Consider the following 114,740-nt stretch of genomic DNA (forward strand, 5'->3'; position numbering starts at 1 on the left):
CTCACTGAATTCCAGCTGAGAAGTGACAACAGCAGGAGAGGGCAATCCACATCGCATTTGAAGCTTTTCCAGAAGCATCTGATAGGTGTATGTGTGAGCACAATAGAAGTTTGCTTAGATCAAACAGAGCTGCCTTTAACTTCTATTACAGCAAGCAATTAGGCAACGGGGCTACAATATTGTGTGCATTGGACTGGACTAGTCCAATCCAGTGTGTTTGTTCTCCCTCACAGGAAGGCTTCAAGCAGCAGTTGGACAGTCATCTCTTTCCTGTTTTGAGCAGGGGGGTTAGACTAGATGGCACCCTCCAACTCTTAAGTGGCTGCAGTATTGCAAGGGATTCTGGGAAGGAGGTCTTAGCAAGCCACAACACAGCCAAGGAAATGGATGGGTGGAAGAGCAATGAGATGCAACAGCCCCAGAATCCATTGAATTGATGGGCGGATTGGCAATGCCCAACTCCAAGATCCAGTGAATGGGCACAACTTAACAATTTTGGTAATGTTGGTGAAATAATTAAGAGTGTTGGAGGACAAGCCATCTCTCTACTCAATTGTTTTGCAAAAGATGTGTGCCCAATAAATCTTGAGGACTGACCTTTGAGCCCAAGCTTTCACAAGGGGTGGCATGGTTGGGTGTCACAATCTGTAGTTTTTGCCCAAGAGAGCAGTTCTCCAGTGGAATTACTCCTCACCACATCACACGTCACCACAGTCTGTTATGTAAATAAAGTGAAAGAAGGGAAAGTATGCCATCCCTTTCCCTGCTGGGTTCTCCCATTACACATTCCAACCTCAGAGCATTTTTTAAGGACCACAGAAATGCATACTTTAAAACCTGTCTAGTAAACTTCCTTGACACTGAGGCATACACTTTGGATTTAGTCACTTTCTCTCCTCACACTGCCCCTTGGAAGAATTTCTACTCTGGAGAATACCTCTAGCCTAGACAACGGGTGATTCAAGGTCTTCTGGGTTGTGATGTTGACAGGATGAAACAAACCTGAACTGGCCACAGGAATAACCCTGTTTGGACTTAAGGAAATGCCTTGGGAGGTATCCAGCATCAGATGGTTCTGCTGTTGAGTAATAAGACTCTAATTCTCAACAGATTTGTAGTAAAGGTGCAAATGTGTCCATGACACTAGCTAGTAACCATTAGTGTCTGCTTTTCCACTCATAAATCTCTTAATTGCTGTGTGGAAGTCATAGCTGTTCACTGGCTTCCCAAAAGGGAAGAACAGATTCCGAATAGTGATTCTTACAAGACTAGACATAAAGTAGTCAAAGAGCAGAACCTGGTGTCCTCCAGATGTTGTTGGACTCTAACTCCCATCAGCCTCAGCCAGCATGGCCAGTGTTCAGGAGTGATGGCAGTTGTAGTCCAAAGCATCAGAAGACATGGGATTGGGAACGCCATTTTATAGCTTAGAGTGAGGATGGGCACAATATAGATTGGGATCTACTGGTGGATTTCTGGGCAATCAGCAGTAGATCTGCAAGGGTTTGTGGCTCCTAATGGTTTAAACCAGTGGTTCTCAAAGGGTGTGGTGTGCCACACCGGTGTGGCAGGAGAGGATGGCAAGCATGGAGGGACAACATTTCAATGTAGCGTAGCATAGCATACAGAGAGAGAGAGAGAGAGAGAGAGAGAGAGAGAGAGAACCAGAAGCAGAAGGAGAATCCACACCTCTCTTCAAGAGCATTGGCTATTCTTCTACAGCTCTCCATAATATTGATGTGAACTGGGATTTTCAACTCAGACAAATATCAGATAAGTGAAAGGACTATTTGTGCTGGTGAGGAGATGGGAGTTTGTCTCAAATTAGACCTAATAGGTATGAATTACCCAGCAAAAGCAAGCTCACACATCTCATTGAGTTTGTATACGTACTTAAGGTACATATGTAAGAGGCTCATTTACAATTCCATTTAGGGAATTATTGATGCTTTTATGTAGCTGCATTGCTACATAAATGACCATATTATAAAGTAGTGGTGTTCTATGTTATAAATCAAGCACTGCTAGGAGTTGTTTCTTTTTGTTTTCCAGTGTATTTCTTATCAATTAAAAATTCAGTGTTGCGCGAACAAATTTTTATTATCCCAGAGAACGAAAGTTTGAGAACCACTGCTTTAAACCGCAACAACTCATTTTCTTTCTAAATGAGGCCTCCCAAAATTTTAATTAAGGAAGTTTGGAGATGAAAACCTGGAGTGGGTTTTTGTGTGAAAATTGACTTTTGGTACTAAAAATAATTCCTGTACTGGGCATGTTCTCAGAGGAATTCTGTTCCTTAATTATCTGTGTTCCAAATGTACTATTTGATACCCACTGGCCTAGCTATTATTTTTTCATTTCCATACTACTTTATATTTATGAACAAAATCTTAAGAGTGGTTTACAACACATTGAAACATCAAATAAAACAATCCAGAATGAAACATTACTAAACAAAGCCAAATATAAAGTATACATTCTAAGCAACACCATTAACAGGAAATTAAAGTATTATCTTGAGCATTTTAAAACAAAACATTACTAAAGGAAGTCAAATATAAAATGCCCATTTCAAACAGCATAATTGTCAGGAGAATAAAATATCTGCTTCTTCTTCTGCCAACCCTGCCAATGGTGGCTCATGGTGGACAATGGCTGTGGAAGCTGAGACTCAATGACCTGGGTCTGCACTTTTGCATGACCTTTTTTAATTGGCAGGTTCTTCTACCAGGGCTGCTGGATTTTATGGTTCAAGTAACAGAAAAAATAGATCCTGGAAGCCTGAAGTCTGCCCTCCTCTGGCCTAGAGGTAATTCCATCCTTTCAATATTGCCATTGCTTTCAAGATGCAACAGGCTCCTTACAGAGGTCTTGTTTGCCTTGTGACACAGCAGTGGTGAATCAGCTCATAATAGTCGAGAAGATGACAAACATGTTGTCCTCGTTGTTCCATTGCCCTTTAATGATGGCTAAAATATAATGTTGGCTTGCCACTAAGGACAGTCCAAGCTATTCATGAGTTCCCACAAAGGGAAAAGCTTGCCATTTCTAGCTTCTGTGTGATCTTGATGGCTAACACTTTGACTAATCACAGTCTGAGTTAATTTTCTTGGCTGAAAATAAAACATGTGGTAAAAAACCTGTACAATCATACGTTTCGCCAGAGAAGCCTTCCCCAACCGGGTGACCTCTAGATGGTTTGGACTGTATGGTGCTGCGCTGGCTGGGGCTGATAGAAATTATAATCCAAAACATCTGGAGGTTGGGGAAGACTGCTCTAGTGAAAACACATTAGAGAAAAGGGCAAAGGTTCTTGGGCATGTTCCAGCATGTGTTATCTGGACCTGATGGCAGTATCTACTGTATCTTTTGGGAAATCGATTGTGCTTCTGTGTGTTTGTTCTCTTTGTGTTCAGATGCCTTTTGAGATATCATCACCAAACTCAGCAGAAGGGTTCCCAAGGTGAGGACAGTGGTATTCATAGATGTTTGGATGCTGGATGCCATTTTGAATCAAGATGAAGGACTGAAAAATCACTTTGGCATGACTTCGCCCATTTTTTGACAGGTTCGGCTTGTTTTTTGAAATATCATTGCTAAATTGGGCACGAGGGTTCCTAGGGTGGTGGTCTAGGTCAACATTTGGGTTATAGGTTCCATGATGTACATTAGCTATAGTAACTAGGTGGAACTTCTGGGGGAGGGAATTCAATGTTGCACTATCATGATCATTCCATGAGTACAAACATTTCTGCCTGCCAGATGAAATAATCTCCCAATGAAGGAGAGCCTCTTGCAGAAGTCTGTTCCACTGCTGGAAAGCTCTTGCTATCAAGAAGCTTCTAGTGTTTCTCCACCAAAAGCTGCTTCTTTACAATTCCCACCCATTGGTGCTGGTACTTTACTGTGGAGAAACAGAAAACTTCAGCTCTAAGTTCAGAATTTTAGCAAAAGAGTAGCCCTTCACTATAAGCTGAACTTGGTTATCCAAGGTCCTGAGTTTGTTGTAACATCACTGAGAAAAGCTATCTTGTTCCCTCTTGCTGCTGAGTATCAGATTGTTTTACAATCCAAAATCATTTTAAATTGGCCTGTGGGGGGCCCTGCTGGTTGAGCCAGCCTCCTGCTAGTCACCAACAGAGTAACGCAAGCTGGTGGTGGTGCTGCAAATGGTAGGAGGTCCGCAGGTGGCAACGCTACCAATGGAGCCCAGCAGAAAGCCTCTAAATGGCGCACTCTGAGGATGCGGAGACAGCAGTCAGTCTCACAGCAATTGGCGGCCAGCATTAGGCTCAATCTGGACCCAATCAGCCTCATTTCCCTGCCATCCCATGCCGTCACCAAGAACAGCTGGGCTGCAGATGCAGCAATGGCTCCACCACTCTGCAGAGCCATGGTGGCAATGGGAAGTTTGGATTGCACCCTTGATCTCTGTTGAGCAAATGTCACTCAGTGGTATAAGACATTCTTTGCATGCAAATGATCCAAGCTTCAGTCCCCAGCATTGCCAGAAAGGTCTTGGAAAGACTGGGCTTCATGGGCCAGTGGTCTGACTCAGTATAACAGTTCCCCATGTTCCTAAGAAATACAAGGAAGTGTGGAATATCAGAAGGAAAATGGTCCATCTTGCTGGCTCCCTTCAGAACTCAACCAGAGCTCCATATCTCTGAAATCCATCAGTTAACAGAAAAAGTCAAGATAATGGGATTCAGGGTTGACTCATTTGAACATAATCAAGCAGCTTCCAACTGAGTCAGACCAATTTTTTCCATTTAGCCCACCATTCATTTTCTATTCTTCTGCATGCAAGGCATGTGGCACCTCCTCAGGCCCGTTGATTGATTGGGGAAGGGTGTGACTCTGAACCAAAATAGTAAAAGCGAGCTGAACTTTCCTTCTGCCCTTCGTGTTCTTCCTCTGCAGTCCATTTCCACAGCCAAATTCTAATACCAGAAATGGGCTCTGAAAGACTTAGCATGCTTGCATGTAGGGGCATCACTAGGGGGTGATCCAGGGGGCCTCAGCCCCAGGTCTCCTGCCCCTTCCTTTTCAAAAGGTTTGCTAACATGGTGGCTTGGTGCATTGCCATCTGAAATCCTGGAGAGCTCCTGCCAGTCTGAGTAGACAATATGGAGATAGATCAGGCATCCCCAAACTTGGCCCTCCAGCTGTTTTGGGACTACAATTCCCATCATCCCTGACCACTGGTCCTGTTAGCTAGGGATGATGGGAGTTGTAGTCCCAAAACAGCTGGAGGGCTGAGTTTGGGGGTGCCTGAGATAGATATGTTCTAATAAGGCAGCTTCCTATGTTCCTAATTTGTCCAGAGGCACTTTACCCACTTGTACAACTTGGTGCTCCTGTTCACATGGAGAGGCACTATGGGAAGGTAACAGGTAGGTTTAGCTTCTCTCACCAACATGCCCTTTTGCTCTAAAAATTCCTTTGCTTCTCCCCTTTTATATATACATTGGGGCAGAGCCCAGTTTAAACAAATGAAGGGTCCATAGATAGCTCGGGGGGAGACTCCATGCCTGGTATCAATTGCTGGTATCAGTCCTTTGCCAGATTTCCAAACAGCAGGGATTGGAAATACCTCTGCTGGAAACCAAGGAGAGCTGCTGCCAGTACTGGGGTAGATCAGGTGTGGGTCACCTATTCCAGCCCCAGGTCAACCTTCCAAGGACCACATACCCTTGGGGCAATAGGCAAAAGTTGATGGAGCAAAAAACCATTGTACAATAGACTAGTTTCCACGGTACACACACACCATCCTCCATCAAGGCAATTCAAAGACACATTCCAGCCAGGCAAAAACACTTGGGATACAAAGTAGGGACCATTAGGTGTATTGCCGGGGGTGAGTTTTAAGTAAGAGAGGCACCCTATGCTTGAGATTCCCCAACCCAAAGCCTACAGGGCATCTTTGGAGGGTATTTGAGGGCTGGTGCAATAGACTAGTACTGAGTACTCTGCCGCCGCCTCTTCCACTGCTGCTACCTGGCTTAGCTGCTCCCTCCAAGTGTGTAAGCACAGGAACAGAATAAAGGAGCAGAAGGAACAGCCTCCACTTGCCTTGAGGTTTTTTCCTGGACAGTGGCTTGGATTAGGCCCAGAGGGAAAGGGCATGGAAATGGGCAGTGGCAAAGAGGGCCCCAAATCTAAAGCCAAAATTGGTGCAATATTCAACAGGGAAATGGTAAAAGGGAATGGGGTAAACTCTCCTCCGATCCAGATTCTCACCTCCCTTACTGGTGCTGTTATGAGAGAGAGAGAGAGAGAGAGAGAGAGAGAGAGAGAGAGAGAGAGAGAGAGAGAGAGATCCAAACACAAGATTAAAATAAATGTGGGACTACACCACTAAGATTTTGCCAACTTCCAAGGGCAGCCAACGTGATGCCCTCTAGATGTTAGACTACAGCCCCCACCACTATGGTCAATGGTCAAGGATGAGGAGAATTTTGGTCCAACAACATTTGGCCAGCACCAGACAGGGAATGCTGATTTAAAGAGAAGAAAGATGATCGGGAACCTGGATTCTGGGTCCCAGTTCTATACAGTGGTACCTGGGGTTATGAACATCTTGGGTTACAAACACTTCAGCTTACAAACTCTGCTAACCCGGAGGTAGTACCTCAGGTTAAGAACTTTGCCCCAGGATGAGAACAGAAATCACGCAGCGGCGCAGGGGCAGGAGGCCCCATTAGCTGAAGTGGTACCTCAGGTTAAGAATGATTTCAGGTTAAGAATGGACCTCCGGAATGAATTAACTTCATAACCAGAGGTACCACTATGTGCATTTGTGTAATGTCATCATGGCATTGTGAAATCCACAGAGCCCTGGATACAGTGGCAATACACTCTTATATAAGATGATCACCCTACGTGATATAGCAAAGAATCGTTCATAACCCATATGATTCCCCCCCCCCCCCCAGCAGCTACTGAACAAACATCATGGTCATATAAAAGACATATCTGTCTAAACCAGCCAACAACACAAATCAGAGCAACACAGCAAAACTTTGCTACTACCTATGGAATCTTTTGATGGAAACCTTATATAATGGACAAACACAAAGCACAATGAGCTATATCATCTATGTTTTGACTATGGACACAAAGACATCGTTCTGGTGGCATACCTACCATCTACAGATGCTGTCAGCATTGTCTGGAACCACCTTTGGAAAGTATGAAAGGCAAGCTCTGGGGAAAAACATTGTGGGCCAGTATCAGAATTCTCAGATACCCTGTTGTTGTTAAATGCTCTCTTGGCCAGAAAAGGCCCACCCAGTGGAACGAAACTGCCATGCTAGCTTCCTGGCAGCAGAGTCTCTTCTGTTTACCAAAGAGAAGGGGAAGATGTTGGGGAGGGAGGTGCAACAATGGAGTCAATCTGGTGTTCCCACCCGCACCAACCTCCGCATCACCTCATCCCTTCCACTCCTAGTAAGCAATAGCACCACACCTTCACACCAGACATGGGTGTTTGCAGAAATAATTCTACTAGGGGCAGGCAAGGTCTATAACTTGTAGCTAAGGGCTCTTGACTTACAACTGAACCCCACACACTGTTACATGATGCTGAAGAGAAACAAAGAAATTACGGCAATTTACTGTATTGCATAGGATTATAGATTTCAGAGCTAACTTCTAACAAATTGCTTTATTTGTCCATTTAACAGCAACAGAGTAAAGCACTAGAAAAACAGACAACATATTTGTCCACTGAACAACAATACTGTCAGACTCTTAAGCCAAATTAAAAACCCCCAAAGCTGAATTTCACACTTTTTTTACGCAACATCAGCCTTGGCAAAGTCTGAAGCCAGACTTCTTTTGTTAATGCTTGTCTGTCCATAATATAAGGGAGAAATATAATACAAAGCAGACTTCTTTTTAAGCAAAAACTGGATTCTTCCATGGCCTTGGCCATAACTTCTTCTATAAATTTCTCCATGAGATAGGTCTTCAGCATTTCTCTATGGACACAACACACACAAGCCAGAAGGGGACCCAAATGCAGAAATATCTGGTGGCAAACAGGGAAAACTTTGGAAACAAAAACCTCTAAAATTGGTTTCAGCAGCCACAAGAGAAAATATGCTGAAAATCATTTTTAGATGCCGTTTCACACAAATCACACTGAGCGATATGAAGAAATCTCTGAGCAGAACTTGGAATCGGTTTACACCTTTGGTGGCACTGTCCTATTATCCAAAAAACCTAGATCAGTCTTTGTCCTGAACCCATGGCCTACCTGGCAGCAAGTCAGTATGTCAAGCCCCCAGTCCAGGGTCAATCCATGTGTCCAAAGTCCAAAGCAAGCATAGTCCCACAAGGATCCTGAAGCATCCAGCCTGAGGTGCATCGACATAGGCACTTGAGCAGACACAGCACCTCAGCTCTGCTTCCCTTTTGTACTTTGCATGCTGATTGCAGCATCTGGGCTTGATGAGGCAGGTGAACCTCACCTGTTCTAAGCCTATTCCAGCTGAGGAATCACACACCTCCTCACAGAGCTAGCGGGCCTCACCTGGTCAGCTGGGAGTTGGGCTGTGGGCCTAGCCTGTATCAGCCTCCTAGAGCACCCCTCCCACTTCTCCCTATGCCTCAGATCCTACCGTGTTCATGGAGACTCCTCTGGCTCTGGGTGTTACTGCTCTGGTTCCTGTGTTCTGACCCCCCATCCCCTTATCATCCTCCATCACCCTTTGAGAAGAAGAGGAGGAGTTTGGATGTGATATCCTGCTTTATCACTACCCAAAGAAGTCTCAAAGCGGCTAACATTCTCCTATCCCTCCCTCCCTCACAACAAACACTCTGTGAGGTGAGTGAGGCTGAGAGGCTTCACTGAAGTATGACTAGCCCAAGGTCACCCAGCAGCTGCATGTGGAGGAGCCGAGACCCGAACACTGTTCACCAGATTACGAGTCTACCGCTCTTAACCACTACACGACACTGGCTCTCACCAGTACTTCCTTCCCCATCCCCTGCTCGCCCCGGTGTGTCCCACTCCTGGCTACGCCCCTCGCCGGAATCCTCTTTCTTCTCTCTGTTGCCCTGCCAGTTCATGACAGTCTTGCCCACACGGACTAGCAGGAGCTGTCCAATGTTACAGGTCAGGATCTCCCCCAGATCTACCTGGATATGTCCTGGATTGACCCCGGAACCTTCTGCACGCTAAGCAAATGCTCTCCCAATGAGTCACAGCCCTTCCCCATATCCCCTGACCACTGGTCATCCTGACTGGGCTTCTTAGACTCAAGGAACATCTGGATTGCCCCAGGTTTCTTCCTCCTGGGCTAAGGTAGAAGCAGCCTGTGTATGGGAGCAGAACATCCCACCACGAGATGCAGCAACCCAAAATGGAAGAGAAAACTGGGGATTTTCTAACCAGAAATTACAAGGCAGTTGTCAGCTTATGTTTCATTAAAAAAATCATTTGGGGGAACAGGGGCAACCCAACTTCTGAACTTCTAACCTTCCAGGAATTTCCCTGGGAACAGCCTGCTTAAAATCTTGCGGCAGTGTGCAGCATGCCTATGGGGCATTGTTGATGCTCTCCCTATTATGGCACCTGTTAACATGAGGTGAGGGGGGCAAGGGGGCGGGAGTTGTTGCTCTGGGATTCACTGTGACACGGCAAAGCTTTTGATGGTACACAATTGCATTTGCTTTGGACAAGCCTGGCTTTGTGCTAATTAGGACCCTCTGGGGGATTTCCGGCCCTGCAGGGTGACAGTTTTGTTGCTGCTACCATAACAGAGATCCCAAACCGCAACACTCTAAGGTACTGAGCACGCCAACATGTTTTACCACCATCCCCTCAAATGGGGGGGGGGGGACCTTGAAATAGTGAGATCATGGTAAACTGAGCTCTTGTGGTTGCTTTGAAGTTTTTTTCTCTCCTACAAAAGGCATATCTTTAAACTGACTTGTCAAAGTCTCTGTCATCTTGCAACTTTAGAAATTACTCTGTGGTGGCAATTACAAGAATTTGTGTGTGTTACTGGCCAGGCCAGTAGATGGCGCCAGCATGTGTGTACAAGCTGGATCTACAGGTAGACACATCAAATAAGTATTTTGGTTTAAAGCATTGTAAATTTAAACAGGGAAAACAGGTAGAGAAAAACAGGACTCCACATCGCCATCTTGTGGCACAATGTTATATCGCAAATACAACTCATATAAATCACTAGACTTCACCAGTCTAGCTGAGTCCCATGTCTGCAGAAGAAGCTACAAGCTACCTCAGAACCTATGGACCTAGCTACACATGTTAAAGGCAAATGCCCATAATAAAGCCCCAATATATTTCCCCTGCCCCCCCCCTTAGTGAAAAAGGAGAATTAGCTGGATGTGATTTTGACTAAACTGTGAAGAGGGACAGGGGGCTGGGGAAAGTATTATTGCCATCTGGAGGGGCACCCTTGTGTTACCAGAACAGGAGCAAACAGTATTGAAAAAGGGATTGTGTATAACTGCTCCAATACTATCATGATTACAAATCATCATGAATGCACAATAGAAAGGATAACAATTCTTCCTTTCTGGCCCCAGCATCTCTTATCCTTGTTTCTCACTCTTAGCTCACTCTCTGTCCTCAGTTCACCAGCCAGCCTCAAAAATAAATGTCTGGTTTCACGCAAACTGACATCAACCACTTTCTTGATTCTTTGTTGCTTACCGTCTTGTCACGCTGCTATATTATTTTCATATGTCTGGACTTTCCAGCATTCAATACTTTTGCCTGTACACCTAGTCTAGTCTAGGAACAGATCATAGACCTGCTTTGGTCAGAATCTGCACTGGACCTATTTCTGTAAGGGACTGTGCCAACTCTGCTCATCTTGGACTAAACCCCTGAATTTGGAATTGCAAAAGCTACTGAACTAGGGGCATTTCTAAGAGGAAAAGGAAATGATAACCAAGGACCACTGTGAAGGCAGAACACAGGCCAGAGAGTCGGGCTGGAAAAGAGCAACAGCAAGACATTCCTCGCCAACATTTCGTTCCCTGAAGGTCTTCCACGTGTACATAGTGCAGACATCAGCATCAGGACAAGACTGCAGACTGACAGATCCAGCCAATGCTTGAGTCATTACCCAACAAAAACAGATGAGTGAGGGCCAGTGAGGTGATTTGAGCAGAGAGTCAAAGCAGGAGCCAAAGGCTTCTGCATGATTGCCTGGAATTTGAGATTAAACTGCAGTTCCCAGAAAATTGCTCACTTGATATTCGAAATGTGACTTTTGAGATTGAAGGCTGAAGAAGAAACAATCTGCAGAGGGGAATAATTTTGGGCTTGGCAAAAAGGCTGAGGGCGTACAAGGCAGCACCATCAAAACAGGAAACCGGGAGAATTCTCTGCAAATGGTGGGATTCAGGTGCGTGCAAAGTTGTGCTCTTCATATATATATTATATATATATATGGCTAACCACAGAAATGAAAACCAGTTACAAACATAGGCGCACAGTGTGTGGTGGCAGAAAAAGGCCTCCCATCTTACAGCAGCAGGACTCCATCAGTTCAAGGCTGTGTTGAGTTAAGGGCTGTGTATGCACTGCTGCTTACTCTGAATCCAGTGCATTTTCACCACTGGTTTAGGAAGTGGAACACGCATAACATTGGCCGTAATCCATATCCACACTGTATTAATCCACAAATCGTAGAATTGTGGAGTTAGTAGGGTCATCTAGTCCAAACCCCTGCTATGCATGAATCAAGACTAAAGCAGTTTGTTGAAGGAGCTGGGTATGTTTAGCCTGGAAAAGAGGAGACTGAGAGGAGATATGAAAGCCATCTTCAGAGATCTTAAGGGCTGTCACATTGAAGGGGGGGGGTGCTTCAAGTTATAAGAAAGGAGATTCCAATTAAACATTCGGGAGAAAACTTTCTGACACTAAGAGCTGTTTGGCAGTGGAACAGACTCCCACGAAAGGTAGTGGACTCTCCTACCTTGGAAGTTTTTAAGCAGAGGTTGGATGCTTTAGCTGAGATTCCTGCATTGCAAGGGGTTGGACTAGATGACCCTTGGGTCCCTTCCAACTCTAAGATTCTAGGATTCATGACAGATGGCCATCCAATCTCTGCTTTAAAACCTCCAAGGAAGGAGAGCCCACCACCTCCCAAGGGAGACCATTCCACTGTTGAACAGCTCTTACTGTCAGAAAGTTCTTCCTGATATTTGGTGAGAATCTCCTTTCTTGTAACTTGAAGCCACTGATTTGGGTCCTACCCTCCAGAGCAGGAGAAAACAAGCTTGCTCCATCTTCCATGTGACAGTCCTTGAGATACTTAAAAATGACTATCATATCTCCTCTCAGCCTCCTCTTTTCCAAACTAAACATACCCAGCTCCTTCAACTGTTCCTCATAAGGCTTGGTTTCCAAACCTTTGATCATCTTGGTCACCCTCCTTGTGATGGCCTGGGATTCCGATTCGGAGGATGAAACAGAGGAATCCCGGCCTGCACAGGAGTCCCCGTCTCCAGGGCCGGCTGAACTGGGGCAAGGCCTAGATGCTGAAGAGCCTGCACCTGTGGCAGTGCATCAGGAGCTGGCCCCAGGTGAAGCCCTTCTGGCCCCAGAGAGGCTTGACGACTCAGTGGCCACAGGTGAGCCTCCTCCAGGGCCCAGTAACCCTTCGGCCTCTCCTGATCTGCAGAGGTTTAGAGCAGAGAGGCGAAGGGAACTGGTTGCCCCCAGGAGGAGTGCTCGCCTTAAGGCCAGAGGAGGCGGGGCTCCTGGGGGCCGGGACCGCCCCTGGCCTTAGAAGAGGATAAAAGCCCAGTCAGCCCGGCCCCAGGTTGCGGGAGCAACGTCGTTGTTGGCTTCGGACCTTCCTGCGTTCTTGATCCCTGCTCGGCCTCCTGTTCCTGACTATCCGGTACTCCTGTTCCCTGCTCGGCCTCCTGTTCCCGACCATCCGGTGTTCCTGTTCCCTGCACAGCCTCCTGTTCCAGCGTTCCTGTTCACCGCCCGGCACTCTGCCTCGGACCTTGCCCCTCTTCGTGTGGACTTTGCTACACCCAAGGTACCTTACCCCCGGGACCAGCACAGTTTGCTCCCGCCACCTCCCGCACTCCCCCTTCGTAGGGGTGCGTTCGGGAAGAGCCAGAGGCCATGGCTGAACAGGCGGCTGCACTGGTGGCTTTGGCCCAGGAGAACCAGGCCTTGTCTCACACCGTGCAGCAGCTCAGTGACGCGGTTGAGGCACTTCAGCAACGCTTGGAAGCCCTACCGGCTCCTGGGGCCGACGCCCCGGCTCCGGGCAAGTACCCAGTGGCTTTGCCTGAGAAATTTGATGGAGCCCCGGCCAGCTTTCCCATGTTCCTGGCCCAGGCCAAACTGTATATTCAGGGACGAGCCCGGAACTTTCCTGACGACCGTACCAAGGTGCACTTTTTGATTAGCTTGTTAAAGGACCAGGCGGCCAAGTGGGCGTTGCCGCTACTCAGGCAAGACTCCCCCTTGCTGGCAGACTATACGGGGTTTTGCAATCGTTTGGAGGCCGCGTTCGGCAACCCCCAGAAAGAGAGTCAAGCCAACCGGGCGATTCGGCATTTGAAACAGGGCAAGTCCACGGTGGCCACATATACCACGGAGTTTCGGCTGTTGGCACAGGACTTGACCTGGAATGACTCGGCACTGCGGGACCAGTATCTCGAAGGGCTTTCGGACGAGGTACTGGACCAGTTGGCCACAATGGAACGCCCCACCACGCTGGACACTCTCATTCAACGGAGTCTACAAATAGACGACCGGTTGGAGGATCGTCGTCAGGCCCGGGGTCGCCGACACTTCCAGTTCACGGCACCAGCTTTTTCCGGCAGCCCCACGGTCACAACTGATTTAACGGAGGAGCCTATGCAGCTCGGGGCAGTGCGGCCACGCCTTTCCCCCGCAGAGAAGGCGCGGCGTCGGGATGGAAATCTCTGTCTTTACTGTGGCGGAAGTGGACACTTCGCTCGGTCCTGCCCTGAGAAACGCCAGCCGCAGGGAAACCGCCAACCCCAGTAGCTGATGGCCCTAGCTACCGGGGGTCCCAAACCGTACAGAATGGGCCCGCACCAATGGACTTGCAACATCTTATGGTTTCGGTACGTTTATACCCTCCAGGTGGGCCCTGGATCCTCACCCATGCCTTGGTAGATTCAGGGGCAACCCGCTCCTATATGGACGCTGCTTTTGCCGCCCATCATCAGGTGCCACTTCGGAACAAGCCAGTACCGGTCCAGGTGGAAGCGATTGACGGACGACTTCTGCGGTCAGGTGCCGTTACTCAGGAGACCCAGCCTCTGGTCCTGTGTCTCCAGCAGCACCGGGAGTTGCGAACTTTGGACATTGCCTCTATGCCCCGCTTCCCCCTGGTGCTCGGGATGGACTGGCTGGAAGCCCACAACGTTCAGATTGACTGGGTCAAACGGACCGTGCACTTCCCAGTCCCATGTTCCCATGCTCAATCCGGAACGCTGGCGTCCGCGCCCTCAGAGGAGGCAGCACCCACGCTCCCAGCCGTGTACCAGGACTACCAGGACGTGTTCGAGGAACGGGGGGCAGACCAGCTGCCGCCGCATCGGCCTTTTGACTGCGGCATAGACCTCCAGCCCGGAGCGCCTTTACCAGTGAGTCGCTTATATTCCCTAACAGAGCCAGAGCGCGAGGCTTTGCAGGACTTCTTGCGCAAGAACCTGGAGCGTGGGTTCATTAGGCCTTCCACCTCGCCCACCGCGGCACCGGTGCTTTTTGTTAAGAAGAAATGTGGGGAACTCCGCCCTTGCCATGATTACCGAGCCCTGAACAAAATTACCGTCCCAGACCGGTACCCCTTGCCCCTTATCTCGGAGCTGCTGGAGCGGGTGCAAGGGGCACAGGTGTTCACCAAGCTGGACCTCCGGGGGGCCTACAACTTGATTCGGATCCGAGCCGGGGATGAGTGGAAGACAGCGTTTGGGACCCGGTACGGGCAGTTCGAATATTTGGTTATGCCTTTCGGTTTGTGCAACGCGCCTGCTGTGTTTCAACGCTACATCAACCACGTGTTTCAGGACTTGTTAGACAAGTACGTGGTGGTGTATTTGGATGACATACTGATTTACTCCCGTGACCCGGCCCGCCATGAGGGACATGTCCGGACCGTGCTGCAGCGCTTGCGTGAGCACCGTTTGTACGCAAAGCTCAGCAAGTGCGAGTTCCATCAGCGGACTGTGGACTTCCTTGGTCACCGGCTCTCTCCAGATGGGGTGCAAATGGACCCGGGGAAGGTGACAGCGGTTCAAGAATGGGCGGCACCCCGGAACCGCAAGGACCTACAGCGTTTCCTGGGGTTCGCCAATTACTACCGGACCTTCATCGCTGATTATGCTCATCGCACCACCCCGTTGACCCGGCTACTGCGCCCAAAGACGCCGTTTTCCTGGGACAAGGAGGCAGAGGAGGCGTTTCAGGGGTTGAAGGCCTGTTTCCAGAGGGCACCAATCTTACAACATCCTGACCCCTCTCGACCCTTTGTGGTGGAGACCGACGCTTCCAGTACGGCTCTCGGTGCCGTCTTGTCTCAACAGATTGGTCCTGAAGCGCCACTCTTACCCTGTGCCTTCTATTCCCGCCAGCTCCTACCAGCGGAGCGTAACTATACTGTGTGGGAGCGGGAACTACTGGCCATCAAGGTAGCCTTTGAGGTCTGGCGCCACCATCTTGAGGGGGCACGACATCCGGTGGAGGTGAGAACCGACCACCGGAACCTGGAGTACCTCCAGACCACCCGCAAGCTGAACCAAAGACAGATCCGGTGGGCGTTGTTCTTTTCCCGGTTCCAGTTCCGGATCCGCTACATCCCTAGCTCTCAGAATCAGAAGGCGGATGCCCTGTCCCGGAAACCTGAAGACAACGCAGACACGGTACAGCAAGCAGAACCCACCACGATCCTACCTCCGGCTGCATTCCTGGCCACCCAGGAGGCGCAGCCACTGCAGGTTCGGGTGCGGGAACAGCAGCGGGTCGACGCTTGGGCCCAGGAACGACTCCGGGAGCTGGCTGAAGGGTCCAGCCCACAGTATCCGGGGCTGGTCCTGCATCAGGGCCTTCTGCTGCACCACGGTCGTCTGTACATCCCGCCAGGGCCACTACGGCTGGAGGTTCTCCGGATGGCCCATGATGCCCCAGCAGCGGGGCACTTTGGACGGTATCGGACCACCCATCTGGTCAGTCGAGAGTTTTGGTGGCCCCGCCTGAAGGCTGACGTGGCTCGCTACGTTGCTGGTTGTGATGTCTGCCGGCGCGCTAAGGGACCTACCGGGCGACCCCCCGGCCTACTTCAGCCATTGCCAGTTCCACCGCACCCTTGGCACACGGTTTCGTTGGACTTTGTAGTGGACTTACCCTCGTCTCGTGGCTGTACCTGCCTTCTGGTTTTCTCCGACCATTTCACCAAGATGGTGCACTGCGCTCCCTGTCCATCTGTACCCACAGCCAAGGAAACTGCTCAGCTGTACCTTCAGCATGTCTTCCGCCTGCATGGCCTACCTGAGCGCGTGGTGTCCGACCGGGGCGTTCAGTTCACATCCCGGTTCTGGCGAGCACTACACCAGACCCTCGGGACGGAGGTCTGCCTCTCGTCAGCCTATCACCCACAGACCGATGGCCAGACGGAACGGGCGAACGCGGTGCTGGAGCAGTACCTCCGGTGTTACTGCAGCTACCAGCAGGATGACTGGGTCGACCACCTGGCATTGGCGGAGTTCGCCTACAATAACGCGGTGAATGCGTCCACCCAGCAGACCCCGTTCCAGGCCAGTTATGGTTATCATCCACGGCTGTTTCCAGAGGTGCTGCCGACATCCGCAGTCCCGGCGGTGACGGAGTGGCTTCAAGAGCTCCAGTCCCAGCAACAGCTTTTGGTGGAGCAACTGCACCAGGCCAAGGAAGCGTACAAGGCCCAGGCCGACCGCCACCGCCAGGTGGGGCCGGAACTTCGCGTCGGTGACCTGGTTTGGCTCTCCACTCGCCACCTCCACCCCTCTCGACCTTCGCGGAAGTTGGACGCCCGCTTCACCGGCCCGTTCCCTATCGTAGACCAAGTCTCTCCTGTGGCATTTCGTCTCCGGTTACCCGCAACCCTGAAGGTTCACCCGGTCTTCCACAGGTCCCTTTTGAGTCCGGTGGCCCCACCCGACGAGTTCCACCCGAACCGTCCCCGACCGCAGCCAGTGTTGGTTCGGGGAGAGCCTGAGTACGAGGTGGAACGCATCCTGGACTCCCGATACCGCAGGGGAAAGCTGCAGTATCTCATTGACTGGAAGGGGTACGGACCGGAGGACCGTTCCTGGGAACCTGCGGCCAACGTCCACGCACCTGCCTGCCTCCGAGAGTTCCATGCGACGTACCCCGGCAAGCCGGGTCCGGACCCTCGGTTGAGGGGGGGGCCTGGGAGGGGGGATGGTGTGATGGCCTGGGATTCCGATTCGGAGGATGAAACAGAGGAATCCCGGCCTGCACAGGAGTCCCCGCCTCCAGGGCCGGCTGAACTGGGGCAAGGCCTAGATGCTGAAGAGCCTGCACCTGTGGCAGTGCATCAGGAGCTGGCCCCAGGTGAAGCCCTTCTGGCCCCAGAGAGGCTTGACGACTCAGTGGCCACAGGTGAGCCTCCTCCAGGGCCCAGTAACCCTTCGGCCTCTCCTGATCTGCAGAGGTTTAGAGCAGAGAGGCGAAGGGAACTGGTTGCCCCCAGGAGGAGTGCTCGCCTTAAGGCCAGAGGAGGCGGGGCTCCTGGGGGCCGGGACCGCCCCTGGCCTTAGAAGAGGATAAAAGCCCAGTCAGCCCGGCCCCAGGTTGCGGGAGCAACGTCGTTGTTGGCTTCGGACCTTCCTGCGTTCTTGATCCCTGCTCGGCCTCCTGTTCCTGACTATCCGGTACTCCTGTTCCCTGCTCGGCCTCCTGTTCCCGACCATCCGGTGTTCCTGTTCCCTGCACAGCCTCCTGTTCCAGCGTTCCTGTTCACCGCCCGGCACTCTGCCTCGGACCTTGCCCCTCTTCGTGTGGACTTTGCTACACCCAAGGTACCTTACCCCCGGGACCAGCACACTCCTCCTCCTGTTGCCTGTAAAATGTTGTGTTTTGATATGTGTGTCCCCCCAAAAAACAGTAACAACACAGCTTTGATCCAAATCAAGAAAAACGACACACCTGCCTTTTAAGCCAGTAATATGTACACAGTCAAGAGCATAGCAGAGAAGAAGTGGAAGTTTCTTACAGATACTCCAGATCCAAAATACTAAAAGTCATTGTAGCCTACAGCCCTGCAAGGCATCAGAGAGAAGACCATGCCCCCAACTGTAACATCTGTGCAGTTCCTTCACCCTTCACCCAACTCCTCCACCACCCAAGAAAAAAGAGATGGGCCACTCCCCTGGCAATTATGGGAAACCACGTGCTAACTTTTTATTTTAAAAAAAAATAAAGTCACATCTTTCTTAACAGGTACATGTTCACAAGTGAGTGTTTGCTGTGGCCTTGTTGGTGACAGATTCCCCCATGTGCAGGCAAGGTCCCATCAAGCCCAGTGAAAACAAAGAGGTGCAGTGCACTCCACTCTCCTCATTGCCATTTCTGGTCAAACATTCATGGCTCATTCTTCCTTATAAAATCAGAGCTAGGGCACAAGGAGCAGAGCAAACGGAAACAGATATAGTTGGACCAAATTCCTCTCCCACTCCATTTTTACTGGACCAGTCACCCCACACACAATCAGAGCAGCTGTTTGGTTTCGCGGCTTTTGAAAGGGAAATTCACCCCGAGGTTTTCTGGGGAAGCTGCTTAATTGACCTTACAGCAGATGTGGTTGCCAAGGGAGAGCCACTTCAAAAAATACCACTGTGGCTGCTCTTCCCAATGACTGCGATGCTCTCCTCGGTCCATGTTTCCCTTTACCAGAATGCAGTGTAAACAATTCTACACAGTGTTGCAGTGTCCTCATATAGGCCTGAAGCAATGCAGTACAAGAGACCCAATGGACAATGTTGGGTTTCACTTGGAAATGGGTTTTGTTCAGTGTTCCACTGCGGACCATTTCCTTACCTGTAACACTTTTCTTTCCCTGGACACTCTCGCTATTGGACCATGTTCACATCCTTAGTGCTAGGCAAATGGTCATTATCACCAGTCCTCTTCCCTTGCCTGATTGCTCCCTCTGCAGGTGAGAAGTTGAAGCACATGCGAGTCCTGCAGAATAACCAGAGTGCTGCTTTCCTCAACTCCGTACTAGCATGGGGATCCAGTCTTAATCGGGTTTAGGGTGTTGCAAACAGCACAGCTGAATCTGGCAGCACACACACACACACACCTGGCCAAACCTAAATCCTTGGGAATTGGAGAGAGCCAATGCTGCACAGTTACACTTGCTTTCACCATCGTATGTCAGGGAGGTGAGGCTTGATTAGAATCATAGAAATGTAGAACTGGAAGGGACCCTGAGGATCATCTAGTCCAACCCCCAGCAATGCAGGAATATGCAGCTGTCCCATATGGGGACTGAACCTGCAACCCTGGCATTATCAGTACTACACTCTAACCGACTGAGCTATCCAAGAATGGATTATAGCATGAGCAGACCGCTGAAAGATATCTCAGCCCTTAATTTTCTGGATTGGGGAGAAGTGAAAGGAACTCCAATCAGCATCAGCTGCCACTACTTGAGTAGGTGTGGTCCTTGCCAGACTGATAGATGCACAAGCAGACCCCTCCTTTGAAATCATCTGACCACAGCTTCTTCCCAGCTGCTGCTGAGTGGGAAGCATCTTCTAGAATGCTTTTCCCCATCAGCAAATGGACTATAAGTCCTCTCTCTAACCTGCTTACCTGTGGGTGGGACTGCTGAGAGGATGATGTCCAAAACCCAACAGTGAAAATGACTTGGAAAACGTTGCCTCCAGTCCACTTTTATCCTGTTCTGCTATCACTGATTTTTTTTTAATGAACATTTTACATCATTTTAAGGAAACCGCTCAGATTTTTAGCAGTATGTAAATCTCACTAACAAAAATGAAATTAAAATATTCCTACCAAAAGGCTGCGCAGATGGAGTTGCTTCTTCCCTTTTTATCACTCGCAGATGTATGGAAGGGATTCCTTCCCTTACAGGAAATGCTTAGAGGAGCCAAAGAAATGGTGTTGCTTCCTACAATCTTCATCCACGCTAGCATCACTACCAAGGCACCATCCTCAAGTCCACCCTTCTTCTGTGGCCTTTCACATCACTAGATAGATATTTCCTTAAGCAATATTTTGCATATTTTAATGAGGATATAGTGCACAGTACGAAACTAAATACTTGTGCTAGCACTGTGGGATTTGCTCCTCTCCACTCCTCATGTATGCCCCATAATGTCCCCAGATCTGCTCTGGAGGATGAGGGGAAACCCCAGAACAGATTTAAGGGGCATGAAGAAGATGGAGAGGGGCACAATGCTCCATTGCTCGAGGAGAAATCATTGCACTCCTATATAAGTAAACTGTAATAAAACCTCATTCGTATTGCTGTAAGTGGCATGATCAATAGGGTAACCTACAAATGTCAAACTACTGGCATTTCTCTTTTGACATAAGAAAACATCACAAAGCTATGCTAAATTAGTTGACCTCAATAGGCAGAGAACTGCCAAGCACTAAGTATTTAATATATGTATCAAAAATGTAAGAAAAATACAAATTATTATCATGTTGCATTATTTAATCACATCAAATAATTAAAAATGTCAGGGGATTCAATAGTTGTCTGGAACAGGGGGGTGGGAGGAGCTCAGACATAGGAAACAGCAGTATGAATTTATTTTCTGCCACAAAAACCTTTGCAAGTCCTGTGCTGATAAGAAGAAGAAGAAGAAGAAGAAGAAGAAGAAGAAGAAGAAGAAGAAGAAGAAGCAGCTCCCAACCAAATATTAAAAACACAGTACAGCATTAAACATTTAAAAACTTCCCTAAACAGGGCTGCCTTCGGGTGTCTTTTAAAATAGTTGCTTATTTCCTTGACATCTGATGGGAGGGTGTTACACAGGGCAGGCACCACTACCGAGAAGGCCCTCTGTCTGCTTCCCTGTAACCTCACTTCTCGCAATGAGGGACCCGCCAGAAGGCCCTCAGCGCTGGATCTCAGTGTCCAGGCTGAACGATGTGGGTGGAGACGCTCCTTCAGATATACTGGGCAGAGAACTGTGTCCCAAATGGTGTAAAACCACACAGAAAGGGAGGGCATTACTGATGCCATCCAGCAGTGTTGATCTTTTCACACTGTCCTCATGGCCCTTGGGAACTGTAGTTTTCCCACAGCCTACCAACTTGCAGGTGAACTAAGATTTCCTCCTGCTACAAGTCCTGGTGGAAAGGTACCTCACAAAATGTATCTCTGCTCAAAGGGCTTGTATAAGAATGTTTCATTCTTTCCTCTGGTCTTTTTCTTCCCTTTTTCTTTCACAAAGTTTTTGGAATCCTGTTCTGTCAGAGAGTAAAAACGCTGGCTGTTAAAATTATTTCAGCCCTGGCATTGATGATTTTAACACCAGGGGGCACCACCAACTCATGAAACAAGAGGCAAAGGCTTTGTGGGAATAGCTCAGATTTTTACATTTTTTTGATTGTCACATTTGCACAAACAAATGAGCAGCACATCCATATAAGCCAATGGGGAACAGAGGATGGGTTGGGTAGCAGAGGCCTTTTTTTGAAACAACATGTTTTCCGTCACTGACCCTCAATCCCCTCCCCACCCAACCCCCCACCCATCGGGCAGGGAATGCAGAGAACAGCCATGCACCAAACTGTGAACATTTCCTCTCTCTGGTTTTGTTTCATTTCCTGTTTCCATGCAGGTTTTCAGCACTAGCCCAGTGGAATTAGAGGATTTATAAAAGCCAGAAAAATGCTTTCAGCTTCTCCCGAGGGCAGGCCATCCTTTTCGATGGCACAGAAACAGATTGCTCCCTAGTACTGAGCAGAGAAGAGGTTTGAAGGCTTTGCCAGCTGGAATGGCCTTCAGCAAACAAGTGGCAACCAGGAAATCCGGCTGTTCTGAATTTGTGTATGTAGAAATTTGTTGATTCGTTGCACAAATCAAACACAAGGACACTGAGCCCATCTCTCAGGCAAAACAAGGGAGACTCCAAAGCTTGGAACCTGGGAAGAGGCAAATAGGCTATGTACACATTACTGGTTTAAAATGCGTTTAGGTCATTATTATTTTTTCTCAATTCAGATTGAAGCTGGTTTGGGTGGGGGACACATAAAATGCAGTATTTAATTAGAAATCTCAGGGCAAAATCAGTATAGAGACCAATGTGGTGGGAGAGCACTGCACACAGCCTTAGTCTTCGTGCTTTAGAGCAGGCTTCCTCAACCTCGGCCCTCCAGATGTTTTTGGCCTACAACTCCCATGATCCCTAGCTAGCAGGACCAGTGGTGAGGGATGATGGGAATTGCAGTCTCAAAACAGCTGGAGGCCAGGGTTAAGCCTGCTTTAGAGCTACGTCCACATGGCACAAGTCCCTCTCTCCTGGCACATCTAGCAATGCTCTTTACAAAATGGCATCTTAAAACACATGCAGATGTCTCTTAAGGATAACCATGTTGAAGTTTATTTAATTAGTAGTGAATACTTTCAGAAAACTTCCAGAAACCAGCTCACCAAAGACAAAAGAATAATGAACCACACACACACACACACACACACATACCACTTGCAAATTGTCTTTGATGGAACTCAGTGGCTGTTTTGCTCCCACAAAAGAGCACGTTAGCACTATGGAGGCATTGCTTTCCCTATGGTTTTCCCAGTAGTGATGTATGGAAGTGAGAGCTGGACCATAAGGAAGGCTGATCGCCGAAGAATTGATGCTTTTGAATTATGGTGCTGGAGGAGACTCTTGAGAGTCCCATGGACTGCAAGAAGATCAAACCTATCCATTCTTAAGGAAATCACCCTGAGTGCTCACTGGAAGGACAGATCGTGAAGCTGAGGCTCCAATACTTTGGCCACCTCATGAGAAGAGAAGACTCCCTGGAAAAGACCCTGATGTTGGGAAAGATGGAGGGCACAAGGAGAAGGGGATGACAGAGGACAAGATGCTTGGACAGTGTCCTTGAAGCTACCAGCATGAGTTTGACCAAACTGCTGGAGGCAGTGGAAGACAGGAGTGCCTGGCAGGCTCTGGTCCATGGGGTCATGAAGAGTCGGACACGACTAAACGACTAAACAACAACAAAGGGTTAAAACAGATTCCACATAGCACAATATAGTGCAAATCATCCATCACTGTCTTTGGTCCATCTAGCTCAGTATTGTCAGACACCGACTGGCAGTCGCTTTCTGGAATTTCAGGCAGGGGTCTCTCCACGCCCTACCTGGAAATACCAGAAGTTAAAATGGGGGGGGGGTGGCTTTGGCATGCAACGCAGATGCTCTACTACACAGCTATGGCTATCACCATTTCTATGCATCTTGAAACTCCCTCTGGAAAATGCTGCCTTCTTTAGATGCTGGGATGATGTCTAAATCAAAGAATATTGCTTCTCCTGGCACAGAGTTTGGATAGGAATATTGGATTATGGGCCTACAGTGGCTACAATCAATTTGGCATATGGCATCTGCAGGGAAAGCTCAGTCCCTGCTGAGTTCCAGACGCTCTCTGCATGTTTCAAACCAGTGATCTACATGTTCCACTTTGTGTTGGATTCAGTTCTTGGCATACAGATGCACAATTGCATTTAGGGTGGGTTGGAGTGGCACAGGGAACACTGAATTCAGGTTGTGGCGATGGCTGAGCAGTATAGACTGGGATGCTCCTTACAGCTACCGCCACATGCTGAATTCATCATAAAAGCAGGCCTTGAAAGCTGCAACTCTACATACTTTTACAAGGGAGCAGGTCTTATTGAACTCAGTGGGTGTGGGGGCATGCTTGGGCTCATGGAGCACATGAGTTATTTAAAAAAACAAAAAACCCACCAGACTTTGGTCCCAGTGAGAATGCAAATAAGCCACAATAGCTTCACAAGACAACACTAGTGTGGTATTGTCTCTGCACATTAGTGTCCCTTCTGCAAATTAAAAGGGGAAACAGAATACTCCGCGGAGCTGATCTGTAAGAAAATAAGATACAAGACTTCACTGACATTAAATTCCATTGTTAAAGAAGCAGCATAAGTACCAAAGCTGGTATTTCTCTCTTCTTGCTTGCATCTACCCCACTTCTCACAAAAACCAGGGTTGCTGCTGGTTTTTCCTCTGTGCTTCTTTTCCCTTTTCGCAAGTTAATTAGTTCTGCATGTCATTCTGCTGTTATGAAATTACGGCAAATAAACAGAGTAAATAGGAAACTGAGACTGTCATTGGGTCATCTCTCTCGTTCATATTCATTTTCAATTTCACTGTACTCTCTTGCAGCAAGCATCCTGCTCAAGAGGCCAAATTAATTCCTGGGTTAGGAAATTATACTGTTTTCATATGTGACACAAGGCTACAATTGTCCGGACACTCACTAAAGAGAGTAAACCTCACTGAACGCATGCATAGGATTGCTGAGGCTGCAATTTTAGGGAAATATACTAGGGAGTAAGCTCTGTTCAGCTCTATTATGCTCAATAGGATTTAATTCTGAGTAAACAGTTTTTGGATTGCACAGTTACCTTTCAGCCTCCTGTATATTATTTGGCTCCAGAAAGAAGCACACACCAAAAAAAAAGGTAATATTCTCACCTCAATTTGCACAAATGTAAAATCTGCGATTATAGTAAAGAACAGAGATTTTAAAAATGCTTGGAAGTAATGTGAACTGATTCAAAATTTACCTTACAGATTCACCATTTGCCTACGACAACATTTACAGAGAGGTCTGGATTTGTCACAGAAATCTAGGGCTTGATTAAGCTGCGCTATGGAGCTAGAAAGGGGTTTAGGCATGTGAGATTGCAAGAGTGCCTTTTTGATGTTGAAGTTTCTGGGTTAATCTTTGTCACTGTGGGCCGTTCGGTGACTTCCTGCTCCGCAGCTGTAAATATCCTTTTAAGACAGAGAATTTTGCAGAAATGGCCAAAACACTACTCTTCATGAAATGCTTCTGAAAAGAAATAATTGTCAACGGATTACCATAAATCCACATCAGATTATCTCCAATACACCCTACTAATACTGTGTAAAGAGCCAAACATCAAAGATAATGTGCTGCTTTTGACCAAGGCTGTTAACACACCCTTCTGGAAGTGATAGGAATATTAACATAAGACATTTCCTCAGCAGACACAGCTTAGAGAAGCAGCCACAGAGGGCAGGTTATAGTTGAGAGCAGTGGATGATGCAGTCATTTTTAAATTTCCACACCCCTTCATCTGGTCACCTCCTGTCTCTGTCCACTGGTATTGCCTCCCCTTTCTCTCCTCCTCTCCTCAACCTTCACTCTCTGTCACTGCCTCTTGCCTCTTTGTTTCCCTTCTCTCTGCCTATATTATCCTTGCCTTGCCTTTCTAAGGCTGGGTATAAACAAATAAACCAAAACCCACCACTCTGGATAAAGAAACCTATGGGCTTTTGTTTTACTGCAAACCTGGGTGTGTGTGTGTGTGTGTGTTTATTCCATGGTAGCTTTCCTTAACAGAGCCAACTTTAGGCTTGAGAAAGCCTCAGCTGCTTTTGAAGTTGAGTTCCCAATGACCTCACTCTGCTGCAACAGGACTGAACTGGATTCAGATGTGAACAGGATCCAAATAATTCAGAAACGCAGAACAGCTCAGATTTTGCACACTCAGAAATGCGAGACCTTTGAAAACCTGAGGTCCTGGTTGAGAACGGGTCTTTGGTGACGGCAAAGCCCTGTTGTGCTTTTGCAAGCCCTGGCAATCGGCTGACAGATGGTGTTAGCAGAAGCACAGGGCTTGATCACAGACTGCTCACCATCTTTGCCACCCTGCTCCGGTGCATTATTAATGCTTAAGAGCAGCAGTGCCAAACCTCCAGCCTCCCCATTTGGCTTAAGAGACTTTTTCAGCTAAGCCACGCCCACCTATGACATCTGGTGTTTGGTCAGGTGTCCTATGACACCATATAGGTGTTGGGAGGCAAAATACACAGCTCCCTGTTGAAAGCAAGGTTTGCTGTGAGCCCTATGCTTTTGTAAGCATCACTGATCACCTGAATGTCAGGCTTGCAAAGGCACCAAGGTCCGAGGAGCATGAGTTACTGCTTAGAATGAAAACTGTGATTTGGATTTCTGTGAAAAAGAATATAGCCCTGGAATCGTTGGCTGGCAATGTTTAAAATTAGACCAGAAGGTCAAGCTTCAGTAAAATGTAGTCTATAAATATCAGACAGAGGAACTCACCAAAGGAACGTGCTAACTGTAAATAGTCTAGTGAGAGGGGAATCTTTTTCCAACTAGTTTTTGCCTCCCACAATATTGCGCGATTTGGTTCTCTGCTTCCTTGTGTCCTGTGTTTGAGTTGGACTGGACTAGCGTTCTCTCCCTTGGAATATGGGAAAACAGCCCAGGCAAAACCTTGGCAAATAACTGCAGAAGGAAAACAAACACTGAGTTGGTTGTCATCAGAGTCCTTTCCTTCACTGAAAGACAGTCTTTCCTTGCACTGGGGAGAAGGAACAACGCAGCCCCCACCACGAACATGTATACTGTTCATTGCCACTCCAGTTGGCCCGATTGAGGCTAAACTCCAAGCCAGTGGAAATATACCCATCAGCCCAGTAGTTTAATATGGCCCAAATGGCTCCATCTCACACAAAATACAGCATTCTTACTTAGCACTGAAACAGTGAATAGGTGGGTGAATACTGCCAGGACCATTTCTGTTTGCTTCCTGTACCAGCACAAACGAACATTCTATTAAGCAAATGTTCGTTTTGGTAATCAGGGAGAACCAAATACTAGATTGCTGAATACAGTTGTGTGTGTGTGTGTGCGCGCGCGTGTGTATGTGTGTGTGTGTTTCTCCTGCCTTTCTTCGATTCTTAGTTACACACACATGCATAGAATCACAGAAATGTCGAGTTGGAAGGGATGCCAAGGGTCACCTAAAGCAGGAATCTCAACTAAAGCATCCATGACAAATGACCATCCAACCTCTGCTTAAAAACCTCCAAGGAAGGAGAGTTCACAACCTTCAGTGTTCACCACAACCAGTGTGGTGTAGTGGTTAAGAGTGGCAGTCTTGTAATCTGGGGAACCGGGTTCGCGTCTCCGCTCCTCCACATGCAGCTGCTGGGTGACCTTGGGCCAGTCACACTTCTTTGAAGTCTCTCAGCCTCGCTCACCTCACAGAGTATTTTTTGTGGGTGAGGAAGGGAAAGGAGAACATTAGCCGCTTTAAGACTCCTTTGGGTAGTGATAAAGCAGGATATCAAATCCAAAACTCTTCTTCTTCTTCTTCAGCTAGGTTTGGGAGAGATCCCTGCCTTAAACCTAGAAGACCCACTGCCAGTCACATGTTGGCAATACTGAGCTAGGTTAAACAATAGTGTGTGACTCAGAATAAGGCAGCTTCCTTTGCTCCCATTTATTTAAAAGCATTTCTAAACCACTCAGTATTTTTAAATCTCCAGGTGGTAGAGATGGTTAGCTATTATTATCACTGTAGTCCCACATTAAATCCAGCTCCCAATATCTGATGGAGACAGTCCTCAGCAGCCATCCCTATGACACAGTCTGGCAAGCCATTTGGCTTCTCAGCTCCATCAGCTGTGCAGTTCCTCCAAGGCTGCAAGTCTCACACATCCACTGAGGGCTCCATGTATGAGCTGGCAGCTGCTCCAGGACCTTCAGACTCAATGCTGATAAAGGTCAACTTGAAAGGTGTTCGTTTATGGAAAGTTTTCGGTGCAACTATGTTCCACTATATAATCTGTCAGGGAAAGGAACTCTCAGTCCCTCCACTGGGCAAAGCACAGGTTGTGGTGATTTAATTCTTCCAGGCAACTCAGATGATCAGCATTTCCTATGAGCTAGATATTACTAAAAGTCTGTGTGTGTCTCTTTTCATTTAGGTATCAATTTAGATGAAGGACCATTTTCAGCAATGTGTGGGAGCTTTTAATTAGTTAAAGGCGTGGCCATCCATTTCAAGACTTTAAATAAAGGCATGCGTTCCTTGATTAAAAGATGTACTGAACTCTTCAGGCCATAAGGCAGTTAATCACATCACATGGATTAATTCTGGACGTGTTTACCCTTCCATAGAGCCCTTTGTATACTCAAACTGAGTCTCTTCTTATATGGCTAGTTCTGAATTGGGAGCAAAAGCAGGGCTGGGGCTTGAGCTCTTCAGGGGGAGAGAAATGTTAGGAAACCAGCCTTCCTGCTTCAAAGAGTTGTCCTAAAACTATGCACGTGATTGGCTGGACTTTATATTCAGGGGTACCATTTAGGGAAGGCAATGGTGGCTGTTGCACACAGAGATTTCAGATTCTTGTAAGGGCTAATCTATACTTCCTCTGGTCCCGGGGAAAACCACTCTTTCATGCTCAGTCAGAGCAACTGACAATTCAGGTTTTCCCTGGGTTGTCATTTGTTCAGGTCTATCACTAAAGAGCAGGTTCCCTTGGAAAGGAGTGGGGCAAAGGAAACGCTGCTCGGACCCGTGCTTTCTAGGCACAAGCAGAAGTGTAGACGAGCCCTCAGTTGGCACCTGTCCTGGAACTATTTTAAACTTTCTTAATTAATGAATTTGTTTTTAATATAGAATGGGCCTTTTCCGTGGATGCTCCGTGTCTGTGGAATGCTGTCTTCAGGGAAGCACACCTGGCCCTGTCTCTGTCTGTTTTTAAGAGCAGGGTAAAAACATACTTATCTACCCATGTTTTTAACAGGGAGAGTTGTCAGATATTCCTGTGGCCTTTGTTGCACTCATCCTTTTAACTGGGGTGGGTAGGACTTGTTCCTTTAAAATATATTGTCAGGTGATCATTTCAGCTATTGTTTATGGTTATTTTTATCTGATTTCAATGTCTTTGTTGTTTTATTTTTTTCTGTGTTTTTTCTTTATTTTATGCTTTGAGGCACTTGAGTGCAAAATGTGACTCATAATAATATATGGAGCTGTTTTAAATTGTTTTTATCCTTCTCTTATGGTTGTAACTGTTTGTGCATTTTATAATTGTACATTTTGTTCTTGTAACACATCCTGAAACCTAATCTATAAATATAGTGTGTGTGTGTGTGTGTGTGTGTGTGTGTTTCAGGAGAACCTTCATTTCTGACCATCTCACTGGTTCCATGCAACAAGTGACTTTTGTTAAAACTATTCAGGAGGTCCGTATACCAGAAATGGAAACCAAAGTGATGCAGGGGACAGAGCATACATACATTATGCAGGTAGCTCACTTCATGGATCTCATTGTTGCTCCACATGAACTGAATATACACCCTGGAGCTCAACCCAAACCCTTCTACAACCTGTGCATTGTAAACTCTTCTGCTGCTACATATCTTCTCACTAAGGGACACCTGATAAGCTTTGAGGCAATTCCCCAGAAAAGAGTTTGAAAGCCAGAGTATCCCATATCATCCATATTGTAATGTGTCACATGCAGAAGCTGCCAGGGTAACAACACATGGCGAAGAACATGGCAAAAGAAGCCACAGCTGTGTCCCTGTTAATAGATCAGGGAGGAGGCTATTTGTTCCTTCATTTTGCAATCTTGCAGTGCTGGCAGCTATTGGTGAAGGTTGCCTTGCCAGTTTTAAGCAGATAGTTTGGCAACTTCTGGTTCTGTTGTCGAAAGCATGTTTCAGTTATATAAGCAATATCTACATACTGCTTTTCAATGATAACAGATTTCAAAGCAGCCCATAACAATAATCGATCACAGTAATCAGTGCTTTTTTTCGGGGGGGACGCAGGGGGGGCACATACACCTAAACATTTTGTGAATCTAAGTTTGGCCTCATTGAGAGGCATTATTTCAAAATGAGTAGGAAAATGAGAGTACCCCTAAACATTTTTTTTTAGAAAAAAAAGCACTGACAGTTATAATACCAATGAAGTCAATGAAACAATTCACAACTATTACCAAAGCAAAGTGAAACAGCAGTTACCAGATAATAACAAATATGGTGGCACAGCATTAACACTCTGAGTTTATCAGATAATATCAAACAGGACAGGCATAATGAAGCAGATACGTTTTCACTCCCTTCTAAAAGGAAATGTACGAGGCTGATCTTAAGAGGAAAAGAATTCAACTGTTTTTCTTCAAGGCACAAAGAGAACATTCTGTTCATATTAGCTTATGTCCCAAGGATTTTATTAATTTCCCGCACCAAGCTTTAATTGTGGGAATAAGAGGTGCTCAACAATCCCACTCCACCCATAGAGATGAGACCCCCATGCATAACTAGGTTTTCCCATTTTTGGTGGTTGTTTTCTGAGAGAATTTGTGTACCTTTTACAATTGCATGCCAGGTGGGTATTCACAGTGGCGTAGTGTGGGGGGTGCAGGGGGGGCCGGCCACACCGGGCGCAACATCTGGGGGGGGGGACACTCACACTCGCAGCTCTCTGCCCCTACCTGGCTCACTCACTCTCTCTCACTGCAGTGCTGGCTGTGCGAATCCGATCCGAGCCGCCGGGTCGCTGCCCACTGTGGAGGGGAGGGTGCCAGGCGTGCGGTGCGGTGCGGAGAGAGAGCGAGGGACTATCTGGGGGAGGGACAGTGCAGTGGGGGGGGCGCAAATTACTTGCCTTGCCCCGGGTGCTGACAACCCACGCTACGCCACTGGGTATTCAAACTGGTGAAGTTTTCCCTTCCATCTTCTCTGCATACAGATCCACCTGCTGAATTTGTGTTTTTTTAGGCAGCTGTTGGACACAGAAGCCCTAGCACTAAAGATGTTAGTACAACTCCATGTGTTTTTTTTTTTTCTAAGGTTGACATCATCCACTTGCTACTATGCCTTTGGGCTTCTTACAGCACTCCCTTTCATCTCAAATTTGAGCCTACAATTCTCTCCCATACTAACTCCCTTAATCCCCACCTTCCCCCAACCCCACATACCTCTTAACAGATTATAGGAAACATAAGCCTTTGAAGTGGGGTAGGGGACACATGTTCTTGCAGATGTTCTTGGACTCCCAGTGTCATCATCTCTGATCCATTGGCTCTGGCTGACTGAGACTGATGGGAATCACTGTAAATCAGGAGGACAGCTCTGCACCTTGACACCACCAGGACCCTAATACCAAAAATGCACACCGTGAGTCCATCCCTCATCCCTACAAGCTTTCCCCCACCAAACAGCTACTTACCTCCAGCATCCAAGTAGACTCATGCAAAATGCATTCAGATCAACAGAAATAAGTGGTGTATTAGTGTGTTTCACAGACCCAAGCAAAGGGTAAAACAATGCATTTATAAATGAGCCAACAGCAAATTGTCATATCTACTACATGTGGGAGTCAGAAAATGCAGTTTTGCTTAAAAATCCTGACTTACAACCCACAGTCAGATGTTTTCTTTTAGTTCTACACAGCAAAATTTGCTTTTGAAATTCTATTGCCCAAAAATATCATGTGAAAAATCTGGTAAGATGACATTTGATTATTTATACTGTTGGGGGACTGCCATCAGAACAGGGGAGGGAGGGAGGGGGGCCGTTGGGATACAGAGAGCCTCCAAAACTCCTGAGGAGAAGTTCCTCTTCCAGTGGTGGGAAAAGCCACACATCCAGTGGAGAAGAGAGGGAAGGGGCCAGCCAAGCGAGGAAAGGGCTTGAGGATGCTGCTGAGAGCCCCAACGCCTCACCTCGCTGGGCTGGCCAGGAGGGACGCACGCCACTTCTGTCACCCAGCTTGCGCAGAGTGGTGAAACGCAAGGAGGGGAGGAGGAGGCTTGGGGTGCCGGAGTTCTTATGTTGGGGGAGAAGCCGGAAGGAGCCACTCCCGGATTCTGCAAGTGACTAATACAGACATGAACTTTGTGGATCTGCACTGTAAATAGTTTGCACAATAAAACCTGTAAAAGACAGATCGGAGTCCTGTCTGGTTATTCATGAGCAACCACCATTATCATCATCTGACATATACTATTTATTTTTTGCATCCCACTTTTCTTCCACCATGAAAGCAGAATACATGGGGTTCCTGAGTAGTCTCCCATCCAGGCCCTGACTAGACCCAGACCTGCTCAACTTTAGCAAGGTATCTACATCAAATACGCCTAGACCATGCCGTATAATTCAGTCCTAACGCTCACTATAAATCATTGATATTGTTGGGTGACACCATTAGTCATATTCAGAGGGCACCCACTGGATATAACCCATTATCTTCTGCTTATTCCCCAGTTCAATACACTCCATCTTCTGCACGAGTGAATATTGAGGGTTTCCTGTTTCCTGTTTCAACATGTAAAAGAGCATTGGCAGGTGGTGCAGGATAAAATGGAAGTTCTTTCTAACAGCTACCCTGATGCAACGGTATCTTATTAAATGGTAGCTGAAGACTTTGTGCTGTAAAGCTGCCATTTGGAACTAAATAAGAGAGTGCAGTTTCCACATCATTTTGTCCTGAGAGGATTTCACAAAGAGAACCTCCCACTCGTGTTCGCTGAGGGTTACTCCAAGGTACATACGCATCTTAAAGGTAATGGTGTTTTTGGACTAAAACCATCACATTTTTTTTACTGGCCCTGCTCCGGTGCTTTGAAGTACTGCTTAACACAAGAAATGTATCTGCTGGAGTTTCCTCATCCATGCCTCACCTGCTTAACTTTTATTTGGCAGGGAATCAGCAACCTTGTTTGGGCCAGCTTCTGTTCTTTCCAGAACAATTTTGCTGAGGCTTTACCCTGTGACTCAGAATTATTTGTCTCCCACTCTGGTACACCTTTAATCACCTCCAAAATAAGGCAGAGGTGAACCTCAGGCCCAGGAGCAAAAAGTGCAGCCCTCTCTGCCCAACCCTCTAGACACTCCCCCTGCCAGATCCCCACCCTCCACAGTTTTGCAGCAATCCCTCTTGCTTGCCTGCAGAGAGGATGGAGAAATGGTGTGCAGAAACCTCTGACTAAAGGGAAGTGTCCCACCAACCAGTATCTGGCCCTGCCCACCACTGACATATGGCCCCCAGAAGTCCCCCCTCAACAGAATGTGCCCTGAAAATGTTTCCCACCACTGATTTACAGGCTTCACTTTGCCTTATGGTAAGCCTACTCCTGATTTCAAGTATTATCTGTCTTTAAAGTATAGCAAAAACAGAAGTTGTTTTTATCTTTCTGGGTTTAATGCACAGAGTATACTTGCACTTCCAATGCTCCATTCCCTTGCTTTGCTGGTGCATGGCATGTGAGTCAAATATCCACCCATCCTTAGCAGGAAAAGAAAATGCTGCAAAATTCTAGAGATCAGATCTCAATAGATACCCATCTCAAAAGTGCTGACAGCAGCCCCAGCACAAGCTGGGAACTGGTGGAGCCTCGGAGTCAAGTTATTTTTCATACATTAAATGGAAAATAAACATTTGAAACAAATTCAGTATTTCGCTAGTGTGCTCTTCCAAAGTGTCTGCCTCACCTCCGTTTCCTTCCTAGCAGGGCATCCAAAACTGCTCTAGTGTGCTCCTTGTGAAGGCTGATTGAGAACTGGCAAAGGGAGAAGAACAGAGACGCTCTTTCAGACCAACAGTGAGTTCAGAATGGACAGGGCTGTGCTGGCTTTGGGGCAGCCCACTGGATATGGTGGAAGGCAGGGAAGCCAATAATAGGTAGAGTGAGAGCTAATGACAAGCAATGCAGCCCCCTGACTGGTTGTAAGAAAGAATGTGGGGGCTCGCTGAGAACACACTTTGGTTGGTTGGACAGTGCCCCATTTACTGTAATGGACCAGCCTCTACTGCTTCTGGGTTTAATTCAAAGTGCTGGCCTTCTAAACCCTCAACATTTTGAAACCAAGGTCCACCTGCACCCAGAGCACTGCAATCAGCCTTGATTCAGCCTTCTTCATCCAGTAAGGCGTGTTCCCTGCTATTTGCCAAACTAAGGAGAATTGCAACAGAGATTAATTGCTGTGCGAACTGGATTCTGTAGTCCACTGAGTGCCCTACAAACTCCCTGCATCTTTTAACTTTTCTGCCAGGGAGCCTAAAAAGTAGCTTTCCAAGAGGGCTTCCGTCCCAGATTCTTAGCTCCCCTGACGACTGGAAAAACAAATTGCAACAGAGTTAACACAGCCAGCGGCAACCATCTCGCCTTCACGGGTGCTGACAAGTCAGACTGACAACCAGGAGGTTCCCTACCCACAACACAAGCAGTCATTGAGGATGCCCTGGGCTTTCCCAGGAGGTGTGGCTTAGGGCACAGGGCACTTTATTGGCAGTAAGAAAAGCACCTGGGCAGTTCAAACAGAGTCTGGGGCTGAACCGAGTGATAGTTTCTAATTTTGAGACATTCTCTCATCTGGGATACCATTCAACCCTTCCTCAGAAATTGGGGATTTGTGGACATGCCCTCAAGTCACACAGGACTGCTGGAGCAGAGGAATGCCTGTTGTATAAATTGTTGGCTGAGTGCAGATTACACAACGTGTTTCGTGCCAGGCCTCATTCTGTGATTTAGACTAATGGCCTCCGAATCATTACATCTCGCCTGACTCCCAAATACTCCATGATAAGCAGCACAGTTCAGTGGTTGTCTGGTTGACAACATACTTGCAGTGGCGTAGCATGGGTTGTCAGCACCCGGGGCAAGGCAGGTAATTTGCGCCCCCTAACCCGGGGCAAGGCAAGTAATTTGCACCCCCCCTGCACTGTCCCTCCCCTAGATAGTCCCTTGCTCTCTCTCCGCACTGCACCGCACCGCACCGCACGCCTGGCACCCTCCCCTCCACAGTGGGTGGCGCCCCGGCGGCTCGGATCGGATTCGCACAGCCAGCACTGCAGTGAGAGAGAGTGAGTGAGCCAGGTAGGGACAGAGAGCTGCGAGTGCGAGCACCCCCCCCCCAGATGTTGCGCCCGGTGCGGCCGGGCCCCCCTGCACCCCCCACGCTACGCCACTGCATACTTGGCATGTAGAATGTCATTTTAGGCTCAGCTGGAAAGGGAAGAGCTAGGAAAGTCTGCAATTCAGAACTCTGGAGAGTGGCTTCCAGGCAACATAGAGCATCTGTGGCTACCCTGCGGCCCTACAAATGTCACCGAACTCCAGCTCCTACCAACCCCAGCCAGCATGACCAATGATCAGTGGTGATGGGATTTGCAGTCCAGAAGGCCTCCCCTATGTTGCGCCCATGGTGCTGACCCATAGCTCTCATCATTCCTCTCCATTGGTGTACTGGCTGCAGCCCATGGGAGTTGGAGTCCAACACCAGCTGGAAGGTCAAAGGTGATTTAAACACCTTTTTTCAACATAGTCAACATGGACAGCTACCCGGGTCATTCTGCACACTCTTCCACGGTCGGAAGAGGTGGCAGGGACTGCACCGCTTCAGACGGCAGATTGCCTTTTCATATTCTGACAAGGAAGCAATGCGGAAGAAGAGCTGGGCTCGTTTTCAACCCAGCGTGCAAGTTTTCTATTTGCAGGGAGTTGTGCGTTTGTGGGTTTCCACGTGGTTTAAAAGTGGTGGTGTTTTTAAAGGGGAAGGGAGGCCGTTCTGCCACCTCGCTCTCTTGCACCTGTAGATCTGGCCGCTGATGGGATGCGTGGCGTGAAGGCCTGGATTGGTGCCCAAACTTACTCTGGGGATCTGTTTCCACGAGCGGGGCTGAGCGACGAGGACAGGAAACTGCCGTGAATCCTGCGCTCATTTTGGACAAGAGAGCGAGGCTTCTTCCGGGACAGGGGGCCTGGGGCTGGTCTTCTTCTCCGGGCAGCTGAAGTTCAGGGCGCCTCTTTTCTTGTCCGCTGAGCCCGGGCGAGGGACCCCGAGGCGTCTCCGGCTCCGCTCCGCGCGCGCGCTCCCTCGGCCCCGCCCGGCACCTGCCTCCTCCTCGCAGGCCCCGGCCCCGCCCTCGCAGCCGGGCAGCCACCGCGGGCGAAGGCGTCTGTTAGCAGCGGCGAGCTGTTGGCGAAGGAGCGTGTGGTGCCGCTGCTGCAGCTGCGAGAGAGACGCCGGCCATGGGGAGAGTGCAAGGAGGGATGCGCTGCGTCAAGTTCCTGCTCTTCATCTTCAACTTCATCTTCTGGGTCAGTGCGGGGCGATCGCGGCCGGGGAGAACGAGCCGGGGAGCAAAAGGCTATCGGGGACTACGGGGCTGTGGGAAGCAGTGGTCAAAGAAGCGGGGAGAGATTGAATGGGATTCAGGATGCCCGGGAAAGGCGAGCAGTAAAGTCTGGTGATGGGGCAGAGAGAGGCTGTTTCATAGATCCTGGAGCTGGGACCACGGGGGTCATCTAGTCCAACCCCCTGCGATGCAGGGCTCTTTTGCCCAGCGCGGGGCTCGAACTCACGACCCTGAGATGAAGAGTCTCATTCCCTGCTAACTGAGCTTTCCCGCGCCTCCACTTCATCGGGAAGAGCCAACAGAGTAAGCCTTTTGCTGTCAGCTAAGAATCTTGCTCCTTCAGGCTGCAAACCGACACGCTTACGTACGTGCTGATAAACTGTAGCACAATCCCAGCCAGCCGGTTTCTCTCTCCCCCTTGACCATCCTTCGTTGCACAACCCCCTACTACATGCCACCCTTCATGATCTCTTGAGCCTGCTAGAGCGAAATTGCAATAACGTGGGCTGGTGTGCAACCGCTCTGCCCTGCGCATCCCTCTGCTTCTGATCGCGGGGAGGCTAACCTAACAGCTGCTAGATATGTGGGATACTTCAGAGGGGAAGGACAGGCTTCCTTTCTCCGTCGGATCCTCTCTTTTGTAGATCCTCTCTTACTGCAATGGCTGTTTTGTGCAATCAATTTATGCAGCTATCAAAGTGGGGAGCAGGCAGGTACAAACTGATCCAAAGGAAATGAAGCCGAGGTGTTCAAGTGCAAAGTGCCGTGTGAAGTTAAGTGTGTTTTGAAGGAAGCTGCGTGTTACGGATCATCTGTCATCCTCATCTAACCCATGATATCTCAGTTACAATAAAAAAACATATTGAGTGAATGAGTTACCTTTGTTAGTGTGTCTTTTCTGCATACGATCATCTTTTGTCTTTGGGGCAGATGAGATCATCAGGCCAGGAGAAGTGTCTGTCTCTGCAACCCTCTTGTGGGAAAATGCCTATAACTTGCAAATTGTCTGCACCGACGGGCTGGCCATACGGTCACAGGTTCATGAAGCCTAGTGCCACATTAAAAGCAAGTCAAAAAGGCTGGAATCTACAAAAGCACAAATGCTTTTTGCCCCAATAAGCATGTGATTGTGATGGGGTTTAATGTCTTGCTCCCCTCCCCTGTGGGACATCAACCATGAAACCACTAACAAGTTTCTTAAATAACACTGACATGTGAGCATTGGTTAGAATTCTGTGAGCTTTTCTATTTGTGTCTCCGAGGTGTGTAAAGCTTTGTGGCTTCTTGAACGATTTCCCCCAGAGATAAAGTGTCACCCCTCGCGTGTGTCGTGGATCTTTCGTATGTTTGGTCAATAATGTATTTGCAGCATTTGTGAGCATCCACCCTTTGAGCGATGATTAATGCAGGCCTCTCTTATTTGTGGCATGAGTGTGGACGCCACTATGGCTCTGCGTGGAAGACCTCCCTTTGTATCTGTAGAATGCCCAGAATGTTTTAAGCTGGAATTTCCAAGCCAAGTACAGTACTCTGTGAATACATTTCAATGTCTATCATATTAAGGTGCATGACACGATGGGTGGCTGTAGTTGATTAGTAGGGAATCTAGCCTTTCTTGGTTGTGATCTCCTGAACCTGTGTACAATAAAGGCATCAATGGTTTGCCAGTCTGCTGCAGCGTGTTCCTTTTGTTCCAGATGTACTGAGGCAAATCACTTTTGCAAATATTAAAAGCAGAGGATATCCAGATAAGCAAGCAAGCTGCTTACCGACTCTTGTGCAGAATTGTGTGCACAGAGTGCAAGTGAAAGGCAATAATTTTTAATAAATTCTGACAAGCAATATTACAATATGCACTTTCTTCTGGTGGCTGTCACAGTTCATGCAAATGTACAGAATCTGCTCCCTCTTATCTTTTGCTATTGTTGATGCATCACGATAGACAATTGCCCTCCAGTGCTGTGGAGGGGAAGGGTGCAACTTCAGAAGAATTCAGAAAAGCAGAAGCAACGGGGTGGGAGTTTTTGACATTGAGGTCACAATCATGGGGGAAGGGAAGCCTTGTTCTTTTCCACCCCCTATTTTGCTTAAATGGCTGCTAAAGATTCCTTGCTTGAGTGGTACCAGCTGAGAATATTCAACCTCTGATAATGTCTTTAGCTAGAACCATCATCTGAGCAGGAAAGGTAAATTCCCAGAGACTGTCATCTAAAAAGGCCCTAAAACATAGAATCATAGAGTTGGAAGGGTCTCCAAGGGACATCTAGTCCAACCCCCTGCAATGCAGGAATCTCAACTAACGCATCCATGACAGATGACCATCCATCTGTCATGCCATTGGGAAAGGCCTCTATTAAAAATGGCAGACCCTAAGAGATTTGCTGCCCTCCTCGATCATACTTCTGATGTATCCCCTGTGTAACACCAGCAGCAGCCTGCCCACTTCTTCCATCAGTGACTGGACAGGCTATACGGGAGGGGTCGCCAACTGTTTTGGGCACAGGGACACAATTTTGAGCGATATATAATTGTAGAGTTGGATGGGGCTCCAATGGTCATGTAGTCCAACCCAACCTTGGGCACTGCTCTCTCCCTTCTTGCTCCCTTCCCCTGGATTGGCTCCTCTTCTCACCACTTGAAGACCATGCCAAGCTGAAAGTTGGATTCAGTTGATTTAATCTGAGCCGTGAAAAGCACATAGAGCTGAAAGACAAAGTTCCTCCTCTTTTCAAGGCAGAAAAGGGTGACCACTCACCAAGAGGGGCAATGAATGGGGGTGGGGGACACTCAGAGGCTTCATGGGCACTTGGAAATACCTTCAAGATGCTACTGCACCCAAGATGCCCTTGCATTGGTGACCCCAACCATACATGCTCCCTTGATGGGCAGGATTGTTGTGGAAGCCTGGCAAGATGAAAGCCAAACAGTGCTTGCAGCTAGCTTTGACCAATACAGCTAGAAATGAGTTGTCTTTTTCACCATAAGGAGAGCCTGTGGACTAATTATGTCGGGTTGGCCAGAAGTTTGTTTAAAATCTGCATTCAAGTTGCTGTTTGGGTGACTGGGCTAATTTATCAATAATTTGCTTTTGAAGATGGCAACAATCTTTAAAAGGTTTGCTTCTTCCGTTGCCTAACATATTATTTGGAGAACTGGGATCTTCTTTCTTAGAAGTAGTTTTCGGTTTCAGCATCTCTGGCCACATGGTGAAAGAAACTGTCACTGAGGGTATTGTAGGCCATGTAATGAATACAAGTTTGCTCTTTATCTTGTTAGCCATAACTTCTCATATTTGTGTATTAAGCATACCAGAATCTTGTGCTCTGCTGCACACTGACAAGAGTCTTTCCATTAGTAGAGATGTTTAGCCCTGAATTCCAAAAGAATAACATCACTTTAATTGCTGGTACTCTAGTTTATATCTCATCTAAGACATCTCTTAGATCTGAGTACCAACATCAACCCGCCCGTAGAAGAAAATAGCTCTTCATTGAAACCATAGAAACAGCAAAGGAAATAAACAGCCACAATGGGGCACATTTGTTTATCCTTGACATTGTTTTGCTATCAACACTTTCCCAGAGCTGCGTGGTTCTCTGTGCCCAGGCAGTGAGGTGGATTGCTAATCTAAAAGGAAGCAAAAAATAAATAACTCTTAAGGAACAGCTTGGGACTCTTCAATTATGGGCACACTTCCATGATGGCTTAAGAATGTCCATTGTGCATATACACTTCTATAACTTTACATAGACTCAGAGTTTATTTCAGTCCTTCTAAGGGCATCATTCCTTCATTTTGAAGGAGGAATTTGTTAGGTCTGCTTTTCACAGCAGACTAACCAAACTGACACTCCCAGACGTGCTTGTGAACTGGAATGCAACTCCCAGTTGGATTTTGCACTTATCCGGATTTTGTGAAGCGGTTTTGGTGTGCAAAAAGTGTGCACAAAAATACTTATTTTATGTTCAAAATTCATATTTTCTGGGAAATATGTTCCTATTTTCTGAGAAAGTGCAAAATGTGTACAATTTAAATGTGGATTTTTTATTTTTATTTTTGCATTCTTTCCAAAAAGTCCATGCAATTTTGTTTTCAACTTTTTCACGTGGCTTTCATTGTATATTTTTGTTTTTTATTGCTGTAAACCACCATGATTTTTTAATTGCATAGTAATACATAAATATTTTAATGGATAAATAAAATGCAGTAGAATGGACCTGTGACTGCGCATCATTGAAACAAAAATTAGGATATTCAGTCCATCCCTAGCAATGCGGTACACCAGGAGTAGGGAACTGGAACTGACTGGTAGCATGGATCCATATTTCATACACCCATGGGTCAAGTTTGACAGTGGGGGCAGTGTTGTCCACCTATCAATCACCTGATGTTTCGCTGCACAGTTTGATTCCAAACTGCATGGGCAAAAAAAATTCTGCACAGCACTAGGGAAGCCTTTTGCACAGCATTACTGAAGCAGTGACAATCAGCTGATAGCAAGCACCACAAAGCCCATTTTATCTCCCTCCCACTGGGCAGATGGCTATGGCTTGGCCAGAACAAATTTGCAGGCTAATTGGGAGATGCGGTGGACCTAAGTAGATCTGCAAGACAGAGCTTTCCCATCCATGCAGTACACATTAGGGAGATAAGTATCATCCATGTGAAGTTCCAAAGCAGCATACAGTGGTACCTTGGGTTAAGTACTTAATTCGTTCTGGAGGTCTGTTCTTGACATGAAACTGTTCTTAACCTGAAGCACCACTTTAGCTAATGGGGCCTCCTGCTGCAGCCGTGCCTCCAGAGCACGATTTCTGTTCTCATCCTGAAGCAAAGTTCTTAACCCGAGGTAATATTTCTGGGTTAGTGGAGTCTGTAACCTGCATATAAATAACCTGGATACAAATAAAAAATTTATTATTATTTTATTATTATTATTATTATTATTATTATTCAGCATGACTAGCACATGGGACAAGTGAAAATGATCTTTTAAAAAAAGAGAATCCTACCCCCAGTGCCCATGTGAGAGGGCTAAAAATGACCAACACCCACCAGTCACAAAATAGCAATGCAAGGGAGGAGATGGTGACAAATGAAGGGGGAGATTAATATAAGCAGCTAGCAGCTGGTGACATTGTTTACTGTTGAGATCTCATCCTTCTTTGAGAATTGCAGAATTCTTTGCCATGGCAATCTCCATTCTGCTTTCCTCAAGCTAAGTATAGCCATTGTATCTAGACATTGCATAACCTCCTCATTTTAGGCAGAATTTGCTTATCCTGAGGTTCTAAGAAAAGCAGAAGCAACTCATCTGTGCCCCCACTGCTGAGAAGCCAACATTGTGGGTCCATTCCACCAAACAAGTGGCTTTTGAAGAACTAAATATGCCTCTCCTATCATGTCTTCCCTTTTCGTTTTGCACTTGACTTTCACCCATGCCCATTCTGACACTGCTAGTTTCCCCCCCTCCCAGATCCTTTTACATTAACAACTTCTCCTATAAAAACTTTCTTCCCTGTTCTGTTCTGTTATATTATATACACTGCTCTGTTATATATACACTGAGTGGAATTCAACATTGTTCCATGACAAACATTCCATCTGCGCAAGTGTTGGAGTTTGCCAGACTGTACAATCCCCCGTCTCCCCCTTCCCCATGCTCTTCCAGGGGTTCTCCCAAGACCCAGCTAAATTTGGGAAACACAGGGCACACAAGTGGAGGAAAATCCCATTGAACAAGCAGAAGTTCTTGCACAGGGCTTTCCCTGATGGGGTTCAGCCAGTGAATCTCACCCAGTATATTTTCTTTGCCCTTTGAAAATGGGGTGGTTGGGGTTCAAGCCTGCAATGCAAATTGCATCCTGAACATGAGTTACTAAAGCTGCTTCTGACATCTCATTCCAAAGAAACTTCGAGAGAAATGGAATCCCAACTGTAGTCCTCAGTTTGCTCAGCTAGTTCTGCAAATTAAGGGCATTTGCATAATTGATTCTGCTTCTGTTAAGGGCACTGAATCCCTGCCCCTTTGTTAGGGGAAATCCGGCATACTCCTCATGGTTTCTGATGCTCCACCAGGACAGTCCGTATTATTTTGATATTATATTTACAGTCATCAGGCCTAGAAACTTGATTTTTGGAAAACAAATTAATAGGCTGAGGTTGCCAGCATCAGGGGTGGACTAGGGTGTTTTAAATTTCAGCAGCGCTCTGTGTGAGCCCAAAATTTGGCAGCCCCCTCAGCTCTTGCTTTCCGTTCTGCTCAGTTCACTAAGTCATAATTGTGACATCCTGCAGCGCCCCCTGTTTAGTGCCCATTTCAGTGGAACCAGTCACACTGCCCTAAATCTGCGTCTGCCAGCATTCTAGATTGAGCATTCCAGCTTTTGAGCTTGCATGTATGCTGTGGTAAACTGCAGAATTCTCAGTGGCCCATCCCGTTTCTTCCCCTCAGCAAGGCATGCATACATGGCACTGACATCTGACTATCCAGAGGCCTGTCTACAGTACTTGCTGGTGGTAAAAAGGGGGCGTTTACTGCCTCCTACTCAGTAATTGCTCCATCCAGCCGTTTCGGTTTCAGGATGTTGTTGGCCTATCATTTCTCTGGCCTTGTTTGATCAGTCAGTTTCAGGTTTCCAGTCAGCATTTGCAGGGCCAGTGCAAGACATTTTGGCACCTGAGGCAAACCACAAACGGCACCCCTCCCCTTTCGCCAGGGAAGATGGGGTGAGTGAAGCTCTACATCAGGAACAAGGAGAGAATGAAGAGCCACACCAGAAATGAGGGGCAAATAAAGGTCTACATTGGGAACTGGGAGGGCGGAGACCAGTAGTGCCTCCTATTCACCAAGAGGCCACTGTAGAGGCGGCACTTGGGAGGCTGCTGAAGAGAAAGCAGATCTGGCCTCCAAGGAGCATGCCACAGATGCCGCTGGCACCATAGCAGAAACAGCAGGCAACACACTCCTTGAAGGCCTGATCAGCTGCTCCTGAGGATGCTGCTTCCTGAGGTAGTCACCTCACCTTGCCTCATGGGTGGGCCGGCCCTGAACTTTCAACCTGAGATGCTTTCAAGCCACTGCAGTCTCTCCAGTCTACCAAAGCTTTCTTTAGGGAAGTTAAGGAGCACTGTATATTAAATGGAAATGACTCTCTGTTAAAAGCACTCAACTCACCTGTCCATCATGCAACTATTTCCAGTGGCATTTCTGTCAAATTAAAAAAGAAACGTGTGGTTGGAGGCTTCTCACCCACTCAACAGCTCTTGAGTTCAGTATGTAGAACCTCTTGAGTTCTGTTCTGTTCTCTGCTTGGAAATATAGTTGTACCTCAGGTTAAGTATTTAATTCGTTCTGGAGGTCCGTTCTTAACCTGAAACTGTTCTTAACCTGAAGCACCACTTTCACTAATGGGGCCTCCTGCTGCCGCTGCACCGCTGCTGCACAATTTCTGTTCTCATCCTGAAGCAAAGTTCTTAACCTGAGGTACTATTTCTGGGTTAGAGGAGTCTGTAACCTGAAGCGTATGTTACCTGAAGCGTATGTCACCCGAGGTACCACTGTAAATGACTGAAAGAGAAAAATACAGTGGTACCTCGGGTTACATATGCTTCAGGTTACATACGCTTCAGGTTACAGACTCTGTTAACCCAGAAATAGTGCTTCAGGTTAAGAACTATGCTTCAGGATGAGAACAGAAATCGTGCTCTGGCGGCGCAGCGGCAGCAGGAGGCCCCATTAGCTAAAGTGGTGCTTCAGGTTAAGAACAGTTTCAGGTTAAGTACGGACCTCCGGAACGAATTAAGTACTTAACCCGAGGTACCACTGTACAGAGCCATCCATAGCACTAATAGGTTCAGTTAAGTTCTAGTTATGGGTAGGAGGAGGGGGAGGGAGAGAGAGTAACAAACCAGCACTCAGAAGGTGAGTTGCTCACCTTGACCTTATTACATCATGGTAGTGCAGATAGAGTGGTGCAGGATGAAACCATTGGCTCGGATATTTGTAAACAGAATGTCACACCAGTGCTGCTGTGACACAATGGAGATCAACCTCAGCCAGGGCTTATTAAAACTAAATTATGCATTCAGACATGAGTCACAGCACTCTGCATGCACATGGAATGGTGGGACTCTTAACAGCTATTGTTTTCAATCACAGACAACATGCCTGCTCTTTACCAGCACGACTTGAGGGGGGTGTCAGTGTATAAACATTTATTTTTAGATACATGGCAGTTAAGAGTTGGCCACTTCATAACCGAACATGATGAAACATCCCTCACACACTCTTCCTTTGTGTTTCTATAGCATCCCTACAAGGCTGAAATGGCATTATTAACTTGTTTATTAGGACTGCCGATCAGAAGGTCGGCGGTTCGAATCCCCACACCAGGGTGAGCTCCCATTGCTTGGTCCCTGTTCCTACCAACCTAGTAGTTCGAAAGTACGTCAAAGTGCAAGTAGATAAATAGGTACTGCTCTGGCAGGAAGGTAAACAGCATTTCTGTGCGCAGCTCTGGTTCGCCAGAAGTGGCTTAGTCATGCTGGCCACATGACCCGGAAGCTGTATGCCGGCTCCCTCGGCCAGTAAAGCGAGATGAGTGCCACAACCCCAGAGGTGTCCGCGACTGGACTTAACAGTCAGGGATCCCTTTACCTTTACCTAAAGTAAAGCATTAACACTGTTTGGCAACAGTTAGGCAAATAGAGTCACAGTACAGTGGTACCTTGGTTCTCAAACGTAATCCATTCCAGATATCTATTTCAAAACCAAAGCGTTCCAAAACCAAAGCGCACTTTCCCATAGAAAGTAATGCAGAATGGGTTAATCTGTTCCAGACTTTTAAAAACAACCCCTAAAACAGCAATTTAACATGAATTTTACTATATAACGTGACCATTGATCTATAAAATGAAAGCAGTAAACAATGTACAGTACTGCAGTCACACAATCAATCAATCAGTAGCTGAACTCGGTTCCACACCGTCACAAAAACAAAACAAAAAAGAGCCGCAAAGCAAACCGCAAAATAAACAAACCACAAAAACAAACCGCAAAATAAATAGCAAAAACAGATAGATCTCAGCGTAACACTCAAAACAGAAGTGTGGCACTCAAAACGGAGGTGTGATGTTCAAATAGGAAGCGTAACACTCAAAACGGAGCATGTTTGGCTTCCAAAAAAAGTTCGCAAACCAGAACACTTACTTCCGGGTTTGCAGTGTTTGGGTTCCAAGTTGTTTGAGTACCAAGGCATTTGATACCACTGTACACTTAACCATTACTTTCAATTCAAAGACTGTTGAATAGATAACATCATAGTTGGGCCATGCCCTCAGGCTTGCTTACACTCTCAACAGAAATCACTTGACAACTTGCAGGGTTACAGCTCAACTGTCCCACACAGAGCTTCCATGCCACCTCAAAGACAAAACTTTTAAATGGAAGCCATTCATACATTCCACATCAGCACATCAAAGGGTAAAATATCAATTGATGAGCATGTCTGAGTTGCCCTATGTTCCTCAATAGTGTAAAGCAAGTGTATCGGTTGCTTTTATCTCAGTAGTTCCTTTGTTTATTAAGTGTATTTCTTGGATGGATGCCAAACTGCCCCTTTCCCGCATCCTTTCATGTTCCCCTGCCTTAGTGTTGTCATACTAGTGGCAGAGAATGAGGCTGAATGAGGTGGTAATATAGTAACACTTCAGCCTGTAAACCAAGACACTCTCTGCAAGCAGAAAGCTAGCAAGCAAAGCAAGGGGTCGGCTTGAACTCTCTGTTGGTTTTCTATCAACAGGGAGGTTTTTAGATGAAAGAGCTATACAAAGCAATGATCTCCTACCTGCAATCTGACGTTCCTCATTCTGCTCTATGTGTAGACTAGGGCTGCTCCTCAAGTGAAGCCATGGTGATGCCTTTCATTGCGCCCATTTTCGTAGACATCCATATACCTGCTTTTGACATTTTAACAGAGTTCTTCATTGAGAAATAATAGGAAGATTGGCATGTACACATTACCTACAAAATAAAAAAAAACTCTGTCTAGCATAGATATATGCATTTATCTAGGGGCATTAAAGTACAGTTTTCCTTCAGGAAGAATTTTGCTTTTCCTTCAGTGGCATCCAGAATTTATACATTTTTACATGATTATTAATTTCCATATAGGAGGAAGTAACATAGAAGTCTGTCCTGAGAATTTGTGGCTGCTATGAGACCGTTGGAGGAAAGCAATAAAATGAATATGCTGTGTGTAGAAACCATCTTAGGTCCGCCCCTTAAATTTCTTAAGAATGTATTGTATCCCTTTATATATTACTGAAGCTTTAGGAATGAAGGCGTAGGTGAAATGCTCTCCCCAGGGAGGTTTGCCTGGCACATTTATTATATACCTTCAACCAGGCCTTGGGCTGACTAGCATCCTGTTAAATGTGTTGTGAGTGGGAGCATTGTTTTATTTTGTTTTGTTCTTGTTTTTTATGTATTTTCTGTTTTTATCTTGTATTTTTATGCTGTGAACTACCTTGAGAGATCAATGGATGAAGAGCAACATACACATTTTATAAATAATAATATAGAAAATACCCACACTGGGTCCCTTGCCCTCTAGGCTTTGCAATGTAAATGGTAGTTATGCATACCTGGGAATCAAAATGGCGGCTCAGCCTTGTCTGTGGATTGGATGTCTTATTCATTTGTCAACTAATATGAGGAAATGTCCCTTGCTTTTTTCTCTTTCTTAATATTACTGAAGTGCAAAACTGCTCTGGAGATTTAAGTGAAGGTTTCTTGGTGTTGCCAGCCAATCATCATTGTGCAGAGCAAGCTTGAGCTACAGGTATCTTGAGCATTTCCTCTTCCCTAATAGCTGGAAAGGAAAATTGCATTTTAAAAAAGTTATGTCTGTCTTCACCCTTAGTGTAGATATTTAAAATTCATTCATCCCAGAACATTAAAGAAAATGTTTTCTACAAGTGTGCAGCTGTAGGAGGAGGAGGTACCACTGTTAATAACACTGTTTGAAACATTTCCCATAGCTGTCGAACTAAGCTTTTGCCTTCTGGGAACTTATTATTCGTGTGATTAAAATCTCATCTCTTAAGAGTTTCCTCTGCATTTAATACCATTTCCTTGCTACCTAGGGCGGGCACTGCTATGCAGTTCCAGTGATGCGAGGAGACTTTCATTACTCGTTTAAACAATGGCACTAAATCCCATAAAAGGAACATTTTCTGGTGCATGCAGCAGTCAGCAATGGGGTCATGGAAGCAGCTTAAAAAATCAATAGAAGTTGCAGGTTAAAGGGCATTTTCCAAGCTACTCATTTCCCCCCTCTTTTTTGCTAGCAGGACTTTGTACACAGCTTTGACAAATATATTGATCTAGCTAATTCCAGCCTTGCATCGCAAAAATTTGCACTTGCTGCAGCCGCCAGCATCGCCACAGGTGCTCCCAGTGATGTGTTACACCTTTTCTCCTGCTGCAGCCTTTGCCACTAATTAGCACTTTGGCTTGCCTTTGTTTTACTGTTTACTGCCTTTGGAGATGTGTTGATCCTCCTCTGATTATTTATTGCAGAACTTCTGTGCCTTTAACAGATGCATCATAGGAAGTAATCACACAGGAGACGTTTTCTAAAGCACGGAGCAGGCCAAATGTCAAATACCAAATGCCATGCATATACAGTGGTACCTCGGGTTACATACGCTTCAGGTTACATATGCTTCAGGTTACAGACTCCGCTAACCCAGAAATAGTACCTTGGGTTAAAAACTTTGCTTCAGGATGAGAACATAAATCGTGCTCAGGTGGCAGCAGGAGGCCCCATTAGCTAAAGTGGTGCTTCAGGTTAAGAACAGTTTCAGGTTAAGAACGGACCTCCGGAACGAATTAAGTACTTAACCCGAGGTACCACTGTATGCCTCCTGTCGTCTGTCAAAGTATGCCAATAACCTGTGCCAAAGTAAATCTAAAGTGCCTTGGTGAAGCAGGTGGGGGTGCTTTTTGGTGCCGTTGTTGTTGTTGTTTAGTCGTTTCCGACTCTTCGTGACCCCATGGACCAGAGCACGCCAGGCACTCCTGTCTTCCACTGCCTCCCGCAGTTTGGTCAAACTCATGTTAGTAGCTTCGAGAACACTGTTCAACCATCTTGTCTTCTGTCGTCCCCTTCTCCTTATGCCCTCCATCTTTCCCAGCATCAAGGTCTTTTCCAGGGAGTCTTCTCTTCTCTTGAGGTGGCCAAAGTACTGGAGCCTCAGCTTCAGGATTTTGGTGCCATAGACTAACACAAAAGCTATTTGGATTTCTGTCCTGTAGAGCAACCTCCCCCAACCTGTTGTAGTCCAGAGGATCTGGAGGGCACCAGGTGGGAGACAGCTAGGCTGTTTTGCTCTTGCTCTTCCCACCAGCATTGCACTTGATGGTCAGAGCAATGTGGCTCTTCTAGAGTCTGGTGGGAAACCGCCATCTTAGAAGAGGTTGCTAATCATTATGGCAGGATTCCTTAATTGCACTCTCTGATTCCAAGTTCTAATGATTCTGAGATGGCAAATGGGATGAACCCTTTCTTCCTTCTCTGGAGGCTTCAGGAAAGTGGGACGCGCAGTCTTGCGATAAATCTTTTATTCATATTTGGAAGGCTATCAAAGTGCAATGTGTGCTCATTCAGTAGTTCCATAATTTTGAGTTTTTAAATACAGACTAAAAGATCTACTCCCTGGTATTATAGATCTAGCATAGCCAATGTACGGCCCCAGCCAGCATAGCCAGTGGTCAGAGATTATGGGCGCTGCAGTCCAGCAACATCTAGAGGAAGGGGCGGACCTTGGTAATATGCCGCCCTTTTGTGAGGCCATTTGACACCCTCCCCCCAGCCCTCATGGCACCGGCTTAATCTGGGGTTTGGGAAGAAGGCATGAGGCTCTGGCAGGGTCCTAGAGCCCTCCTACCTCCTTCCCAAGGCCTCTTGTCTAGTTTTGGGAAGAAGGATTCTAGGACCCTGTCAGAGCCCTCACACAAGGCTTTGAAATGCACCTTCCTTGGCTGCATACCCGGTGTGTCTGCACCACTCACACTACCCTACATCTGCTTCTGCTGGAAGGCCCCACATTGGCTGTCCTGTTATAGATTGCATCAGAGGGCCTAGAAACTAAGGCAGTGGGGTGACCTTTGAGAGGATATGACCTTTCTGATACACATGTGCATATGATTGTGACTTGTATGGCTAGGTTAACACAGAGACATAGCGTGGGAGGGGGCGTGGGGGCCATGGACCCGGGTGCAATTTTGAGAGGAGGCCAGAAGGAGCTGCAGAGCAATTGATGAAAATTTGATGGATGTTTGTTCCAATTCAGCAATAAATTGTGGTCTTTCCCAGGGAAAGTAGTGGGACAAAAGAAAAAACTTCTCAGACCTATGCCTAGAAATCATGGGTCAAACAAAACTGTGGATGATCCCTGTCAGAAATGTAAGTAACACATGTCAGGAAGTCAGCACAAAAATAAATGGTTTTGTAGCTGCACCTACAGTTTAGCTGATTCCTCCATTTGTATGGTGGAATGAGGAGACAAGTTGAATTTCTCCCAAGAGATTGCTGTGCCTAGATTCCGTTGTAATGGCCCATCAAACCCATTGCAAATTCTTCCCAACTGCTTTCCATTTTATTTTGTTGCTTAAACAAAACTTTAACGCAGCCCTGAGTCTGGTTACGAAAGCAACTTGCTTTTGAATACCATTGGATATTATTCAAAGCAGTGACTCTCTCTGCAGCTGCCGTATTCTGAGAGCATGTGCTTTTCTGTTTGGAATTTGAATATACAAAAGCCTATGGGTGGCCTGCAAAATCCTATAGTGCAGGTCAGCTGCTCAAACCAATATGTAGATCTGTCTTAACTTAAGCTCCACATTTGCTTCCTTCTGTTCCAAGGTTGCTATGTGAGGGGTTGCAATGCTGAACTCTCAGAGCCCACATGACACCTTCTCTATGGACTCATTTCGGTTTTCCAGCAATCAATTTGGCAGCGTAGAGAGCGTCCCGAAACACACACACCCCCCACACACACACATTGCCATCTCTGCAACAAGCTATCTGTGCAAAACCTTCAGGGGACCAGCATGGACCTCAGCACTGATGCCTCCATGTTTATTGACTATGGACATTGGATGTGTATTATAGTTCAAGATTTTAAATATGTTTTAGCCCACCCTTCCTCACAAAATGATCCCTGGGTAGGGTACAAATCCTCACTTGGACATGAAGCAGCCTCTCAGCCAAACCTGCCTCACAAGGTTGCTGAGGGGATTAAATGAGGGGGGGACCAGCTCCTTGGAGAAAAAGCTGGAATATAAACACAATAATTAAATAGAAATCTGATGTGCCATTGTAATGGGGATCTGCCAAGGGTGAAATAGACCATCACTCAAACGCTTAAGGGGCAAAGTAGTGTTGTGAAAAAAATATTACAAAGACACTTACGGCTTTGTTCACACTTCTGTGCATCCCATGCCTAAAAGCAGTGAGGGTTGAGTGGTTTTCCATTTGCCGCATTGCTTTCCCCAAGAAAACCCACTGTTTACTGCTGAATCCACAGAAGAAGAAGACGAAGAAGAAAACAATTGACATTTGTTCCAATTCAGCAGTGAACAGCTGATTTTCCCAGGGGATAGCAGGCAGGAGAAGTGGAAGTGTGGACAATCCCTAAATCCTTGGGACACACCCACCCACATCCAGGGGAAACGGAAATCCTGTTTGAGGAAGGGCCATAGCTCAGTGGTAGAGCATCTGCCTTGGTACACTTATGAACATTTAACATATAACTAAGACCTCAAAATTCCTATCACACATGCAAGTTATCCCAGGTTCAGTCCCCAGCATCTCCAGGTGGGACTGGAAGAGAACCCTGCCTGAAACCCTGGAGAAATCACTGCCAGTCGATGGAGACAATATGGAGCTAAGTGGACCATTGGCTTGTCTCAGGACTCATCCACACTTCACTAGGCCTGCACCTAGAGAGCACAGATCTGAGAGGTTTCCCACTTGTCCCCTGCTTTCTAGGCATGAGCCTGAGCAGTTTTCTGTTTGCCCTACCACTCTGTATCATGGAATCAGAGCAAACATCAATCCACAGAAAAGTCGATTGACGTTTGCTCCAATTCAGCAGTAAAGAGTATGTTTTCCTGAGGGACAGAACAAGTGGGTGTATGGATGAGCCCTCGGTATAAGGCAGCTTGCTGTGTTCCTAGCTTGCTGTGTTCTTGTCCTCCTGCCCTTGGGAAAGTGGGGGTTGGGTAAGAATAGTTTTCAGTGCAAGGGAGTGTCCGCATAATGGAATGTAGGTGAGTGGGAGGACAATGAAGCCTCCTCTACTAGACAGCATGTACCGAGTGTCTCGTAAAGTAAATTGTTTGCACTGAGTTTCCACTGTTTACTCCTGCATTGAGTGCATGCCCAGAAGATCTTTGCCCGCCTGCATGAGGGCTTGGAAGAGGCAGCCTGTCTCTGCTGGAAGCCGTGGGTCTGGTCACTTTTTAGGCTTATTACGAGTGGGTGGTGGAAGAGACGAGATGATGTCCTCGCCGTGCCTTGGACTCAGCCTGCTTCACAAACTCTGCAGCTAGCAAGCTGCATTTGTTGCATCACAATAAAGCAGAGCATCACATCCCTTGAACAATGACTCGGTCCGTCTCTTCTGTGTGGAGACTGTGTCACCAGGAACTGTGGGGCTCTTACGTGATTGCTCAACTGCAGCTGTGTGTGTGTGTGTGTGTGTGTGTGTGTGTGTGTGTGTGTTACTGAGAAGGCTAGAAGACAAGAGGGTTTAGAAATCTCACTGGGGAGAGAGGTTAAAAAGAAAGCACTACAAGCGATGTTAATGGTTTTGGGAGGAAATGCTATTCATTGTTATAGTATAGAACTCCTCTCTCTCTGTCTCTCTCTGTCTCTCTCTCTCTCTTACATACACACACACACACACACACACACACACACACACCTGGGGACCACCCAGTCCAGATCTGACCTCAAATCAATTTGCAGGCAGGGCTAAACCCTACTGAACATCTGGATGAGGAAGGAGATTGTGTGTCTCCTCCCCCACCCCTAAGAAGAGCCGAAGTGTTTAGTCCTGTGGAGGTGCTGCTTCACAGGCTAAGGAACACCCTGCACCCCACAGGATCGAATCCTCCGCTCACTAGCTGGTGAGCAGAGGATTCACTCCTTCTGGGGTCTGCTTCCTTTCCTGCCCGTGACAGAATAAGATCCACAAGTAACTACCGCATTTTTCGCCCTATACTACGCACTTTTTCCCCTCCAAAAATGAAGGGGAAATGTGTGTGCGTCCTATGGGGCGAATGCAGGCTTCGCGCACCTCTCCACAAGCAGCGGGAGCCCAGCGCTGGGCTCCCGCTGCTTGTGGAGAGTTGCCTGCATGCTGAAGCCTGCGCTCGCTGAGCTCAGCGCGTCCAGGCTTCGCGGACCTCTCCGCATGCAGCGGGAGCCAGCGCTGGGCTCCCACGGCTTGCAGAGAGCTGCCTGTTTGGGGGCTGGGGTTGGAGGAAGCTTGGGCTTCCCCGCCCCAGTCCCGCGCCTGGGGGGGAAAATAATTTTTTCCCCTTTATTTCCCCCCCAAAAAACTAGGTGCGCCTTATGGGACGGTGCGTCTTATAGGGTGAAAAATACGCTAAGCCTCTAAAACCCTTTTGTCGTTCCCATCCCTTGTAATATGTGAACTGAAAACCTGATAACAAAAGAACTTTCCTGGGGGAAATGAACTGATTGCCTAAATGCTACAATGCGCCTCACTACTGAGGTTTGTTCCTACCCTCGCTGAAAAGGTTGTGTAAAACGGACTTTACCTTTGGACTTGTACATGAGGGCGAAGGCGGTTTTACACATACCTATGCAGAGCAACTCTTTGTAGTAGCTGCAGCACTTTTAAGTAACGTACCAGGAAAAAAGCAACTGCTTCTGAGTAGCTTGTTACTTGAAGCAGGTTACAGGAAGTTAGTTAGTCAGACTGTGCACTGAATCTCTTGATGCCAATATCCTGAGTACCGTGATGCAGCATTTTTATGCCTGACAGTACACTTAAATGCTTACAGGCTTAAATTTATTCTTTTATCATTATGATCAAAGAACTGTACAGCTTTGATTTGTACAATTTAAAAGTTACTATTTTCACATTTGTCATTGGAGCGTTCTGCCCTTTTCTACAGGGTCTCAGAGCTTGCATGCACATTGTTGTTTCTGTGGAGTTGTGCGTGGTGACCTTAAAAGCCCTCTATGCATCAACAGGAGGGGTCTGAATTGTGCATCTTATGGGGCTCCGCTCCCCCTTTATTCTCTCCCAGGGTGGCCCTGCCCTCTGCCTGCCCCTCAGAGTCAGTGCATGAAAATGAGTCCCTCCTGTTCCTGTCCAGTTTCATTCTCTATTCCACCTGCACCCGCTTAGTGTGCCCCAGCCATTCATTTGAACAGCAGACAGAGAGGTGCAACAGGAGTCAAACTCCGCAGAGATGGAGGTTTTAAGTAGCTCCAGCTTGCTACATTGATGGCTCCTTGCTCCCTGGCTGCACAGTAAACAGCAAGAGAGAATGCAGAAGGGTGATCTTTCAGGTTGGAAGCCTGGTGAGATCTGATCTTTCCTTTCCCCCTTTTTTTAAAAAGAAAGATGAGTAAAGTAAATGGTGAAGGAAACTGGTTTACTTCAGGTATTGCTTTAATTGAGTAGTTTTTGCCAAACAGGAAACCATGTGGGCATCTAACTTCAAGGGAAGCTACTGTATTCTGAATCAGATCTTTGGGTTGTTTTGTCAATAGCAGGTTGCTCGCTTGCTTTACTTATTTATTTGTACCTATTGTGTGGCACAGTGGAACACATGTAATGAAGTGTCTGAGGCGCATTGCATCTGAGGATTTGCGGGTGTTTTATCAGTCAGCGGTAGGAGTGATTTAGCCATGTGAAGATGTTGATGTTTTTGTTGGAGGGCTTCTGGGTTTTTTTGTTTGTTTGTTTGTTTCCTGACATGATCACCTTGATCAGTTGAAATGTTTGTTGATCTTCCATGATACTGCTGTAGTTTGGCCAAATCAGAGCCGTAGGTTTCACCACTGACGCTGCTTAAAAAAAAAAAAAAATCCTTTGTGTTGGGCGAGCGGGTGCCGCGGCTTGAGTGAAATGGCCTTGCAGGCCAAATTAGGATTCCCGCAGAGCCAAATTGCGCCTGCCAGCTGGAGGTTCTGCATGCCTCCCATATAGACTGGTCTCCCTGCTGGCAACACAAATGTACCAGACACTGGAGAAACCTCCAGTGTGAAGGCTGTACAACAAGTCTGCAGTTGAAGTAACTGCTGTGTGACTAGCCTATGCCTGCCACAAAAACCAATGGAGGGTATCTGATACCTGCTATTTCTTCCTCCTACCATGGTGATAACTGCCATACCCTCTCCACCTGAAGTTCAGTTCAGCCATGAACTCATTCAGTAGCTGTCTGTCTCAGCCTCGGCTGCCCGTCTGCAGTTATGAGCATAGCAATACTTCTGGGCCAAATTACAGGGCTGTCGTAAAGATTCCTGGTGCGTGTGAAGCGCTCTAAAGCTCTATATAAATGCTAGATGTTATTATCATTACAAAATGCTGTGGGGTCTGTATCCACTCACCTTGATCAAAATTATAAATTGACCTAATTTGACTGATTGATCAAATGTGTCTTTTCCTCACACCTGAGACAGTCGTGAAGTGAAATCATCAAGTGAGCGTTAAAAACAAAGTAATATTTAATATATATCTGCCCATCTTGCTGGGTTTCCCCAGCCACTCTGGGCGGCTTCCAACAAAACACTAAAATACAATAACTTATTAAACATTAAAAGCTTCCCTAAACAGGGCTGCCTTCAGATGTCTTCTAAAAGTTTGGTAGTTATTTTTCTCTTTGACATCTGGTGGGAGGGCGTTCCACAGGGTGGGGTGCCACTACCGAGAAGGCCCTGTGCCTGGTTCCCTGTAACTTGGCTTCTCGCAGCAAGTCAACCGCCAGAAGGCCCTCGGCGCTGGATTAGTTGTAGTTTCCGGGTCAGCTTCAAAGGTAGCACCACACAGAGCACATTGCAGTAGTCCAAGCAAGAGATAACTAGAGCATGCACCACTCTGGCAAGACAGTCTGCGGGCAGGTAGGGTCTCAGCCTGAGTACCAGATTGAGCTGATAAACAGCTGCCCTGTCCCCCAAAAACTGTACTTCTGTCTTGTCAGGATTCAACCTCAATCTGTTAGTCGCCATCCATCCTAACTACTAGTTATTAGTTTTGGCTAGGATGAGTTTACACCGAGAAAGATTCTATTAGGATAGAGGGGCAGTTTGTTTCTCTGCCTAAAGTCATAGAATCATAGAATCATAGAATCATAGAGTTGGAAGAGACCACAAGGGTCATCGAGTCCAACCCCCTGCCAAGCAGGAAACACCATCAGAGCACTCCTGACATATGGCTGTCAAGCCTCTGCTTAAAGACGTCCAAAGAAGGAGACTCCACCACACTCCTTGGCAGCAAATTCCACTGTCGAACAGCTCTTACTGTCAGGAAGTTCTTCCTAATGTTTAGGTGGAATCTTCTTTCTTGTAGTTTGTATCCATTGCTCCGTGTCCGCTTCTCTGGAGCAGCAGAAAACAACCTTTCTCCCTCCTCTATGTGACATCCTTTTATATATTTGAACATGGCTATCATATCACCCCTTAACCTCCTCTTCTCCAGGCTAAACATGCCCAGCTCCCTTAGCCGTTCCTCATAAGGCATCGTTTCCAGGCCTTTGACCATTTTGGTTGCCCTCCTCTGGACACGTTCCAGTTTGTCAGTGTCCTTCTTGAACTGTGGTGCCCAGAACTGGACACAGTACTCCAGGTGAGGTCTGACCAGAGCAGAATACAGTGGCACTATTACTTCCCTTGATCTAGATGCTATACTCCTATTGATGCAGCCCAGAATTGCATTGGCTTTTTTAGCTGCCGCGTCACACTGTCGGCTCATGTCAAGTTTGTGGTCAACCAAGACTCCTAGATCCTTTTCACATGTACTGCTCTCAAGCCAGGTGTCACCCATCTTGTATTTGTGCCTCTCATTTTTTTTGCCCAAGTGCAATACTTTACATTTCTCCCTGTTAAAATTCATCTTGTTTGTTTTGGCCCAGTTCTCTAATCTGTCAAGGTCGTTTTGAAGTGTGATCCTGTCCTCTGGGGTGTTAGCCACCCCTCCCAGTTTGGTGTCATCTGCAAATTTGATCAGGATGCCCTTGAGTCCATCATCCAAGTCGTTGATAAAGATGTTGAATAAGACCGGGCCCAAGACAGATCCCTGTGGCACCCCACTAGTCACTCTTCTCCAGGATGAAGAGGAACCATTGATGAGCACCCTTTGGGTCCGGTCAGTCAGCCAGTTACAAATCCACTGAGTGGTAGCATAGTCAAGACCGCATTTTACCAGCTTCTTTACAAGAATATCATGGGGCACCTTGTCAAATGCCTTGCTGAAATCAAGGTAGACTACATCCACTGCGTTCCCTTCATCTACCAGGCTTGTAATTCTGTCAAAAAATGAGATCAGGTTAGTCTGACATGACTTATTTTTCAGAAATCCATGCTGACTATTGGTGATCACAGCATTCCTTTCTAGGTGCTCACAGATTGTTTGCTTAATGATCTGCTCCAGAATCTTCCCTGGTATTGATGTCAGACTGACTGGGCGGTAATTATTTGGGTCCTCTCTTTTCCCCTTTTTGAAAATAGGGACAACATTTGCCCTCCTCCAGTCTGCCGGGACTTCGCCTGTTCTCCAGGAATTCTCAAAGATGATTGCCAGTGGTTCTGAGATCACATCTGCCAGTTCTTTTAATACTCTTGGATGCAGTTCATCTGGCCCTGGAGACTTGAATACATCTAAACTAGCCAAGTATTCTTGTACTATCTCCTTAGTTATTCTGGGCTGTGTTTTCTCTGCTGAATCATTTGCTCCAAATTCTTCAGGTCGGGCATTGTTTTCTTTATCGGAGAAGACTGAGGCAAAGAAGGCATTGAGGAGTTCAGCCCTTTCTGTGTCCCCTGTTTGCATTTCACCATCTTCTCCTCTGAGTGACCCCACTGTTTCTTTGTTCTTCCTTTTGCTACGAACATACCCATAGAAGCCTTTTTTGTTGCTTTTAACGTCTCTAGCAAGCCTGAGTTCATTCTGTGCTTTAGCTTTTCTGACTTTGTGTCTACACGTGCTGGCTATTTGTTTGAATTCCTCTTTGGTGGTTTCCCCCCTAAGTCGCCCTGCATTCCTCCATTGTAGCTGAAGGGCATGGGGTCAACTTCTCCCTCTCTATCATCTATTGGAAGCACAAAGAGAACTCATCTTTTCCACCATCGTAAGGCACCGCTTCCTTCTAAACAACTTAGTCTTTAGGGCTCGACTGCTCCCAGCTGCCCCCCTCTCATGCCTGCTGCGCACACAGGTCTCTGCTTTGCAGAGCTGCAGAACCGCCCAGCAGGGTCCTCGAAATTGCTCTTGGCAGCAGAGCCTGGCTCCCTGCCAACAACCCAGTCTCTCTGGGAGTGCGTTCTTAGGTGAAACTGCCAAGGGGTGTGTGTGTGTTTTATTTCCATTTGGATCTGTGATGATGTAAAGGGATTTCTTTGCCATTGGCAATTTCTGTCTGCTTTAAGCAAGTCACTTCCTGGAACCACACTGTTTGTTAGCTTGGGTAGATTATTGTTAAAAAAAAGCCAGGAGGTATTAACGCTAATCTTACGCAAATTGCTGCATCGTTTTTTATTGCAACCCCTTACTTCTGCTAATAGTTTTGTATATATTCCTCGGAATGGGAAATCCACCCGTGGCAACGATGCAATAGTGAGTGTGGCAAATAAGGTTACCGGCAGAGGTAAAAGAAGTACTGCTGCACTGTTAAAAGTAAATGTTCCAGATCTCTCCTGAATATTTATCCCATACATAGGGAGCGGAGAAAGAAGCAGTACAATGTGATCATTTAGCAAAGGGCCATGGGTCAGTGGTAAGAGGGGTTCGAGAGGTCCGGGGGGTGGCAACATGAGAACAGGCCTTCTCTGTAGTGGCTCCCCATTTGTGGAATGCTCTCCCCAGGAAAGTTTGCCTGGCGCCTTCATTATACACCTTTAGGTGCCAGGCAAAAACATTCCTTTTTAACCAGCCCTTTGGTTGATCCAATTTACATCCTATGCCCTTTTAAAATGTGTTTTGGGGGGGCAGTTGTTGTTGTTTTTATTAGGTATTTTGTGGTTTTACATCTTGATTTTATTCTGTGAATCGCCCTGAGACCCCAGGGTATACGGCGGTATATAAATTCTAATGATAGTAATAGTAGCAGCAGCATCTGCTTTACATGTGAAAGGTCCTGGGTTCAGTTTACAGCATTTGCCAGTCGGACAGGGGGAAATCCCCTTTCTAAAAGCCTAGGAGGCCACAGCCAGTCAGTGTATACAGTTGCACGCCATCCCAATCTCCGAACAGTGTGAGATTCCAGGGGTTCCAGGTGCTTACCCAATGTTCGGTTTCCTTGGAATGAGGGACAGTGGAGACTGTGGTGTCTTTACGATATACAATTTATTTACACATATATACAATAAGATGGAGGGGCTCACAGCATTAACACCCCAGAAGGTCTTGCTTCTCCGATAGCCACAGCTTTGGATCCCAGCAGAAATCAGGCATGGCTCTGCCTCTCATCTGCCCAGCCTGCTTTTTGTCTTTCTTTTTGTCTTTTACTTTTTGTCTCTTGCCTTTTGTCTTTCTAATAGAGAGTTGAGGCACAGAGCCACTTCTGTTGTTGCCATACTTTTGGACCAATTCTTTTGGAGCCATTATGGCCCTTGCCTGGCTCTCTACTCTCTGCATGTTTATCTGGTGTGTGAAAGGGCTGTACTGTATGCAAGTATAGCAAGAGTTTCCTGCTTGGCAGGGGGTTGGACTCGATGGCCCTTGTGGTCTCTTCCAACTCTATGATTCTATGATTCTAAGAGTGTGTACCTGCTGTGTCAACAGCATGGTGTGGCCTCACATCTCCCCCCCCCCCCTTAAAAAAAAAGATTTTTCAGTTCATGGCGGCAGGTGTTCAGTACACTGCCTTGGTATTTCTTATAAATGAAAGGTAGTGTAGACATGCTTTTAATAAATGCAAATAAATAGCTACCTGCCCACCTGCCGGTAACAGAGAGCTGGACTTGTGCTTTGAAAGTGAATAGCAGTTTGATATACTGTCTGTTGGTCTCTCGTAATATGACATGGAGCAATAGTTTTTGATAGTCTGATGTTTCAGCTGTGCCTCTACTTATGCTCAGTCTGTATATTTGCAAATAAATGCACATTTTACAAAACACCAATAAGCTTTGGTTAACCTCCTTTCCAGTCCTCTGTTTTACCTTTCTTTGTGGTTTCTGGGAAGGAGCAAGAGCTTTCTCCATCTTCCTCAGACTAGGTGGCTGCATTTCCTGTAACTGAAATTTTGTCCGCCCATTCACATACAGTACCTTCCAGTTTTTCACAGATACAGCAGATGCTTATTTGTGCATATAAGGATGATTCTCACACTGAGGACCACTGCCTAAAAGGTGGGCGAGGGGAGCACACAAACACAAACATGTCTCCTTTTCTGACTCATTTACTCTGCGATTGCTGCTGCTGCTGAAACAGGATGTGTTCATAAACTGACCACAACTGTTTTCTTTTTTCTTCTTTTTCCTTTTTTGAGCTTCAGACTCATTCCCTCTATTTCTGGTCTTCAGTCTGGAAGTTCCATTGCTCAAAATGGCACCACCCACAGACAAGAGGGAGGTAGGGGCAGACCTGGGGGAACTCCAAGTTTACCAAGTAGAACAAATATTTAGTGGGGAGATTAAGGGTAGGGGGACCAGACCAATGTGGACTGTGCATGCTCAATGGCTGCAGCACACTGAGTGTGTGGGAGCAGAGAGGAAAATGAGGGCAAGGAGAATGGAATCGAGTGACTGGAATCCTGGACAGCAGCATTCCACTCTATAAAATTTTGCTACAGGTTTCACTTGTGTTTAACCAAATTTTCAGCCTTACCTCAGATCAGACTGTTTTGGGATGTGTGTGTGTTTAATATCTGCAACATGTTCAGCAATATTTACTAACTGTTTGGGTTGTTCAATAAGGAGAGGATTCGAAGGGATGCAGGGCATCCTTAAGAATTTTAGCAAACATGTGGGCAAGCAGTTTAAAAGTGTTCCCAGCATCTCACAAAAAGACAAACTATCACCACAATGAAAATAGTGTTTTTGCCAAGGACAGACAGGTCCCAGAAAATAGTACCTACTGCCCATGGTAACTAGGGACAATTGGAATGTATGAATACCTGGGAAATGAAGATGCCTTTTCAGCTTTCTAACTATTTTTGGATGGTCTCGGTTTGATTGCATTGACCTGAATCTTTGAGCAAAGAGTCCCCTTCCGCCTGAGCATTCTTGGAAGGAAAGGGCCTTGCTGAAAGCGGGAGAAGGGATCCGTTGTGACTGATGGAGCTGCATCTCAGTGATAGGTTTTGACAGCCAGCCCCACTTAAAGGGACTGCTTGTGTTTGCCTTGCTAGGCTCCTGTGCGGGCCTTTGTTGGTGGAGTAGTTAAGTGAAAGGCAGCTCACACACTCTGAATAAGCCACTCATTCTCCCTGTGAAGTCTGAGGACCTTTTCAGAGGTTTGGCAAAGGCAGAGCTTGTAAGCAACATATTGACAGCATCTCGTCTGCAGCTTTCCATGGCGAGGGTTCCCTGAAAGATAGCATAACTTGCACCTTTGGGGTGTCACTGTCTCTTTTACAATACAGTAGAGCAGTGTCTCAGTGTAGAGTTTGAAAGGACCTTAGTGCAGTGTGACAAACACTGGCACATTGTTAGAAATATTAGTGGAGTGTTACAAATAATAGTGTTTTGAGAGAATTCAGGTTTGCAACCAAGATATTCTGGGTGGCATTCGGAACAAACCAGATGGGTGGTATTCAATGCCACTCTCTTGCAGTTGTTCCATTTTCACAAGCATTGCAGCTTGCCAGATGGAGCGATCCCCCCTCTGTCCCTCTTGTGCTGTTCCAGGGGTTCTCCCAACCCAACCCATTTTTGAGGGAATGGGGGGCGTGCACAGGGAGGGGGTAACCCTGTTGCTCAAGCAGAAGTCCTTGTGCAGGGCTTCCACTGATTGGACTGTTTAGGTTAATCCCGCCCATCAAAATTAACGAACATGACTTAGGGTGATTAATTTCAGTGGGTCTACTCTAAGGAAAACTTAGTTGAATACCACCCACTGTTCCTATATACGCAAGTGAACTGGGATTTTATTCAGACTGTTTTGGGGAGTTCAGTAATCTGTAGCATCATAGGGGCATAGTAGAAGTCTTGCCTTGAGGCAGCAGAAAGGATAAGTCCTCAAAAGCAGAGCTCTGCCCAGACAGGCCAGCAAGACTACATCTGATTCAGAAATATGTGGCTCAGTCACAACAGTTGTCCTGTTGGGTATTCATTTTTGTAGAGAAGGAGGGCACCTCCATTTTGTGTATCTTTGAGAAGCCTTTGCTGTGTCTCAGAATAGCCTCCACCAAAGAGGGTTCCTGTAACTACTACAGAACTATGCTTCTGCTGAAAAAAGAGGCCGCCAGAGGATGACACTCTTCCCTCACACGAATGAGGTTCAACTATACTACAGTGCAAATGAGTATAGAGTTGTGAGGCGGGTGTCCCTCAGCTGCAGCTGCAAATCGCACAGCAACACAAAGCTCTGTGTTGTGTGGCCTTGCAAAAGTGCTGGCTATTGTCTCTTTCTCTCTTCCATGAAGGAAAACAGGGTTGCTTCCTCAGCCTGCACCCTGGCCTCCTCTCTCTTCAGGCATACTCTTTCTTTCTTTCTTTCTTTCTTTCTCTCTCTCTCTCTCTCTCTCTCTCTCTCTCTCTCTCCCTCTCGACTTTGTGATTGTTTGAGGACTTGAACTTCCCTAGCAAAGAGATTGCCTTCCCTTCACACCGTATTTTTCGGTAGACATTTTCTCCCTCTTAAAGGAGCGATTGACAACTGACTGGCCAGCTGACACCAAAACTCTGGATTGAAGGGAAGCCATTGCCCCCATAGTTAGAGAAATCATCCGGAATTATCCTGGCCTGAAATAAATTATATTCTAGGGTTAGTACTTGCCTTTTAGGTAATGTGTTTGTGGGTTTGCCATTCTGGTGATGAACTAGAGCAGTTAAGTGTTTGGTAACATCACTTAGTTCAAGAAGAGGTGACTTAACTTTTGGTTCTTTGTCCAAGGAAAAAGAGCTTTTCTTGAAAGCAACATGAATGGGATATTTATAAAGCAACGGGCTGATTTAAACATTTTGGAAACAGCTTACAAGCATCATGCAGAGAGACAATCATCTCATGTTCCATAGCCAGAGAAAATGCAACTCCTCACTAAATGGATGTCAAAATATGAGTGCATGTAAAGGAACTGTCAGCTTATTTTCTATGTGTAGCCTAGGGATGTGTACAAACATATATGCATGCAAATCAGAACTTACCACAATTCTTTCTTTGACATCTCATGCCTGGATCCCTGCTTCTAAGGTGGCAAATTTAACAGGAATACTGGCCAACAACACTGATTTATTTGTCTGCCTTGCCCTTCCTGTGCCATGCTTCAGCTGGGTTGTTCAATTTATTTGTTTTTTAAAGCAATGTGGATACATTTATTGAATTAAATGTACTTTCCCCATGTTGTTTTTTTTAAAAAAAACAAAAACAAATCATAGAATCATTTTTACATGTTTGAATGCTGCTTTAGGAATAAGGAGGGAGTGGGCTAGTGATGTCACCAGTTTTTAACCAATCGGTATTGTGCACAGCCAGCTTCTGCCATAAACACACACAACTAGTTTCCCCTGAGTTCAGTTAATGAGAAAAGTTTAGATTCTAAATGGAAAAAAGCAAACAAACCAGAGAGCATTTCTGAGGTTATACATCAAAATGTCTGTATTCATCCTTGTTAGCACAGGAATGTTAATAGTTTTGGACAGAGACAAATGTGTGTAAATGCCAGTAGCAATCTTTATACTGTAATGCAGCATGTGAATTTGGAATCATCTGCTCTGGGAGTTTCCAAGGAGAAATAAGCAGTTGTTTGCAGATTTTCTGTGCTCACCAACCCTTCCTTTAGCTATTAACCTTTTGAATTTTGTTTTGCTTTTCCAGTTGGCAGGCTCAGCTGTCGTCGCATTTGGGCTATGGCTGCGGTTTGGAAACGTATTAAGAGATTTAGCGACTGACAAGGCCTCTCCAGAATACATTTACATGGGTAAGTTCTGTGTAAATACTGACTGTGTAAAGATAAGTTTTCTGCAACCTTCAGCCCAAGAAACTGGGTACCTGAATAGCATATTCTTCTACGACACACTAGTGGCACACCTCTGACAGTTCATTCGTTCTCTCTCTCTCTCTCTCTCTCTCCTCTTAGTACCCACATTTACATCCTGCTCTCACTGAGCAGCAGTAGGGACAGAAGAGGGAAAGGCTGGGAATGTTGGCTCTTTAGGGTTAAGAAACACACATCTGTGCGATGTCAAACACACAGTATAGTAGAAGCAACGTTTATGATCACAGTGGTTTTCTATGCTAGCAATCCCTTGCTGGCAGAAAAAAAATCTAAATTATATTACTATAAGTACTGCAACTTAAAGGTAAAGGGGCCCCTGATCATTAGGTCCAGTTGTGACTGACTCTAGGGTTGCGGCGCTCGTCTCACTTTACTGGCCGAGCGAGCCGGTGTACAGCTTCCGGGTCATGTGGCCAGCATGACTAAGCTGCTTCTGGCGAACCAGAGCAGCGCACGGAAATGCCGTTTACCTTCCCGCCAGAGCGGTACCTATTTATCTACTTGCACTTTGACGTGCTTTCGAACTGCTAGGTTGGCAGGAGCAGGGACCGAGCAACAGGAGCTCAGCCCGTGGCGGGGATTCGAACCGCCGACCTTCTGATCGGCAAGTCCTAGTTTCTGTGGTTTAACCCACAGCGCCACCCACGTCCCCCAAGTACTGCAACTTAGACATTTTGCAAATGTTTGCTCCAAACTCTGTGATGTTAATTGTAAAGGGACCCATGGTATTTCTTTTTTTAAATGTATTTTTATTAAATATTTTCTTGATTTCAACTCTTCTCACTGCTGCCCCGCTCCCCACCACCACCTGAGGAATAGAGGCTGTAGCCTGAAGTGGAACACCAGTGCATGAGGAGAAGGGCTTCTTAACCCTTTCCCTTCACACAATTTTTCAATTGAACCTCCCACTCTGCCCCCTCAGCTGCTTTTACCCCACAAAATAGAAAATATAGGGGCACTCAATGTGGTTTTTTATATGCCTATAGCTTTCTCTTAGGACAGGGTGCAGAACCTTTCTCTGCAAGGGCCACACTCCCTTTCAGCAATTTGTCAGGGGCCACACATCAGCGCTGGGTGGACCTGAAGCCAGTGGTAGGCGGAGCCAGAGCTAAAAGTGGGCAGCCACCCACCTTCGCCACTCACTTCCTGCCATCTCCTTTTCTCTCCCATGCCCATCTGCCTGCCTGCCTAGTGGCCTGCTGAGGAACTGAGAGAGATCTCTCCATTGCTGACAGAGTTTTTTTTTCACTTCTTCACTTTCCATTGCTCCTTAGTCAGATTTCCCCTCCCATTTTCCCCACATGGAATTAGGCTGTGTAAAATTAGGTCCTCAGTTTCTTACCGCATTTTAGGATTAGCCAAAGGTCAGACTCGGGAGGAAGGAACTGTTATCTTTCTCCTCACCCCATTTGTAGCAGATGCTGACTATGGGCTTATCCCCACCTCTGTTCAACTCTCCACTTCCCTCCAGGAAAACCCGTGCTTTAGCGCTGAATCAGAACAATGGGCAATTGGGTTTTCTGCGGATTGCTGTTTGTTCCAGTTTAGCTCCAAAGAGCTGGTTTTCTAGGAGGAAGAGGCAGCACAAAGGCAAAACCTCTCGGACCCATGCCTAGAAAGCGGGGGACAAGCAGAAAAACCACTTGGGCCTCTGTTTTCTAGAATAAGCAGAAGTGTGCAGCGATTCCTAAGTTGAGCTCTGTTTGACTGAGCCGAGTCTGAGATAGGGAGGACCTGTTGGAGTTTTTTAAACTTTTAAACAGTTGATCAATTTTTCTATTAAAAAACCCCCACAAATAACTTTAAGGAAAAAAATGTCCCTGCTGTGTTCATGCCAATAAAAGATGGGCAGCTTTTTGAACAGAGCAGGAGGGGAAAGACAAGCTAGTAAACTGCCATTCAGTTTGCTAATTAGCATATCCACCCAATGGGTTGCCAAGGCAAGGGGAATCCATTCAGAGACCCCCGTGTCTTACATTGTGGATTTGAATGTGAAGTGATCCACATGAGTAACATCCAGAAAGCACAGTCACAATACGTGGGCTGTGCCAAAAAGGCATTTGAATCCAGTTATTTTATGGTTTTTTCCATTTGATGTGGATCTTGTGACAAAATTTTATTGTTCACGCTTGTTTCATCCTTATCCAGTCCCACATGTGTAGGAAGGAAGGAAAGCACAAGCTTGCTTGCCTGGCTGGCTGTGTTAACTGTCAGGGCAAGAGAAATACTGGCAAAGCTGAACTTGTGACAAGGCTGAAGTATCACAGAGCCTCTGTTATTCCTCCTGAGGGCTGACATCTCTCCAGAGAGCTTTAAGTGTATCTCACACAGTGAGGAGCTGGCCCAGAGCCCGGTGTTTCAAGCACAAAGAACCATCAGACCTGAAGAAGTACACAAGCCAGAATGTAGAGTGATTGGCACCCATTTTGTATCCCCTTGGGGATACAATTGTTCAGCAAGGTTTTAATCAAAGGGGGAAATAAGAACTGGATTCATTAGAAAATCTTTCTTCATGGAACTGTTAATTCATCCAAGAATCAAAATACCTTCCAAGCTGGACTGTTAATGCAGTCAACAGGAGAGGCCCTGCTTGTGGTTCCACTGGTGGCGGCGGTGAGGTTTGTTGCACATGACAGGGCATTCTTGGTGTTGGCACCTTACCTGTGAAATCAGGTTGTCCCCACTCTAGTTCAACAACACAATTTGAAAACTTGAATGACTGGTGTTGTGACAGTATTATCTGATGCTATTGTTATTGATGAGTAGATTAAATTTTTCTGTATCAATCTGCCCCACTTCCTGCTATATAAAACGAGTTTAAGGCTTTAATCACATACCCACCTACCTAGGAGTAGGCCCCACTGAACTCCTTGTTACTTGCTTTTGAGCAGACATCTTTAGGGTTATGCTGTTAGCCTGCATTTCTGTTGATATTTTGGTCCCACACCCTTATGTGTCTGTTAGTACATGGGTAGGCAAACTAATCTGGCCCAATCGCCTTCTAAATCCGGCCCGCGGATAGTCCGGGAATCAGCGTGTTTTTACTTGAGTAAAAGGTGTCCTTTTATTCAAAATGCATTTCTGGGTTATTTGTGGGGCATAGGAATACGTTCACCCCCCCAAAAAAAAAAATATATATATATATATAGTCCGGCCCCCCACAAGGTCTGAGGGACAGTAGACCAGCCCCCTGCTGAAAAAGTTTGCTGACCCCTGTGTTAGTACATGCCAAATCTGACCTCGATGTGTAAGCGGGGGGGGGGGGGGGGAGAGAGAGCTGTGTTTCAAGTAACATTGCTATGGGAATTTGAGGCAGACCATGTTCATTTGAACTAACCTTCAGATAATCCTAGAGGTTCTTATATTTGTCCTATGTCCCATGGATCTGTTAATGTAAACAAGTGGATCATTTCCTAGCTTTGCAGCTTGACAATACAGAGAAGCATATTGCAGTTTGAATAAAATTCCCTCCAGTTTCACAGGCGCTTGGCAGTAGCATTCAGTGTGGTACAGTGAATCAGTATTTATGGTATGGTCAGATCTGGTTCAGCTCCTGCTGAAATTTTTGCTCAAAAATTATGGTGTATTAGAGGACAAGCAAAACAAGATTCATTTTCAATTATATGTCTATATATGTGTGTGTGTGTGTGTGTGTGTGTGTGTGTATGATTATAACAATTTTCAAATGCCTCCTGTGAAAAATGCTATTTGGAATTCTTAAAAACTTTTTAACTTTAACTGACAATGACATAAGACCTTGAGAACAATATCCTGATATTTATAAATAAAACATTTTTTTTAATGTTACTAGCCCCCAACACCAATAATATCATTAATATATTTCCAGGGATTGAGAACAACACAACACAAATTCATATTTTGTATATGTGTATGTTTCATCTTCATTTCCATTCAGTATCTTTTCTTTGATACTTCATTGTTGTATGTTATCAAAATATATGCTGTTGCTTAAATAAATGGATATCAAAAGAAAAATAAGTAGGAAAAGATACCCAGGATTGGGGAAGTAACAAACTTACTATTTTAAGTTTTATCCAATTGGAGGCCTTTAGGTCACAATGTTATCAAGTCGAATGCCCATGTTTCTCAGTTACTATTCCTTATTAAACTACTTTTTTTTTCATGTCCCTCAGTCAGAGACTCTGGAGGTAGCTGAGGACATATTAAAACAATAAAGTGATAAAAATTTAAAACCGGATAAAAGCCCCCCTAAATAATAAAAGAGATTTTTATTGCAGCAGTGGCAGTGAAAATCAGCAATAAAATCATATTCCATTAAACTTTAGAGAGGTTTTCAGCTGTCTCCCAAAAGCAGTAAGGGCGGGCGCCTGACAAATTGAAATGGGTAGGGCATTCCCCAAGGGAGTGTTGCCAGTTCAATTTTGATAAGATTTCTCAGTAGGAAGAGGGAAAGAAAAAAAATTATACAATCTAAAGAGAAACCAGAGTACAGAAAGAGATATAGTCTTTTCAGAATTTCTGTTACTTTTGGTAGAATACCCATTCATGAAGGGTATAGAAGAGTCAGAGAAGTTAGAAAAAAGAAAGACATTTCCCCCTCCAGCAGGGGGGCCAACTTGAATAAAATATGGGGGGGCAGGTAAGCATTTGAATGGCAATGCCCATTAACATGGGGGGGAGGCCCCCTCAAGTATTGGAGGAACAAAAGGGACCTCCGCCCTTTCGAGTTGGCTCCTCTGCCCCTCCCCTCGACCCATTTTTTGTTAGTCATGTTATATTATTTATATGTGTGCAATTTTGCAACAAGAAAATAAAGATATATTAAAAAACAAAGAATGACGTTTTGATTTATAGAGTGCCCAACTGCCTTTGTAAAGGACGCAGTAGGTAAACAAGCAGTCATGCCTCTCAGATGGGAAATGGTAGTTCTCAAATGGGTCTGATATATTTAGTCAGGCACAGAGACAGTAATAGTGTGTCTTATGTGGTAGAGTATCTGCTTCCCAGTCAGATGCCCACACAGTAGAAGTTGCTCCCAGTAACAATCACCACACAGAAGCAGGGAAAGGTTGCAGAAGATAAGACTTAGCAAAACAGTTCTTGAAGTAGATATATACAGCTTGTAAGCTTTTGCAGCTACAGATTTATACAGAAGTACAAAGTATCTCCATCACTCTAAATACAGTGGTACCTTGGTTTGCATATGTTTTGGATTACAAACATGTCAAACCCAGAAGTATGTGTCGCGGTTTGCAACCTTTTCTAGGATTACAACCCATTTTTTGGATTACGAACAAATTTTTTTAGAGACCCCATTCGCGAAACTGCGCCTTGGGTTACAGCCTGTTTTGGTTTACAAACAGACCTCCGGAATGAATTATGGTTGTAAACCAAGGTACCACTGTAAGTTCAGCTATTCAATATGTAATGCTGGACAAGTAACGATGACTATCGGTCAGATTAACCAGACTGACAGCACGGAGCTAACATGCATTAACCACAGATATAGTGAGGGCACTAGGCCGTCACCATAGCAACTGGGTTTGCTGAACTTGCACCTCCAATGAGCTCATCCATGGGATGATTTACGCTCATGGAGGAAATTGACCCCTTCTCATTTCCAGGGGTCTCATTCCAGAACTTTCCAGGTTTGACTCCCATACTCTCTAGGCAGGACTGGGAAACATTCTTTGAAATGCTGGAGAGTTCCTTCCAGTCAGTGTAGACTCATTGCTTTGACTCAGTATGAGACAGCTTCCTATGAACCTATGTTGTTAGATCCCTATTTAATTGTGCTGTGGAAAATAATAAAAATTGGTTTGTAGGATGCTGTTCAATAGCACACCAACTGGTGGACATTTGGCAAAAAAGCATCATTGCACATGTGAGCAACCTTGGGAACTTTTCTCTGTCAAAAACAATTATGTAAAATTACCCTTACAATTCCACAGGACAACTACAGCATTCGATGATGATGTTCCTAGATGCCCAGATAAGTGTGGCTGGCGCAAGGCCTTAAAGTAGATTAGATTAGTTTACAATTTAGATTAAAACTTTTCTGCTGGTTATTGATCCTGATCGCTGTTTCTAGAGTTGTCATGTTAACAGTGGGGCACCAAGGACAGCTCCGTAACCCATGGGTGGATGAAACCCATGGGAAGGCCATCTACACTGGTGTTACTTCTGTGTGGCATTTGCCTCCTAGGATGGGTCATAAGGAAAGGGTTAAAATGGGTGTGATGTGATTGGCCAGTGAGAATGCAAGGGGGGGGGTAAAAGTTAGAGTGGGAGGTTTTGAAAGTTGGTTGAGGTTTGGGGAGTTGAAGAAAGAAGAGGGAGGTTTAGGTGTGGGTTGGTAGAGTTGTATTGTGAGAGAGTGAGAGGAATTGTTAGGTGGAGTCAGATAGATAGTTGGAATAATCAGTTTGGAGTTGTTAGGAACTAAGAATAAGAAACTGACAAGAGAAAAATTAACTGAAACCATAAGCTTGTTCCTGCATTTTAAAATAAACTTGATTATTTGTTTATGTTAACAACTGACGGGACTCCGTGTGTCCCCGTGAAAAGCGGGGTGGTGGCAGCGGAAAAAGCAATCGCAGTAGCGGCACAGGGTCAATAGACCATCAAACGTCCGGGGGCCCTGTGTGTGATCGTCACACTCTGTAACTTTGAACTGTTGTTGACATGCTGTACTGTCAAGGATGTTCCAGTAGTCTTGGGCACATTATGTAGGAAAGACAAAGGCTGTAAAAGTGCAAAATTCACTGGATAAAAGTGCGAGCGGAGTGAAGAATCAGATGGGGGTAGCACACTTTCCTGGTAATAGTTTCTTCTCGTGTTCTAACCCTTTGCGTTGTGGCAATTGGAGGCATTCTCCTGGTTTAGGATTCAGCAGTACCTTTCACGAAGGCATGCTCCTCTGGAAGAGCTCTGTGTGGTGTTCTCAGGTCCATTAAAGCTGGCAGCTGCAGTTTTCCAGCATGAGAGGGTTTTGTGGTTTTGTATTTGTTCTCTTTGCCGGGGCAGCTGCTCAGGAGCCTGGCGGAAGAGAGGGATTCAGATAATCAATGTGACAGGGAGATGTAAATCTGTTCAGTTACATTAAATATCCCTCTTCCTCGCTTGTTTACGTTGGCAACCGTACAGATCTTCTTTGGCTTTGGACAGCTAGGCGCCTCCAATGAGATCGGTCCAACGGCAGTGCTCCATTGCCTTCTTTGGGCATCCATCATCTGTGGGTGGGTGCTGGGCAACAGAAGACACACTTGCTTCCAAAGTGCAAGTACCTTCTCTTTCCATTAAGAATACAGCAGAATGCTTTTGTGGGAGATTCTCTTTGCAGTGGTGCTGGCTTCCCTGAAACAAACCCGAGAAACTAAGCTCTAATCTGGGACTCAACCTTATGTGAGGTGTGGATTCTGGTTGTGGCCACCTTTTTGGATAAAAAGGAGCTGAAGTTGGAAGCACCTTTGTACAACTTTGCTCTCCGCAACGTGACTTTCAGTTCTTCCCCTTTGATCCAGGGATGGCAAACCTGCAGCCATTGCGGATTCCACCTCCCATCAGCCCCAGCCAGGATGGCCAATAGTCAGGGATGATGGGAGTTGTAGTCCAGCAGTGTCTGGAGGGACCATAAGTTTTCCACCCCTGCTTTAATCCAAAAGGGCAGACATTCTCCAGCAAGAAAATGAGTCCATGTTGAACCATGACGTTGCCTGGAATCAATATGCTTAAAACCTAAGCAGAAGTTTGTAAATTACAGTACGTGGTTAGTCAAGTCTCCTCCAGTTTTACCTAGAGAACCAGGGCTTGTAGCAGAGTCTGGAGCAACATTAATTTCAACTGTGTAACTATTTTCTCATTGCACACAGGAATTGATGTGTACTGAATTTGCTAACAGGGCCTATTTTATCAGGAACAATACAGCCTGATTTGCTCAGAAACTGGCTCTCACACGCTGACTGAATACTGAATGTTGAGATGTGCTATAAATGTGCATTGCAAACCTTTTGCGGGAAACACACATTTTACAGCCAGTATGGAAAAGGCTTGCCCGCTGTTACTATAGTAAAAAGCCTTCATTCGTTTAATATAAACAGGTTTAGCTATTTTCCTTGAAGGGCATGTTGGGCAGCCGCTGTAAACTGGAGATTGAAAGGTTGGGTTATCCCAGGGAAGGGGGATGCTGCAAGAATCAGGCACGTGGGGTTTAAAATGTGAAGTTAGTTGCTCCTGCCGCTCAGATTGGCCTATCCAGTATTCACATGGCCATTTGGAACTCCTGGCTGGATATCTCTCCTTCCTGTCTACAGCTTGTTTATGGAGGGATTTTCCTGGATCTGCAGTATTTTTGACTTTATAATCATTGGTAATTACAGTCCTGTACTTTCCACTGAGCTGGCTTGCGCCTGTCGTGCAGAATCCCGACTCTACCCACAAGCAGGCCTCCCCTGCCCTCTTGGAAGCATCCCTCCCCTGGCCTCCCTCTCAAAGCCAGGTCACTGCTCATCTTTTCCATCCACCGACTCCGTCCCCTCAGCAACAGGCAGGCAGCTGTGCTAACAGCTCCAGCGTGTGCCATGGCGCAAGGTGCAGGCCCCAGCCAGGTGGGCTGAAATTCCACATTGCTTTTGTGCTAAATATACAGCGCAGGAGTCAGGCTGGCAGGAAATGCATCTAAGCAGCACCATAGAAACCAAACTATTTGATCCCTGCAGAATCTATCCACCTGCCATCTGGGTATGAGACAAGATGTCAGCAAATATAAACAAACAGCCAGTGGTAAGGAGGGCAAGTAGCCAAAGACTGAACTGGTTATATATAGCCGTGGCTCTGGTGTTCGCATGCCTGTCTGCAGAAGTGCCAGAGCCTTTGCCATCTTTCATAACTTTCATGGCTGATCTAAACAGGGGCATACAGAGAGTTGCTACCCATTCACAATTCTTGTAGGCTGTTCATGTTTCAGTAGCAACAGGGACTCTCATGATACTTTTGAAGACTTACAGAGTTATGCAGCAATCCTATATACGCTTATCTGCAAATAAGTCCCACTGAGCCTGCAGGATAGCTCCGTCAGAAGAGCGCAAGACTCTAAATCTCATTGTCATGGGTTCAAAACCCACGTTGGGCAAAAAGATTCCTGCATTGAGGTGGGTTGAACTAGTTGAGCCTCAGGGTCCCTTCCAACTGAAGAGTTCTAGGATTCTGTTCTTCTAAATAGGATTGACTTCTGCATGGATGTGCATAGGATTGCACTGTGATCATGGTATAAGGTTTGTTTGTTTGTTTGTTTGTTTGTTTGTGGCCCACTGGTCAGCTGTATCTTTTGGCAGGCCTGCACATACACATGCAGGTACAGACTGGTAGGGAGCCTAGAGAAGTAAAACAATAAAGTCAAAATGCCAGAAAATCAAGAAGCAGCAGTAGATCTTTCATGTTTCTGTGCACAGCCAAAATGTGTGCAAACGTAACAATAGCCACCCATTCGCTGCCATAGGAACTTTATTTAACATATTCGGAGAGAAACTTCCAATTCTGATGAAGTCCAGATTTAATAATATCAAACCTGCTGATAAACCCCCATAAACAATGCCACCTGATGTCATAGCTATGCTGGTGTTATGGTACAATGAATGGCTGGACTGTCCATAAATTGCAAGGTTAAAAGGTGACAACTCTAGGTTTACAGTGGAAGCTATTTGAGAAGAACAAGGGGGTTCTTATCCTGCTCATATAAGTGCTTGAATAGGTTATCTGGGTTATCTTGTTTCAACTCCATGCTTAGAAATGCTCTGCCCACTAGCATTCAGCAGAAGCCTGTTCTGAATGCCCCTGGTCATCCTCTGTCCCTTATCCTATTATAAATAGATGTGCCGTGTTGTTGTTGTTGTTTAGTCGTTTAGTCGTGTCCGACTCTTTGTGACCCCATGGACCAGAGCATGCCAGGCACTCCTGTCTTCCACTGCCTCCCGCAGTTTGGTCAAACTCATGCTACTAGCTTCGAGAACACCATCCAACCATCTCATCCTCTGTCGTCCCCTTCTCCTTGTGCCCTCCATCTTTCCCAACATCAGGGTCTTTTCCAGGGAGTCTTCTCTTCTCATAAGGTGGCCAAAGTATTGGAGCCTCAGCTTCACAATCTGTCCTTCCCGTGAGCACTCAGGGTTGATTTCCTTAAGAATGGATAGGTTTGATCTTCTTGCAGTCCATGGGACTCTCAAGAGTCTCCTCCAGCACCATAATTCAAAAGCATCAATTCTTCGGCGATCAGCCTTCTTTATGGTCCAGCTCTCACTTCCATACATCACTACTGGGAAAACCATAGCTTTAACTATACGGACCTTTGTTGGCAAGGTGATGTCTCTGCTTTTTAAGATGCTGTCTAGGTTTGTCATTGCTTTTCTCCCAAGAAGCAGGCGTCTTTTAATTTTGTGGCTGCTGTCACCATCCGTAGGGTGTGCTTAATTGCCGAAATGAGAGAGGTGCCTGGAAGTCTTGCCCATTTCTGTAGATTTTCTGTAGGTTAGAGAGAAGTAGCTGTGATTTATTTAGTGGTGAAGAAGGAAAGGGAAGATACTCTGCGCATACCCAGAATATAAGGCACCTCCTGTCTTATTATTGTTGCATGTGTTTCAGGGTCAAGCACTGGTATGTGAGTTCAGGTGTCTGCCGGTTACCTCATTGGTGCGTATAACTGATTTCCAATCTTTTCGGGAAATAGAGTAGCCCTGACGGTTACCTTTAACACACAAGAAGCAGGGCATGAAAAAGTGCTTAAAGGCAAAGGACAACTTGTGCAAGAAATAGCTTATATAGACAGGAAATCAGCAGAGAAGGGGCATTAGGTAATACAAAGTTGGGTAATGGGATAAACAGTGTCAAATCAGCTCCTAGCATTAATCAAACAAGGGCTGGATTTGAAGATGCTTTTGTTTCAATGTGATTTGCAGCATCTCCTTATCCAAGTGGCAGCCTGCACTTCCCCCCTGCTAAATTAGGATTTTCCCAGTCTCTCAATAATCTGAAGAGGGGGAAAAACCCAATATTAAATTGCATATTGGACACATTTGTGTGGCCAGATTTTTTCACATATGTTGTAACATTTCACAGGTTGCCATTTATCATCATGCCCTCTACTTCCATTTTGCATGTTTATGGTATTTATTGATTGATTGATTGATTGATTTTAAAGACTCTTTTATGCAGAACTGCTCTTTTATAAAACAGCTGCATTAAAAATTAAAATAAAATTTGCCCTTGCAGGTGCATGAGGTGGGGAAGGAAAATGGGAGGAAAGGAAGCAGAAGCCTTTCATGTGAGTGACTCCAAATCCTTGCCTGGCTTAGAGCAACACACACATACTTTCATTATTATGTTTGACCGCTCTTTTGTGCAAATATTGAAAAACCTGTAATAAAAAAATGACCTCAGGTTTCCTGGCTTGGAGTGGCACACACATGTTTAAAAATTACTTTTGACCGCTCTTTTGTGCAAAACTGGTCGATTGAAATCTTGTATTTCAAAAATAAAAGAATTTTCTGTGCCTACAATGGAACTCAAGTTTCCAGGACTTGTGGTAGGCAAAAAAGCACTAATTGAAGGGAGGGGGTAGCAAATACATCCCATCAAGCACTGCTCACTTATGTAGCCAGGAAACATTGAGATAGATTTTTGGAGGTCCTGTTTAGAGGAAGGCACACATATAGAAATCATGATCTACATACACATTAATGCCCTAGTTAATGTGCAGGTTTCCATTGGATGCCAGATTCCACCTCTGATTCTCTTTCTACTTCTTCTCGCTTAACATTTCTCTCTCTCTCTCCAGTATATCATACAAGGCATCTGGCAAAATCCTCTCTCTCATGTGCTGTGGGCAGTACATGAGACTTCTGGTATACTACTACTACTACTACTACTACTAATAATAATAATAATAATAAATATCTGCTCAGAAGTAAGCCCCAATGAGTTTAGTAGGACATACCCCCAAGTGGTGTGTTTTGTTATAACTGAGGCAAAGAGATCCATCAGTGTATCAGAGGGATGGGGCAAATAGCCCTGGCTGGCAGTTCAAGGGATGGGTTTGGTGTTCTCCTTCTTTTGGCAATGGTAGGAGTCAGTAAAATGAAAGTTCTGGGCCCATGATCTAGTGTTTCCAGTCTACCTAAACATTCAGCGTCACTGGCATCTAGAGTACTTTCATGAAAACTGGATTGCTGGAGGCGTGGAGAGAGAAGGAACATTTCTGGTCAAGGAGGAGGGAGAAGGCACTATACATAAATCTGAGACCCACTCTACTAAATTCAATACTTTCTGCTATAACTGAAATATAGGGAGCATAAGTGGTTCATCCTCACAATTTTTCTAGCCTCACTTCCTTCCCTCTTTGTGTAGGCCAGGCTTCCTCAACCTCGGCCCTCCAGATGTTTTTGGCCTACAACTCCCATGATCCCTAGCTAGCAGGACCAGTGGTCAGGGATGATGGGAATTGTAGCCTCAAAACATCTGGAGGCTGTTCCACCAGGCCTTTGGTCAGGGCGCAGCCTGACCCCCTCCTCTGGCAATCTGCACAGGGTCTTGCTTGCTGGTTGCCATCAATTTGTTTTGATTGATTTTATGGTGAAAAGTTTTTAGAATGTTGGATTGTTTTGATTGTTGTTAGCCGCCCTGAGTCCAGCTTTGGCTGGGGAGGGCGGGGTATAAATAAAATTTATTATTATTATTATTATTATTATTATTATTATTATTATTATATAATGTGCACAATTCACTACAATTAGAAAATGTGGGTCAGGAGAGGGGGGAACGTGCTGCATGATGCGCCACATCAGTTCTAGGATAGAAATAGGCCGGGAGTAAGAAATCACTGCCATGCTAAATACTGTTTTAATAAAAAGGAGGTTGGTGAAGGTAGAACATTGCCAACATGGTTAACAGCCATCGATAACCCTTCCTTCCATGAATTTGTCTTATCTTATTTGAAAGCCATCCAAGTTGGTGTCCATCCAGTGAGTTCCATTGTCTAACTATTCCCTGTGTGAAGAAATATTTCCTCTTATCTGTCCTGAATCTTCCAACATTCAGCCTCACTGGGTGTCCACATGCCTGATGTTATGTGAGAGGGAGAAAAACTTCTCTTTATTGACTTTCTTTGCACCCTGCATAATTTTATAAACTTCTATCATGTCACTTCTTACTTGTCTTTGCTCTTAGCTAAAAAGTTCCAAATACTTTTTTAAAAATGACAGATCAGAAAAATGTAATCCTGGAACATGTAGCTTGAGAGAAAAATCCTTCCCTATCCTATAAGACCATTCTGTTTTGGAAAGCTATCATATGAACACATACACTAAGATTCTTAATGATCAGGAGTTGTGAGACTGCTCCTCAGCCTCAGTTTCCCCCCTGTCTGTCAGATGTGAATAACTCTCAATTCTAAGGTTCTTTGGGGGACTGAAAACCCCACAAAGTCTCAAAATGCTTCTGTATAGGACATTTAATGTACCACAATCAATATTCAGGCGAATTTTTTGAGCAAAGGGTCATTGCTGCAGAACGTATGAGATCTATGCCTAGTTTCCTGTGTCAGTAACTTTGCACCTGTGTAATGTGATCTGCAGTGCAGGAGGTGATAATGGACTAAATTCAAATCTGCCTCTGTGCCTCAGCTTCAGCTTCCATTACTTGTTTTGCACCTGCTTTCAGGAATTCCCCGTGGAATTTACAGGCAAGCAGCACTAAAGGGACGAGCCACTCTGTTGTTTTAGCATTAAGAGCCAGCTGCCTTAGATTTCTGTAGGGAATTGCACAGCTCCAGTAGACAAGTATTTCACATAAACAGAAGTAGCAGCTGAGAATATGGGAATAGCCTGAAATGGGTAGTGGGGGGCATTGGTCAGGACATGGGTTCAGTTTCATAATTACCTGGGTCTTGATGAGGTTGTCCAGACTATAGCCAGTACAAAGCTCCGATTTGTCTTACGCAGTGATTATGAAGTCCCCCATAGTCCTTGAAGTTTTATTCTCTTTTTAGTGTTCTGTTGGGAGCCGCCCAGAGTGACTGGGGAAACCCAACCAGAAGGGGGGGGGGTATAAATAATAAAATTATTATTATTATTATTATTATTATTATTATTATTATTATTATTATTACTCACCAAAGCCTAAGCTAATGCTGTTTTTACATGTACAATGGCTATTCCATACAAAAAGGGCTTTCCAGTTCCAACTGTTCCCTGTGTCTTTGTTGATGATTTCTTCTATTATAGGGTTAGTAATTGGCGTTCTTATTATGCCGCAGTTTTTATATCGGTATCAAATGAATTTTAATTTGAGCAAAACAGAACACTAATTATTACCACCGCTAAAGAACAAAAACATGTACGTAAAAGCCAAAAGGCACGTGTGCTTGTGTGCTGGAGGGTTGGGGAGTTGTTGTTGTTTTAGATATTAAAAACACTTTGGCAAGAGTTTGTCACTTTCCTAGGCACATAAAACCCATGAAGAAATGTGTGCATGTTGTGCCAAAATGATACAAAGTAATGAGTGGTTGTAAAACACATAAATACGCACAAACCGGGTGGAACATAGGTTTGCCCCATCTGCAATGACTTGGGAACAACAATACAATTGTGGTGGGAGAGGGAGAATCTTTGGTGGTATAACCAGTGTTTTTTTCTGGGGGGACGCGGGGGGACGCATACCCCTAAATATTTTGTGAATCTAAGTTTGGCCTCATTGAGGGGCAGTATTTCAATATGAGTAGGAAACTTAGAGTACCCCTAAACATTTTTTTTAGAAAAAAGCACTGGGTATAACCACTATAATCCAGAGTGATATGATTCTCATGAAGGGTTGGGTGGGGGAGGGAGAACAGAAGGGAAAAGAAGTAGAGTGGTACCTCGAGTTACAAACGCCTCAGGTTACAAACGCCGCTGACCTGGAAGAGTTACCTCGGGTTGAGAACTTTGCTCCAAAATGAGAACGGAAATTGTGTGCCTGCGGCACAGTGGCAGCAAGAGGCCCCATTAGCAAAAGCATGCCTCTAGTTAAGAACAGTTTCAGGTTAAGAACAGACCTCCGGAATGAATTAAGTACATAACTAGAGGTACCACTGTAGTTGCTAAGTTACCTAGCTCCAGGGCTGGCATGCTTGTCCCCAATCCTGGGGTCTTTCAGAAGAACAGGAGGAATTTGAGTCCATACCTCTTCTGATATGCCCCTCCCAGCACCCTCTTTTAACCCTTTCCTGTTTCAGAGCCCTAACTAGGGATAGGCAATGGTGGTAGACCTTTCTGCAGTGGCTAGGAGGTGGCTTCTGATAGCAGACCTCCCTCTTCACCCACAGGGAGGGGATCCATAAAATCCTAGGACCCTGGTACACTCCCCCAGGGACTATAGGATTGTGCCCTGAAAAAGTTTCATGGAATAAATTTATTTTTCAAGAAAAAGAGAACATGTGTTAGATAACAAAACCAAGTTGTTTCAGTGCTAGATCTTTATAATATGTATTCCAATACATATTAATAAACACATTTCATTTGCCTGCCTGTGCTAAATCTCCCCCCGTATGATTTTTGGTACTTTCTATTCCAGCATTGTCAATGATTTTCCCCCTTTAATGACTCAGAAATAGATGCACAAGAGTCCATTTTCCTGTATTTAGTCCAGACAGATTTTGTGGCCGCTAACAGCATTTTCTCTCCATTACATTTAACAGGATTCAAGGCACCAAATTTACTACATGGCAAAACAAACAAAACAAACAAAAAACCAAGTAGTTGTTTAAAAGATAGACACTCAGTATTGCTGAGCTTTTACACCCACAGTCGCTAACTCCAAGCTCATGAGCCTGAACCGGCCTGCAGGCAAATGCTTCTGAATCTGACACCATAAGTTTTGGCAGCAATAGCAGAAAGAGGGATGGAGGGAATAGACACAGAATTGAGTGGAGTCCAAAGCTTCGCTGGGAATACAAATGGCCCCTTCCCCAGCCATCGTGTTCATTATTGGCTGAAAGGAGAGGGGATAATAACCCTCCTTCCTCAACTGAACAGTGTGGATCAGCTGAGGCGAGGGCCTGGCTGTTTCCGTGTGCCCTAAGTGTGAATGTGTGTAAGGTAGAGTGTACGATTGGGGGGGCACACCCATTTTTGGTCACATCCAATGTGGGCTGGTGGGACCACCACCACCAAACACACCCCAACATTGGCCAAGGTTGAATGTGGCCTTTGGCCAAAACAGGCGAGCCATCCCTGTTTTCCACAGTTCCATAATGGATGAAAGAAATCAGTCCCAGCATCCTGACGTGTTTAATATTAAAAAATGATGGTATGGTGTACGCTCTTAATGTTTTGCTACGGTCTGTGACCATCAAGCAGCCCTTAACTCTGAGCTACTCATTTGTATCACTATGTCCCTATGTCTCGGGGATACCAGGTCTTGTTCTTTTATCCATTTTCTTTTTCTTTTCTTTTTAAATAATATTTATTAAGTTTTCCAGTTTAACAATCCAATAAAAGCCACATTAAAAACATTCCAAATTATAAAATAAACAAACAGTCCAAATATTATGCCAAATTATAAATCTTTGTTTGGCTTCCCATGCTCTGAGGTTCTAATTATCTGATAGATATGAATGCCCTTATCATTATGTCATCATTTTCATGAGAGTCGGCCCTTGGCTCCAGTTTCTACCTCTGTTCATTTTTTCACAAGGATGCAAAGGTTGTAATCACACATTTGGAAATAAAGGGATTGCGTCTGAAAATACTGGGGATAAAGTGGCTGGTGACCAGCCAGGATTTCTTTAAAAATCCAAAATGGTGAGGGAAATAGATACTTGCAATCAAATATTTGTATGCAAACAGCCTCTTTTGTCCTACAGAGGAAAGTCACCAAGATTATTTAGATTAAAGGATTTGTGTCAAGTGGCAGATGCCATAATCTTTATACATGACCTGCTTGAAGTTTTTTGCATTTCTGCCTGAGTCATCTTTCCATCTGGTTTCATTCTGTTAGAAGTCACTAAATGGTTCAGCTGTGAAAGAAAGCAACAGTGGAAAAAGACAACAGATCAGCCATGTGGCTTTAAAAATCTAAATTTGGGGCTTTTTTTCAGCCACAACTCAGTTCCGACACCTCTCAGGTGGGCGCCATTGCCATTATAGTAGAACAAGGGAAGTGTTCATAGTGAGTTCTGACACCTCTTTTTCTAGAAAAATAGCACTGTCTAAATTCATTCATCAAATTACATAGAGGGTTAATTAACTGGTATATATAATTTCATTGCATTTCTTGAGGTTTTGCCCAAAGGCAGGGACTTTAAACATATCAGACCACTCTTCCCTGGTCCAAGACCTTAGCAGCACCCCTGACCGGGGTCATTACTTTGTGTAATTCTGAGCCAGGAACCCATCTGATTATAAGCCATGCAGAGAACTCGCTTCTGATTTGATGGTGCAAAATAAACTCTGTCTCCGCTCCTCCGCATGCAGCTGCTGGGTGACCTTGGACCAGTCACACTTCTTTGAAGTCTCTCAGCCCCACTCACCTCACAGAGTGTTTGTTGTGGGGGAGGAAGGGAAAGGAGAATGTTAGCCGCTTTGAGACTCCTTAAGGGGAGGGAAAGGCGGGATATCAAATCCAAACTCCTCTTCTTCATCATCATCATTCTTCATAGGAAGCATAGGCTGGCCATTTGTTCATGTAGCTTAGTACTGTCTGCACCAATTGCATACAGAAATCTAGGGTTCAGTCAAGAGTCTTCCCAATTCTACCTGGAGATGTCAGGGACCCTTGGCATGCCCAGCACATGCTCTAGTACTTAGGTAAGGCCTGCCCCCAAACTTGCTTGCAATCTGGTTTCTCCACCAATGTAACTTCTGTCTTCCTAGATTCAGTTCCAGCCTGGAAAAGTGGATACTCTGCACATTATGTCTCATGCACACAAGATTAAGCACCATTATAGCTGCCAGTGTCTGTTCTTCTACTTCCCCATAATGGAGAGAAGGGCTTCTTTTCAACCTTCTGCTGTCGTGTGGAGACCATTCCATGTTGTGTTTATCACCTGGTGACATTTTCATATGAAGCAGCTCACCACAGGGATCATCCAGTTTTTTCCACTAAGTTACTTCATGCATCATAAAAGATTTGTGGCAGCAGGGTGAAATCACCTGCTCTGAGTGTCTTGCTATGCAAATCAGGCCATTTTCACCATGTCTTTCTGCATCACATTGAGTAATTTAAATTAAACCAGTTCTCAGTAAGGGCACAAAAGTTCTTCAGAGAACAATACAGAAACCCCCCAAATCCTTTTTAATCCTCTGTTTCTCTAGTTTAACATACAGTGAAGCATGGTGCCTACTACAGATACTGCGGTCTGTTTTTTGGAAGCATTGCATTCCAAATCCTAAATCATTTGTTAGGATAAATGTACAGCAGTAACAGAGTAAGCATTTTATTACGATTGTGGATTGTGTTCTGATTCCATAAAAGCTTCCAAATGCTATTGCAGTAAAAATAAGAGAGTGGAAAATTGAATTTCACTGATGAGGAGTTATGAGAAGAGAAAGGAAGGGTGGACAATTGTCTAATTACTGTTTGTAATTATCTTGAACCATTTACTTCCTGAGTTGTAATTCAAATGGGAGGAGACTTAATTTCTTCTTAATATCTGGCTAAGTAGACTTGTCACTGGGAACCTTATTTATGGTTCTGAACATGACCAATATTCTTGATAATTAACCCTGAAAAATTACTCAGTAAAAAGAGGAAGTTTGTTGCTGAGACAAATATTTCAAGATACTGGTCACAGTTCTCTATTCTACATTACCAGCTCCCTGCAAACCTTAGCTTCACGGCACTGCCATGAAAAAACACCAATATATAAAATCACAATTAAAACAGGCACAGAACAATCAATATGGTTATGCTGAATCTTTATGGCTGTCTTGATTGTTCGTGTCTATTTTCACTGTACTGTATTGTCATTTTTATTGAGTGATATAATGACAGTTTTACGGAAATTTCTTTGGGGTAGAGCAACCCAAACCCTCCTTCTACCAGTGTGTGTGTTGCATTGCACAGAGGTCTCTCTCCACCCAGCTCTCCCTACAAATCTGACCTGCTGCCAGCTCCGTGGAGTCCAAGATGCCCACCCTCTTGTGGGTGGGGAGGGCATGGTGCTCAGCCTGCCTGGGATCCTAAGCTTGTCTCACTATGGCAGTGGCATTGGGCCTGATCACTGTGCCAACCAGGAGCTGATACAGCAGTTGGGTCTGGACTGCCCAATCCCACATTCCGCTGTGACCACCTTGAGTGGCAGGGCTGTGGCTGTGACCCCATTACTCTGCAAAGCCCCATCAGCAAGGAGATGGGAACTCTATTTCTCATGCTTCCAGGTGCCTAATGGGGTTGGGGGGAAAGTCAGAACAGATTTAAGGGGTGCACAGGAGGAAGAGGTAGAGCTCAGTTGCATGAGTGGAATGCTTGAGCTGACAGAATGAAATACAGTAGTACCTCGGTTTAAGAACAGTCCTGTTTACGAACAATTCAGTTTACGAATTTCAGAAAACCAGAAGTAGTGTCCCAGTTTGCGAACTTGAAGTAGTGTCCCAGTTTGCGAACTTTACCTCAGTCTAAGAACGGAATCCGAACGGTGGAAGGGCACCGGCAGTGGGAGGCCTCATTAGGGAAAGCGCGCCTCAGTTTAAGAACGGTTTCAGTTTAAGAACAGACTTCCGGAACAGATTAAGTTCGTAAACCGAGGTACCACTGTACTTGGAGCTACATTGGATACAACTCAAAAGTAGCACACAATTAACAAAATGACCATGAGCACATTTAAACTAATGAAACTTACAAGTGTTTTGTTTTTACTTACTCCCAAGTCTAATTTGTGTTGTGTAGATGGAAACTAGGCTTCATTAAAAGTTTCTGTGGATGTTTCCCTCCAAACTTACATAATGATGATACAGTAGATATTTTCAAAATCAGCCTGAACATAAACCACCATAAGCTCCCTGTCTAGCAAAGAATTGTCTGTTCCCAACTTGGGCTCTTTTACAATGGTAGCAGTCACGGACTGTTCTGGAAAGGAGTTACATCATTAGGCAGGGTGTTATTTGGTGCTGTGGGGTTTCAAGCGCGTTTCACGCCGGCTGCATAAACAAGTAAACTTCCTCTGAGGTTAATTATGTTGCAGAACACTGGCTGAAGGTTTGCATGTCACCTTAGAGACAGGACCCCGAAGAGGAGAAGGAACAAGCAATGTACAGCTTGTCTGCCTGGAAGAGAGCCAGTTTGTGTCCTCAGCACACACAACACCCCCACCCAAGTTGCAGCTGCAAAGTCCTCTCTGCCCATAAGCAGCGCAGAGAGATGGAATTCTGCATTCACCACTTGAGACAAAGACCCTGTTCATTCATGGTCATCGCACACACAAAAAGCCCTCTCCCCCCCCCCCTTGTTACTAGGTGCTAAGCCATGTTGTGAGGCTGCTGCTGTCACCTCCACCACCACCATGCTCAGAGGGAGCTCTCTTACTGCTCAGAGCAAAATGGAGGCGAAAGAGCAGCTGCCGCATAGGAGGCAGAACTAAGCAGGCGGATCCCTGGCTAACTCCTTGAAGTGTCTTTTGCATGGTCTAAACCAGAGGTGGAAAACTGGTGCCCTTGAAGCAATTTCCTTTGACCCTGGAGGATTTACCAAGGATGCGCCTGCCCCAGCCTGCGCATCGTGAAGGGGTGAGGGCATGTTGACAAGCAGGTGGGACAAAGTGCCAATGCCCAGCCACCATCATCATCATTTTATTTGTATGCCGCCTTTCCACAGTTTAAACAGTGCTCAAGGCAGCTTACAATAGGAAACAATTTACATAATAACAAACATAGCAAGGTAGTCATAAAAAGAAATAAAACACATAAAAAGCTACATAACCAAACTGAACAATTTCTACATAAAAATATGTAACAGTATCAGTAACAGCAGCAAAAACTCTCAACAAAATTTCCCCCCAAATACCCCAGTCCTCCTGGACTGCAGCAGCAGCAGCAGCAGTCCTTAAGAGCCTGTCAGGCCCCACCTTAGGCCAGGTGGAGAGCAGCAGAGCAGGGCCCTCAGGCTCTCAGCAGGTCAGCCAGATGGCTACAGGTGTTCATATCCAAATGGAGGAGGCCGTCAAAAAGCATACACAGACACCCTATCCCTTGGCACATGACCAGGATGAGCTGGTCATTCAGGACCATGTCGGAATTCCACCCTCCAATCAGCATTGACCTTGGAGTGTTGTTTTTTTTAATCTTGCCTATCCTGTACTGTCCAAGGAGTGGTACCTTATGGGATGGTGGGTGGCCACAAATGGGTTCGTTTGGTTCCAAGAGAAAGTAGTCACCCCTGAAAATGAAGGGGTGGGGTTCCCTCAGAGCACTCTGCCATGGGTATCAAGCTGTAGAGGGCAGGAACTCTCTTGGGGACACGCCTAGCTCACCCCCCTAGAGCTGGCTACTTCAAGAGCATGTATGAGTCAGGCAAAGGATCCGTCAATGCACTATGAGTGGTGTAGGGATGGTGATCAGAGGCAGTGCCCTGACAGCTTCTGGTTCAGAGCCAGGATAGAGCTTACTTGGAACAGGTTGTCCCTTAATGGAAATCCCCACACTGTAAATTAGCTAGCAAAGTTGTTGCTCCCTGCAGATCCTGTTCAATAGTTCATAAAGTTGTAGGCCTTGCTACCTCCCAAAGGTTGCCTCTTGCTTCTTCATTCACTTCTGTGTCCACAAATGCCTGAGCCTGGAGCTTTCCTACAAAGCTGGCTGCTTTCTTTATCTCAATAAGCTATGACGCCTTGAGGCAGGATGCCAGACCCTGGCCACTCCACAGCGCCCTAATTGCTGGGCAATTTGCCCTCGCTTCAGTGGCTTTTAGTGCTTCACTTTGTGTGACTCACTCGACTGAACTGTCATCTTTAAGCAAAGCTTCCCTTTTAAGGCATGTTAAGGGGAAGCACCTCTAACCTTACTCACTGAATAGACTCCCTTGCGGAAGAGAATGTGTTGCCTGCCCTTTGAAGGGCTTTCCTGGACAAGGGTGAAAAATGGAAAAGCTTCTCACATTTCTCTTTAAGAGGGCTTGGCCTTTGCCTTGCAAAGATCTAGCAGAGCCTGGTACATCCCCACCCCATGCTGACCAGCTGGAAAATATGAATGAGAGAGATTTAAAAGCCCTCATTGACATACGTATCCACTCAACATTACTCAAGCAAGATAAGGTCATCTTGGTTCACGGCTGGTTTTATAATTCATAGCATGTTAGGCCATGGATGGCCAACTCCAGCATTTTCCCTCTAGGCAACGTCCCAAGGGCTAGGCCAGGACTGGGGAATTTTTTTAGCATGGGGGCCATGTTTCCTTCTGGGCAGGCATCTGAGGGCCACATGCCCGTGTTGGGCAGGGGCTAGAAGTGAAAGTGGTCAGAGCATCAATGTCAGTTTTACTTTTGTACCATCAGCATTGACCTTGGCATGGTTTTCTCCCCCTGCCTATTCTGTACTGAGCAGGCAGAGAGTGGTACCTTATGGGATGGTGGCCACCAATGGATTCGTTTTGGTCACTACAAGAAGGGACATTGTGGGGAAAAGAGAGAGCAGGCAAGATGATCAAACAGCCTGGGAATCAAGTATCAAACTTGGGAAGGGAGGGACATGAGCACTCTTTGGTACATGCATTATTCACCCACCCAGAGATAGCTAACTCACGGGTTGGTATAAATCAGGCATGGCATCCCTCAGCAGGGGCTAGTTTCTGCACAACCTCACAACCCCTCTGCCCCCTCCATTCAGCTAAGCAAAAAGCATATCAGAGTTCAAGGATACATTCCAACCAGACAAAAAGATTCAGAGGGTGAAGCATTGGGGTTTGCAGCTTGGGGAGCAAATGGGTGACTTGAGGAAAGTCCTAAGGCCCAGACAGAGAGGCTTGGAGGGCCACATTGAACCCCATGCCTGAAGTACTCATGAGTCAACCATATGAATTAGCCTCCCTCTTTCATTATTATTATTATTATTATTATTTCATTTATTTCACACACTTCACCAGCAGGTTCCAAGGTGGGTTGCTACAATTTAGAATTGAACAAATTACAGTTAAACTTACAGTCACAGAAACAGGGCCCAATACAAGTACAATGCATGTAATAAGTGGGTTTATTGAGTTTGTGGTGGTCATAATGACTTTGTTGTTGTTGTTTAGTCGTGTCCAACTCTTCGTGACCCCATGGACCAGAGCACACCAGGCACTCCTGTCTTCCACTGCCTCCCGCAGTTTGGTCAAACTCATGTTAATAGCTTTGAGAACACTGTCCAACCATGTCGTCCTCTTTCGTCCCCTTCTCCTTTCCCAACATCAGTGTCTTTTCCAGGGAGTCTTCTCTTCTCATGAGGTAGCCAAAGTATTGGAGCCTCAGCTTCAAGAGCTGTCCTTCCAGTGAGCACTCAGGGCTGATTTCCTTAAGAATGGATAGGTTTGATTTTCTTGCAGTCCATCAATTCTTCAGCGATCAGCCTTCTTTATGATCCATCTCTCACTTCCATACATCACTACTGGGAAAACCATAGCTTTAACTATACAGACCTTTGTCGGCAAAGCTGATGTTTCTGCTTTTTAAGATGCTGTCTAGGTTTGTCATCGCTTTCCTCCCAAGAAGCAGGTGTCTTTTAGGGTGTTATTTTATGAAACCATTGCTCTGGCATTTAGACTACCGAAAAAGGGAGCACATCCTTCTCCCTGGATGGGGATAGGGCAGGGTAATAGGACAATGAGCCTGGGGACCAGGCCTGTGTGGGTGCACCAGTGGGGCAATCCACTGCTCACACTGGTGTGTCTGCACAATCATGACCTCACTGCCACCCTGCCCCATCCCCATCCAGGCAACCTGCAGTGATGCCAATGACTGCCCCACCACAGATGCACTTCTGAAAATATGTTGCACATTTGCACAGGGTGGCACTACGTCTAATACTGACATAGAAGTGGTATTAGGAGAGAAAAGGCACCTAACTTCTGTGGAGAGGGAGAAAAGAGGTGACTAGCCCAAATCATGTGAATGTGATGATCCTGCCGAAATCCTGGAACGGTTTGGAAACCGCAGTGTTCTCAGAAAGGTATCTTTCTTGGTGCTAGAGAGTATATCTTGAAGGTTCAAGTTCAAGCAACTTCTTTGCTTGGGGAAACTTTTGTCTAAAATTTCAAAAAGCAGCTGAAATTTCAAAAAACGGGGAACATAGTATACATCAGGTCCCAGGTATCTACTGTACATGCTTCTGGAGAAACAGAAAACATGGTGTGCTTTATTTCTAAAACAACCTTTTCGGGTTTTTAACTAAAGAAACAAAACATTTTTGTATCAAAAGCCTAGAAAATAGTGCCTTAATGGGCAACATCAAGTGAAGCCTAATGGATACTCCTGCTGCCCTCTGGTGGAACATCTTTGGCTTTGCATCTCAGCACTCGGAAGGTCTTGTCTGTGCAGCCATACACTTCTCAGAGGGTGAATATCAGTTGTGGAGCCTTTACCTAACCTGATCCAGGGAAATAGCATGAATCCACCCAATGGCTTCATACTGAGCCATATTTTGCAGGGAGGGTGGCAGAGAAGAGCATTATTACACTTCTGGAATTGAAAGTGAACAATGCTGGCAAACAAAGCACCTGTTCCTAGGCGGTCTAAACGGCATGGTGGTGAGTGGCAGAACACACTGTCATCTTCCAAGTTCCTCCCTGTCCTACCTCATTTGTTGGAGATAACAGCTGATGCTTCTCTTGACTATGGGCATAGAGTTCCAGTTGCTCATCCACAGGAAAAGTTCTATCCTAAATAGAGGCATTTCTCAAACCTCCATAGGCTTCCCAGAACTTAGATTGCAACTCTCAGCAGTCCTAGCCAATGAAGTGTACTGCTGGGGCTGCTTCGAGAGCACCAGGTTGAAGAATGCTGACTTTTAAGGAAATTGGACTGTTTCAAGGCCTTCTTTGCAAAAGGACCATAGCAACTCTCCCTATCTGTGACACCTGGAGAAGCTTCATTGATACCTTGTATGGAATCCTTAAACTAGCAAACCCAAACTTCCCTGTAGATGCCCTTCTTCCCTGTAAGATGCCCTTTCAGAGTCCACATTCAAGGCAAGATTCTGGAATTCCACAGCAAAGCTCCTCAATTCTTTAATAAGAAGAATAATGCAAATAAACTAATGTGTATACAGTGGGTTAATTTGCATTACTGTTATGAAGCAGCCACCATATAGAACGAGGCTCAAGTGCACACAGATATGTTATGATTGTGATGCAGGAAATGATAGAGGAAGAAAACGCAACAGATGCTGGGAAGAACTTTATTGTTAAGAGCTGTTGCCTTCATGTTCTGTTTGTCTTTCTGTTCTGAACACCTTGTACCCCACCCAGATATCTGTATTGACAAAGGGCGAGTTATAAATATTCATAATAAAATAATTAACTGTCCTGATTGTATGTTTCCCATAAGCATTTGGCTGCCACTGTGGGAACAAAATGCTAGACAGGATGGACCTATACACCCAGTTCAAACACAACAAAAAATATTTGTTTATTATCACATGTCAGAGCATTGGGCTCATGTGCAACTGCTGCTTCTCTCTTCTCCAGCATAGCTCCAAAGAGGTGATTAAAAGTTTCCAGTTCCACTTTTTATTAACCACGGTTTAATGTTGCATCCAATTCCTAAAGTGTGGCTAATTTTAACTGGTTTTTTTAATAAAAAACAACAACAAACAACAAAACAAAAAACACACAATCCGGCTTCATAAGCTAAGGTTTGGAGTTAACTTGTTTCAATGATTAAAGTTGAGACTAATCACAATGTGTCAGGGTTTCAGACTGCAGTTAGTCTAAAGCAGAAGCGAAACTTCTGAGCTCATCCTTAGGCCAAGGAGTGGGCCTATCTATTGTATTTTAAGAGAACCTGCCTTTCATCACAGAGCCCCAGAACAGGTGATAATCATATAATCATGCAGTATTGAAATCCAATTAAACAATTTCAATCAAACTAATAGAGGTCTTACAATTATCAAATGCTAAGATAAAGAAGTGTGTCTTCAGCAAACAAACAACAGAAACCATATAATGAAGATGCTTGATGCAGCTCTAGTAACCCAGGACATCATTAGCCTACTGGGTGCCAAAAATTGATTGCATGGAAGAGTCCCATTTGGGGAGGGAGGGGAGGCAGACAAGAACCATCCTAGCACACAGGTAGGAAATGACATGGGGGAGATGTTCGTTGCATTCTTTCTCTGATGATTCTGTCTTCCCCGTAGGACTCTATGTGCTAATAGGAGCAGGCGTGCTGATGATGACCGTGGGGTTTTTTGGGTGCTGTGGAGCTGCGCGAGAATCTCAGTGCCTGCTTGGAGCAGTAAGTAATGAACTTATGCACAACTTGGGTGTGAAATTAGGGCTTTTCAGACACAATATTTTGTCACCCCTTTCACCTTGTGGCAGAACCAAAACACCTAGTAAGCGTGAGGTCCTCTCTTCTCCCCTTCCCTTCACACTCCAGCTTTGACACTTCCATCCTAGATTTCTTAAAACCCGAGTTCCCTGTTACATCTGAAAAGGGAGGGTCTATACTAATGTCAGTTTACTAGCTAGAATCTTAAACCAAGATCAAACTATGATCCTCCATAATTGTCAGATGGCAGTGGTGGTTGCTTGTGAGTAACCTGTCAGGACTCCAACCTGTCTTTTACAGGTTTTATTTTGGTGCAAAACTATTTACACTGCAGAACCTCAAGTTCATGTCTGCCTCAATCGCTAGCAGAATCTGAGGGGTGGTCATTTCCGGGTCCTCCCCCAACATAAGAGCTTAGTCACCCCCAGCCTTTTCCTTCCTTCTTTGTGTTTTACACCTCTGCACAAGGTGGGCAATGGAAGAGGTGGGCTTCCCTCCTGGCCGGCTTGGCCAGGAGCTGGGCTGAGGCTCCCAGCAGCATCCTCTAGCCCTTTTCCCTCCTTTACCTGGGAGGTGTGGCTTTTCCCACCCTCGGACTGAGGAGGTGTGGCGCTGGGGCTCCCAGCAGCATCCTCTGGTCCCTTCCCCTCTTCCCCACTGGAGGTGTGGCTTTCCCCACCGCAGGAAGAGGAACTGTTTCTCAAGATTTTCGGAGGTTCCCTGTATCCCAACTGCCCCTCTGCCTCCCTTCCCTGTTCCAATGGCAGTCCCCTGACAATAATAAACCAATATTAAACAGGATTTCCCTGTTTTGGACATACATGGGATGCTATCTTATACTGAGTCAGACCATAAAGGTAAAGGTAAAGGTACCCCTGCCCATACGGGGTAGTCGTGTCCGACTCTAGGGTTGTGCGCCCATCTCACTCAGAAGGCCGGGGGCCAGCGTGTCCGGAGACACTTCCGGGTCACGTGGCCAGCGTGACATCGCTGCTCTGGCGAGCCAGCACCAGCACAGCACATGGAAACGCCGTTTACCTTCCCACTATATAGCGGTACCTATTTATCTACTTGCACTTTTTAGGGGCACTGGGACCGAACAACGGGAGCGCACCCCGCCGCGGGGATTCGAACCGCCGACCTTTCGATCGACAAGCCCTAGGCGCTGAGGCTTTTACCCACAGCACCACCCGTGTCCCTTGAGTCAGACCACAATGCACAGTATTTTCTACACTAACGATGGCTCTTAAGCAGGAGTCCTTCCCAGCTCTCCCTGGAGATGATGGGAACTGAACCTGGGGGCTTCTACATGCAAAGCAGATGTCACAGCCCTTCCCATTACCCTGTGGCCTGTGTAATATATTTACTGCAGATCGTCAGGGGAAGGTTGTACAACCTAAGCCTGTAATCCTGTCTCCCTCCTTTTGCAGTTCTTTACCTGTTTGCTGGTGATTTTTGCTGCTGAAGTCACTGCAGGAGTTTTTGCTTTTCTTGGCAAGAAAGCGGTGAGTTCAGTGTTTGCTGTGCACCACCCCATCCCCAGAGCCTCATGCTAACGAGTAGTTTATAAATGTATAAAACAAACAAAAGGTAAATGTGTCTTTGATGATAAACAGAAGAGGTTAGAACCAGATTAACATGTTATGATATAAGGAGCTGTCATGGGTGTAGAAGTCCCATTGATTCCAGTGCATTTGAAGGTTTACACCTAAAAACGTTAAATTGTGAATTAAACAAACACATGCAGACTTTTCAGGGAGCCACTCAGTGGCAAATTCAAGTTTGCTGCTGGTGGAAACATTTCTAAGTAGTTTATTACCCCAAATACCAAACTACAGTGCCCTGGCAGATTTTTCTTGCCTTTCACCCACTAGCTTCACTTCACACGTTTGGTTGTGAATGTGGTGGTGTTCCATATGAGATAGCTCAGTTGGTAGAGCATGAGACTCTTAATCACAGAGTTCTGGGTTTGAGCCTCACATTGGACAAAAGATTCCTGCATTGCAGGGGGTCGGACAAGATGACCCTTGTGGTCCCTTCCAACTTTACAGTTCTGTGATTCTAGGAAATCTGCTAACCCAAGAGGTGGTCAAATTCCTGCCTAGCCTTTCTCCTTTGGTACCTTCTTAGCCAAGTCCAGCCCCCAGGTCATGGTGTGCCTCTGGGTTTTCATTTCTTTAAAGCTATGCAGTAAAGTCAGATTTCTTTCCTTCTGCTTGTCTTTTTTCACTCATCTCTCCTTCCTGCCAAGTAGTAGAGGGACCAAGAGCCTAGAGGGAAGCCAAGAAACTGCAGAATAGTCCCTCCAATTGTCGCCATCATGATCTCATTGAGGTTGTCTGTCTGGTTTACTGCAGGCTGTTGAAGAGGTCCAGCACATCTATGAGGAAGCTTACGAAGAGTTTGTGAATAACGTGGGGACAAGCAACAAAACCCTTATCCAGTACCATGAAGCAGTGAGTAACTTCTGAATTCAGATCTTTTGCTTATCAAGGCTGCCTTTATGAAGTTTCAAAAGAAGACTTTAAGTCAGGCATACTGGAATGGAGGTTAAGGCTTGCTTCATCTTCACTGCTCTGACCTGGTGGTGCTCCTTACTTAAAGTACCTGAATTTCCCATTCCACAGGAAGTGGGCAAGATTCCCTATGGCATCTGGCTTAAACACCTTTAACAATAAAGACCTTCAGTCTATTTATTTACATTTATTTATTACGCTGTTATCCTGCCCTTTTTCCCAACTAGTTCGGGGTGGGGTGCGTAATTTCCTTTTTTTTAAAATCCTCACAATAACCCTGTGAGTTAGGTAAGGATCTGCCATAAGCCAATGCTGAAAGCTAGATAAAAATGGCCTAATCAAGCAGATATTTCTATTTGCATACAGATTGGAATAGTATGTGAACCCTGACTTCAATAAGTCCTTTAGTTTGCATGGTTGTGCTTGAATTCATTTGGCTTAATTGACTTTGCTGAAAACTGAGCTTAATGAAATACATTCAAATTGGCAGGTTCAGCAGATTTTCAGCACTTCTTCCCTCCTCCCCCGGCGCCCCCCCTCCCCCAGCAATACTGTTAAAAAAAAAATTTAACAAGAATATGCTAAACATGTCTGCTTAGAAGTCCAATTAATTTCCTAGTTAAGCAGCCTGTTGGGGACACTACCTTTGGCCTAACCTCTGTTACTGCTGTACCAACTAAGGATGTTGTTAGGAACTAATATTGCCTGCATTTTCAGTGCTACGAAAGCCAGTGAGGAAACATCACAGGGAGATATGGACACATCAGGCCAGTTTCAAATCTCTTTAAACTATCATCATGTCCAGCCTACAGCTGTGCTCAGATGAAGGTTTCCCCACTGTTGGTTGCACTAAACCAAGTGTTCAGGAGGTAGTACTCCATCAAAGAGATGCACAACAAACAGAAAAAAACAGTAGTAGAAGGGTAGAGACTCTGGGCAATATTATTGGTGCAAGTATATTTTGGAGTGTATGAAACTTCAGCCTGGAACAAGAGTTTAATGTGAATTTACAAGTTGATGAGAGAACACTGTTATGGACTGACTCATAAATATAATAAAGAAATTTATTATTTACGGGGGGGATTTCTTTATTTAAAAAATCTGTCTGGTGTTTGGTGGTTGTTTTTTAACATGTTATCTCTGTCTTTCCAGCTTCAGTGCTGTGGGAGAGGAGGAAATGATGCTGCAGTGAAGCCCACCTGTCCAAAAGACATTGAACAGCCCAGAGTAAGTGGCTCTGATGGACATGTTGCAAAAAATAACCCTGGGATGTGATAAGACATGTAAGTCAGAGAAGCTGGTGGGAAGCCAGATGAAATGCTCTGGACAAGGGCCATTTGGCACTGGTCTTTTTTCTTTCCATTAGTCATTTGAGATGCTACTGAGGAGTATACCAGCAGGATTGACTTTCTAGCAGCCGTCAACCCTGCTAACTCTGGGCATCTCTATAGATCTGAACAATACCACTGCAAAGCACAAGCAATACTTAATGAAGGGAGAGCAAATTCATTGGCAGCCTGCTTGCTTCCCTTATCCTTGATACTTGCTTGCTGATTCACATGTATTCCTGCTCCATGTCACACCGAGAAACAAGGCCAAATTAGGCTACACATGAAATACATTTATCTGTATTTATCTGCGCTTCTTCCCAGCCCAAATGGCAGCTTTATGGGAGAGGGGACTTTCCCTAGGACCCTGGCATTGCAAGAAAGGGTAAATCCATGCAGTGCAGTCCTTAAAGGTCTCTTGACAAACAAGAGGCCTAGCAGAATCTGATGGAACCTGGCTGAATTAAATAAAGGTGCCCAAACTTTCATAGCAGGTTCCACCTAGGTAAGCCATGAATCCTCTTGGAGGTCTTAATTCTGTATTAGGTGAAATTAAGCAGCATACATTATTCGTAGCATTTGCCGTTGTGGCACACCGACTCCCTTCCTCTGCACTGTTCCTCTCTGCTTCAATTCTTGGCACACAAATGCCACACAACTTTGTGAGAAAACCAAACAGGAAATAACTAGGAGAAGCTGCAATAAGGAAAGGAGAGAACGAATGTAGCTGGTATGCCCAAGATTGCTTCTTGCATACTTGTACCTGTCAGAAGGAAGCAGCAGCAAATTGATCCTTGTTTACAGATTTCACCAAGCAAATTATAAGAAGAGCAACATCAAAATCACAGCAAAACTTTATGGGTGCTATTCAATGCTATTTCTACTCAAAGGTGACCTATTGAAGTTGATGGACATTGCTAACTTAGGCTCATTACTTTCAGTGGGTCTATTCTGAGTAGGCCTTGATTGAATATGTGTACGATCTTAAATGAATAGTTTTAATAAATGTCATCAGGGCCCAGGGCTCGGGCATGCTAGAGTGGTGATGTGAGGTCCAATTGGGCTTATAACAGACACAAATATCAAACATTTAGGAGATTATGGTGGTTCAAGGCATTGCTTCTGTGGTGGTGTGCTGGGTTGCCTCAAAAACCAGAATCCCAACCACAGCAAAGGCAAAGGAAGGCAAGATGGAGCAGAGAGACAAAGCTGGTGAGGTATGGGTGAGAACTGCTGCTGCTGTCAAGAAGCTCCTCAAGCCACTCTTCTCAAGGGTAGCTCAGAGGCAGCAAACGTGGGAAGGCAATTCCTACACCAAACAGGACAGGCAGAGGCAGAAGTTGTGAAGAGGAAAGGGGTTTACTAAGGTAGATTTTCCCCATGGTTGCCGCCAAGAATGTGTCAACTGGTCCTTAGTAGAAACCGGAAGGGCTCTTCAAGACTGCTTTGATGTTTAAAGCATTGTCAACACCTTCATGTCTCTAACAGAGTTGTCTGACTGAAATCGAGACTCTCATTGACACAAATCTTCGCTTAGTTGGCATTGTTGGGATTGGAATTGCTGGGATCACAGTGAGTAATTATCTGATGACAATACTGGTACTGCTGCTTCTGTTGTTGCTAGCCATGTGTTTGCGAATCCCCCAGGTCCTTCCAAGCCAGTGGAAATCAGGTTGCTGAGGAGCTCAGAGTATGAATGTAGATGTCCCATGTGTGGAACTTAGGGCTCGTCCTCACTTCTGCTTGCCCTGTGCCTTGAAATATGGGTCCAAGTGGTCTTCCACTTGACCTGCTCTTTTTTGGCATGGGTCCAAGCACTTTTGCCTTTGCGTTGCTTCTTACTTCCAGAAAACACGCTCTTTGGAGTTAAATCAGAGCAAATGGCAGTCCACGGAAAACATGACAGAGGCAGCCCTGATTATCCACATGGCTGCACCAACCCCTTCATACTCTTCTGCTTCAGACACCTTTCTCCCCTGGTCAGCTCTGATACTGGAAGTATCTCCTATTAAAATTAGATCCCCAAGCCACTTGTACACACCCCATTTTGCACATGAGTGGGGCAGACATATGAACAACAAAATGGATGCCCTGTTCATGTCTAGTTGGGCCCGACTCAATGCATTCTGCTGAGAACATTGTTTTGCCTGCTCTGATGCTGGCTACTTAGCAAGTTGTACCATGTAGCCTCTAGGTGTCAGCATTATATCAATTTGAATTGATTTTATGTCTGTACTGTTGTTTTGAACTCTTTCTCTCTCTCTCTCTCTCTCTCTCTCTCTGTGTGTGTGTGTGTGTGTGCATATTTGAAAATTGTTTCAGGATGCCTCATAGAAAGCAATTCATAAATGAAATAAGTGATAATAATTATACACAAGACTGACAGTTGTAGCCGATCCTCAGGGCCAGAATAAATGTGGCCTTAATTGCATAAAAGGAAGCAATGTGCATGATTTTTTTCAAATGTAAAAAGGCAATACAGGGAGAGCCTGAGTAGGACTGAGACATGGCAGATGGAAAAGTGTGGTTTAACCCCTTCCCCTACACCACAATTTATATGAAAATTCCTCTCCCCCAAAGCTGCTGTCATGCCTCAGAGGGAAGCCAACAGAGGTTTCCCTCACAGGACTAATAGCAGCTCAAAGAATGGGATAGTTTCATCAGGATTGTGGTTTAAATGACAATATTAAGACCCCATCTACCTAGCATGGTTTAACCCCCACCGCCCAGCAGCTATTTGCATTCTTTAAATGTGCATCTCATATGCTTTCATGCAACTAGCATTGTATTTTAGTTTGGTTATCAAATGGACAGAAACACACTTCAAATTAACAGAAATCTGGATATGTGAGGAATGCTCCAAGCGATATCAGCCATGCCCTGCTTCACATTAAGGATTATGCTCCTCTCTGATGACTCGACTCTCCACATCTGCCTGAGAGCAATCACTAAAGTTCTCTGAGCTGCCAGACATGGTGACAAAAATCTCCCCGCATTTCCTGGGCATCCTTTAAAATACATTCCTTGTGTTCCAGATCTTTGGCATGGTCTTCAGCATGGTCCTCTGCTGCGCAATCCGGAACACAAGAGACATGCTCTAGAACTCTTGCTTCGTAGCATTATCTTCACCCTAGGGACCAGAGACCGGAGGACTTCTGGATGAATCTGCAAGTGCACTTGTCCGCTCAGCTTAACAACTGTAACCATTTTAATTAGTGGCGTTAACCAACTGACAGAGAGAGAGAGAATGAGAGGTAGATGTTTGGTGAGCGTGAGAGTTTCACATTGTTTGCATTTAAATTAAGACGAGGAAATCTGAAGCAAACAAATAGGATGGGCGTAACAATGTCTTCTTCAATGCAGTGGCAGCATTAGAAACTAAAATTTATTTGAAACATGACTTTGCAGATGTGTGCAGGTGATCAGTGCCTATATCTCCATGTTCAAGTACATGTGTGTTTGTTTGTAGGCACACAGATGCATGTGGTGCAGCTGCACAGATATCTGTATATATGGTACTCCATATGATTGTATGTATGTTTTGTGGGTGTCTGTATTTTTGCATGCACATTCCTGCAGTATATATACACTTGGGTGCATACCCAGGCTAAAGCCCTTTCCAAGTGGCCTCCTCATTGCTGATAAGCCATCTCGTTTTTATCCAACAGTGTCCAAAGGTGACTACATTTAACCAATTGGATTGGAAGTAAATGATACACAATTGGCTCTGTTCCTGGACATCTCACCTTGGAGAGTTTCGGTAGCTTTCTTTGTCACATGCAGAATTGTCTTTAATCCCTGAAGGCTCCATGGGAAACACTCTGACCTGCACAAAAGAAAGTAGAGGCTTTTCTTAAAAGATGGCAGCATCCAGTCAAATCAGTTAGTAAGTGTAAAATGGAATTAACTGGGAACGAGGGAACTTTTTGCGAGACCTGTGCAGCAATGTTTTTGAAAAGGACCTCTCTCTTTTTTCCTTATCCAAAACTCAGGTTGTCCTTGATGAGGAGCTTAACCTTGTTCTATATACACTGGACTTCCTGATTATTGCTGTTTTCTCTAATAAACACCACTTTGTGCCTTTTGATTTAATTATTTTTAATATCCGCAAAAGGAAAGGTCCTTTCTGCACAATTGAAAAGCTGTGCTCCCAACTACATTGGGTACCTAGCATCATAATCACACAAGTTTATTTAATGTTTATATCACACCTTCCTACTTTTGGCTATAAGAACTGTGCCTTTCACAACTGTGCACTAATATTTCCATATTCTGTCACACCCATGCCACACAGTCCTAAACACATTTATTCAGACATTATGTGTCTCTCTGTTCCATATGACTGCAGCCTTCATGAATAAGAATCACGAAGGGTATAATCATGCTGCTGCTCACAACTTTTTGTTTGCTGCATGAGCATTTCTGCACTGGCTTAGCACAGAAACAGTTAAAAAAAAGCACTAAACAAGCACTGAAAGAGCACTGCAGTATTGTAGTTGCACAGCTGATGAGGACACTGAACAGTTTTTTTAAATTACATTTAAAATAAATGTTCCCGAGATTTTGCAGACATGGAGTGGAGCAGGTGGGCACTGGGTTACTTGGCATTAATGAGATTTCAGACAACAGTCAGTTGGTTCCATGAAGCAGTTATGCTGAGAAGCTACAGGGAAGTTGTTTGAACTCTGTGCAACAAACTGGTAATAACTGTGGCAAAAGGATTCTCGCTTGCACAATGGGACTTCCCCCTTCTCACCCCATGTATGTCCCATGTCCTCCCCAAATCTGCTCCAGTTGGGCAGTTGGGGAACCCCCAGAACAGGCTTAAGGGTAGGAGGGAAGAGGACGGGGCAGAGTCCCACTGCTCATGTGAGAATCCTTGTGTTGACAGGATATTACTTAGCATTCCAGTGAATCCAAGCCTGGACATTTATTTTGCTAAAAAATTGATTGTTTGGAAAGGACTAGAGACAAAAATGAGAAACTCTGGGTGGTTAAAGTACAGCATGCTGTGAGCATCCTTCCATGTCATCTGTAGCACAGTAAGATGTAGCCGCCAAACTAGCCTTTAGAGATTAGTTTTGAAAGTAAATGTCAAATGGTCTATCTTTGCCTTATCCCTGTTTTAGGAATGAAGGTAGTTGACCCAGACTTATTGCTTGAACAGAGGCTGCTCAGTCTCCTGGGACTATGTGTGCATAGGAGCCACTTTATAAAGGTGATGCCCGCGAAAAAGCTAGCTTCTCTGGCTAACATGCACTGACCTTTCTGGAAATCCTGTCCCTGGGGTTCTGGCAAACCGAGTGGGGGCGGGTCAAGATTTTGGAATGAGAGAAGCAGCAATACAACACCCTTTATTTCCACCAATTCTTTCTGAGAATCTGAGGCTGGTTTCCAGCAGAGCATTACAGTCAGGTCCTCCACCTACGTGTGACCAAGTCATGCTATTATTATCCAAGATGCATTGTGGGTGAAAAAGAACGCTGTATGATTGAAATACCTCAGGAGTTAGTTTACTGTTTGCCTCTGTGTTTTACATTGTTTCTATTTATTTCTACTAAAAATGTTTCATGGAGAAAAATAATCCGATGGAATTAAACCAGCCAGTTGGTGGGAAATATTTTATGGTGCAGTCTTGATTCATCACAATCACTGGGACCTTGAGCTGCATCCTTGGAATATTTATATATATGGAGCCCATTTCTGGCAAGCTGCCATTTTAGGAGTCAGAACTCTGTTATTTTGTCCTTTTTCATATTCAGTTCTTTTGTTTTGTTTCATGTGAGAGTAGGCCTTCAAAAAGAACGGGTTAGTGAAAGAGCACGTGTTTTCTAAAATGCTATGTACCCCATGAGCCTTTGTTCATCAAAATTTCTTCAAAGGTTTGAGAACTTAGGGAAAGTGTAGTGTGCACCCAAGTGTGTATGTGTGCATATGTGTTAGAGAGAAACACCAAGTTGTATGTGTATCCTTTTCTTCCCATTTCCCCAAACATATGTTCATGTGCACCCCATTTTCCCTAGATTTCAGTTAAACCACTTTATCAGTCTCTACTGCTTGGCCCAGTTCAAATATCTGGACACATGGTAATGCCTTTCACATGTTGGGGGCTAGGCACAGTCTCAGGAATCCATGCATCATGTGCACAATTCGCCCCACTCACACAAGAGGTCATTTGCTGCAGGCCGCACATGCTCCTAGCGCCCAAGCCCAGCTCCCAGCTTATGAAAGACACTTCCAAGACCCTGAGAGGCTTAACAAGGTCCCTGTTTTGTCAGTGAAGCAGAATTGTCTGCATCGCACATCATTTTTATCTGAGATTTTCAGGTGGGGGGGTCAGAAATAGATGGATATACTGCAGTCTGTGTGTGAAGAGGGTGTGCATCGTTGGTCCAAAATTGTCATCTAGATGAAAATATTTTTAAATGAAGACTTCAGGAATTTCTGCCAATTTTCCATGTGAAACATAAGATTTTGGCAGGGGGAGTAAAGCCCACTGTAGCTGCGAGTGGTATATGTGTCCTTTTATTTATTTCTAAGCATTTCTACTTTGCTCTTCTATTTGAATAATTAGTATTTCCCTTAGGAGTCAGGTCATCTTCTCCATTAAAATGCCCACAAATTCTCAAATGAAGCCAAATGCGGAACAGTCACTAGAGAACAAGAACTTCTGGGCCTTTCCATAGACTACCCTACCCTTCCATCTGTGAGCTCTGCTTTTGTCCCTACCTCCTCCATTTTCCAATCCTGACCTTTCTTTTTTCCCTGACAACTCAGGGACAACTTGTGCATTTGGATCCCATTTCAGGAACTAGGAGTGTCGTCCCAGACCCTGTAATGCAACTTTCTACAGTGTTTTCACAGTTGTGCTGATCCTTGTCAGCTACCATCCGCTCTGGGAAATGCCTTGCCCTCCCAGTTTTAAGCTTCAGGATCAACCCAGGAAGCCCCATTTAGCTGAGCCCAATTTTCATTTGCATACCTGCCTTATACTTATGAGACAAGTGAGCCATTAACCTGAATGCAGCTTGAAGGAAGAGTTCTACTCTGCTTCATTCTGACTGTCGCATTCCTTATTGGCAGAGAGAACTATACCTACTCCCTCTGCTAAATGGAAACTATGAATACCAGAGCAAAGTCGTGGGATGGCACCAGTTCAGAAAAGACTCCAAGCTGGCAACTTCTCCACTTTTGTCATTTCTGTGGAATGGCTCTGTCCTGTGCAGACCTCACCCTTGTCTGCTGAATAGTGCTGATAACTGAGCCGTGGGTTGCAAGCCAAGGGTGGGGATGTGGTATCCACACAGACAGATTGGGCAGTGCTGTGAAAGTAGAGCAGCAGGGACATACACATGCACACACATGCAATTATTTTGAATTAATGGGCACTGCTTGTTCGGCCTCAGAGCAGCAATGACATTCTGACTTTTCTCTCTTTCATCACCGACTTCATCAGAGTTGCCAAGCTTGGAGAAATCAGTCTTGCTTCCCAAATACCATCTGTTGTTGCTTGGTTCCTTTTTTTTTTTTTTTTTTTTTTTTTTACCTCTAAGTGCCTTCTTGGAAACAGGGCTGAGAGCCAGTTCTGCAAGTAGACCTGTCTTTTTCTTTCTTTTTAATCAAAGTCAGACTTGAACTCTTGCTTTCTGGTGAATTTTCACTTCCCTGCATGTCTTCTCTGTGCATGAAATTGTTATACCTGTCCTCAGCTGCTTTCCAGAAATAATAAAATGATTAGTTTGGAATTTTAGATCAGAAGAAATTAGTGGCACCTGGTGCCTATTTTTCTGGATTATTTTTGTGTCCCAGAAAGCAGCATATTGGTGCCTTTAAAAAGTTCACAGCTGTAGCCTTCCCACCTCACCATGTCAGAAACTATTTACAATTGCATACTGAAGGGTATATCGGCAAATACTGGTGGATTATTATTTAGTTCTATCACTTTCTTAACCTTTGTACTTTTCTAAGGTGTTTACTAATGGTATGCAATCAGGGAGCATGCTGTCAGTCTGTTTTTGGAAACACGGGTTCCAAACCATTGCCCAGGCTGCAGACATTTGTTTCAACCAAGTTGGCAACTTGGTACACTCAGATGACCATACCAGGCCTTGATAAGAGTAGCACAAAGAATCATGAGACGGCTTCTCCCTCACATTTAGTAGACCTACAATAACGTTTACAATGAATGAGAGCTGTGCCTATTGGTGGTCATTGCTGTGACAGGCAGGTGCCACCTTGGGTTCCTGTGGGGAATTTCCCCGTTTCAGTGTGCTGCTACTTCTTTGCCTGAAGCATGATAATATTCTCTTTCTATTCCCAAGCTCTGATAAGGAGTGCAGTGTCTTTCCTAGGAGGGATTAATGTGAGAATTGTAGGGATCCAGCAGGAACACCAGACAGCAGATAGAGGACACCTTGGAGCTAGTGTGGTTGGTCAAATTCTCCCAAACGTCTTCAGGATATCATTGCCGCTGAGCAAGCAACACTCCCCAAGCTACCAAACACAGCACATGTGGTCTACCTCAGCACTAGGACTCTGCAGACTCACCAAGCAACACCGTGCTGCTTTAAGCAAGGGAGGGTGAAAGAACAATTTGAGAGCCCTTTCAAATACATGGAATAAGCCCTTACTTGGAGGCGAAGCTTTTCTAACCTTTGTCCCTTGTGGTGCCATGGGTACATTATGCATCTAATAGATGCTCTGTCCTCCTGCCTAATGTAAATATGGGCATTCTCACTAGCCATGGGAATGACTGTTTACACTGAGTTCGGACCTTTGGTAAGTGGTGTGTCAAAGTGTCTATTGAAGAGTAGCACCTGGCCACTCCTGGGAACTTGCAGGGATCAAAGCAAGGCCTGAAGACACAGAGCTGCAAAATAGCCGTGCCTCCTGTGCTGATACCCCCACTGGAAACACGTGCCCAGTTTCTGGTGAAATGGATGTGCAAAATTGTTTTTATTTCCACCTTTTAAAGCCTATGTGTTAAAGTTTGTATAAGAGACTTCATTAACTCTTCAAATGGTGGTAGAAATATAAATAAACATAGTCCTCCTTCGCAGCGTGGTTGATATCTGACAGCATCAGATATCATGGGAAAGCAAATATGTTCACCATCTAGCCATTCCCTCTGGCTGTAAATGTTATTAGCCCTTGTTCTGTTAATGAAACGTGTTCTAGTTTGGCCTGCTTTCTGAATGCATTTTTTATCAGCCTTTCTCTACTGAAGTTGATGCAGAAATCTAATAAAAATAATAATCTGAAATGAAAGTAGTGGTTGTCTCTTTTTGCTGACCAACATTTTAATGCACATTACATGTACAGTGGTACCTCGAGTTACATACGCTTCAGGTTACATACGCTTCAGGTTACACACTCCACTAAGCCAGAAATAGTGCCCCGGGTTAAGTACTTTGCTTCAGGATGAGAACAGAAATTGTGCTCCGGTGGCGTGGGAGCAGCGGGAGGCCCCATTAGCTAAAGTGGTGCTTCAGGTTAAGAACCGTTTCAGGTTAAGAACGGACCTCCGGAACAAATTAAGTACTTAACCCGAGGTACCACTGTATTAGCTTCCTTTCTCAGATATATCTTGGATGGTATGTTGTGCGTGGAACAGACTGGTTTGGAATGTGGAGGGGGGAAGTCTATGGCTCCAAAGAACATTTGCACTAACAATGCAATGAATGTATGCTTTTTTTCCTTTAAAAAATGTTTAGGGGTACTCTCATTTTCCTACTCGTATTGAAATACTGCCCCTCAATGAGGCCAAACTTAGATTCGCAAAATGTTTAGGGGTATGCATACCCCTGCGTCCCCCCAGAAAAAAAGCACTGGTGCTAGGATATATACTAGTAGCATGTTGAGCCATGTGAATGATGGGCATGGCATGTTTTGATCCTATGCATTGCACCTCATTCAAGCTGTAGTTCTGCATAAAGCCCCAATGAACTTAATAGCATATCCAAGTAGACGTGCATAGGATTGTGCTTTTACTCTCATTTGCCATTTCAATATTTGGTTGCTCTCCTGCAAACCCAAAATACATAGAAAAACTGTGACTCTTTCTTGTAATGCAGTATTGGCTGTGGTGGAGGGTTACTGCTTTTATCTTTGTGCTGCAGACTTAAATGACTGTGTAGTTTTGCTTCACTGACTACCCATTTTCTTAGTATCAATTAGGGAAGGTTTTCCCAAAAAAACACATATCATGGAACGAGTTCTTCAGGAAACCAAGCTAGCTGCCTCTTGTTTCTTACAAAGTCCTTTTTCAGATGACTGGTATGTTGTGGTATATGCTATTACATATATACCATGGAAAGGGCACTTGCAGAGCAAGGAAAATGTAAGGAAAACAGTTTGAGAGAGCTGTGGTACATATTTATATAGGTGTCAAAATGGCTGCTGGTGGTTTTTTGCCTGTTTAATACTGCAATCTTATATATGCTTACTCATAAGTTAGTCCCATTGAGTGCAGTGGAACCTACTCTCATGTAAGTGGGTGTAGGATTGCAGCCTAAAGTGCTCCATGTGCGTTGGACGGCCATGCCAGCCTCCACTGGTGGAGAAGGAGAGGATGGGCTGGATTGGAACCACTAGACAGAAGAGGTAGGTGGAGGATCCCACCTGAATTAAAAGTATGCATGTGTGTTCCTTACCTGTGAAATAAGAGGCTTGGCTGTGAGAGATGTAGTTCAAAAGTGTATCAAATCAGCTAGTATGAGCCTCAAGAGCACAGATATCAAGAAGAGGTGCCTGTTTCCCTGAAAGTAAGACATCCCCCCAAATAAGACCTACTTCCAGTTTTGCCTCTCGCTGTAATATAAGGCATCCCCCGAAAATAAGACCTCCCCTATAATAAGGCCTCCCCCCGAACATAAGGCCTCCCCAGAATATAAGGCCCCCGAAGCTACCATAAGGCGTCTGACTCCTCTGGACCATAGCGGCGGGCGCCGCCGTGCAGCTCACTGATTGGCCGCAGCACAGCCGGAGCTGTTCAGGCAGTGCAAGGTCTCTATAAATCAGAGAGCCCATGCCGCCACAAGGATAAGCTGCCCTGACGGAGTCTGGCTGACTCACAATTAGACAATAAATGTGTACCGTATTCTTCTTCATGGAAAAATAAGACATCCCCTGAAAATAAGACCTAGCGAATCTTTGGGAGCAAAAATTAATATAAGACACTGTCTTATTTTGGGGAAAATAGGGTATTTCCAAGCTCTTACAGTGTTTAAATCAGGTGTGAGGAACCTCGCTAAACAACGCCCATCAGCTCCAGCAAGCTGCAAAAGAAGAAGGCATAAACAAAGGGTGAGGAATCTCCATTTGGCCCTCTGAACTCTTCCCCTTGTAACCTGCTTCTCAGCAGCACCCTCTCCCCCTCCCACCCACCCCACCCAGCCACACTTTTCACTAACCTTATCCATCCCGGAATGGCCAGAATGTATTGCCGAACACTGATAATTCCTCTTGCTTGCCTGGATGGAAGATGGAGCAGATATGTGTGTTTAAAACTGAACTACTGTACAAAGGTAGCATTTACCTTTGCTGCGCCACCCACTTTTACCTGGGGCCCTGCCCACCACTGGCATGTGGCCCCAGAAGGGGTTGCCCAGAAGGGAATGTGGCCTTTGGTCTGAAAAACTTTCCCCACATCTGGTGCAAACTATGGATTTTATTATGCATGCTTTTTCTCTCATTGACCTCAGCGGCATTCAAGGCTTATGCGCCAGTGTACCGAACTGCAGCCAGTAAGAGTAACCGAGCAGTAGGAATAAACTTGCACACAACCACAGCAAGTTTTCAAGGGGGTGGGGGGAGAATTTTATTGATAGACCATCTTTCTGTACATATTATGCTCAAATTGGCTCGCATTTTCCTTAATAACAGTGATAAAATAGATCCAAATAGTCCAGTACAACCTACAATATAAAAAACAAAATATTTTGGCATAAGGCAAATTGTTTTAGGATTTCTTTTGTTGTGGAGCATTAACTTATCCTGTGCTGAACATAGTCCATCTTGCACCTTTCACTCTCTCACCTCTGCAGATTTTCCTGGAAAAGAGGCATACATAGTAATTGAAAACAATGTGCCTTTTTGCACAGTTTCTAAAGGTACAAGAGCCCCAATAGGGCTGGGGAAAGGGGAGAAAGCCAGGGAAAAAGGAACATTATATGTAAGCCATCCCTTTCTCATTTCTCCCTCAGCCAGTACAGAGTATCAAATAACGCTGAACTGAAGCTGGTCTTGCACTGAGGTATCTGGGCTTGTGCTGAGATGAGCAACTGCCTGCCCCACAAACCAAGTTCCTGAGAAGTTTCACATTACTTCTCCTGGAGAGCCCTAAAGCTTTCTTTGCTGCCAAGATACAGCAGGCAGGCATCAGTGGTTCTAAAGCAGGTTTGGGGAACCTTTGACTCTCCAGATGCTGCAAAACCACACCTCTCATCAGTCCCAGCAAGCATGGCCAAGGGCTGAGGGTGGCGGGAGGTGTGGTTCACCAAAAGTTCCCCTCACATGTTCTAAACAGAGATGTAACATAACTATTTATCTGAAAAGTAGCCCTTTTCTTTTATCCTAGATGTAGGCTGACAAGGTCAGAAAAAGCAGGGCTCCACTGACCCCCAAGAGACACAAACATAAATCTTGCTTTAAGCGCCATCCATGAAACTCTTACTTACTTATTTTTTGAATTGAATTGAATTGAAATACCACCCTATACCCAATATCTCCTGCCAACCTAGCAGTTCGAAAGCACGTCAAATGCAAGTAGATAAATAGGTACCATTCCCACGGGAAGGTAAACGGCGTTTCCGTGCGCTGCTCTGGTTCGCCAGAAGCGGCTTAGTCATGCTGGCCATATGACCCGGAAGCTGTACGCCGGCTCCCTCGGCCAATAAAGCAAGATGAGCACCGCAACTCCAGAGTCAGCCACAACTGGACCCAATGGTCAGGGGTCCCTTTACCTTTATACCCGATATATAAATTCTTGCCTGCATCGTTGCACAGGCTCAAGTGGGGTGCCTTCTCATCTTACATTTTTAACCCATCCAATACCTTCAGCAGAAACTATTCCCAAAATATTGGCAGGTACAATGCAGCAACATTGGACAAAGGAGTGCACAAGAAAGCAGGAATTCATGTAGACTTGTAGCAGCCCGTTCAAACGGCTCTGTTGGTTCCGAGATCATGGCAGCTAGCCTTGTTGCCAGCCACCTGCAGAATGAAGCTTTTGATTGATTGCTCACCAATCAAAACACACACAAGCTGCGCCTTTAAAATATGCTCCAGGCTGAGGACCTGGTAGAGCGGAGCTGCGAGTGCAGAAGGAAGGAGTGGAGCGCTGAAAGGAAGGAGATTAACGGTGAACGGGCTGCCAATGTGACCCATAGAGTACCGTATTTTGAGCAGCCGGCGACTGAGCGGGACCGGGGAAAGCGAGGGAGCCCAGCCTCTTCCTACCATTGGGTGGGTTGCGGCAGCTCTGGCCAATCGCAGCGCGCCTTCTGTAGAGGCGGGAGACGCACAGCCGGCTGAGCTGCGGCGGCGGCGGCGGCCGTTCTTTCCTACCTGCCTGTCAATGGAGCGGCGGCTGGGTGAGTAAATGCGTAGAATTTGAAACCGAGAGCAGTTGGCCGTCAGTTGACCCGAGGGGAGGGACATCTCGTGTTGCCTGGTCACCGCTCCGTTGCCATTTGATTTCAAATACCGACCCCCTCCTTGGCATGGCATATAAGGGCTAATAATATTCATGGCCAAGGGTGGCTCCTTGAGGGGCAGGGATATGGGCAGGGCCGGGTTTAGGTTTGATGAGGCCCTAAGCTATTGAAGGTAATGGGGCACTTTATATGTCCAGCTGTCCTTTGTCAACAACAAATTGTCGCTGTTTTTTGTGCTGAATATATGCTAAACAGTACGGTAATTTATTGACCAATTGTTCATAACAAAATATATATTTTATCGAAGTAATTGTTGAACTGAAAAACAATTAAGAAGTATATTAATAGTGAAATAATTATTAAGCTCTAACTTAAAATGATTTTTATTCATAACAAACTTAATGCAAACACATTGGCATTTGGAAATAACAAAAGTTCCTTTAGATACCCAGTTTACAAAGACTCATCTATTTTAGTTGTTTTTTATCTTATATTTTGGAAATGTACATCCAAGTTTTGTTTTTTCTTTAATTTTTTTTTGGGGGGGTTGGCCAAGAAAGTGCGGCCCTAAGCTATAGCTTGTTTAGCTTATATGTAAATACGGCACTGGATATGGGTATGTGTATTTGTGTTAAAATGTCCTTTTCTAGAGCTCCTGTGTCTCGCTGAACTGCTGGCTGACAGGTGGAAAAACAGATGTTCCTCATGCTGCATTGATAAAGCTGCACTAAACACAATTTTTATGTCTGCTGTGCAGCTGTGAAAAGGGGGGGGGATTATGGTGCCCTTTCTTGAAGCCTGTTATCTGTTAGCCACCCACATAATTTCCAAGAGGGTGAGCTGTTCTAAGTCCATTGGCAGCAAAAATAAGGAAGGGGTGGCTCCTTAAAACCACCTCATTTATTATAGCTTAAGTTTTTGTGGGGTATAGTCCATCAGAGGCATGGTGTTTGTGAAATGGCACTCTTACCTACCCACCGCCAGGGGATGAGAAAAGTGGGGAAAAGCATCATAACCACTAGCCCTGCCCCACCCCATGTACGTTCTGTACAGACCTCTCCCCACCCAACCTCACCTTCTCTGCTTGGGAAAATAAGAGGAATCAACCACAAAAGGGTAGTGGGGCTGGTACCACTTTTTGTTTTTTGTTTTTGCAAATAATATTAAACTTGACAACACAAACATCCTGCCATTGCTTTCCCCTGCATGCCTGTAGTTGAGCCTTTAGTTATTTGATGTTCCCAGAATGGCTTGCATAAAACCAGGTGGATTAGTAAAACAATAAAAGCAGAACAGTTGAGCACAATTAAGACCCTACTGTGGGACTTACTCCAAAGTAAGTGAGTATATGACTGCAATTTAAATGCCTCCCCTTTAAATCCAGATTTAAAAAGCATGGAAAAGCCTGGAGGATGTAGAAAGTATCAACTTTTGTAAAAAAGAAAAGGATACAGAAATGTGACAAATGCAGCCTGTCATGACGGTTTAATGATGGAGAGTGCTTTATGTGTATAACTGTTGCCAGGGCATGGAGCTGTTAAAAGGCCCAGGAGACCTGCCAGAAAAAGGCTGTAATCTTAGAACAGCATGCAGAGTATATGGACTAGAATTACCAGGAGCGTTTTGTAGGATGCAGGTTGAGAGAGCCAGTACAGTGGTACCTCGGGTTACATACTGTCAGGGGTTCAGGAGCAGAGGCACAGGAAAGGGAGGAAATGGAGAGCGAGGGGGAGGAGTCCGAAGGAAATGTCAGCGATGACAGCGGTCCGAGGTCTCTGAGTCTTTCCAGTGAATCGGATGATTCACAGAAAGGGGCTCCCATGGTCAGGGCAAGGGGGGTGCCTAGGGGGACACCCCAGGAAGAAGGGGCCAGAGGGGACTCAGAGAGCAGCAGTTGGAAATCCGGACCAGCGTCCACACCAGAGTGCAGTAGGGGGGAGGAGTCCCAGGCATCGGGATCAGGCGGCGCGCTGCCAGCGGGAGAACATGAGGGAGGATTGACCACGCCTCCGTCGGGGAGCGAGGAAACGGTCAAGAGGAAGGTTGAAGGCTGCGCGCGCGCGCCAAGTTCAAATGTACAGGAGGGCGGCACAGTTGGCAGCCCGGATAGGGAGCCAGGTCCTAAAGCCCGCCGAAGAGAGCGGGAGGAGTCAGGGGGGTCAACGTCTGCGTCGGAAGAGTCCAGGAAGGAAGGGACCCCGGGGGGTAGCAGGACCCAGAGGAGGAAGGAGAGACGGAAGAGGTGGAGTAAGGTTAGAGTCTTAAACTGGTGTACAGGGGGCGGAGATTCAGATGGAGCTTCGCCGGTCTGAACCCTAGACGTAGAGCTGGGACGCTGCGGATTGGAAATGGAAACTGTACTTCAATAAAGACTTTTATACATTACTACCGGCTAGCGTTGGTCCTCTGTGAGCTGGGACCAGGAGCCAGCTCTGACAGTAAGCTCCATCTCCAAAAAGTTTTGCACCAAGAACCTCGCAGCGTGAGTCGGCGCAGCAAGGGAAGAGGATTGGTGCTTCGCGAGCTCACACAAATCAGGCAAGATGACTACAGAACAGCAACTAACAGACCTGCGAAATGCAGTGAGTCAACTCAACGCGGAGGTACTTGCATCCAGGAAAAGGGAAGAGGAAATGGATACCGCCTGCAGGGATCTCCAAGCCAGGTTGGAAGTGCTTTATAAACAGGGGCAACCGGGACCCAAATCAGAGGGCATCGGGCTGGGGAGAAGAGGAGGCAGCCTGGTATCTCATTTCGACGGGAGTTTACAGCAGTACCCTAACTTCCGAGCAGACCTGCTGTTTGCGCTGGGTCTGCTGGAAAAAGACTTTAGAGATGAGCGAGAGAAAGTGTGGTTTATCTTGTCCCATTTGCATGGGGAAGCCAAAGCGTGGCTGAGGAATTTGTGGAGAGATAATGATCCGGCGCTCCAAGATGCGGATGCTTTCATTAAAGCGATGGATTCGTGTTTTTTATCAAAGATAGACATCGATATTGCCAGAAGAGACATACATGGGCTCAAACAAGGCAGAGCCACTGTGAGGCAGTACCATTCCCGCTTTTTTGGATTAGTCCATGCGCTGGGATGGGAGAAGGATTCTGCTCCAGTCAGAGACCTTTTTTGGGAAGGCTTGAATGCAAATGTGAAAGATGAGATTGCAAGGGGGGGGAGATCAAAGAGCACTCAGCAAGTGGTCCAGCGGGCGCTGGAGATTGGGGTGCGTCTGGAAGAACGTCCATGGAACAGAGAAGAAGGACGTTGGGGACGTACGCCAGCCAGAGCACCTCCCCTCTTTCCCAAAGATGCAGCGCGTGCGCAATCCACACCCTCGCAGGGAGGGGGAGAAGAACCGATGGAGATTGGAGGTGCCAGGGCTCAGTCAGCTACCAGAGCCCTAACACCGGGAGCAGTCAAAGCGAAGCCTCCTAGAGGGAACAGGAAGTGCTACATCTGCGACAGTGCTCAGCACATGGCGAAAGAGTGTCCCCAGAGGCTCCATAAGCACACTGCAGCCTCTGCAACAGTCACAGACGCAACTCAGCAGAGAGCACCACAGCAGGGAAACGACAGAGTCTGGCTGGAGGAAGAGGCACTGGGGTCCAGCCAGACAAGTCAATGAAGCAATCCCCAGCAATTTTGCAGCCCACAGACCCCCTCCCACCCAAACCAGTGGTGTAGCTTACAGCGTCGCTCCAACTGCCCAATGGACTCACTATGGAAGTGCCAATTACCATTGACTCTGGTAGTAACGCAGACTTTATAGGACTGGATTTCATTCAACAGCACAACGTAGCACTACTGCCAGCCACGCTGCCTCTGCAGGTTGTCACGGTGGATGGCAGGGAATTGCTGGGGGGGGCAAGTGGTGCAGCAAACGCCTCCCATGGTGATGCAAATTGGGAATCACCGAGAAGTCATCAGCTTCAATGTCACCCACCTGTCGGACACGCCTGTAGTATTGGGCATGAGTTGGCTGCACAGGCACAGCCCAGCTTTGGCGTGGTACCAGCGCCAACTGACCTTCGGCTCCTCCTACTGTGCGGAACATTGCATTCTGCCTAACCCGGAAGGGGAAGAGGATGACCCGCAGCTACAATTAGGCACGCTGCAAGCAGTGCCTCTCAAGTATGCAGCGTTTTTGGAGGTTTTCTGCGAGAAAGAAGCGGACAAGCTGCCTCCCCACAGGCCCTATGACTGCAAGATTGACCTCCTGCCAGGGGCGACGCTGCCAACCGGGAAACTGTATTCCATGTCTGAAGACAAGCTGCAGGAACTCAGGGAGTTCATAGACCTCAACTTGAAGCGCGGTTTCATCCGGGAGTCAAAGGCAGTGGGGGGCAGTCCTGTATTCTTTGTGAAGAAGAAGGACACGCCCCAAAAGAGGCTTGTAGTAGACTTCAGGATCTTAAATTCCAAGACCAAGCCCACGGCCTTTCCTATGCCCAAAATAGACGACCTGCTCGCAACGGTGAGGAAAGGACGCGTTTTCACGAAGTTGGATCTGCGAGGGGCGTACAACCTGATTCGCATACGAGAGGGCGACGAATGGAAGACTGCCATGTTCACGCCCCTGGGCACCTATGAATACAGAGTTATGCCCTTTGGATTACAAAATGGCTCCCACTGTTTTCAAGCCTTCATGCATCACGTACTGGCGGGTCTCCTCTACAAGAAATGTGTCTGCTTCTTGGACGACATCCTGATATTCTCAGAATCAGAGGAGACCCATGAGGGAGACGTCAAGGAAGTTCTGCAGAGACTGCAGGAGCATAGGCTGTACGCCAAGCTCGAAAAGTGCCAGTTCGACAGGAAGGAGGTAGATTTCCTGGGCTACAAGTTGTCGGACAAGGGGCTCGCCATGGACAGCGCCAAGGTTCGCGCAGTGTTGGACTGGAAGAGCCCGCGCAATCGGAAGGAGGTCCAGCGGTTTGTGGGTTTCGCCAACTTTTACCGCAAGTTCATCAAGGGGTTCGCGATGCAGATAGCGGCCATTACCGACACGCTCAGCTCCAAGAAGAAGAAGTTCATCTGGACGGAGCAAGCAGAGCAATCCTTTCAGAACCTCAAGCGTCTCTTCTCGTCCGAAGAGCAGCTACTGCACGTGAATCCCAGCAGACCGATGAGAGTTGAAACGGACGCCTCAGACAGAGCCGTGGGTGCAGTACTGTTGCAGCAGGACCCGCATGGGGACTGGAGACCGTGTGCCTTCTACTCTCGAAAGCTCAGCAAGTCAGAGCAGAACTACACCATCTGGGACAGGGAGTTGCTCGCCATTCATGCAGCATTCAAGGCATGGCGGCACTTCCTCATCGGAGCCAAACACACAGTGCAGGTTCGCACGGACCATAAGAACCTGGAGTACTGGCGCACGGCAAGGTTCTTGAACCAGCGGCACATACGATGGGCGGAGTTCTTTGCGGATTTCGACTTCAGGATAGAGTACATCCCAGGCGACAACAACATCATGGCAGATGCACTGTCCAGAAAGCCGCAATACCTCGAAGAGGCGGCACCAGCAGCGGCCAAGCACATTTTCACACCGGAAGCGTGGGCGTGTGCCTCAGCAACCGTGGACCTGGAAGCTGTCCGTCGAGCGCTGCAGGAGGACCCCTTTGCACAAGCCAAGATGGAGGAGGTGCACAAGGGCACGGCGAAGGACGACGAGTTCCAGATACGCGACGGATTGCTCATCCGCAGAGGGGCCCTCTACGTACCGGGAGACGACCTCCGCGCGAAAGTACTGCAGCAGTTGCACGACGCACCCACCGCCGGGCACTTTGGCAAAGAGAAGACGATAGAATTAGTAGCCAGAGATTTTTGGTGGCCCAAGATGCGGGTGGAAGTCGCGGATTACGTCTCGAGGTGTGACACCTGCCAAAGGGCCAAGTCAGTGCACAAACCTCCGGCGGGACTGCTCGAACCGCTGCAGACACCGAGCGAACCGTGGGAGAGGGTGGCCCTGGACTTTGTCACGGATTTACCCAGCTCGAGGGGCAAGATGGCAGTGCTAGTGGTGGTGGACATGTTCACCAAAATGGCCCACTTCATTCCGTGCGCGAAGGTGGCCACGGCGGAACAGACCGCCAAACTGTTCATAGACCACGTCTTCAGGGTGCACGGTCTGCCACGGTCTATCTTGTCCGACAGGGGGCGACAGTTCATCTCGAACTTCTGGCAGAAGCTGATGGGTTTCCTGAACGTCAAGATCAACCTAGCGTCGGCGAGACACCCGCAGACCAACGGACAAGCGGAGCGCGTCAACGCCATCATGCAGCAGTACCTGAGATGCTATGCAAATCAGCAGCCGGCAACATGGGTGGACTACCTGCCGCTCGCTGAGTTCGCCTACAACAACACGAAGCACGTGTCCACGGGGGTGACACCGTTCTTCGCCAACAACGGGAGGCATCCCAGAACCTTCCCGGGATTAGAGAGACTGGGGGAGGGGGAGCCACAGGCAGCGGAAGTCTTAGCGTCAGAATTGCAGGAAGTTCACGAACAGCTTCGGAGGCAGTTAGAACTAGCAAAGCACGCATACAAACTGCAGGCTGACAAGCACAGAAGGGTTGGGGAGGACATACAGGTGGGAGACTGGGTTTGGTTAGCAGCCCAGGCAGTGCCGACCAGATCGTTAGCGAAGAAGAAACTCGGACATAAGCAACTAGGACCTTACCAAGTCGAGGCACAGATCAATCCAGTGGCCTTCCAGTTGACACTTCCGGAGGGATCCAGAATGCACCCAGTGTTCCATAGATCAGTGCTCACGCCCTACAAAGCACCTCACAGATTTCAGGCGCAGGGCACGGCACCAGACCTGTATAGGGAGACGCCCACAAGGAGGGGGTCGCCAAGAGGGGAACCCATCAACCAGGTCACAGAGATTTTAGACTCGAGATGGGGGGAAGAGGGAGTAGAATATTTGCTAGCCAGCGAAGGTACCCCGGCCAGCGCCAACCGTTGGGTGCCGGACTATGCCTTGGACGAGCCTCTTCTCAAGGAAGAGTTTCATGCCTTGTTCCCGCACAGACCCATGCCAGCCGCGTATTTCGACGACTGGCTTTTCACACCCACGCTTTCAACCAGCACGTTCCAGGGGTTCACCTCGGACGAAGAACCGGCACTAGACACACGTTCCCCGG

The 114,740-nt window shown here is 46.0% G+C and overlaps 1 protein-coding gene and 1 long non-coding RNA gene across 2 annotated transcripts; one reads left to right on the plus strand and one right to left on the minus strand.

The window, feature by feature from the left end:
• The first annotated feature begins 35,829 nt into the window (after window positions 1–35,829).
• On the plus strand, window positions 35,830–103,212 carry TSPAN2 (tetraspanin 2). Its single transcript, XM_083444604.1, has 8 exons — window positions 35,830–36,176; window positions 63,458–63,560; window positions 89,968–90,065; window positions 91,532–91,606; window positions 92,459–92,557; window positions 93,770–93,844; window positions 95,434–95,517; window positions 96,981–103,212. The coding sequence occupies exons 1-8, from the start codon at window positions 36,108–36,110 to the stop codon at window positions 97,044–97,046; spliced, it is 669 nt and encodes a 222-aa protein (XP_083300730.1). The 5' UTR covers window positions 35,830–36,107; the 3' UTR covers window positions 97,047–103,212.
• On the minus strand, window positions 98,480–104,989 carry LOC310679407. Its single transcript, XR_014512218.1, has 2 exons — window positions 100,698–104,989; window positions 98,480–100,598 (listed from the first exon to the last, which is right to left on the minus strand). It is a non-coding gene; the product is annotated as an uncharacterized lncRNA (long non-coding RNA).
• Between the last annotated feature and the right edge of the window lie 9,751 nt (window positions 104,990–114,740).

Source organism: Podarcis tiliguerta (assembly GCF_965153285.1).
Source record: "Podarcis tiliguerta genome assembly, chromosome: 6".
Taxonomy (NCBI): domain Eukaryota; kingdom Metazoa; phylum Chordata; class Lepidosauria; order Squamata; family Lacertidae; genus Podarcis; species Podarcis tiliguerta.

Excerpts from the sequence above, each read along its gene's own strand:
- TSPAN2 (XM_083444604.1), top strand. The coding sequence starts at position 36,108 with ATGGGGAGAGTGCAAGGAGGGATGCGCTGCGTCAAGTTCCTGCTCTTC. Across the intron at positions 63,561-89,967 it reads TCCAGAATACATTTACATGG|GACTCTATGTGCTAATAGGA; the intron begins GTAAGTTCTGTG and ends TCTTCCCCGTAG. Across the intron at positions 90,066-91,531 it reads CTCAGTGCCTGCTTGGAGCA|TTCTTTACCTGTTTGCTGGT; the intron begins GTAAGTAATGAA and ends CTCCTTTTGCAG.